The 144179-nt window shown below is 34.7% G+C and overlaps 7 protein-coding genes across 12 annotated transcripts in view; 3 read left to right on the top strand and 4 right to left on the bottom strand.

Moving 5' to 3' along the window:
* The window catches only part of LOC129259894 (alpha-2Db adrenergic receptor-like), an 11610-nt gene extending 1339 nt beyond the window's left edge, over window positions 1–10271 (top strand). Inside the window, exons 2-4 of the mRNA XM_054898021.2 lie at window positions 6502–6715; window positions 7244–8009; window positions 8833–10271. Of these exons, the coding sequence (XP_054753996.2) occupies window positions 6502–6715; window positions 7244–8009; window positions 8833–9062 (1210 nt within the window). The 3' untranslated portion in view covers window positions 9063–10271. The remainder of the gene's footprint in view (window positions 1–6501; window positions 6716–7243; window positions 8010–8832) is intronic.
* A 22818-nt stretch (window positions 10272–33089) lies between these two features.
* Window positions 33090–49763, top strand: LOC129260188 (exosome complex component RRP45-like). The gene is made up of 11 exons (XM_064114280.1): window positions 33090–33187; window positions 33943–34062; window positions 37232–37334; window positions 37897–38034; window positions 39956–40038; window positions 40472–40604; window positions 41952–42040; window positions 43955–44101; window positions 46149–46345; window positions 46736–46817; window positions 47701–49763. The coding sequence occupies exons 1-11, from the start codon at window positions 33165–33167 to the stop codon at window positions 47846–47848; spliced, it is 1263 nt and encodes a 420-aa protein (XP_063970350.1). The 5' UTR covers window positions 33090–33164; the 3' UTR covers window positions 47849–49763.
* Window positions 49764–51284: 1521 nt separating this feature from the next.
* Window positions 51285–64774, bottom strand: LOC129260736 (high mobility group protein 1 homolog). 5 transcript variants are annotated; one of them, XM_054898689.2, is made up of 5 exons: window positions 64523–64774; window positions 60193–60379; window positions 56094–56251; window positions 54670–54844; window positions 51285–53610 (listed from the first exon to the last, which is right to left on the bottom strand). In XM_054898689.2, exons 2-5 carry the CDS (start codon window positions 60346–60348, stop codon window positions 53488–53490), a joined length of 612 nt encoding a protein of 203 aa, XP_054754664.1. In that variant the 5' UTR covers window positions 60349–60379; window positions 64523–64774; the 3' UTR covers window positions 51285–53487. The 5 variants fall into 5 exon arrangements, with proteins under 5 accessions (XP_054754664.1, XP_063970352.1, XP_063970354.1 ...); XM_064114282.1 differs by lacking the exon at window positions 64523–64774 and adding an exon at window positions 64027–64497; XM_064114284.1 differs by lacking the exon at window positions 64523–64774 and adding an exon at window positions 63512–64072.
* Window positions 54853–55800, bottom strand: LOC135157748 (mucin-3B-like; the record flags this gene model as incomplete). The annotated part of the gene is made up of 1 exon (XM_064114553.1): window positions 54853–55800. A coding segment is annotated over one exon (921 nt), but the record flags the coding sequence as incomplete, so codon positions are not given.
* An 18082-nt stretch (window positions 64775–82856) lies between the features above and the next one.
* LOC129260735 (histone deacetylase complex subunit SAP30L-like) lies at window positions 82857–91621 on the top strand. 2 transcript variants are annotated; one of them, XR_010296643.1, is made up of 5 exons: window positions 82857–83129; window positions 83485–83613; window positions 84730–84828; window positions 87214–89816; window positions 90029–91621. XR_010296643.1 is itself a non-coding variant. In XM_054898688.2 (4 exons), exons 1-4 carry the CDS (start codon window positions 82857–82859, stop codon window positions 87328–87330), a joined length of 618 nt encoding a protein of 205 aa, XP_054754663.1. In that variant the 3' UTR covers window positions 87331–91083. The 2 variants fall into 2 exon arrangements, 1 of the variants encoding a protein (XP_054754663.1); XM_054898688.2 differs by having other exon boundaries at window positions 87214–91083.
* A 467-nt stretch (window positions 91622–92088) lies between these two features.
* On the bottom strand, window positions 92089–109169 carry LOC129259892 (uncharacterized). Its single transcript, XM_054898019.2, has 8 exons — window positions 109043–109169; window positions 105033–105248; window positions 102959–103075; window positions 97256–97318; window positions 96851–96982; window positions 96210–96341; window positions 95780–95828; window positions 92089–95506 (listed from the first exon to the last, which is right to left on the bottom strand). The coding sequence occupies exons 2-8, from the start codon at window positions 105192–105194 to the stop codon at window positions 95277–95279; spliced, it is 885 nt and encodes a 294-aa protein (XP_054753994.2). The 5' UTR covers window positions 105195–105248; window positions 109043–109169; the 3' UTR covers window positions 92089–95276.
* A 9417-nt stretch (window positions 109170–118586) lies between these two features.
* Window positions 118587–126083, bottom strand: LOC129260181 (major facilitator superfamily domain-containing protein 6-A-like). Its single transcript, XM_054898209.2, has 3 exons — window positions 124475–126083; window positions 122164–122367; window positions 118587–121617 (listed from the first exon to the last, which is right to left on the bottom strand). The coding sequence occupies exons 1-3, from the start codon at window positions 126051–126053 to the stop codon at window positions 121115–121117; spliced, it is 2286 nt and encodes a 761-aa protein (XP_054754184.2). The 5' UTR covers window positions 126054–126083; the 3' UTR covers window positions 118587–121114.
* Between the last annotated feature and the right edge of the window lie 18096 nt (window positions 126084–144179).

Consider the following 144179-nt stretch of genomic DNA (forward strand, 5'->3'; position numbering starts at 1 on the left):
ATAGATATCAAATAAACAATTATTGCAAATCCAAAGCTGAATATTCTTTGCGCATTTCAGGTCACTTGACCAATATCAAAGGTCATTGAAGGTCAATGAACTTTGGCCGTGTTCGGGGTATTTGTTGAATTGGCATCGTAACTTAGAAAGTTTATGGATTTACCCATGTAGTTTATGAAACATAGACATAAGGTAATCAAGTATGAATAATTGTTTTGCACACGTCTTAGGTCACATGATCATGGTCATAGGTCATTTTGGGTCAATTTTGTGAATAATTATTCAATAGCTGTTTTCAAAGTCAGCGCTGCTGCTATATCGAATCGCGTAATGAAGGTGAGACTGCCAGAGGCGTTCCACTTGTTCTCCTTTTTTTGTTGCTGTTGGCCAGCGGCGGGGTTCCCAGGGAACCCACCCCCGGCTACGGCCTTGTAATGAATGATAATAATTTTGATAGACAAATAACCATAATGATATTGATAAATTTATATCATGTGGAATTAGCATTGTTTAATACTATATGGTTCGGTCAAGTTGGTCCTTATTGTCAAGGCTGTAAAAAATATATATTGTATAATTATTAAAACCATAACAAATAAATGAAATAGTGGGTGAGGGACGTCTGATTTGCCTGTCACTGAGTTGTGCATGTCACTATTTTGTGAAAAATAAGCGAAACATTAACATGTCATAACTTTCTTATTTTACATCATATTTTGATGAAATTTTCAGCGTTTGGTTAGTTTGATTTTTCTCTATTAGTTCTGTGATGGACTTGACCTTTAAAATGATTTACAAATTTCCATACACTTCCACATTACAAATTAAGCTTATAGATTGAGCAAGGAGTTATCAGCTGGTAACTCCTTGGCTTGAGGGAATTCATGTATGTATATTTGTAATGCATGTGTGTCACAGTTGCGGCCATGCACACGAGGCCAGTCGAGTAATTTCAAATCATATTTCAATAAGTATTGCAATATTTATTTTTGCTTCCCCCGTAAAAGTTAACAATGTCCCACCAGAGATAGCAAAATAATTATCATTACAATTTCCTGTTGTATTGTATCTGGCCTGCAGTCTGTATACAGTGTATAGCTAGGCAGGAATCTTTTGTCTGCAATCTGCAGGAAAAACTAATGGCGATATAACAAAGTACAGGCCTTACATATAATACTTAACCTGCTGGCGGCTTCAAATTTGGTTCAAGGGGAATCAGTTAGCTGTTACTCCATCTCCAAAACCTCCTTGGTAGAAATCGCATTAATATCAGTGTTAGGTCATAAATCTATTTGTTTCGGTTCCTATCAAAATACGCGACATTAATTTATCCAGCTTGCAAGTATCATGCTATTACTACCGGAACTCATCAACATGGTGATTATTGGCTTAGTATAAGAGAAATCACTGGCGTACAGATGGGAGGGGGGCTCTTGCCCCCCCCCCCCTCCAAAAAAAAATGACCAAGAAAAGAAGAGAAAAGGAAAAGGATGAAATATGATCTTCTTTTCTGAATATTATGTCAAAATTTGGACACTGTAATAAAAATTAAAAAATAATTAATTTTACGCGATACGCCGTATTGAGCCCGCTGAAAATGTTTTGCTCATTACGCCACTGAGAGAAATAATAGGGGAATTAAGAATTAACCAGTGTCGTAAATAGGAGGGGCACGTGCTCCCCCCCCCCATCGGCTGGCAAAAAACAGGGAAAATTAGAGAAATGGAGGGGGTCATAGTCGGAAAAGGCAGTGCTATATTCTTTTTAGAATTGGATGAAACATTAGGCCTATGTGTTCACTCTTCCATGCGCACGCATCGATACATTATCCCTGTCCAAGAGGATTAAATTGCCCCCAATAAATTCATTTTCAAGTCAATATTTAACAAAATCTTCCTCCTCACGCTTCGAGCTTTCATTATTTCATTCAGTGACACATATTTGTTATGATTACTAAAATTGCTTTAAAATGTCCCCATTTTAGGTCTGAATATAAAAAAAAAGAAACTTCAGCAAGCATGGGTGTCGATCACGGGGGGGATGGGGGGGATATATCCCCCCCAATATTTCAAGTGGGGGGGATGGCCTGTATTATCATCCCCCCCCAATAATTTAGGGTTGAAAATTTATAATAATGATGATGAAAAAATGTAAAAGTTTGATCATGATGATTATAGTGATGATTATAGTATGCCATCAATCAGTTTGTTTCCCTCGCAATTTGTGTATATTGTTATTAAATAAAAACATTCTTTTCCAGGACTTTTAAACAGATGGGTGGAGGTTCAAGATGAAAAAGAATGAAATGTTTACGTCTATGATATTTTTTAACACATGACATAAAAGGACCCCGACGAAAAACAACTTTTGTTGATAGGGTGTTCCATCCCACCAGTGGTAATATGATCATATTTTTACAATTTTTAATAAGTGAAATCAATCAATGGTTTCAGAAAGAATAATCATTAATTTCTCTCTAAAGCGTATCTTCGGATATGAACATCGGATTTTTTTCCCATGTTATTCTTGTTATTGTTATGGACTTGAATAACTAAACTTGATTGGCTCTTTCTTATTTTGGCAAAAAGAAATCTCTTTTGAGTTTGGAAAGGGATGACAGTTTTGCATTCTATATGAGCACACTCATGCGGTACGTAAATTTCATTTTAACACATATATTAGCTGATATTACACACTGATGGTTCAAGAAAATATTGGAGAAATATCATAACATGACAGTTGAGTTTTGATTGTTTTTAGGTTTGTTTTTGTTTTATGCACTTATAAAGCATTTAAAACATGTTAAAATCCAGGGTTAAAATCGTCTAAGGAATGACGGTAAGCCCGATGGCGCACGAGAAGCCACACATTTTGTAATTTGTGCTAGTCTTAATTTGTCCGAATCTGCATTTTATCATCATGCATTAAGAAGAAAAAAGATATCGCCAGTCGGATTAGATTTAAGAGAGAAGTTGTATACATCATGTCCAATAAACAGATCACTTTGTACATGGTCCAGACAATTTTTGTCATTTTTTCTTTCGTATGAGTTTAGAATAGGCTTGCTTGTAATACTAATTGAATTTTCAAAAAAAGATTATAAGTACAGTACACTGCAATAATGAAAGAATTTCCAAGAACACAGTGGCGTAACTACGGGGGGGGGGGGGCATGAGGGCACGTGCCCCCCAATCGGCTGGCAAAAAAAAAAACGGGGAAGAGGAGAAAGGAAGAGAAACGTAGTGGGAATGAAGAAATTATTGTTCATCATAATGTTATATTATAATAATGTTATGTTATAATACATAAGAAACATTTTTTTTCATAACTTTATTTTGCTCTGGCCTAGATTTCTTCATTGTTCCCGGTACTCGCATTGTCTGTTTAACGTTTTTAAGTCAATATACACCAAATATATTTCCTCGCAATTCGACTTATTGTTTTATGTAGTGACATATGGTTCTTTTTCATGACTACTTAAAGTGATTGCCCCATTTTAAGGTGTTAATAAAAAACATTTCCTGTCCGTGCTTACGTTCGCACTAGTAGATTGGTGAGATATGACTGCTCTTCATGAATTCCTAAAAATCAGTCCTTAAAATTTCCCTTTTTCTGATCTGAATATCAAAATTTTTCGATCGCATCATTTGTTTAGTGAAATACGTATCGTATGGTCTTAGTGAATTCTTACAAACAGGCCTTAGAATGCCTCTCTTCAGGTCTGAATATCCTAAATTTTCAGCTCGCGCTTCGCGCTCGCAATATTTGATGAGTGAGATTCGTATTATCATGATTACAATGACTACAAAAAGTGCTTCATGTGTTTAGATGTAGCAAAATCAGCAAGCGCTTTGCACTCGCATTAGATGACTATGGTGAGATATGTATACTCTTAATGGATTCCTAAAATATAGTCCTTAACATGTCCTTGTTTGGGGTAAATAATTACAAAAATTTCAGCTAGCGCTTCGCGCTCGCATTGTTTCGCGAGACAGGTATGTATCATGATTACAAAAATTTGCTTATAATGTCCTTTTTTGGTCTGCATAGCAAAAATTTTCAGCTCGCGCTTCGCGCTCGCATTATTTGAGCAGTGAGATACATATCCGTTTAATGGCACTGTCCTTAAAATGTCCCTATTAGGTCAGTATACCTGGCAACTGAGCGCGCTTCGCGCGCTCACTAAGTGACTCAAAAATGGTGCTGGTACCCCCCCCCATGCCGTGACTCAAGGTACGCCACTGCAAGAACACCATGCATATCAACCACTCCCAAATGTCCTAACTTGTGATTTTAGTGGGGGTAATGTTGAAAGATCCCCATCCACAAGAACATTTGTGTCAATCATCCCCCCCAACCAATTAAGAATACCGATCGACACCCATGTCAGCAAGCACTTCGCGCTCGCCTAAGTTTAATGACATACGCATGCTCTTCATGAAATCCTTAAAACAGTCCTTAAAATGCAAATATTCAGGTCTGAATATAAAGTATTATCAGCTCGCACTTCGCGCTCATATAGTTTGATTTTTGGAATTATGCTCTTACAAGCAGTCCTTAAAATGTTTCCCCTTTTCAGTTCAAATATGAAAAATTTCCAGCTCGCGCTTCGCGCTCACAATATCTGATTAGTGAGATAATTCTCTTGTTTATGATTACAATGCTTAGAAGAGTTTAGAATTTTCCTGTTCTTAGGTCTCAATGTGAAAAAAAATCAGCTTGCGCAGTGCGCTCGCATTATTACTAGAACGATATTGATAATCCTCTTCATCACATCCTTGCTTGTCAGTCAGCGCTTAAATCTTTTCATTTTGCTGTTTTGGGGTAGATATACAAAAAAAAGTAAGTTCGCGCTTCGTGCTAAAGAATTTACTTTTTTTAGGTCTAAATATATATAATTGGAGCGCCTCTTGCAGTCTCACCTGCATTACGCGATTCACTAGGCAGCAATGCTGACTTTGAAAACTACTAAAGAATAATTATTCACAAAAAACACCATTCATATAATGATACAATACTACGTTCATTTACCCTAACTGACATTTGACCTTGATCATGTGACCTAAGACTTGTCAGTGTAACTTGATTACCCCTATGTCCACAATTCATAAACTTATCCATAAACTTTGAAAGTTATGATGGTAATTCAACAAATACCCCCAAAATTGCAAAATTTCATTGACGTTGCATGACCTTTGAACTTGGTCATGTGACTTGAAACTCAATTAGGATGTTTAGTAATATTTCATGTTGCCTATGGCCAAGTTTCATGAAATAGGTTCATATACTTTCGAAGTTATGATGACATTTCAAAAACTTAACCTTGGGTTAAGATTTCGATATTGACTACCCCAACATGGTGTAAGTTCATTGACCCTAGATGATCTTTGAACTTGGTCATGTGACCTGAAACTCAAGCAGGATGTTCAGTAATACTTGATTAACCTTAATATGTCCAAGTTTCATGAACTAGGTTCATAAACTGTCTAAGTTATGCTTAGGTTATGATTTGATGGTGACGCTGCCGCCGCCGCCGTCGGAAAAGCGGCGCCTATATAGTCTCACTTTGCTATTTATTTATTTATTTATTTATTCATTTCACATCTTTATACAGGGTAACCAATTCAGCTATACACGATAAAAACATTAACAAAGATAAAAAGCTGGTTTTAAGATATACAAGTAAAAACCCAAAAAATAGTATCAATTAAAGGGTGGGAGAGTTCAAATTTTAAGCTGAGTTTTATTTCCATGCTTATTTTGAGCTTTTCAGAGAATTTCCTACACGCAAATGCACTGAATCGTCTCATTTCCTTTCTCCTGTAAGCTATAATGATGAAACGTTTTAATCATCGCAAATATCATAGCACGATCATTACTCCCTATATATTCACTTCCACTACCATCATGACCATCACCACAATCATGTGCCGTGCACCACCACCACCACCATCGCCACCGTCATCAACTAATCATCACCATCACCATTACCACCATCATCATCACCACCACATCATCTAGTCTGCAGGCACAGACCCTGATTGGAACTTTGATCAACAAGTATGCCTCCACGCAAAGACTAGCACATACAAAACTTGCTGTTCCAATACCTGAGCGAGAGAGCCTTCAGTACACAAGGCATTCAGACCCTTAAATAACTCGAGTGAAGGGTTTGCCCAGCAGACTAACCATCATCATCATCACCACCACCGCCACCATCACCATCACCATCTTCATCAACTAATCATCACCATTACCACCATCATCATCATCACATGCACCAGCACCAGCACCACAATCATCATCACCACCACCACCATCAGCACCGTCTCCATCTTCATCACACCCATCATCATCACAACGACCATCACCAACCATCACTTGCTTCAATGCTAATTTTTCATCAGCACCCGGGTCAGCAACCCTCCGTCATCACCATTGCCAGTTTGCCACCCACTAAACATGCTAAAGTTTTGATTGAATTTTTATTTTCTTTCCTAGTCTTTTTATCATCATGATCAGTGCCTTCGTAGCCAACATTACCGCTATCGCCATCATCTTAAGTGTGAAGACTCTGAGACAAACACCCCACAACCTACTCATCCTAACCTTAGCTGTTGGTGATCTAGGCGTGGTCTTCACTAGTATGCCATTCTCCGTCATATCTTCTTTAGATGGTGGACATTTTCTACAGACTCATCATGGTGTTTGCACGGTATGTCAGAAAGGCATGGAGGTCTAGAATTATAAAATAATTATTATATAAACAATTGTGTTACCTTTATTCTTCTTGTCTCCTATCCTGGCGCCACCCTATCCCTGAAGCCCCGTACACTGATGAAAGTTAAACATCTCAATCCAACAATCGAATATAGCATAATGACATTCTCATTTTGCATGGTTTAAGATAAAAATGTATGGCACTGGTAAACCCAAATTCAATACCACGACACAATATAGGACGCCACTGCATAATTCACTTGTACAATGAAACCAATATTCAGAAATAGATATCACATTCAATAATTATGTTTTATTATGTTTTCACTATAGTGCTATGGTAAGAGTGGATTTTCTTCTTTAGTTAAGGACTACATACTTCGCGAATTATTTAGTTTAGTAAGATTGTCGCTCTGATAAAACGCCTACAGCAGAATCATTAATACTTCCATAATTCGGCGATGTATGACTCATCAAACTTATTTTTAATCTCTCTCTCTCTCTCTCTGGTTGATTTTAACAGTTTAATGGTTTCTGTGTGATCATGTTCTCAATCTTCAACTTCACAACCATAGTCGCCATTGCAGTAGACCGTGTCTTCATCGTCACTTCGGCAAAGGTACTTCAGAATGGTCGTCTCAGGGTTGGTATCATGATCGTCTTCATCTGGTCATTCTCAATCGCTGTTGGTCTGTTACCCGTTACGGGGTTGGTCTCGACGATGATATACGTCCATTATACTCGTCACTGCACGTATAAGGATGACGAGGAGGACGACGAGCGATTTCGCATCGCTATGCGGACCATCATCAGCGGTTTCGTGCTGCCGGCATTGACGGTCTGCTACTCGATCATCGCGTATTTCCTCTGGAAGCAGAAGCAGAAGTTGAGGGCACTTCAGGGGCTTGGAGGTAATCATTGTAAACTGATGGGGAAGGTAAAGGTTACAGACAGGTCAAAGACTTCATCTTCTACGGCAATCACCACCGATGCATCCTGTCCGTCTACGACTGATGGCTCGATTGCAGATGAGGCTACAACTCAGACAGATTCGGCTACCATCCCTCAAGAAAAGCGTGATAAGATTGTCGCACGAGCATTACCAAGAAGCAGCACTTCTGTTGATCAAGAGGTTGAACCCAGCAATGAGGAAGGGGAACAGTCTCCATCTTCAGTCGTCAGCGAACTTACGATGGAAGAGAGAAGCAGAGACAACAAGGTTGATACTGCTTCCATTGTCAAAAGAGAAAAGAAAAACTTCGAGGTGCAGAAACGAGTGGCTCTTATAGGTAGGTTAACATAATAAGTAAATTGAAAAACAAAATAAAATAAAGGCATATAATTGACGTCACGTTACTTTAATTCTTTTTAATCAAGAGATATAATGATACGTATAGATTCATTCTTTTATGATATTTTCTATATTTAATTTGCCTGGCTAACTTTTGTCAAAAGATTACTGAACGGTGGTATGGACTGACTAATGTCATTAGAGTAAAGTGAATAAATGATAATCAAATAAGCAACAGTCATCAAAATTGGGGCATGAGTTTAAAACCAAGAATGGAGGAAAATGGAACAGAAGAGAACAAATAGAAGTCTGGTTCATTTAAGTCTATTATTACCCTTATTAAATTGAAAAAAAATGATGTCACATTTAAAATGAGTTTTGCTCCCTATCAAGATAAGATGTCGCCTCCCCTGGATTTAATTGCATGGGCACCCGGCATGGCAGTCCCGAGATCCTACAGAGAAATTATTTTACCAAACTAAAGGAAGATTGACGCATAATCATGGCTAAGTTGGGAGGGGCGGTTATTTTAGAGGAGCTATGCAATTAAACGTGCTTGCAAACTCCATGTTATGTCGTGCTTACTGACAAACTACGGTTATGGCGCAGTCACCTCTACGGCGGCCGAGTCGAAAACAGCCGTTATAACATGTTTTGTACCAGATAACTATTGCGGTTTGAATAAAAATGAATAAAACGGCTGTTTTCGACTCGCCGTACAGCCGCCGTAGGTGAAATGTGACTACGGCATTAGCAATCTCATCTCAACAGTAGCTAGAAAGTTGAATAAGGTTTTTATTTCCTTTTTATCTCAATTACAGGATTCCTTTTGGTGCTGTCTCAGATCTTTTGTTGGGGACCTTTCTTTCTTGTTCGCGCCATGTCAGCAGATGTCTCTGAAAGTGTAGGTGTGTTTACAATGTGGTCGGCTTACTGTGTCAATGTTATTAACCCACTCATCTATGCATTCATGAACAGGCGAGCTAGGAAAGAACTATTCACCTACTTCAATATCATCAAGAAGAAACTTCAGTGTAGATTGGATCGCTAAGAAGACTCTCAAACATAATGAGCAGAGTATGAAACTGTAATATATTGTATTGTATTTTTGTCTATAGGCGTATCCAGCCACAAGCCTCAGCTTTTAGGGTATACGCCTTCTTCTTTTACCCTAAAAGGACTGGGCTATTTGAGATGTATTGAGGACTGGGAGGGGCATGATGCCCCCCTTCTGGGGAGCGTTTCATGAAAGGACTTGTCGGACGTTTTATCCGACAAGTCCCATTTTATCCGACAGTTACCATAGTAACAGTACCTCTCAACCAATCAACATCAGAGAAAGATGTCAGATCTGACAACTTGTCGGATGAAAATGTTGATGAAACACTCCCCTGATCTCGGCCGCTGTTCGCGCGATCACGCCGAAATTTGGCGCGCACATTCTTTTCCACATAACCTACAAGCTAGTATATAAAAATTCTGAAATGATTATTTTTTTATGATAATGAATAAAATATGCAAACTTATTCATGAAAAATGTTATTTGATTGATTTATTGATTGCATTTATTCTTTTTCATTCCAAAAGTTACAATGTAAGGAAAAACACAAAAAATATAATATACAGAAATGAAAAGAGGAACCCACTGGAAAGCAAAGCTTGTTAGTATGGGTTCCCTGCAATAAAATAGTTTATTAAAGTATATCTTTGATCAATGACATTCAAATCTTAAATTAAAAAGGTTTGTACAATGAAAAAGATTTGCATATTCAACGCCCTATTTCACTTCGAATTTTCTTCTTTCTTTGCAGATGTCATCTTCGTAATCTCATTTAAAGGTTTCTACAAAGAAAAATTGCGAAAGCCAATTTTTTCCTTATGTATTTCTTTGTTTTTTTCATCTTTTGTTTTTCATTGTTTTTTTTCAATGGAAATTATTACAGACCATTTAAAAACTAAATTAAACTCGAACTCAATTAAGCAGACCAATTAGAACGAAAAATAATCACACTTTTATGAATTTCATCTCCCATAGACTTTGTACACAAAGTATAAAAATTGGCCATTTTCGGCATGACATTGCCTCGTAAAAAAAGTCATATGACGTCGTAATGGTATATATCGCGCGAAGCGTCGAGAGGGGGGGGGGGGGGCATCATGGCCACCCAGTCCTTTTAGGGTTAAACCCAAAATGTACGTATTCATATTCTTCATAATAAATTGTTTTTTGTATGAATTAATGTTTACGAAAATTGTTATGAAATAGAAGAAAATAGATGTTTGTTTGAATTGAATTGAACTTTATAATAACCGAGAGATCACATTGCGAATTTAAACAGAGATTAACTTAAAAAATAACAAAGATTCACTGGGAAAAGTTTGAAAATTTCTTTTTTTCATTGAATCTTTGTCTTATTTTGTAATATTCGAAGTTAATTGAAATAACCTTGTGATTACAACTTCAGATTGATCTCAAAGAATATGCTGTATACTCACGATTGCATGTAATATATAATCGTATTTCCTTTTATATGTCTCTATACACATCGGTTTATTAAGTGACTATTATAATTATGACGCATGTTATAACACCAAGAAGTCATTAGGGAGTTTATGGGTACTCAGTTTTGGTTTCGATGGCAATTTATATAAAGTATGTAAGGTTACATGTATCATGGACCCTACCATGCATGTATATTGTCAATGCATTGATAATGCAATGTTATTTTTTTACTATTTTATGTTTCGTAATGTTATGGTATGTTATGTTGTGTTATGTTACGTTACGCTATGATGTGTTTTGTTGGCCTGGCTATGTCATGTTGTGGTGGCTTGTTTTATGTAGGCCCTGCATTCGGATTAGGTTTTCATATCGCATTTGCATGGGTTTGATACATTGGCGGCGGAGCAGAGGATTATCTTTTGTGTTTGGGGGGACGCAACAATAGGCGCCCCCCCCCCTACACAAAAGATAATCCTCTGCTCCGCCGCCAATGGTTTGATATATATCCAGGTATACCAATCTAAATCGAATCCTTTGTTTTTATTGAAACCTAAAGATTTATCTTCGAATATTTTGAAATGAAAAAAATATATACAATTCGAGCTAAGATGGATTTCTTAATTCAATAGGTCCGCAGTATATATACACAACAAAAAAAGTAAGTCCCCCCTAAATCAAATTGCTGTAACTTTTAAACGGAATTATTTTGAGATATGATATTTCGTAGGTGGTTTTCTACACTCATTAAACAACTCCTGGGGAAAAATGAGATTGATCGGTTCAGTCATGCATGAGTAATTAAAGATTGAATTAAAAATGACCATTTTTGAAAGTCACAAGAGTCGTTTTTCAGATTGTGCAATTACAAAGTTGGGCAAAAATTGTTTTTAGGTGAAATTTATGGTGTTAATGCTGTTTTACTATCCATCATTTAGCCACTCCACACACAATTTTGATATCGTATGTTTATGGTTGAGTGAGCACAATGTATTGCAGGGGCCGCGGAAGTGGGGGGGGGGGCCTTCACCCCCACTTTTTTTTCCAAAAGCATGTACAAAAAGGAAAAAATTACCATACGATTGTGATTTTTTTGCATGGTCAGCCCCCCTACTTTTTGCTCAGCACCCCCACTTTGAAAACCGTTCCGCGGCCCCTGTATTGTGAGGTATCATCATAGGGGTTTATGGTAGTATCCTCTACAACTTGTTAGATCATGTTAAAATTTGAAAATGTTGGTGGCTCTCCCGATTATAGGCCCCTCCCCCATTTTAATATTCTGGATCCACCACTGATTTGTCCATAAATTAAACTGATCCTGAGAAATTGTTAGGAAAATAATACATTTATGCGATATAAAGAGTATCCATTCCTAAGTTTTCGAATGTGCTCGCTCAACCATGAAAATGTTAAAAGTTCGGAAAGTGTGTGGTGATAGAAATGGTGGATGATAAAAACAACAGCAATTAAAGTCACATTTGAAACCGAATTTGCCCCCAAAATTCACTTTATTACCCTTTAAAATGAGTCTGTGACATTGAAAATACCCCTTTTCCCACTTTGATGCGTGCTCACTCATCCATAAATAAACAAATCGATTTCATTTTTGCACAGAATTCTGCCCATAGGTTGATAAACATTACTGCCAAATGACATTGCTAAAGACAGCCTTGAAAAAAAGTTCCACCATATTCAATAAGGGGTTACTTATTCTTAAACATACGCACCCATAATGTACACAATGTCTATGAGAGAGGAAGTCAAAATTTTAACAAATGTGAAATGAGGGTTTGTTTCATGGACGATTTTTGTTACTTCTGCCAACAGTTATTTCATGAAACTTCGCACATGGCTTCAGAGTAACACTATCCAAATGGCACACACACCAAAATAACAATTCGATACGGCACAGAGTGGGGCCAAGGCCTTGAACTTCCTTCTCATTTGCATAATTTTCGAATATTGTGTGCTCATTGGTGCATGAAATATCGGGATTTTCATAAAAATCAAATCAAATGAACTATGCAAGGAGGTTTGTGACAGATATCCATAGTTACAAATTGCATTTTTTTCCAATAACGTAAAAAAGAGCTAATCACATTCCACATGTTCATTCAAGCGTGAATGTTTAATTAAACGCCTGTGAATCATTGATGCATGTTAATTGGTCATGAACATAATGAAAAAGTTGAGAAAAGATCATTTTCAGTTACCAAAATGAAACAATACTTGCCTATGATATTTGAAAATCATATTTTTTGTTTTCAATAAATGTTCATTGAACCGTGAAACAATGAATATTGTTGAAGATACTCTTCCCAAAAATAACTGTCATCATATTCGATCATTTTTATTGATAGAAATGTGTAAAAAATCCAATTATAGCAAATTTGGACTTGTGTTTATTCAACCGTGAAATTTAGCCAAAAAAGTTGTATTGTCTTTTAGAAAGTACCTTTTACAGGCCTTGTGACTATTTTTCATGATGTGAATGTGGAATTCGTTCCAATAAAATGAAATCAAAGTCGTGATATTTGGCTTGTGACTTTTGAAAAGTGACATTTTTGCCTTCTGACGGTGCTCACTAAAGCATGACGTAAAATACGGACATAACATTTACTCAGAGGGTAGCTTATAAAATCACCTACACGCTCATGTAAAAATATATTAAAAATTCGCATTGGTTCGGAAATTATTGATGTTTGTTTAAGGGGGGACATACTTTTTTTTGTTGTGTATAGTTTATCTTGATTTATTTTTAATCTAAAGTATAACAGCCCGATCAGCTATATACTTAATCAAGTAATAAACGATCAAAATTAAATAAGATATCAACTGATCGATCAATATTTCGAACAATCATTCATCTACACTCTAAATTACAGGGATTTAAAATTAGTCCACATGGACTGTAGTTAGGGACCAATCGAATTCCGGATTTAATTGAATCCTTCAGATTCCTTTTTTAAATCTCGAAAGATTTAAATTTAATTTAAATTTAAATCATTTGAGATTTAAATTTAAGTCTTTAGGATTAAAACAAAATCCAGAAATCGATTGGTCCCTAACTACAATCCATCTAGACTTATTTTAAATCCCTGTAATTTAGAGTGTAGTAAATCATCAGATTATCAATGAATGAACTACATCAATATAGGCCGACATAAAATGCCAAATCCTTTTAATTATTCTAATCAACCACTTCTGAATCTGATAACAAATAAACTTCATTTATTGTTGGGCATGAGAATAATCATAAAGCTGTTCTCTAATTCTTAAAGAATGTATGCAAAAAAATCATGATCTGCTGGTATTGGTCCTTACGAGATCAGCATTCGCATTTCTTATTGATTATCGTATTTACCCTAAACGTATAGGCCTATAATTATTTGGTATTATGTATTAACTGGGAAGTAACAGTGGTAGAATCTGCAAAATAAAGATAGAGAATTATTTTTCTTCAACTTAGAAATCTAGTTTAAAGTATGCAAATATTTCGCTGCACAATAAATGTCTATATCTTTTATTCTTCACATATCTCATAATAACGGTGATAGCAGTTTATGTAATTATAAAAAATGAAATTTTATGTAATTTATTTTGAAATTACTTTTAGTTTACCAATAATGTTATACAATAATTGACTGCCAAAGTTGGATCACAGAATGTTTCTTTTGTTTGTTTATATCATAACTTTCTCCACAATAATCATGATAATTGAACGTTTCAAGCTATCGCATTGTTTGTCTGATATTTGCAATTAATTTATATATTCAACTGTAATGAAAAAAAATATCCATTTATATCGAAAAGTGCAAATGCCTATAAAGTGTAACGTGCAGTTAATCTCAATGCAAAATAGAGCTAGTGAATAGGAAGTAGAAAATCAAAGAGAACAATAATGGGTCCTGGATACTATTCTATACAGTAAAAAAATTGCACGTTGTTTATATAACACTATAACAACAAGTTGTTTAAACTTTTTTGTAATTGTTTAAACTTCTTAAACAACTTGACTAAAAAGTTTAAACAGTAGTTGTTAGAGTGACGGGCTTAAAAAAACGTGCTTAAAATTTTGAACAGCATTTTTACAGTGTATAAGATTTTGGCTTCTGATTAATTTGTTAATACTCTAGGCCTATATAATTTCAGGTTTTATGTACACTTTGGATTGTGGGTAATATATTTTAAAAAATATGAACGGCAAAAAATGTTAAATGTGCATTATACTCCTGTGTAGATCTGTGAATGCTAGTGCTGGTGATTTATCCACTGTCTAAAAGTAAATGAGAGATTAATAAAAGAGGGGGGGGGGAAGAGTATATGATTGACATGTAGAAGAGAAGATAGGAAGAATTAATACTTGAGAACATTCTCATTAAAGTTGCTAAAAAATACATTGTCGGAAGGCACTTGATATAATGTCTAAAATGACTTCTTGTCAAAATTAAGAAAATTTATTATAAAGAGAGAGGGGTGAGAGGGGGAGTGACGGGGCTATATTTATTAATTGATCATGCTCGTGGTTTATCTAAGTATAGGGCTAAAAATACCAACAAAAATAGAAACAAACGGAGAGTGAGCAGAGAGTTAGTCTTGATGAGCTATTTGATGGCAGGAGCAGAATCGGGATTTACCACAGCCTGAGGGTCCCCATCTAAAAAACCCAATTAATCTAATTATCAATATTAGCAACAGGCCTAATACCCCGTTGGTACAATTCGTCTATTTATGATACTTTGTCAAAATGACTGAAAATGATCTATCAGCAGTTCAGAGACATAAACAGAAACAGTTCATCTAATATAGACTAGGCCTATATGGTGCCAGACCAAGTGGATATTAGACGAAATGGCATAGCCTATAACTGGAAATTATATAAAATTGTAAACAGGCTAAAGGGCAAATTAGGTGACGAAATGATAGACAAAATATGGTTAGAGCTCGTTGGATTACAGGAAACGGAAAGTAGACGGGCGGGTAGACCAATTCGCAATTTATCTAAATAGCAACTGTCGCATATGATCAAACAATCATATACTACATAGCCTGTTGAAAACAAGAATTAAGACACATAACATGGTGAAATGGGGTTTTATTAGAAAGATAAACTTCAGCGATGAAATAAAAAATTGGCTTATATATAAAAGGGACATTTACTGAGATTGGCAATTTTTATAACGGGATGAAAGGGCAATATTATTAAAATGAAAACATGCATGGGCACAATTTTTTTTAAGTAAGAGGGGCGCAATCGGTGCACCGTGCCTGTGTAGGAAGACAGGCCTATCCCTGAACTTGGGGACACTAAAAGCTTTTTTAAGATAAAAAGGTGAGGGGAGTTGATAAGTGGAGGTGGGCTTTAATTGCGCCCCCTGCTCTACATTTACCATGCAGCTGCAGCGCTGCAGAACGATTTTAAATTGGGGGGGGGGGGCAGACTTGGTGATTGATCTTAGAAATTTTCGATACTGTTACCATGGTTACTTTCGGTTTCGCACACAACGATGATAAGCTTTGGGGGCACCCACCCCTTCCCCATCAATGGCTACGGATATGGGGCAAACAATGTGTACATACAATACTACAACTTTTGGTGATAGACGTGATCACGTTACCCCCCCCCTCCTGGCTTAACTACTGCATTATTAATATTATGGCCTACATTTGGACTGACTATGCATTCATGTAGTGTATAATGACGACCAGTCTTATTTGACTATTACCGCCAAATTTCCTCCTTTATTCCCTTTTCTTTTCCTCAATCTTTACTCTCCCATTTTTAAAGTATATTCTCCCGTGATTTATTCTTTTATTGTTCTTATCCTAAGAAAGACTTTTGTATCTTACAGGTTACCAGGATCATGCCCCTCTTCGACACCGTCCCCTGAGCCCCTGAGACATCGTCCTGTCTCTCCGGAGTAGACAGGACCCGGCTCCCTGTGCGATACTCTAATAATCGTGAAACTCGAAAAGAAAAAGAATAAGAATTAAACTACTGAGGAATCTTTTTCCATGGAAATGATTTCCGGGTGTTTTCGCATAGGCCTACATAATTATAATATGTCGTTTTTGGCAAATTAAATAAAAAAGTGATAAACTTATATGGGGAAATTTACATTGGATAATTTGACATTTATGAGGGCAACTAAAATAAGGGCTTTAATAAATGAAATGGCGCAAATTCTATTGTTAAATCGAAGAAAAAAAAGTAAGTTAGATGACCATGGAAGTGATGTTAGTACATTTTTTTCTCTCTCTCGCTCTCGTCTAAGTGAGCGAGCAATTTTTTTTTTCAGTTGAAAAAAAAAAGACTGAATGGTGCCCGAAAACGTCTTTCAATGGGTGTGTGATAATTGGAGAGACTGAAAGCATTTGGCGAGCTAGCGAGGTGAGTGAGCCTGTAAAATATTGCTTAATTCGTCAAAAATACTAGATCTAGGCCTATAGTAAAAAGGAAACAAATTATTTCATTCTATTTCCACCCGTTGTTTTTTTTCTCAACTACACCATACATGTACCGGTATCTATTACTGTACGTACGTTATTCCAGATCTTGTGATCGATTTCTTCAGCATAATATACCGGTACGCGGATACGGTACTACCACTGAACTAAAAATACGTGGAAGTCGTGTTCACCCAAGCAAAACATCGCCGGCGAACTTGATAAGTCACGTGACCGCCGCCATTTTGCTAGGTCAATTGTTCGAGAACGCGCCGTAGAAGGCAATTGAAAGTATGTGCAAGATGCAATATGTTTTCTCTATAAATATAGAATTAATACTGATGTACTTAGTGTGGCAAAGTGTATTTTAATGTCATTAAGCCAATCATGTACAACCATATTTCTATATGCACAATGTACTGGGACCTGGTAATTCATGTAGTTAAAAAAAAAGGGTTTAAATCAGGGTGACCAGATTTCACAAAATGAAATACGGGACAATCGATAAGAAATATTATCAAAGAAGGCTACACAGTTATACTTGTGAAAAGAATATAAAGAATTGGAAGGGAGGGTGAACGAAAGAATGAAGGAGAGAAAGAAAAGAAATGAAATGAGAAAGAAGAAAGAAAACAATGAAGGGGAAAAATGAAAGAAAGTTAGAATAATTAAAAGGACGATGAAAGAAAGAATAAAAGAGAAAAAAAGGTTTCCGTCATTCTTTGAATTCATCGAATATAGAAAAAAAGAAAAAGAAAGAAAGGGAAGATGTGTGACAGACAAAATAAAGGTGAGAAAGAAAAAGTAAGAAAAAGGAGGAGGAAACAAAGAATGAAGGAAACAAAAATGTGTTCATTCTTTGAAAGAAAGAAACGAAGAAAGAAGAAAACAGGAAGGGGGAAGGAAGGAAGGAAGGGAGGGAGGGAGGGAAAGAAAGAATAAGGGGAAACTGAATAGAAGGAAAAATGAAATAAAGAATGAAAGAATGAATGAAAGAGAGGGAGGAAAGATTGGAGGGAGGAGAGAATGAAAAAAAAATAATGGAAGGAGAGAAAAAACGAAAAGAAATTAAAGGTGATCGAGGAAGGGAGAAGGAAGTAAATAAAAAGGGCAGATAAGAGAAAGAAGGAAAGAAAGAAAATTAACACACAGACAGGATCAGGAAAGAAAGGTAGGAAATATTAAAAGATAGATGGAACAAAAAAAGCAAGCAGGAAGGATAGAAGGATGAAGAATAAAAATGAACGAGGAAAAAGTTCAAACTTCAAGCAAACAAAAGCAATCCAATCATCTAACAGAAATGATAATGATATTTGGTGTTTTTTAGATATATATCTTTACAATTTTGAAAAAGTGGTTTAGAAATGAATAAAATTTCAAAGTGAAACATTGTCAACTTACAAATTAGAGGAAACAGCGCCGGCATCCTACACAACAAGACTCAAAACGAAAGCTAAAACAACTACATGTAGATCCAGTAATGAAAACTAAAAAAACTTGTTCCTCCTATTAAATCAGTAATATGAGAATCTATAATTATGATGATAAAAATTTCCCGCCGATTTTGTGATTATTTTGGTGGAAAAACTGTTTATCATGTGAGATTGTTTGCACCATTGAGAATCTGCTCCGATCCTACATGCATAGAGCCTGCCACACACATACAGGCAGGAAGCCAGCTCGTTTGCAATGTATTGGGTTATATAGGATAAAAATCACCCGCAAAACTTTGCAAAAGTTTAGTTATCGATTGTTGTCTCTGCTTCGTCATCTGTTAGGTTATTTGATGAAAATTCGTCACTTTTAAATTATGTATCAACTACATTTTGTTCAGTATTCTAAAAATACGGGACAGATAGGTGTCCCGGGAAGGGTTTGTCGGGACGCCGGGACAAAGGAGCAAAATACGGGACGATCCCGGGAAATATTTGACAAGAGATAGTGGTCTTTTTGTGCAATTTTTGACATGTGGAATATTTCATACTGACCAGGATATGCATATAACTGGTATGTGAAAATAAGCGAAATTTAGTGCCACAACTTTTTAAATGGAATTACCATTGCTATGCTTTTCTGATTTGTGCTCTAATTAGTAAACTTGTTAGAGTTGAATTTGTTTATCCATCACCCCTAGATAATTCATGGCTGAGCGCACGAAGGTCCAACTTTGGAGGCTCATTAAAAGTAACAACCTTCTTGTCCTCAAACTTCTATTCAATTTTTCACCCTGAACTCAAAATTTATATAGAGAAAGTTGAAATGAGAAAGGCAAAATGGTAAAGATGGAGCCGGAAAGATAAAAAGAAACAGACGATCAACGAGAAGAGATGGAAAGAAGAGGAAGATCAAAGAGAGAGGGAGAGAAAGGGGAAATGACGAGGAATGAGAAAGAGGTGAGGAGAGAAAGGCGAGACGAGAGGGAGATAAGAGGGCTTGATATAAGGGAGATGGGGAAATAAAAGAGAGATATAAGGGGGATAGATAGAAAGGGAAGGTAAGAGAGAGAGATGAGAAAGAAGAGGAAAATCAGAGAGAAAGAAGCAAAAGAGAAAGGAAAAATAATAAAGAGGGAGATCGAGATGATATAAAGGGGAGAAATAAGAGAGAGAGAGGGGCATGAAAGTAGAAATGGAAGAAATAGAAGGGGAAGGAGAAAAGGGAGGATAAGAGAGATGGACACTAAACATGCTAAAGAGGAAAATCAGAGAAAATGAGATGAATAGTTGAATGAGAAGTGAGGTGTAAAAAAAAAAGCTAGAGAAAAGGGACATGATTTCTAATCGTTAAAAGATTTTTTTTTAATGCAACCAGCTAGAAGGCCTTTATTGTTCAGACAAATAGTAGGCCTACTCAGAAAGCAAATTTGTTGTGGGGCCTTTCTTTGTCACAGTGTGCGCGTGAAAAAGGTCGATTTTTTTATGATTTCATATATTAGGCTATGTTTACTCCACTTTAATACAAAAATCTGACTAAATCAACATTTTCAGTTATGAAAGTATTCAATGACATATAGTTCATGATGTAACAAAGCAAACTAAAACTTTGAATAGCACAAGGAACACTTTCTTTGCGTTCCTTTCTCCCATCTGCCTACACGCAGCATTTGTCGACCAGCCAGTATTGACCTAGCAAAATGGCGGCGCGCTCAGTCGAGCGTGAAGCCCGATGCTCTTCGTTGCCGCACGGCTTTGTGTACGTTGGGAATGGGGACACGTATTCCACGTATCTCTAGTTCAGTGGGTACTACACGAACTGTGACTGTCTGTGCACGTGAGATTGACGGAACTCCGCAAATATCTTCTAGAAAATCTGGGAATGCCGGAGCTATGTTAGCACTATGGCGGTATTTTCGAATTTAGAAGAAGCGTTCATTCTTAAGGCGATCCAAGAATCTCAGGTAGAAGCCTTTAACTTAATCACAATAGCGTTTATAAATAAACGTACGTCGTAGGATTCTAACTCTAAGTTTCTAACTTATTAAATATTGTCAGCCTAGTCCCATCCGCTCAAATATGTGTATGGTCTAATAATGAATCTGAATCTGAATAGTTGAGTCTGCAAAATGTCGTTGAGAGTAGCCAGGTGGCTCATAGAGAGTAAAAGTAATTTACTAACATATGCTTACCCTCCACGGAGGCAGGGATTCCATCCCATTCATCTGTGTGTACTGCCAGAAAACCTGAAACTTTCGCCCTACGGCGACGGGCTACGGCTACAGTACAGGCACAGGCATGACAGGCACTGTGGCAAATTGTAACTTATATTACATCAGAAAATAGCACACTCATGAGTCATGACACTTGTATTTTTATTTGGTCATACAAAGTACAAAAGGAATGATAATTTTCATATGTAAAAAAAGACCCCGTACATACATGTAGGCTATACAAGTTGAAAAAAGAGCTTGTAAATTATATCAGAAAAACAAAGAAATACATTAGAAATTATAAAAACAATACTTTAAACAAATTCATTAAGAAAATTATCTACATGATGATGTTTTGATGTTTTGATCTATTATGATCACCTTCATTTGGCAAAAAAAGAGGCTAGTAATTGTTATTTTGCGTAATTTGTAGGGACAGTGATCTTCCGCGATCGCGGAAAACGGACGGAATTCACGGAAAGAGCCTGTTGAAACGGAAAGTGGCATTTCAAACGGAAAATCATGGAAAACGTATTTTCCCTCAAAATACACAGAATAGCAACAAATTACTCCAAAATCACAACAAAATGAGAATATTAAATGGCCACAAAACCCCAGAAAACACGATCTCACTTCGCTACTACCATGACAATTCACACATCGTGACTGCACTTGACATCAGCACACTCGATTGTACCCCGCACCGTACCCGTACCCGGCCGGCCGGCCGGGTTGGGCTTCACATGCACACGTACACACATATCGTTCAACTACACGGTCGTGTGTTGCTGCCCTCTACGTTTGAAGATGTAACAGCACGATATCGTGGTCTTAAAATCCAAGATGGCGGATTGGCAAAAGCCGTTGACTGATGATAACGATGTCCAAAAACCCTCAAATTATCGATGAAATATCATTTCACCGTAAAATAATGCTAATAATGTGAAAGGTGAGGATGTATGCATGCTAAATGGGTTTGTAAAAATATTTTATGCACCCGCATAGATCCGATTAGAACGGATTCTATTGTGTTGTTGGTACAGTAGCAGATACAAATTTTGACCAGTGCGAGTGTACGTGTTGTGATTTTGCTATTCAATGTGTAAATGGAATTGTCACTTTTCCGTGTGTACAAAGTCTATGGGGAAATGGAATTTCCGTTTTCTGACATGCTGAAACGGAATTTGAGATTTTCTGAAACGGAAAAGGCAATTTTTTTAAACGGAAAATCACTGTCCCTAAATTGGCATAATTAATTAGAACTAATTAGAAGAAATTATTGTACACTTAAAAGAAAAATTACAAAGTGACATGATTACACATCAATTGTGCTTTCTTTCACCTCTCTATTTATACCTAAATTACTTCAAAGGGCTCAAAAACAAAGAAGTTAGAGCCTGTTGAAGACTTGGGTTCAAAATGGTCACAAAAATCTTTAAAAAAATTACATTAAGACAATGGCCACAAATTTGGATGAATATGCGAAACTTAAACTGGAATAACTTTATAATTTCTTGATGAAAATTAGATTTCTTGGTATCATTTGAAAGGTATTTTTAAGAGCTTTCAAATGTTACCAAAATTTATTGATATTTGATGATTTTCATTTTTTGTCACATACCTAGTACCTCGTACCAAAATCGACCTAGAATTTCACTTTCCTATATTTTATATGAATTATGAAAGGTATTCTCGGAGGATCTATTTTCTCACCGATACCGCACAGGTAAGCGAATTTCGATTACTTCTTGCTTTTCCGTCAAAATCTTACCAATTAGCGTCAATATGGCATTGTGTTCGTTGGAGTTTGTAGAGTCTATCACAATGTGCACAAAGTCAATTGATTTCCGGGTTTCGGAGCGTCGTGTGAATATGCGTGAAATTGCCGAGTCTCGATAATTTCGATTGATACTGGAGTGATCCGATCACGAATCAAGACCATTTCCCACATAGACAATGTGACTGGATATCGTTATCGCTATCGATACTTTCGCAAGTAGTCCGAAGGAATTATTTTGGCGACGTAGTCATGACGTGATCTGCGCGATTGACCAATCAGCGGTCTCCGATTTGCTGAGCGGAGACAGTCTACCGTAAGTAACGGTGTATTAACCGCACCTTTTTCTCGGTGGGACAGAATCAAAAGTCGGGGGTGCGGTTTATACACGGTGATAGGTCTGAGCCAAGCCAATCTCGGCCCGATACCACTACCAGTGTACAACTCGCGTCGGGTGGCCGAGCGTAGCCGCTTGGGGCAATGCCGTTTAGAGGGGCATGAGCCGCGGGTATAAAAGGGAAGCAACTATGACTACCGGTATCTACCGTAAATGTCCCTCAAAGTTAGATTACGGTAACAAACGCACCTACCTTCATGAAACTGACATTTTGAATGGTGTGACTTTGTCTTTGTTGTCATTTATTAGTCAACGCGGCAAAGTTCAGACGCCAATCGACAATCGACCGAACAGCGCGGTGCGGCTAGCCAAATAAGACACGCATATGTGTAATGTTTATCGCAACGTCAACGTAAGCTGGTGCTTTACCTTTCCGTGGCTGTTATAATGTTTGACAAATTATTGGTATTATTTGACAATTTTGTGCCATGAGGAGGGAGGTAAACGGAAGAAAGTTTCATGAAATTCATGTCATCATTTCAATTTGATTCATTTATTGATTACCTGTATTATTATTTTGATGTTTTCTGTCAGGCATTAAGCAAATTTTAGAACAGAAAAAGAAGGCCTAATGGCGTTATGAACGAACATTTTTTTTTCTTTGTCATTCCTCATATTGAAATCAATCTATAATTTTCCTCTTTATTCTTTCGTTCATTTCCTTATTTTTCATTTTTTTTCTTAATATGCAAGAAAGATAGAAAAATTATTTATCTCGAACTCCTATCTCTCTTCATCTCATTCTTGCTCTTAAATTTCTTCTCTTTCTCATTTTCCCACGTTACCTTTTTTCTCTGTGTTTTAAACTCCAATTTCTTTCATTTGCCTTTCCTTCATTTCTCTCTATCATCCATCATCTTAAAATCAATCTTCAATCCCCGTCTTCATTCCTTCCGACTTTTTATTTTTTTAAATTATTATTAATTTTATTCCCGCCCAGAGCTCCCATTGAAAATACGGTATACCGGTACTACATTTTTTTTCCTATTTGCTGTCTGTAAGATACCGCCACACACGTACCTACTGAGAACTACCGGTAGTGGTTCAAAGCAGACAAGAAAAACACCTGAACAAAATCGCAAATTTCTCGTATCTTGAACCTTCCCATATTCCCGTGTCTGAAATTCATGTCAAGACATTGAATGCTATACAGAATTCTGAAAGCAAAAGTGGGGCTGTGATGCAGGAAATATGGTGTGAACGATCTTCTCGAATGGGTGAGCCCCCATGTTGATGCTGGTATCGCCTATTCGGTACTTGCAATGAACACCGGTACCATATGTGTGTGTGTGAGGTGAGTGTGTAGTTGGCCAATAATGTCGGCAATTTGCAGATAAGTGACGAAGGTCGAAGCGCTGATTTCCCATCATTTTTTTTACCAGTAATACCGGTACTTTGATATTTTTTTAATACATTTTTGGTTCTTGACTCTTTCGTAAATACGCATATTAGAGATAGAAAGTCAGTTTGATGACTTATTTTTTTTTGATGATTTTTTTTTTTTTTTTTTTCATCCGAAAATGGGGGTGCGGTTAATACACGGGTGCGGTTAATACACCGTTACTTACGGTATCCGTTGTACACAGTCTATGGACAATTTGCCACTGTGCGCCCCTGAGATTTCTACTTTCCTTCTAAAAGATCTAGCCCTAAATCATGTAAATGGGATACAACTTCATTTCCGACATTTCTACAATATCGATTTCATGTTTAAACAAAAATTCATTAAAAAAATGAGAAAAATATTATGAAAAAACTAAGGAGGAGACTTGCTCAATGTTTACGCCGCCATCTTGTTCCTCATTGTTCTTCGCCAACGTCATTTAGACCTAAAAAAATCTAGACCAAACACTATAGGCCCGAATGATAACACATGCAGGCTCGCACTAACGTACTAATGTTGGTGAATGGGGATGATAGTAAAATGTCAGAAATTGTTAAATAAATCCCCAGAAACGACGGTTATTCCTGTCTAGTTGATGGGATACATCTATACGATATTGATTTCATTTTTAAACAAGAATTCATTAATATACGAGAAAAATATTATGAAAAGATGGAAAAATTGCCACGATGTTTATGTCGCCATCTTGTTCTTCACCAAGTTACTACAAGACGCAAGATCTCCTCTCTGATATGCGTCTTGTAACTTGGCCGAGTCAGGATGAAATGGCACAGAACTGGGAGCCTGACTGCTGGTAGGGTGTAGCCTGGCCTAGAGGACTCCATGATGATGTTTTTTATTATAATTTGACATCTATACTTACAATCATGGAGCCTTGACACCCTGCCCATACGGTCCTCACTCCTCAGCGAGACATGTAAACAAAGATGGATTTTCTTAGGAAATCTACCTTTGCCACAATAATTGTTGGAAAAACATGTAGAGTAACTGCGGCAGTGCATGGCCGGGGGTTGCGCCCCCGGGCCGTCTGCGGTCTACGGTCTACCTGCTCGTCTACTTTCCTTTTCGTCTAATCCAACGAGCTCTAACCCTCTTTTGTCTACCATCATTTCGTCTACAGACCATATTAGTCTAATTGCCCTTTAGCCCGTTTACAATTTTATATAATTTCCAGTTATAGGCTATGCCATTTCGTCTAATATCCACTTGGTCTGGCACCATATAGGCCTAGTATATATTAGATCATGGACCTATGAAGAGATGGACTATCAACGCGAGCATTTCTTTGGTCCAATGATAGTCACCGTCGCTTTGTTATGCACATCTTAATGAGAACATACAGGTGTTGTAACAATAGCAATTACCATGACTACCAAGGCGTATCTGATTACATAAAGACGGAATAGTTACCCGGTCTTGATTTTTGTTGGCTGATACCCTGTTTTAGCATGAACCTTTCAGTCAACATGCTTCATATTTGGAGCGGCAAACTTGAGAAGCAGACGATCTTTATAATATAAAATATGATATCATTCGATCCGCTAACTACCGCTCACACATAAGGACCTCAATTACATTGAGAGATACACGATCTATATATGTTATGTACCACGTATATCTGGAATATTATGGAGAAACTTGGGAAAATTAAATTTTAAATGGTAAACAATCAATCACAATATTGCCTCTATATTAAAATATGCAGACATTTCTCCCAAATAAAACACATGGAACTAAGATTACCAAAGGTAAAAAAAGAACTGCACATCGATTTGCCATGATTTAAGTGATTTGTTGTTTATTGCGCATATAATTTGTGAAATATAAATGTCCAGTCACGAACTGCTTCCGTCCCTTCTCACGGTGACGATCATGGAACCAAAGAAGACTAGTATGAAGAAAATGTTATTCAGAGGACAATTACAGTCACCTGTTAGTGAATTCATTAAGTAAGCGATGAATGTCCATCTCTTCATAGGTCCATGATTAGATGAACTGTTTATGTTTCTCTGAACTGCTGATAGATCATTTTAATTTTCAGTCATTTTGAGAAAGTAAAAATATTAAGTAAACCAATTGTACCAAACGGGGTATTGGGCTTATGCTAATTGATAATCAGTTAAATGGGTGTTTTTTTAGGTGGGGAATCTCAGGCTCTGGTAAATCCTGAATCTGCTCCTGCCATCGAATAGTCTTGCTCATCAAGACCAACTCTCTGCTCACTCTCTGTTTGTTTCTAGTTTTTTTTTGTCGGTATTGTTAGCCCTATACTTAGATAAACCATGAACATGATGGATGAATAAATATAGCTCCATCACCCCCCCTCCTCTCTCCCTCCCCCCTCTCTTTAAAATGAATTTTCAAAATTTTGACAAGAAGTTGTCATTTTAGATATATCAAGTGCCCTTCCGACAATGTATTTTTTAGCAACTTTAATGAGAATGTTCTCAAGAATTAATTCTTCTTATCTTCTCTTCTACATGCCGATCATATACTCTTTTCCCCCTCTTCTATTAATCTCTCATTTACTTTTAGACACTGGATAAATCACCAGCACTAGCATTCAAACATCTACACAGGAGTATAATGCACATTTAACAATTTTTGCCATTCATATTTTTTAAATATATTACCCACAATCAAAAGTGTACATAAAACCTGAAATGATAGGCCTAGAGTGTTAACAAACTAATCAAAAGCCAAAATCTTACACTGTAAAAACGCTGTTCAAACTTATAAGCACGTTTTTTAAGCCTGTCACTCTTAACAAATACTAAAGCATTTCAAAAATTTGCACACGCGCACGGTTACGCGCGGGTTCTCGCGCGTAACGGCACTATACAGCATAAAATCGAAATTTTTTCATATCAATGCATCGATGATATAATTCCGAGCAATTTGATACCTTGATCAACCTTCACGACAAGTAATAACGGAATTAGCCTCCATCATAGTTTACAGCTAAAGACAATATATGTGCAAAAACCTGCCTATACAAAATTAAATATTGCTCTTCAGGATGTCTATTGACCCCCAATTTTTTTTTCATATTCGAATAGAGTATGGATGGGAGATATGATTTCATGTCACATTTGACCCTAAATTTTATCATGACGTCATCAAAATTGCGTCGGAACTCAAAATTTACATTTTGCTTCTTATGACATCATCATAGTTATGCAAATTTGACTCTAACTCCGTAAATATTGGTCAATTTTCACTCAGTTTTTATATGTTGTAGCTGAGGACATACTCTTTCTGATGTGTTGGCTATATTTTTCATTTTAAGGAATGATCATCCTGAAAAAGGGTAATTTATAGAGGCATGTCATTTTCACTCATTTTGCATGCAATCTCTATGGGAAATGACTTTTTCTAAAAACTGGAATTTACATTGCTATATTTCGCGAGCCATATCTCCACTTTTTCTTGTTGGTTTTCTCTGAGCTTTGAGTTTGTTGTAGCTGAGATTCTAAGCTATCGGAAGTAAGTCCATTTACTGATCAGATGCCGGGATCATGCCTGTATTTCACTTGCAAAATTGGATTTGAGATCCTCTAAATTTGCTTATAAATGTTGAAAGTCTATAGGAAATAGTGTAGCTCAATTGGTAAGGCATCAGACTTGCATCTCAATGATCCACGGTTCGAGCCCAAAGGTGAACATGAGAATTTTTTTTTTCTTTTTTGTTTCTTTTCAACATTTCACAAATGGTCCTTTATGACCATCATAAGGTATATAAGTTAAAATATTGCGCAATAAAAAAGATTAAAATCCCTTTTTTAAAATAACATTACCATGTGTATGACCTACACAGCTTTCTCATTTCCCTCTTTTTCAAGAGGATTCAACACGTTCTTTTCGTAAGAGAAGTTCAGTTTTTATCATGATGATCATATTGATCTCAATAAACATGGTGATTGTATTTGTGATCGTGTAAATGAGAGTCAGATCACCTAATTCGTCCTCACTACGAATTAGAATTCTGGTTTATTTGTATTTTTCGCCCTTTTCTTGTTAGCACAAAATCTCAAAATCTACATCTTCAATTTTCTTCAAAATATTATCATGTCATGTGTATGAAACAAGTTCAAGGTCAAAAGGTCATTGTGACGTAATCTAATCACGATATTTCTGGTTAAGTGGGCGAGACACAACATCGCTTATCTTTTGTGCCAAAATATGTTTGGTTGTTGGCAATGTTTTTCATTTGGCTAGGGATATTTTCCTGAGCTGAGACTCTGAGTCGTGATTGTTTTTAATAGATCAATCGAATCTGGTGTTTTTTATTAGTGTGAAATGTAGACACAGCAAAAACAAGATTTCCGTTTTGAAAGAAAATTATTTAGTTTTGGGCCAAGGCATTTGATGAATATAAAGTAATCTGTGTGGGGGCAGTTATTTATGAGGCGCCGAATGTACCAATATTATATAGAACAATTATTTGTTATATAATCATTATTTATTAAATAATAACTATTATTTATATATAATTTACATTTTATTTGTAAATAACTACTATTATATAAAATATCATTTCTAATTATTTATATATAATTCCAAGTAATACTTCATTATTTGTAAATAATAATAGTTCGACATTCCATTATTTATAAATAATGATTATTTGTTTTTCATTATTTATAAATAATGATTATTTGTTTTTCATTATTTATAAATAATGATTATTTGTTTTTCATTATTTATAAATAATGATTATTTGTTTTTCATTATTTATAAATAATGATTATTTGTTTTTCATTATTTACAAATAATGATTATTTGTATTTCATTATTTATAAATAATGATTATTTGTTTTTCATTATTTATAAATAATTTGTTGAGTTTTCCATTATTTATAAATAATGATTATTTGTTAAATAATGAAAACGTCTACTTCATTATTTATAAATAATTTTTTCGAGTGCACCATTATTCTCATTATTTATAAATAATCATTATTTAATGTTCGAGTTTTCCATTATTTATAAATAAAGATTATTTGTTAAATAATGAAATATCTACTTCATTATTTATAAATAATAATTTTGTTTCAATATCCCATTATTTATAAATAATCATTATTTATAAACAATTTTTACAGTTTGCCATTATATACAAATAATCATTATTTATATACAAATAACCATTATTTATTAAATAATGCCATTATTTATTAAATAATGCCATTATTTATTAAATAATGCCATTATTTATTAAATAATGGAAAACTCGCTATAACATGCAAATGTGGGACCGCCCATGATATGAATATTCATGATGCGATTTCCTTTTTCGTGATTTTTCTTCACAAATTTTTGTCCATTTCCTCTTCATAATGACATTTCTTGAAGCAATTTTCTAGGGATATGGTCTGATTGTAATATTCTTCATTTTCTATATAACTTCGTCTTCGTAGAAATATCAAAAAGTGTAATTTTATACGATTTTTCCTACAGTTCACAATCCCCATAGGCGCGCGTGTACGGTAGGGACAACCGGTGAATCGACGGAGTGCTCTTCATCGAAATACTACGTTGGTTGGTCCCCGGAAGTGGCGGGCGGAATTTAGCCCGAATCCTCGATGGAAGTCGATCAAGTGCATATGAGCTGAGAGAGTGAAATATCAGTGTACTTGTACAGGCCCTTCTACTTTTTATAAATATTTCTTGTTGCTTTTTTTGTTAAGTTAATTTTTCCTGGTGTAGAAATAAGTTTCAGTTCTAATAATGCACTTCAAATACATTTTGGAGTGTCTGTTTGAGGCGTTTGGGGCGATTTCACCCTGGCCCCAAAATGCTCGCAACGACAATACGGGGGCATGATGACCCCTAATTTTTTAAAAACTTATTTTTCTATTGAAAATTATCACAAAATTCACCAAAAGTGTGCACGAAAGCCTTCGTATTTCACTTTTAAAACTCCAAAAAGTGCCCAAATGACAAGCTTGGTCGCTTCGCTGTGTCGCTTTCAACTTGAGAACGTTTACGCGTCTGCTTCCCCCCCCCCCCCTCCTCCGAAAGAAATTCTGTATACGGCCATGCTCTAAAGAGCCTGGCACATTGATTTATGTATACTTCATTTTCATTATTTTTATCTCATTATCATCATGGCCTTACGCAGAATTTTTTCCGGGGGGCCGGGGGGGTGGGGGGAGCAGGACGCGCGTAAACTTTCTCATAAAAATCTTGAGAAAGCGAAGCGACCAAGCTTGTCATTTGAGCTTGGTCGCGTCGCTGTCTCGCTTTCAAGATTTTTTTGAGAAACTTTACGCGCGTCCTAGCTGCCCCCCCCCCCCCCCCGGTAAAAATTCTGTGTAAGGCCATGATGATAATGTGATAAAAATAATGAAAATGAAAAGTACATATAAATCAATGTGCCATATGCTCTTTTGAGCATGGCTGGTCACAGAATTTCTTTCGGGGGGTGGGGGCAGACGCGTGTAAACGTTCTCAAGTTGAAAGCGAGACAGCGAAGCGACAAAGCTTGTCATTTGGGCTTGGTCCCGTGGCTGTCTCGCTTTCAAGATTTTTTTGAGAAAGTTTACGCACGTCATGCTCCGGCCCCGGCCCCCCTGGAAAAAATTCTGCGTAATTAGGCCATGTTGATAATGAGATAAAAATAATGAAAATGAAAGTATACATAAATCAATGTGCCAGGCTCTTTAGAGCATGGCCGTATACAGAATTTCTTTCGGAGGAGGGGGGGGGGGGGGGGAGCAGACGCGGAAACGTTCTCAAGTTGAAAGCGACACAGCGAAGCGACCAAGCTTGTCATTTGGGCACTTTTCGGAGTTTTAAAAGTGAAATACGAAGGCTTTCGTGCACACTTTTGGTGAATTTTGTGATAATTTTCAATAGAAAAATAAGTTTTTAAAAATTTAGGGGTCATCATGCCCCCGTATTGTCGTTGCGAGCATTTTGGGGCCAGGGTGAAATCGCCCCAAACGCCTCAAACAGACACTCCAAAATGTATTTGAAGTGCATTATTAGAACTCTACACCAGGAAAAATTAACTTAACAAAAAAAGCAACAAGAAATATTTATTTCACTCTCTCAGCTCATATGCACTTGATCGACTTCCATCGAGGATTCGGGCTAAATTCCGCCCGCCACTTCCGGGGACCAACCAACGTAGTATTTCGATGAAGAGCACTCCGTCGATTCACCGGTTGTCCCTACCGTACACGCGCGCCTATGGGGATTGTGAACTGTAGGAAAAATCGTATAAAATTACACTTTTTGATATTTCTACGAAGACGAAGTTATATAGAAAATGAAGAATATTACAATCAGACCATATCCCTAGAAAATTGCTTCAAGAAATGTCATTATGAAGAGGAAATTGACAAAAATTTGTGAAGAAAAATCACGAAAAAGGAAATCGCATCATGAATATTCATATCATGGGCGGTCCCACATTTGCATGTTATAGCGAGTTTTCCATTATTTAATAAATAATGGCATTATTTAATAAATAATGGCATTATTTAATAAATAATGGTTATTTGTATATAAATAATGATTATTTGTATATAATGGCAAACTGTAAAAATTGTTTATAAATAATGATTATTTATAAATAATGGGATATTGAAACAAAATTATTATTTATAAATAATGAAGTAGATATTTCATTATTTAACAAATAATCTTTATTTATAAATAATGGAAAACTCGAACATTAAATAATGATTATTTATAAATAATGAGAATAATGGTGCACTCGAAAAAATTATTTATAAATAATGAAGTAGACGTTTTCATTATTTAACAAATAATCATTATTTATAAATAATGGAAAACTCAACAAATTATTTATAAATAATGAAAAACAAATAATCATTATTTATAAATAATGAAAAACAAATAATCATTATTTGTAAATAATGAAAAACAAATAATCATTATTTATAAATAATGAAAAACAAATAATCATTATTTATAAATAATGAAAAACAAATAATCATTATTTATAAATAATGAAAAACAAATAATCATTATTTATAAATAATGAAAAACAAATAATCGTTATTTATAAATAATGGAATGTCGAACTATTATTATTTACAAATAATGAAGTATTACTTGGAATTATATATAAATAATTAGAAATGATATTTTATATAATAGTAGTTATTTACAAATAAAATGTAAATTATATATAAATAATAGTTATTATTTAATAAATAATGATTATATAACAAATAATTGTTCTATATAATAATGGTACATTCGGCGCCTCATAGTTATTTGCTGTTTACTTGTAAATCAAAACTGAAAGTCTGTTTTGGTTCTTTACTTTTTATGTGAAAATTTATTGAAAGGGTGAATTTAATAAATTTTCACATAAAAAGTAAAGAACCATAACAGGCTTTCAGGTTTGATTTACAAGTAAACAGTAAATAACTGCCCCCCACACAGATTCTACTATACTTATTCATCACATGCCTTTGCCCAAAACTAAATAGATTTCTTCAGATTATTTTTTTTCTTCCAATAATAAAAAAAGTTGATGGGCTACATGTTTTACTCTGCACCTATCAAAGGCCTAAAAAAATATGCTCAAAACTACATCTTTTAGCACTCTTGTGAATGAGAAAATAATAATCACCGGGATTATTATGAAAGATAGGACATTTTTTTATCATTAAAGTTTAGCTACTAGTATTAACATTTGTACAATAAATTATGTTTTAAAGACTTTTAAGTGTGTGTGTTGTGCATGCATGTAGACTGAACACATACATGTACAAGGCTGTTTCAGGCCGCAATTTGAATCTGTTAAATACATGTAGTAGTAATTAATGTTTAGATGTTCTTTGTGTGTGTGTGTGAATATAATTCAGTGTAGGATTGAAGCACAAATGCTTCCTCTATTTCATTACCTTATTTTCTTTTAAAATTAGAGACTCGATGGACGTCAACCATATGATTACAGAAGGCTGAAGATAGAGTTTGGTGGAGAGAGGGGATGTTGTATGGTTCATATGGGTGACACAAGGTGAAGTATGAATTAAACTTCAGGGCCACGTCTTACAAAGAGTTGTGATTGATCCAATCAACCTCAACTATTTTGAAAATCAACAATGTCATAATTTTTCCTACAGGAAATTTACACAATGTCTTCTGTAAACAAAGAGGAAGTACTCTGAATTTGTCAAAACAATGATGAGTGCATGAATACATCATATATAGAAAAAAATAAACAAACATGCATTTTGGTTGTTGGCGTTGCTGGCTTTCCATAGTTGTGGTCGATTGGATCAATCTCAACTCGGGGCCCAGTTCTATATGTTAACTCAATAAGAATTATTTGAAAGTAGATTAACAGGCAGATTGATATAGAATTTAAACTCTGCTGTTGCATGGTAAATAAAGTGAATAATGTTTAAAAGTGATTTTTAGAGTACTGAAGATATGTATATACATGTATTTTTTGAATTAAATTTTGATATAAATATATATGAAACTGGAGTAATATTGCCCCTCCGAAAAGTCTGAAGAGGCTACTAGATGATGCTACATAAATGCTTTATAATATTATTAAATATGATAATGTGATAGCTGAAAAAGCAGGACAAAATCTGTTGTATAAAAAGTATGGGTAATATGAAAAAGATATTTGATGAGATAAAGTCTTTTCACAGATTTTGCTTAATGGATGTTTCTATATTTCTTTGTTATTGTTATGAATTTGGGATGTTGAACTATGTTCATTATGAAGTTTACCTGTTCTTGCTACTTGTAATAATGCAGGATTTTAGCCCAGGTATCGTGTGAAGTTGTTGAACCCAAAGAAAACAGACCAAATGAAGGTCAACTGTTTGTTAACCTTGAACTCTCACCTATGGCATCAACTACATTTGAAGCAGGAAGGTAAGCAGCTTCTTCTAGGTTTATATTTACTTGATCTACAACCAGTCTTGGTCTAATCTCAGATAGTCATGGCCCAAAACAATTATTGTAGTCTACATTACACTTGATTCAATAGCCCACTTTGTATTATTCCCAGATGGCCTAATTTCCACTTTGTCTTCTATATCTTTTGGATTTTGTAAAATGAAAACTTGATACATAAAAAAGTTCATCTATAAATATTCATTTTGGACTAAGTGGTATTAGACCGAGTGGATATTAGACGAGATGTGATACTACATGTTGCTGTTTGGGAGGGGGGGGGGGGGTAATAAATGGGCTAAATGTCAATTGGACTTTATGGTAGGTAAGTAGACAGAGCAGGTGCAGAGACCAATGGCAGTTTACTGTCTTCTGTAATGCATTGTACACAATGTGTTTGTTGTTTTTAGCTATCTTCAAATTTGAAACTGCATTGAGCCCAAGAACACTATGAATATCATGCCATTGGTCCAAGTGTGATGCAATAATTTTTATACGGTCATTTCACAAATCAGTTGGAATTACATGAGGAGTTTTATTCAGGGCTAAACAAAATTATGTGAATTTGATTTTTTTTTAAGAACAGGAACACTTGGAACCATACTTTAACTATTTGCCACTTCAATAAATAGTGTTGGATGAATGTTGCAAATAGAAGTAGATAATTATTTATCATCCTAGGTGGCCTATATCATAAGACAACATTATCAAAATGTTCATCTTTGATGCTGCTCAAACTGGCGGTGGCATATTGGCTTTTTAGTTTAATTTATAGATTGAAAGAACTTAATCTTATACCGTATTTTAAATGTAGAAATTAGGCAAACATACTGAAACATTACCCCAATGGTTATGCATTTCTGTTATATACCTTGATGTAAAGCTCATTTCAATATATACACACAAAAAAAAAGTAAGTCCCCCCTAGATCAAATTGCTGTAACTTTTGAACCAAGTTATTTTGAGATATGATATTTCGTAGGTGGTTTTCTACACTCATTAAGCAACTCTCGGGGAAAAATGAGATTGATCGGTTGAGTCATGCATGAGTAATTAAAGATTGAATTAAAAATGACCATTTTTGAAAGTCACAAGAGTCGTTTTTCAGATTGTGCAAGTACAAAGTTGGGCAAAAGTTGTTTTTAGGTGAATTTTATGGTGTTATACTGTTTTACTATCCATCATTTAGCCACTCCACACACAATTTTGATATCGTATGTTCATGGTTGAGTGAGCACAATATCGCACTTTGAAAACCGTTCCGCGGCCCCTGTATTGTGACGTATCATCATAGGGGTTTTTGGTAGTATCCTCTACAACTTGTTAGGTCATATCAAAATTTGAAAATGTTGGTGGCTCCCCCGATTATAAGCCCCTCCCCCATTTTTAAATTCTGGATCCACCACTGATTTGTCCATAAATTAAACTGATCATGAGAAATTGTTAGGAAAAGAATACATTTATGCAGTATAAAGAGTATTCATTCCTAAGTTTTTCGAATGTGCTCGCTCAACCATGAAAATGTTAAAAGTTCGGAAAGTGTGTGGTGATAGAAATGATGGATGATAAAAACAACAGCAATTAAAGTCACATTTGAAACCGAATTTGCCCCCAATATTCACCTTATTACCCTTTAAAATGAGTCTGTGACATTGAAAATACCCATTTTCCCACTTTGATGCGTGCTCACTCATCCATAAATAAACAAATCCATTTCATTTTTGCACAGAATTCTGCCCATAGGTTGATAAACATTACTGCCAAGTGACATTGCTAAAGACAGCCTTGAAAAAAAGTTCCACCATATTGAATAAAGGGTTACTTATTCTTAAACATATGCACCCATAATGTACACAAGTCTATGAGAGAGGAAGTCAAACTTTTAACAAATATGAAATAAGGGGTTTGTTTCATGGACGGTTTTTGTTACTTCTGCCAACAGTTATTTCATGAAACTTCGCACATGGCTTCAGAGTAACACTATCCAAAAGGTGCGCACACCAAAATAACAATTCGATACGGCACAGAGTGGGGCCAAGGCCTTGAACTTTCTTCTCATTTGCATAATTTTCGAATATTGTGTGCTCACTGATGCATTTAACATCGGGATTTTCATAAAAATCAAATTAAATGAACCATGCAAGGAGGTTTGTGACAGATATCCATAGTTACAAATTGCATTTTTTCCAATAACGTAAAAAAGAGCTAATCACATTCCACATGTTCATTCAAGCATGAATGCTTAATTAAACGCCTTTGAATCATTGAAGCGTGTTAACTGGTCATGAACATAACGAAAAAGTTAATAAAAGATCAGTTTCAGTTACCAAAATGAAACAATACTTGCCTATGATATTTGAAAACCGTATTTTTTGTTTTCAATAAATGTTCATTGAACCGTGAAACGATGAATATTGTTGAAGATACTCTTCCCCAAAATAACTGTCATCATATTCTATCATTTTTATTGATGAAAAAGTGTAAAAAAATCCAATTATAGCAAATTTGGACTTGTGTTTATTCAACCGTGAAATTTAGCCAAAAAATGTATCGTCTTTTAGAAAGTACCTTTTACAAGCCTTCTGACTATTTTTCATGATGAGAATGTGGAATCAGTTCCAATAAAATGGAATCAAAGTCATGATTTTTGGCTTGTGACTTTTGAAAAGTGACATTTTTGCCTTCTGACGGTGCTCACTGAAGCATGACGTAAAATACATCCATAACATTTACTTAGAGGGTAGCTTATAAAATTACCTACACGCTCATGTAAAAATATATCAAAAACTCGTATTGGTTAGGAAATTATTGATGTTTGTTCAAGGGGGGACTTACTTTTTTTGTTGTGTATAGATGTGGAAAATGTGCCACATTCTTTTTTCTTGTTTTTACTCATCCATTGCTTCCCCTGACTCCAACTGCTGTGTTATAAATCCACATAAATCTCAGAAATGGAAATCCAAGTTCTTTAAGATCATCTCTAGCTAACCACAATCATATGATTCTTAGGAGGATTTAAGGGGATGTCTTCCTATGGTCTGTTTTTTTCAGGTGGTGTTTTATATTAATAGTGTTACCTTGAATCTTAAATCACGAATAAAGTGTGATTGAGAAATTATACACTTTACTTCTCTTGATGATCTTACAGGTTATCAGATTATGGTGTAGAACTGAACAGATTATTGGAAAGGACTGTTAAAGATTCAAGAGCTTTAGATGTTGAATCATTATGCATTGTTGCTGGTGAAAAGGTGAGTTCTATATAAAGTGTTTCATAAAAAATGTGATGCTTCTGGTAAAACGGTGAGTCTCTTTTTACCTACCAGTTATGGAATGCTGTTGAATGCCATAAATGCTTCTGAGTTCTGAGGTATTTATAAATTGTGTATTTTTTGTTAGATAAAATTGTTAAAACAACACACAGAGATTAGTATCGATATTAACAATTTTATTTTGCTTTTATCTGTCTATCATAATATTTCTATGGTAAAAATATTTCAATAAAATTTGAAGAAAAAAAATAGATAAAGTAAGAGAAAGAAAATTTAATTGTTTTTTATCAAGCTTGGCTTTTGTCTTAGGCAGTTGAATCCTATAATTTGCTTGAATCCAAAGGGTTCCTAATTCTTTAATATAAAAGAAGGGATAGAAAACCAATGTTTAAGTTAACATATAACAATAATAGGATGATACTTATAAGGTCTGGAAGATTCAATCATATTTGATATGGAAGCGTTTCAATTTGTGATATCTGACTCTATTCTTTGTATTATATGTTTGTTTTATACTTGATTTATATTTCTCTTTGCTTAGGTTTGGAAGATAAGACTAGATGTGCATGTATTGAACCATGATGGTAATATATTAGACTCAGCCTGCATAGCAGCCATCGCTGCTCTCTCACACTTTAGAAGACCAGATGTGACCGTTATAGGAGAGAGTGTCACTATCGTAAGTTACAAATCATCAGAAGAACAAAAAAAAAGTTTTTGTCTTGCCTGCATAGCAGAGCGAGACTATAGGCGCTGTCAACATTGAAATCTTAACCAAAAGTTAAGTTTTTAAAATGACCTCCTTAATTAAAAAAATATATGGACCTAGTTCATGAAACTTGGACATAAGAGTAATCAAGTATTACTGAACATTTTGCCTGAGTTTCAGGTCACATGACCAAGGTCAAATGTCATTTAAAGAGAAATTCCAGTAGTTGCAGTAAACACTGATTTCATGAGAAAGTCTGTAAAACCAGGCTTAATTGTCAGTATATCATCGAGGATCTAGATCTGGTACAGTTACATAAACTGAACTTTGTGAAATCTTGAAATCTACGCTGAAAAATGTTCAGACTGGACTTCCCCAACACAGATAAGCGCACGTGGGACAGTGTATAATTATTGCTTTGAGCGTCGGGCCCGACGCTCTACCCGAATCCTGTGCTTATTTGCTGATTTCTCAGCAATTACACAATTTCTTCCAGAATCCTTTGGCACATGCGTTTTATTTATACAAACAGACACTTTGGTGGTCATTTCATTTGATTCTGTAAGAACTCATTTTGATATCGTTACCAAAACTAGCATTTACCTTTAAGGTCAATGAACTTTGGCCATGTCGGGGGTAATTGTTTAATACTTTAATTGCCATCATAACTTTGAAAGTTTACAGATATAGTTCATGAAATGTGGACATAGGGATAATCAAGTATCACTGCTCATCTTTCACAAGGCTTAGGTCACTTGATCAAGGTCAAATGTCATTTAGGGTCAATGAATGTAGTAATATATAATTATATGATTGATTGTTTTTTGTGAATAATTATTTTATAGTTGTTTTCAAAGTCAGCGCTGCTGCTATATTGAATCGCGTAATGCAGGCGAGACTTCCAGATGTGCTCCACTCGTCCTTTCCTCAGATTTTGATTTTTGTACTATAATATTATGGAGCTTAGATTTATCAATAAGTATTAGGTGAGAGAAGATTCTGCGTTATGGGCTCCATCGTAAATTTTAAACCTCCCTCAATTCGAGAGCCTTGTCTGTTTTCCAACAGGAAGCTTCTCATTTTGATCTTTTTCTCTCGAACATCATCATTTATGTATAATTTCATTGAAATCTTCAGTTTTCATTGGCTGAGAAATACAGGTGATACTGTCACTATGGTCAATTTAATTGACTGATAACATTTCAGAGCTGAAAGCATCCATGAAATATAGAGTGTGCCTTTTTACAATGACTATTCAGAAGCCAATATTAAATTCAAATTAGAATGCAGACCGATTGGAATTAGCTATTTTTCACATCATCTCATGAGAAGCCATGTCTAATTATGATGCATTGTGGATTTGGTCTAAAAGATTTTCAGGGTTATGTCTCTGCATTTTGGAATGATGGGGGACGCAATTTGGTTAACAATTTGGTGGATTCATGATACAGTGCACCACCTATCAGTTGCAGCAAACAGGCCAAAATTTGCAATGCCTCATGGGAAAAACTCAACATCGAAATAAATGTCTGTAGCGCGTGCTGCATGCATGCAATTATGCTGCGCTGGCCAGCGCGGTGCAGCTCGACAAGCTTGCATAGTTAAATAATTTTATAGTTAGTTGACCCTTATTTGCCGTAAAACAGCTGGGATCGCTATTTTTAAAAGGCAGACTAGGCAATGCAGTGGATGGTAAACTTACACACACAGTCACAATACAGTGGATCTACACTAGCAAAGTGCACTACCTGCGCTTGCGATGTCGACCTAGAAGTTAGAAATTTGTCAGTCCGCTGTTACCGAAAGGTTGCAGACCATACTTTGAAACCACCAAAGTTGAGCATATTAAACAGTATTTGTCACTGAAATAATTTAATTGTTTTTCTTGTAGCATTCTCCTCAAGATCGTGATCCTGTCCCTCTCAATGTTCATCATATACCTGTTTGTGTAACATTTGCATTCTATCACCAAGGGTGAGTAGTACTTTATTAGATTTTCACTCAGTCTAGAACCAGTTGGTCTACTCAGATAGTCTAATTGACTTATTCAACATGGGCTAACCCATTTGATCTACGATATCTCAGCTAATTATTTTATTACTTTATCTATAAAGGATGAGATTACATGTTGATCCAATTGGAAATGAATAGTGTTTTCGAATCTCTCTTAATTTTCTTGATTTTAATCTCTAATCTGTTGGAATAGTTTGTGGTATATACATCCTGTTAAATTATTCAATCAGTTGCTATACTTTTAATCCACAAATAGTAAGAGGATATTTGTTAAAATGAATTTTTACAGAGAGCTATACAAGCTACAAAAATAATATTAATCTTAATCTATTCTGTAGGAATAGCTTGCGGTATATCTCTGTGATTACTACTATTTTAATTTTAATCCTCATAGGTCAAGGTTACTTGTTGATCCAACAGAGAAGGAAGAGAGAGTAATGGAAGGTACAATGGTTGTTGGTATGAATGTTCATAGAGAGCTGTGTACCATGCAGGTTACAGGAAGTATGCTCATACTTAAAGAACAGGTAAGATTGATTGATTTGATTCAATTGGTTAAAATGGCTTATTAAAAACTGAAAATCACTGCCAAATAGATGAATTACATCAAGTTTACAGGTCTTTTAAACAATCAATATTTATATTATATATTCAGCCATAAAAACACATGAATTGTGCAATGTAGATGCAAAAACAATTTGAAAATTAACTATAAATAATTAAAATGGCAGAAAATAAGAGAGTTTAAAAACAAGTTGGTTTCCATGGGCCAGGGCTCGCAAAAGTAAAAGTCATTACTATTTCCCAGAGGATTCCCTTCAGAAAGACAGCTAGCAGCAATGTTTTTAATGTGATCTTTTCTTAAAAAAACCTTGGACTTCAGAAAGAGCATTTTTGTTTTCTAGAAAATTGGAAAATTGAGTTTGCTTTTAAAGATTCTATTAAAAATCTTGGAGATACAACATGTTAATGTGATCCCTCTGTGGTTGTTCAAGTATTTATATCCTTGATCATTTATTCCTCCAATTTACTAACTTTTTATTAATCTCCTATGAATGAATGAATCCCTGATCTCCAGATAATCCCCAATACCGACTCTAATCCTTTCTATTTGAAGTTAATGGTTATTGATTATCTTTAGAATTGGTAACCACTTTATATACCTAAATACTTTCTGAATAGAAACAGGATGTGTGGGGAAAGGGGGAGGGGGGGGGGGTATATCCCTTATAGTGTGCGAAGCAAAATTTAATTTTCACTTTATGTTAAATTTAGGTACATAGTACCTAACAACTGGTGACTGATATGTGTTTAGAGCTGTATTTTAGAGAACAACGAATCAGGTTTTTAAGATATTTCTATCATCTGATTTTAAATACAGAAATCTGTCATTTGCTGGCAAGTGATGTACATATTAAAAAAAAATGATATTATTGATACAGAAAGTACAGCAATATCACCATGTAATATATGGTTATCTTTCTATAAATAAAATTATCTTACAATTGATAGTGTTTTGCCATCAAGTAGACAGATAAAATAATTACTGCATCATTGTGCTTTTGTAAGCTATAAACAATTTTAATATTTTGGAAGGTACCAATAATCGTAAAATATTGTAAAATCTCTGCTTCGGTACAATAAAGTCTATGTTAAATAAGTACAAAATCAGTTCATGCCTTTGTCCAGGTTCTCCTGATTATCTACACTTTTTATATTCAAAGTATATTAATATTTTTCTCATATCTCATTGGACCCTGTATGAAGTCTATTAGAAATTTTGAATGTTGAATCTCATAGTCTGCTATATGTTAATGATAACCTGTTGCCTGGTAGTGATTGGGTTAATTCATGAATATCTTCTTTCTATATAGATCATGCGATGTTGTCAGATTGCCGTAGTTAAAGTAGGAGAACTTACAGACCTCATCAAACTAGCTTTAGAGAAGGATAAAACAGCCAGGTGAGCTATTATTATTATCCCTGACAACGAATCAGAAGCTTACAGACCTCATCAAACTAGCTTTAGAGAAGGATAAAACAGCCAGGTGAGCTATTACTTATTATTATCCCTGACACCGAATTAGAGCTTATAGACCTCATCAAACTAGCTTTAGAGAAAGGTAAAACAGTAAGGTGAGTTATTACTTATTATTACCCCTCACACCGAATTAGAGCTTACAGACCTCATCAAACTAGTTTTATAGAAAGGTAAAACAGCAAGGTTAGTTATTACTTATTATTATCTCTGACACCGAATCAGAGCTTATAGACCTCATCAAACTAGCTTCAGAGAAAGGTAAAACAGCAAGGTTAGTTATTACTTATTATTACCCCTGACCTTGAATCAGAGCTTACAGACCTCATCAAACTAGCTTTAGAGAAAGGTAAAACAGCAAGGTTAGTTATTACTTATTATTATCTCTGACACCAAATCAGAGCTTACAGACCTCATCAAACTAGCTTCAGAGAAAGGTAAAACAGCAAGGTTAGTTATTACTTATTATTATCCCTGACACCGAATCAGAGCTTACAGACCTCATCAAACTAGCTTTAGAGAAAGGTAAAACAGCAAGGTTAGTTATTATTTATTATTATCCCTGACAACGAATCAGAAGCTTACAGACCTCATCAAACTAGCTTTAGAGAAGGATAAAACAGCCAGGTGAGCTATTACTTATTATTATCCCTGACACCGAATTAGAGCTTACAGACCTCATCAAACCAGCTTTAGAGAAAGGTAAAACAGCAAGGTTAGTTATTATTATTATCCCTGACACCGAATCAGAGCTTACAGACCTCATCAAACTAGCTTTAGAGAAAGGTAAAACAGTAAGGTGAGTTATTACTTATTATTACCCCTCACATCGAATTAGAGCTTACAGACCTCATCAAACTAGCTTTAGAGAAAGGTAAAACAGCAAGGTGAGCTATTACTTATTATTTCCCCTAACGAGGTATCAGAGCTTACAGACCTCATCAAACTAGCTTTAGAGAAAGGTAAAACAACAAGGTTAGTTATTACTTATTTTTACCCCTGACCTTGAATCAGAGCTTACAGACCTCATCAAACTAGCTTTAGAGAAAGGTAAAACAACAAGGTTATTTATTACTTATTATTACCCCTGACCTTGAATCAGAGCTTACAGACCTCATCAAACTAGCTTTAGAGAAGGTAAAACAGCAAGGTTAGTTATTACTTATTATTATCCCTGACACCGAATTAGAGCTTACAGACATCATCAAACTAGCTTCAGAGAAAGGTAAAACAGCAAGGTTAGTTATTACTTATTATTATCCCTGACACCGAATCAGAGCTTACAGACCTCATCAAACTAGCTTCAGAGAAGGATAAAACAGCCAGGTGAGCTATTACTTATTATTATACCTGACACCGAATCAGAGCTTACAGACCTCATCAAACTAGCTTTAGAGAAAGATTAATCAGCAAGGTGAGTTATTACTAATCATAAAATGGTGATATGGATCCTGATCATTTGATTGGCTGAATCTATCACATGACCAGTCATTTATTTAAGCTAACAGGACAATTTTCCAATGACTAGTACTAATAACTAGTTATATTGACTGGTCATGGTTTTGAGATAAGGTTGGTTTATGAAATAACAAGGATTCACAATTTTTCTTTCACATCATGTGCTCGGGAACTGTTCTAAAGTTACCAGATGTGTTATATGTATTCCCTTGTCATAAAATTAAAGCTTTAAACCTCATTGGTAAACTAACTTTAGTCGAAAGTTAAATTCCAATGTGATTTATTATTATTTCCTTGACATAAAATCAAAGCTTACAGACCCAGCATTGTTTGATATATATTTTTCTTCTTTATTTCCCTTTTCTTCTTTTCTTCAAACAGAGCTGAAGGTAAGAAGTTTGGTTTTGCTGAATCCCATCCAAAGAAATTAATCACAAGTCAAGTCATTCCTGAACAGACCGTTGATACGTCAGACATTGAAGGTGAAGTCAAGCAGATTATGGAGACGACTGAACAACCTGAACAAGTGTATCCTTTATTGAATATCATGATATGGCATGATACCTACTGTGCCCTTGTTTGTGCATACTTATACAGTGCTATCAAAAAAAGTTTACACTTTGAAAAAGCCCTAGGAATTAAAAAATATACAACATGTGGGTATTTTTTTCACATATAATCTTGGGTTTGGGTCTCATCTATTCAATGAAAGTAAAAGTTTTGACAGAATGTTACACTTGAGTGAGCACTGTCCATTTTCGTAAAGCTCGCAGAAATGCTCGTTTTCACACTGTGTCAAGGGGATAGGGCGTCATCAAACTCACTTGCAAAACATTTCTCATACATTTCCCTTGCACTTTTAGTCAATTGAAATAAAACGAATACGTTCAAGCATTTTGCAACAATTTTGGCACCGAAATTGAAATTTCAGCACTTAGTAAGCTCAAACTTTACCCTTTTTGTGCCAGCTGGATCTGACGACATTACTGAATCTGAACAAAAGTTTATATCAGACATATCCAGCATTTTTTCACTAAGTTTTTATCATTTAAAGTTGGCTTACATTTCATTTTAATTTAATACTTGTTTCTCAACACTTTTCCCAAGCTTGACAATGATTAACAAAATGAAAATCAAGCCTAAGCCATTTTATGTAAATCACAGCTCAGTGTAAAGCAAATATCGTCACGATGGCCTCGGTGAGTGGGGTGGGGCGCAATGCACTCTTTGAAGTGTTTTGGGCAAGGAAACCAGTTAAAAAAAGGTAAAAGATATCTTCAAATCAATTTTACTGCTAAATTCCATGTGTTCTTCATGATTAAGGTCTACTTTTATTCGCATAAATATTTCAAAGTTCTGCGCAAATCATTTTTCACTAAATTTTCAAACGTAAGTGGTGCTCACTCAAGCGGAAATATTTTTCGACATTTATATCATCATTTGCTTAAATGGATCTGTAAAAATGTTAAAATGTGGAAAAATCTTCAGGATATTACAAATGTATAATTTTACAGGATTTATTCTATAAAGTGTTAAGTTTTTTTTGATACGCACTGTATATCTGCAAGATGTGAAATGAATGCAGTTTTTACATATACAATACAGAAACAGATATTTCTTTTAAAGGTCAAGTCCACCCCAGAAAAATGTTGATGTGAATAAATAAAGAAAAATCAAACTAGCACAACACTGAAAATTTCATCAAAATCGGATGTAAAATAAGAAAGTTATGACATTTTAAAGTTTCGATTATTTTTCACAAAACAGTGATATGCACAACTGAGTGACATGCAAATGAGATAGTCGATGATGTCCCTCACTCACTATTTCTTTTGTTTTTTATTGTTTGAATTATACAATATTTCATTTTTTACAAATTTGACAATAAGGACTGACTTGACTGAACCATATAGTATTAAACAATGCTAATTCCACATGTTCAGGGAGGAATTAATCGTTGTTTCACTTGGCAATGAGGAGAAAATTTGAATATTTCATATTCATATAATAAAATACAAAAGAAATAGTGAGTGGATGACGTCATCAGTCTCCTCATTTGCATACAGACCAGGATGTGCATATAACTGTTTTGTAAAATCAAGCGAAACTTTAAAATGTCATAACTTTCTTATTTTACATCCGATATTGATGAAATTTTCAGTGTTATGTTTGTTGGATTTTTCTCTTTGTATTCAAATAAACTTTTTGTTGGAGTGGACTTGTCCTTAAAAAAAAGAGTAAAAATGTTGTAATATGATAAAAAGTCGGCCACTATCCACCTGCTGATCTATCCACCAAGCCAGAACACCTCTATGTATCATTCTCCCAATCTCCACATCTGTTTTATTTTAAGTCTTCGCTAAAAACAAGAGGGATGTGAAGTTGGTTGGTACTGTATGACCTTTATTCACGGGGGCAATACTCGTCATGGTTTTTACAGCTCAAGATACCTAAATATACAATATCGTGCAACGCAACCCTAATGAAAACTAAAATTTATTTGGAATGATAAGTTTTTTGTAACTCTCTTATATTGGATAATCCCTGATGATTGTTTCTTTAACATGCTGCTCAGATCCAGCAAGTTAGAGATCAAAAAGCCAGGCTTGGGACAGATAGGAGAAGGATTAAGAAACTCTTGGTTTGATGATGATGGTGATAAAGAGGAAGAAAAGAATGGAAAGGAGGAGGATGAAGATATGGAAGGGATAGTATCAGAAGAAGAAGAGGAGGAGATTGTGATAAAACCTGTAGCTAAAGAGAAAAGAAAAGGTATGGGATGGTATCTATCTTTGTTCATGATTATCTATCATATTTTAGAAGCTTAGTCAAATTATGAATTATTACTATTTTAAAATCCTAGAAATCTGACATTTATCTTTACACAAAGTATTTTATCATACAATTCATTTATGCATGTTTGTTGTTTATTATTGTTGTTAATTAATTAAAACCCACCTTGTAAGTTTTTAAGTAATTTTCCCTTAAAATTCTGGTAAATATTTCAAATTCATTGCGAAAAATTTATGTTATGGCAGTATTGGAATATTGACAGAACACTCAAATTCTTTTCACTTTAAAATTAAGTTTTAATAGAAAACATACATTTTTCAAGCTTTTTTTGTAACTGGTGTAATCCTTGCTTTTATTTTTTTTCTTTAGGAAAATCCAAGGCTTATGATTCAGAGAGTGAAGAAGAAGAAACATTCACATTAGATAATGCAGAGCTTGATATTGTTCCTAGGTGAGTTGAAAACGATGAGTACAGTAGATGTAAATGAAGCACATGTGTTTTCTACAGGACACCACCTGTATGATTTACCTTGAGAACAGGTCCTCTAAACCTGTTACTCTCAACCCAGGTGAAGTAATGGAATACCTGGTAGGATTTAATTCATGAATGCTTTCCTTTTTAGCGCAATGAGCAACTATGCGGTAAATGCAAATATTCTCATTCTACTGTATGTAGAATTATTTTTTTTAAAAATATTCTTCAATATTTTTTTTGTGGCAGATCTTGGGAGAACTCCAGAAAAGATGGTTGCTCCAAAGCAGATCATTTTGGGGAAATTAGGGTACTTGTGATGAGGGGAAATCACGTGTAGCTCTCATGGCAGCTTATCTATAGCCAGGGTAATGTGTTATACATTGGAAAGCTCAGTAGAGTATAATGGCCACCGCACACCTTACAACCCAACTGGTCTACGACTGGCTTGCGACTGAGTGAGTAGAGATGAATACGGCTCGACACCGCACACCTTGCGATCCGACTACCATGCTGTCTGCAACTCACGCATGTGCTTTTTGCCATACCAACTTAAAAAATGGTGCTTACTGCAGCGTATGCGTGTTGTATATCTCTGCTCTCTGATTGGCTGGAAGTTGGATTGAGCATGCTATATTCGACATGTCAAATCCTTACGATTTTCCTTGCGACTTGTCTCTGACCGGTCTGCGACTCTCAAGCTGACAAGAGCTGTGACGTCACATCTCCCCTCACTCAGTCGCAAGCCAGTCGTAGACCAGTCAGGTCATAAGGTTTGCGATGGCCTATAGATATTGCACTATATGAATAAACTATATATATTTTTTTATTAATGATAGTTATTATCTCATGTTTCATGCAGGTCAAAGTCATTAAAACCTTCAGAGGAATTGGATCTTACTTCAGCGTTAAAGAAACCATCAGAGAAGATTAAAACTGGAGGGAACGTCAAATCTAAGGGAGGGAAGAAGAAATGGAAGAAAGGACAAAATATCAAAGATAGGCCATGAGAAATTTACAACAGGATGACTAATATAGAACAAGAACTATTATGAGAAATATAGAAGAGAAACTAATCATATGAATGAGACTTTGGAGTACTGTGAAGCAGATATAAACTGCTTTAGATGGGACGAATCAGATGACTAGATCTTTTAGGAGGTTCATATGATTGGTTGGATGAGTAATAAAACTTCTTTTCTATGAATGTAAGAATATTATGTCACAAGACTTGCACTATTGCTAAACCTGCTATGCCATCTCTAGATAAGGTGCGTAAAGGAACATTGAAAATCAGATGGGCATTTGCCTGTTTCTTGATTGTGTAAACAAGACATTTTATATTGGGTTGAATAGATTGTTCAGAAAGCTTTAAAAGGGAAGAAACAAATGGCTGGACTGATATGACAAATGATGAAGATTGAGTAACTGATCACATCTCAAGATAAGCTTTAGTAGCATGATATGACATGTCATGATGACATCAAACCCAGCTGATCTTTCAATCCTGAACAAGAATAAGCTAAAAGAAATTTTGATAGCATTCTGATCTACTGGATTTCATTCATTCAAGATAATTCCTGAGATGTTAAGGCAATTCACCCTCCCTCTTTTTGCTAGGCTTTTACCAGTAAAAGGGAGAGGTAAGCATAATGCTGAAGTATGGAGGTAGATCATAGAGTTTTACTAAATGTTCTCAGACCCAGCTACGCATCTTTGTACACATCACTTTTAGTTAGACTTAATTATCTGTGAAACACCCCCTGTGACACGTTTTATAAAACTCATTATAACAAATTTGTAATAGCACTTTAAAGCTACTGAAATCATTCAATATGAATTGCTGCTAGTAAACTTGTTATAGAAATTATGCATTTGTTTTTATAGCAAATCTTTATAAAACGGGACGTGGATGTAAAAGGAGGATCTCGGAGCGATTGTAGATATCATTTCTCACTTTTAATTATCAAGAACTCAGATTATTATTATTTTGTTTAGCATCACCTGTGCCTGGGAGGAGAAAAGTGAACAGAATCACTATGACCCACTTGTCTCTCCTCCCAATGTAACTGATGGGGGGGGGGGGTGCTGGTGGACCACTTCACTTGCCTTTACCCCTACTCTTGTGTGGCCAGTCTGTGTAATAATCTGTAATATATTTACATTACCATCAAGATGTTCCTTTTATCTGACATACCATCCATACTCGGGAATGATTAATTCAGGGTGCAGTTAATATCATTGCTGGGATTTCAAATACATGTAGATTTTAACTGAAATAACAATGTGAGGCCAACTTGCTGATGTATGTGATATACTTCTGAGCAGGAATTTAAAATCAGTTTTAATCTATGGTCTATTTATGGGTAGCTAGAACATGTTAATGCTCTTATTTTTCTTTTGGTTTAAGGGACTTCCAGGTACTGTTTTATGAAGCTTCTCATACTCTGAGAGTTACCATAGCAACAATCTGAGAGTGGTGCTTTCCAGTAAATCAAAACCAAGGATTTCACTTATTATCAGAACTCTCATGAGAGTGATCAGTTTTCTTGATTTAATAATAAAGAAACAATTCTACTTCATTCATCCTCTAACAGTTATATTAATGATGTTCTGACAATCGTAATTGGCTTTCCATAGTCATTTCATGTATTTCATCCATGGTTGAATAGGGAGCTTTTGACTTTCTATCCATTACACAAAATTCCTCTAATTTGGAGAAATTAGTCCTACTGAGCATGAATAAAGGATGTATCATTAAAGGAGAGAAGAATTCAGCATCATCGGCTAGGTTGTAAAATCTAAATTTTTACCAAAGTGCCCTTTTTACTAAATCAGCCGTATGTTACTCCTTTTTGAAGCTGTAATTTTTAGATTGAAAAGACATGACTATTTCATATGAATCAAAGCATTGTGTTTCTTATTTTGTGTGTCATTGTTATATTTCCTAATTGATTTTCTGTGGCACACTTGTTACATGAACATGGGCAATACCAGGGTATTTTGATAGGGGGGGGGCAGGGACAACATGAGTCACATGACTTTTAAGATGACCTCGTGTTTTATCAATTCAAAATTACATACAGATAAACAATCCAGACCACTCTTCTTTTCCTCTTCCCTGAATGACTGAAGAAAACAGAAATGATGAGATGAGAGACGAGAATGGGAGGAGAATAAAAATAAATCAAAGAGAAAAATCAAAGAAACATATTGTTGAAAGTTTGAGGAAGATTGAATGAATAATAAGAAAGTTATGAGCATTTGAATATTGAGATCACTAATGCCATGTAGATCCTCCCATTGGCAATGCAACCAAGATCTGTGATGTCACACACGTACAACTCCCTCATTACTTCAGTACTTATTTCACTTATATTCTCACTTTTATAGAGTCTATCACAAGGTGAGGTGTTCTGTTTATGAGAGGACAAGTACAGATGTTTCACAACATTATACAATTGATGAATCGTTTGTCATATGATTAGAATGAGCAAAAAGAGATGTTTTGGGGTATATTTTCAGTGTCCAAAAGGGGAGAGTTGTTCATCTGTGACATCATAGATCTTGGTCGCATTGCCAATGGGAGGATCTCCATAGCATTAGTGATCTCGACATTCAAATGCTCATAACTCTTTTATTGCTAGTCCTATTTTACTCAAACTTTTGTTGATCTTATTCTTTGATTTTTCTGCTTTCACAAAAGCTAACTTGCTCCAAGAGTTTCATTCTCCTTTAACTGAAAATCACTTTTGTTGTTTCATGAAATGCTCCTCCACAGAGTAAAGATGAAAACAAGAGAACATGAAAAAAGGGATAACAAAAGATAAGTGAATATGAGGGATGTAAACTGAAGGGCAGAAGAAAGAAGGGGGGAGAAGAGAATGACACAGAAGTGAGTAGAGATTACAAAAATTGGAAACAGGAGGCATAAGTAGCAAGATATGAAGAGAATGGACGTTGTAAACCAGACTAAACTCTCAGACAAGTCATTCAATCTTTGATAATATGGGGCAACATTCACTATTCTGAGAGTTCGAATACTCCAAGGTTGATAGAAAATGAAATACAGGTTTAGAAAACTAAAATAACTAATAATCTATACAATTGTTGCTTTCTTTACGGACAACTAAAATCATCAGAATAATTGTTTTCTGATTATTCAAATTTCATGACATTGAACCTTGTTCCACTTTCCTCATAAACTTTTAAATTGACAAACTGTTGGACTAATCAACCTTTGGAGTATTCAAACCTTTGAAATAATGTGTTGTCACCATAGTGCCCAATTCACAGTTTGCAAACACACCCATTCTATCATGACCAAGCCATATTGCAATTAGGCAAGGTTCTTTTGCTCTAAACCAATGATGCATTGATACATTTTGCATTTAAAAAATAATTTAATCACAGAAAACTAAAAAAAAGTCAAATACAAAAAAAAAATCATTAAATGACATTGTTTTTATTTTCAAACCATACTATAGACTTTGTATGCAAATAACAAACAGCTAACATTTGAATGCCTTTATCAGTATTTACACAGGACAGCTCGTAAATCAATAATCCCACCCCCCCCCAAAAAAAAAAGTAAATGAAAATGAAAAAATTGTATTTCTCCCATGCCCTAAAATGTAAACAAGCCTAAAGAGAATAACAACTTGAGCAGAAAGAAATTTAAAAGAATGTGCCAACAGGCCTCCTTTACACAACTGTACACATACGGTAACACAAAAAGTTTCTTACAGGAAGATTTTAGTCAAAGTTAGACCAGTAGTGAATTAAGATAATGTTCTTTATCTCAACTTGTATCATAGTTATACTATACAAACCACCATTTACTTCATTTTTTATTAACAGGATACATGTATATTTGGTGATACATATTGATATTGATTGGATAAATGAAAAAAAAAGTCACACTTGTCGTTTTAAAAACAGATGTAAAATGTTATGAAACTGCTTTTAGTTGACATTATTTTTCATGCTGCAAACAAACAAAACCCAATACATATTACATCCCTGTTCCATTCCTGTCCTTTCCCCTGTGAAAAAATAAAGCTCTGAAACCATTTATCTGAAACAAATATTACATGCTATCGTACAGAAGACATACAGATCTCAAATAATAATGAATAAGAAATGTTTTATAAGTTAAAAGGCTGAAAATAGCAAATTGCAATATAGTGAGTGAGAATTGAGAAATAATCATAATTCTTTATCAAGTCTCTAATTAATAACTGAATACAAAATGAAAGTTCTATCTGAAAACCTTTAAAAACTAGGGCTGTCTCGTCCATTTTCATGTCTAAAAACCATCCCCCCATTAACTAAGATCAAAATGATGACTTTAAAATAATGCATTCAGAATGAGTTTACTTGATTTGGAAATCCCCTATTTGCATAGAAATACTGCCAAATCAAATGATATCAGAAAGAAAATGTACTAAACAAGACCACATCTGATTTGCAGACCCATCTTATTTCTCACTCACATATAACGTCAATATTCTACATGACTGGTCATAATAATAACAGATTCACTTGATTGAGACATTCATTTCTCTAAAAGACAATATTTCTTTATCCTAATTTCATGAAATTAAAAAAAAATTAGCGCATACTTTCCATGAACTCTCAATCTAGAAGTATTCAAAAGTTACAATAATCATGTAGAATCTTGACCTTTATTTTCACTTTGTTTATCCTTGCCAAATTACAAGCTTATACATACAGGCATTAAAAACAATCACACAGTTTAAATACATAACAAGTTTACATGAATATCAGTAAATATCAAAGCAGGGTGATATACCACAAAACTGGCGAATTAGGGGAAAAAGCCTTTGGTTTCTTTTTCTTACATCAAATGATAAAAAAAAACAATGTCTACAAATAAAGTGTGTCTCACCCAATATGTTATACTTAATACTGCTAAGAGTTGCTTCATTACAACACAATGGTGAATGTCATTCCAAATAAAAACCAGCAAAAACAAGATTTCTTATCAAAATCATGGTCAATATTTCTCTCTGAAGAAAAATTGCCTATTAACTGAGTTGCCAATGATATGATTTACTTCCAAATTTCAGTTTCAGCTCAAGTGACAGAAAAGGCAAACAATCTCATCTTCTTAGAATTTTTTTGAATATTTTCCATTTCCAACTAAATCTGTTTTGTTTAAAACAAAATTTTAATGAGATTATGAGAGAGGAAAAAAAAACCTTGGAATATAAAAATTCAAACAGATTAGCTGGGTTTAATTTGTTGTGCTATGTTTTTTCCTCGCCGTTTACAAAATTTGGCATATATACAATACAATCAGCCTTCATTGTTAAAAATACCATGGATACATGACTATTCATGGCAAGATTAATTTAAAGAAAGCATTTACAATTTAAGCATACTAAGCCTCCAAACTATCTGGTGTACAGTGGCTAAAACTATGCACGCCCTTCAGTACAACATCATTCCTGATCAATTTAAAAGAGAAATCGGACTCCTTGACAAGGAAGAAAACAGGTCTAAAGCGACAATTTAGGAAAACATATGCACAAATGAAATGATGGTGGATTAACAATGCTAGTCACCTGTTGATGAGTAACGCTCAATTACAGTGAGTGGTTTCACTAGTTTGAGAATAAATGGTTTACTCTTCATCACTATCATCTGAACTAGAATCATCAGAGCTGGAATCAGATGAGCTGGAGCTAGAAGATTCTCTGGGTTGACGCTTCACTGTCTTTGCCTTCGCCTTGTACTCGGCCATCGCCTATCAAACATTAAATAAGTATTCTATGTATTAATGTCAGGTATATATTCAAATTCAATGATTAATGCACAGGACACAAGCTTTTAAGGGCACCATTAAAAACATCATCCTTGTCTTTTCTCAATTCACATACTGATATCTGTATATTTCATCCACTAAGAATCTTTCCAACAATTTTTTTTACATAAATAAAATCTATATATTCAAACATGTATAAACTTGTAAAATTAACTCATTCATTTACTGGTTCAAAGAGGTCAACCTGCAGCAAAAGCTGGAAGGTTAATTTACAGCAATGAAAATGTATAACATACTTACAAAGCACGTATTCAATTACATATGAAAATATTGTGATAGCTGGAAGTAACTTCTATGTGTATTAATTATGGACATCAAGTGTCGTGCACACGTGTTAATACATTACATGAATATAATTCAATTCACCTATCCATCTGATTAAAGAGGAAGTTCACCCTGATAATAAGTTGGTTTTAAAGCCAAAATATAAGCAAAAATTAAAGATAAAGGATTTTGGCCATTGTTTAGAGTTGGGCAAGTTACTGACATGTGTTTGCGACATGAAAATTGCATCCTTTTTAATTTGAACCACTGTCACTTTCGACATACTTCACCCATTGTAAATAAAACTATACATTTTCTGATAGTAAATTAATTGATGATTCCAAAAATGCACACAAAAAATGACATAGGGTGTATGCACTAGAATTTATGGAACCGAATATACAAAAAAAAAAAAAAATCTCTGGAAAAAATACAAAAGTTTGAGCCAAGAAAAAAGTAGTTTTGGTGTACCCAACAACTTTACAAGTGCCATTTTTATTTCCTCTTATTAAGTGCTTTTTATAGGGTCTAAGGTTATAATTATTTTGCGCAAGCCTCTTCAGACATTATTTTCACAAAAAAGTATTTATAGATATTGTATCATTTACCAACATGCATTTTAAAAAACTGAAAATTATACAAGAAATAGAAATTCAAACCTAACTATCAACACATAAATTCCTAATTAATATAAATTCAAAACATAATATGCTATACCTTGATATATCTCTCTTTGTCCTTGGCAGCACCATTCTCATATTTGACCTTATCGTTAGCTCCCATACTCCTCCACCTAACAGCAAGTTCCTTAGCAATATCACCTACAGACCAGTTAGGATGAACACTCTTAATAGATGCTCTGTGCTCTCCGCTGAAGATGAAGAACGCTGACCTGTAAGTGGTAAATGTTGAAAACCATTCCTTCAATTATTGGCTGAAGCCTGTATAAATCTGTATTGAGCTCTCATAGGAGCTTGTTCCAATCTGTATTGAGCTCTCATGGGGGCTTGTTTCAATCTGTATTGAGTTCTCATGGGAGCTTGTCTCAATCTGTATTGGGCTCTCATAGGAGCTTGTCTCAATCTGTATTGGGCTCTCATAGGAAATTGTCTCAATCTGTATTGAGCTCTCATGGGAGATTGTCTCAATCTGTATTGAGCTCTCATAGGAGATTGTCTCAATCTGTATTGAGTTCTCATAGGAGCTTGTCTCAATCTGTATTGAGTTCTCATGGGAGCTTGTCTCAATCTGTATTGGGCTCTCATAGGAGCTTGTCTCAATCTGTATTGGGCTCTCATAGGAAATTGTCTCAATCTGTATTGGGCTCTCATAGGAGCTTGTCTCAATCCATATTGGGCTCTCATAGGAGCTCGTCTCAATCCATATTGGGCTCTCATAGGAGCTCGTCTCAATCCATATTGGGCTCTCATAGGAGCTCGTCTCAATCTGTATTGAGCTCTCATGGGAGCTTGTCTCAATCTGTATTGAGCTCTCATGGGAGCTTGTCTCAATCTCTATTGAGCTCTTATGGGAGCTTGTCTCAATCTGCATTGAGCTCTCATGGGAGCTTGTCTCAATCCATATTGAGCTGTCATAGGACCTTGTCTCAATCTGTATTGAGCTCTCATAGGAGCTCGTCTCAATCTGTATTGAGCTCTCATGGGAGCTTGTCTCAATCCATATTGAGCTCTCATGGGAGCTTGTCTCAATCTGTATTGAGCTCTCATGGGAGCTTGTCTTAATCTGTATTGAGCTCTCATGGGAGCTTGTCTTAATCTGTATTGAGCTCTCATGGGAGCTTGTCTTAATCTGTATTGTGCTCTCATAGGAGCTTGTCTCAATCTGTATTAGCTCTCAATGAGGAATCTGTAATAGCTGACAGTAAAAAGCACTGAAAATATGACCTTTTAAAAATAAAAATAATTTTTTTTTGGCAATTTATGTTGATTTTTTGTGATGTAGTGTAACAAGGTATGAAATATTAAAGATTCCAGTTTCTTTCTCTCATTTTTTTTCTTCCAAAAATGTTCTTCTGTAGTATCAAAACATAGCTTTTTGAGAATCTTCAAACTTTCAGTATTCCCTATTGATGAAAGCCGTTATCTCCCCTACTTTATGATACAATACTATTTTACACTTACAGATTTCTCTTTGGCGCGTCTGGGTCCTTCCTTTTGCGTGATCTCTTGTTACCCTTCTCACCTTTAGCAGGTTTATAGGACTGCATCTCACGATCATATCGAATCTTATCACGCATTGACTTCTCATGGAAAACACCCTTTCCATTCTCACCCATGCTCTGTTGAACAAGAAATATAGTTTATTAGTTGCAAGCTGATAGAATACATGCAACGGTTATGCATGATATGAAGAGAGAAAAAAAAACTAACTGAAAGTTTGGCATTAAAGGGGAATCCAGCCTTGGTCATAAAATGATGTATAGAAAGGAGAAAAATAAATAAAACAGACTGGTGAAAGTTTGAAGGAAATTTGACAAGCAATAAGAAAGTTACGGCTGCTTTAAAATTGAGATCCTTACCTGTAGACTAAATAGATTTCAAATTGGCAACAAGGTAAGCAAATTGACAAGGGGCAAAGACAACTTTCCCATTGGCCATGTTTTTAAAGGGATACTCCAGGCTGAAGATATAAGTGGGTCGAATTTGAACTTTTAAGTTTAAAATCTAAATGATACCTAATTAAGCTAATTAGTGTAATTAATTGATGTAAATCATGAAATTATCACGATTGAAATTGTGGCTGTCTGATGTAAAGAAAATGAGGAGAGATAAAGTAGAGTCGTAGGTTACACCTTAAATAAATTCAGAAGCTGCAAAAATTTCAAAAGGAAAAGCACAAACTAATTAAAGACTTCAGAGAGAAATCAATCTATTGTTAATTATGACCACATGGTTCCAATTTTGACTGTTTAGACTGACAGTGATGACTGTAATGTGTCTGAATCTTCAGATAATTCTGGTAACATAACAGATAGCCAGTACACCTTTTATGCAATTTTGATTGCTGAAAACATGTTTGGAGCAATAAAGCCCTCATGATGCTATTTTTTACTCTTTTTTCTTAATGTTACATCACACTGCATCTATGAATCAGTAGATGACACATATTTGGCTGGCACAAAAGTGTTCAGATAATATTTTTCCCAATTATCAAAAAAACTACTTGAGAATGACACTGGTACAAAGATAACACTAAACAGAGGCAATTGTACCCATAGAATGTGTTTTGTATTGGCATTGACATTCAACCCAGTACCAAGAGACCATGTCCTGCAAGAGGATATCTTTAAAATACATGTATAACACTATAAAATAACATAATCGAAGTATTTTTGCGAGGTGTAAGATAAATGGATTTATTTATAACATGTAGTTGTTTTTGTCCACACTAAGTTTAAGCTAAATCAGTTATGAGAAGTTTTCATTGTGCACTCATATTTTTCCTATAATTTACGTTAAACCTGACTCTCAGTTGTCAACCTTTAGTCCACCGATCTTTGAGCCATAAGATGACAAACCCCATGATTTTAATCAAATGAAATCATTTTTTATTCATAATAACCACAGTAAATATAATGTAATATACTGGTTAGTGTTTGCAAGTCTAATTAGGCAACTAAAGACAAGACTACATAACATTTTGGGGGTAAATCAAGCATTGTTACATATTTGCCCCAAAAATTGTGATGTGAAATTTTGTCTTAAAAGATGATCGCGTAAAATTATTTTGGTAAAAGTTATCCCTAACAAGTTACATGTGTATATTATTGGAAAGGCCTCACACTAAAGAGTTGAAATATGCATGTCATTTTCCAATAGGGTGTAAATTTTTTTCTGATTCTAAGATTTATTGGGAAGTATATATTTTTTACAGTTTTACACATATTTTGACCTTTAACTTTTTATGACGTTACCCATGCCTTTTCTGATTGCATTTTTAAATTCCTCAGACAATTTCCTTTCAGAATATATACACTTTATGGGTATACAGGGTAGGATGTCAAACATAAGAAAAAAATGCAATTGTATGAAACAGTGCGATTTTGGAGGAAAATCAGAGTTGTAACGAAAAGGGGGCCAACTCAAAACGCATGGCCCTAAATAAATAAAGTAAAATTCACAAAGCAGAATACTGAAAATTTTATCAAAATCGGATAACAAATAAGTTATTGAATTTTAAAGATTTGCATTATTCTGGTGAAATAGCTGATAATGTCACATCTCCACTTTCCTTTTACTTATGTTATTACATGAAATCGTAAATGTTTCATTTTTTCATCTGTAAATGATGTGTCTCCATTATGATAAAATAAATTGCAGCAAGAAATACCTCATGCACTTATTCAATTGTCAATCCAATTGTTTTAGTTCTTGGTTGAAAATTTTTGAATAAACCTAATTTCATATAATAAAATACAAAAGAACAAATGGGGATATGACATCAGCCCACCTAATGAATATTCATGAAGACATGCATAGAATTGTTTCACCGGAATAATGCAAATCTTTAAAATTCAATAACTTCATTATTTGTTATCCACTTTTGATCAAATTTTCTACATTTTCTGTGAATTTTAGGGTGCGTTTATCCGCCACTTTTTTACCCTAGAATCATGATCTGAATCATGATTCAAATCATGATTCTGCAGAATCACGATTGCGTTTAGTCGAAATTGAATATAATCATGATTAGAATCACAAACATGAAACACGAAAAAAGGGGCGTTTGGAAAGACGTTTCTGCAGAATCACGTACGCAAATGTTCGAATAAACGATATCGTGATTTGAATCATGATTCTATATGACCTCACTGTTGTGTCGGGCTACTTTCGGTTTGACTCTTGCCTAGCTCAATGCGCTGTATGTACATGAATATGTACTACGCATGCATTTCTTGTCATGTTCAAGCACTGTGTTGGTCATCGCATCGTCCACTACTTTTCATTTATTGGTCATGTCTTCAACTTCAAGTTCTATAGTAAATGAATTAACTGGACAGACAATGATCTCAGTTGTTGAGTATACAGTATCAATACTAAATTGGATTTACGCTGAAATTCACTTCCGAACACCATTTTGGATAAACTAACAAGATGAATAGAAGCATATGGACCATATATGATAGAAGTAAACAAAATGAGGTATAGACTGAATTCTGGAAGCAAAAGATTTTTCGAGAGCCGAAACACGTGCGAAAAACTTCCTCTGTCAAACTGCGCACTATTGATGCGCACTGGATTGGCCCGAATCTGAGGAGAAACGGCATTGGAATGAAGGTCGTCTAAACGCTGATTCTGTGATATTGTGATTCATGTTTGTGTTTTGAATCATGATTCAAATCATGATTCAAATCATGATTCTGGCTTGAGGTCGCATAAACGCAGCCTTACTCTATTGAAATATAAATATCTTCAGCCCGGAGCATCCCTTTAATTATCAGGGATTTGTGGTTTTCTCGTAAGTATCCATTCCCCTTGGGCAGTAACTAAACATAACCCAGGAAGTATATTGTTTTATATCCTCATGAAAGAAAAATATAACTTGAAGTAAAACTTATGAAAAAAAAAAGGACATTTTAGCCATTTCATGTATTGGAGTACATGGAAGAGTAGTCCTTGCTTTACATCACTATGACATCACCTATGCGGCCAATTTTAAGTGTCCATGGGTAATTGGGTATAATGATTACCAATATTTACAGCTTTTAAAAATTCATAACTTTCTTACCGTTTGTACGATATTGTTCAAACTTTCACCTATCAACTTGTCTGACTTTTCTTTTCCCTCTAAAACAAGTTTTATTTTGGTTGCATAAAAAACTGAGATCTGATTAGATATACTTTCCGCTCCTCCTTAGAGTAGGACCTACTTAAAAAACACTTAATATCAACAGATACTAAAAACCAGGGCAGCACCAGGGTATTCTGAAGGGAGGGTTGGGGAGGGGAATTGAAGACCCTTTTTCAATAGAATAGCTCGGTAGTATGGAGTTTATACACACTATTTTTTTACACCCTTTTCTTTCTCCCCTCTTTTCATTACTTCAAAAATTATTGGGAGGTCACCCTTTCCTCTTGCATTGCTCTGAACTAAAAAATATGGCTCCTTTTCTCTGGACCAATCAAATTGCAAGATTACAGTATATTACAGGTACAACAGTGACTTCTAACTAGTCATAGATAAGAAATTTTTAGAAACAAGGCCCAAGCTCTGAATTACCTTCCATCTTGCCGAGCAGTCCTTTGAGAATTCTGCAAACTTGACAGGACTGTTGGGATGATTCTTGCCATGTTCTGCTCTTGAATCTTGAACGAAGTAAGCATAGGCAGACATGCGTCCACGAGGTTTCTTACTGTCTCGATCCTTCTTACCCATGATTGTCTCTATGCTCTTAACTTACGGAAATCTGGTCATAAGGAAATGTTGAGAAAAATAATAGTGATGAAATAAAATACAGTACACTTTGCATAATTTAACCTTCCGCAAGTCAAATAATCAAGTAACAAAGCATTTCAGACCAGAATAAATTTATGCAATACATGTACAATGTATCTCGTAAGAACAGATTTCTATGGTCCCAAGAAATTTGACTAGGGCAGAGTCACAAGTATTTATAGTAAAGATATATATACAATGACAATGAAATAAATTTGTCAAAAATAGTAACACTGGCGGATCCAGGGGGAGGGAGAGGCACATCTGGCCCTTGACCCCCCCTTTGAGAGGCATTATAAATGTAAATATGTCGTTCAAACAAAAGTGTGTCCCCCCCTTTTGAAAGCAAGGACCTTTTTTTTTTTGGGGGGGGGGGGGCTTGTCAAATTTTTCTCGGGAAAATGTGCCCCCCCCCCTTAAAAAATCCTGGATCCGACCCTGAATAGTTAATGAAATAGATAAGAAATTAATTGTTAAAAACTTGAGGATTGCTCCTGGGAGTCTGGCCTGCATTACCTGTTTCACTATATTAAATTTTAGCAGCAGTGTCGACTTTGTGAGATCAAAATAGTTTAAAATCTATTGGGGCCATAACGAATGGCTCCATTGCTCCTCACACTTTCCTTGGAAATTGAAGTTGGTAGTACCCCTATTAATTCCCTATTCATGCAATAACAAAGAAATGTGCCAACAGTGTCATAGAAAATGGACTTGCCTTCAAATTATAAAAATTTATGGTCTGGAATTTTATCAGTTTTTCATGAAAAAGCATTAATACAGGGAGGCCTACATATGTATAGATGTATTTTGAAAGATATGGATTTTTATTATTAAAAATAATGGATTCCATCACTTACACTAAACTTGATACCCATAATCTAAGCTTCATAGAAATAGAACAGGGCTTAATAGGGCGATTTTTTATCAACTATACTTTGTGGTTTGGCTCAAGAAATTTTGATGCAGTACCCTTAAAATCCGCTAACACGTATGGTCGCATTTCATAAGTTGGGTATGCAAAAAGGGTGGCGGACACGGCGCCATTGATAAATTGTTGCTGCAACACAGCATCTTGACCAAATTTATTGAGTAAGATCTCATTTTGAAGCAAGAACTATAGGCTAAATATATTACGGTACTATGAATTAGATCAATACAATAATAGGAACAAAAACTATAGCACATTAAGTTTGAAGTAACAGGGGTAGTGGAGCTGGTGGATGCGGTAAATGATAGAATGTTAATAAAACTTAATTAACAACTTAATATAATATGTAATATGACTGTCAGCCTCATATTTCTAGGCAGTTGAAAAGCAGGGAACTGAATGTTATACAAATTCGACTATTTCGAAAACATAGGAATGATGTACATATATATGTACATGTGTATGTCAGCTCTGGGGCCCGTCTTACAAAGAGCTACGATTGATCCAATCAATCGTAACTCTATGGAAATCAGAGTCATAATTTTGTTCTACAGGAAATTTGCCCAATGTCCTTTGTAAAACAGAAAGCACAGGGAATTTTCAAGAAAACAATGAATGCAAGAATATACACCATAGCTAGAAAATATTTTGAACAAACATGCATATTAGATGTTGACGTTGCTGGCCGTCCAACTTTGTGATTGATCGCATCAATCGCAGCTTTGTAAGACAGGGCCCTGATCTGCAACCTAATCAATTAGTAAACTGGAGAAATTTGGTTATCTAATTTGTAAACTTAATTTTTGTATAAAAGTTGTGTATCATTGCAACAAACATTTTCTACCCATGATGTAGTCATTTTGCCAAGCATATAAACAATGGCATTTTGGGGGGAAAAATGTGAATTACGTATTTTTAATTAATTAGTATAATTGATATTTATACAATAACAGATAATTATTAAAATTTTTGTTTCAGATCAAATTATTGATGTTAAAAGATTAAATGGCAAAATACTAGGGTGATCAAATGTTAACTTTTGATACCAATATGAGAAAAACACAATTCAAAATTTATACTTACATTAATGTCTTATATAATAATTAGCTGTTAATTAGTCATTTTAAGGAAAAATAAAGATATTTGAGACTTTAAAACTTTTTCATTATTTACAGAATGTAATACCTAGCTATTATAAAAAAATATTTCTGACTATTTTTAGTTTGCGAAATTGGACCTTTTTTATGACATGCGACCATATTGAAAAATATTCTACACATTAAACCCTATCTATCATTTAGATTAGAAGTAAAAAATATAAATGAACAAAAATAATAACTTAAAATCCCAAACATTAAATGGAAAACATTTCAATCAAATCAATTAAAGTTAAAAAAAAAAAAAAAAAAATCAAGTACAATAATTATGTCTAGGTCCTAATAATCATGATAATAAGTTACATTAATATGAATTATAAACAAGTTCAAACTAAGTTAAACTTAAAGTTTCATTTAAATAAACAAGACCCAAAACTCTTATTCTCAAATTCAAAAGTCTCTTTAATTTTTTAAACATATTATTATTAACATTTCAATTAGTTAAACAGTCACATTGGTTTAATTAAGCAATCTGAGAGTGAAAAGACTAAGAACAAAAAAAAAGATTTACTGATAACCAGGCCATGTGGTAGGTCCCTGGGCATGCAAGGCACAGAGCTGATCAATCGACCAAGCAGCATAAATGCAATCACTTGGTCCCACGTATTGTTTCCCTATCCATCCACCGCAACCGCCGCTTCACATCACGCTCAACTACCCGCCTCAACTTTCCGAATTTCCGACGTCAAAGCTCGACCTAGAATCCCTCCTTTGTGCCGACAGAGCACGCACTGTATATGCTGAACAGCGGGCGAACCCCATTTATGCAAATGAGATGTATGACACCACCATAAAAAAGTCCCTAAAATCCGCACAAAAAATCAAGAATACGAGTCTGGAAATATCTAAATGATTGCAATAGGATGTTATCATTCGTCAATAAGCATGTAATGTTGACAGAAATTTTGCCATAGATTGTGAGTTGAAGCCACGGTGTGATTTACAATGTAGCTTCGTGACAGGCAATATGTGGCAAGGCACAACAACACACATACGGTACATGCATACAATGAATTACCTACACGGCTTCTCGTCTATGCGCAATATGCGTGTGCTGTTCAACCAAGATCAACCCGAGGCAAGAGCGGTGAAATAATGGTGGAAATGTCGCGTCCACCATATCTGCCCAAGTTCAGATGATATACCACGGAATTCCATCCGTTAGCTTTTAGATGGGCTCGAGGAATTTTGATAAATGTGGTATTGAAATGATCCGTACAGTGCAGCGGACACTTTAGTACACGTTTCAATGGGTTTGTATTTAAAACTGCGAGGTATATTGGTAGCATATACAGGGCATTTGTAGGGAAACGAATGGGATGTATGGAACAAGATGGCAGCAGCAGCGGGGTCAAACAAAGCCTCAAAAAACAACATCGAAAACGTCACTCACGATTTCATGAATGAAAGTGCCCCTAAATTTCGCTAAATAATTGAAATGAAAGATGAGATTTCAAAATCAAACAATGGAAGTTAAAGTTTGACATTCAATTTTCAAATGTACATGCATTTCTACACGAAATACCCACTTACATTCGACTATACAGGGAGTTTTTAGTGCAGAAATCAACGAAGCTATGAGGCATACGTACTACGTAGTCACGAACGCATACATCACTTTGACAAGCGACGTGATCAAATGGGGTCCACAAAAACACCTCAAACAAATTTTACATATAATGTCTTTCAAAAACATGTATTGATTTTAGTCCGCACATATGCTGCTAAGTAGCACCAAAAGTTCCACTGAAAATCGACAATTAAAAATGTGAAAAAATTACGGATTTAGCATCTCGATACATTGGAAAATACGACGTTCAGGCCAGGCTCGAACTTCATAACCTCAAAGTATACACGCTAACCAATGGGAAAAGACAGATTCATGACAAACATTGAGAAAACCATTGAAATTTACTCCAAAAAATCTTAAACCTATTGAAAACAATAAAAGATACTGAAATCAAAAAATTGACGCAACTTAAGATTTTTTCAATAATACTCTATGAAATAAGAAAATAAAACAACTTACCTTACGGAATCACGCCAAGCCCAAGGAATGCAGCTACGTAGAGTTTGTATGTAGTTCGGCTATATGAAGACGCGCAACAATATACCCACGCCAAATGGCAAGGATAGTGGCGAAGATAGATGTATGCTGATTGGTCATTGAGTAGAATGAGCCAATGTTTGACCAATCATAATGCATTATAAAGCAGCAGGGGATAGCAGGTAATTTATGCTGTCTGCTACGGTACGTATCATGTGATTGCATAGCGGGAATAATACATGTTCACAGTGAATGCTGTGCCAGGTTACCGAATGGGCATTTGTGGGGTCAGAAAGTGAAAAATCTTCAAAATTGTGAAATTCAAGAGAAAGCACAGAGGAATAAGACAAAAAATATACATATATGAATCGCATATATGGTCGAGAAGTACGTAGGGTTTGATGGGAATATTACAGGTCTGGAGGGAGGGGGGGGGGGGCAATTTGTCCCCCCCCCCAAAAAAAAATGAGGTGGGGGAATAGGCCATGTCCCGCCAAACATTTTTTTTTTATTTGGCAATAAGTCATGATTGACTATTTTTGCCACACATGCACTGTATGAAAAGTAGGGTAACAATTTTCTTTAGTATATATTATTTTTTTTCTTTTCCCTTTTTTCTATGAAAGAAAAACAACAACAACATTTAATTGGTCATTGAGTAGAATGAGCCAATGTTTGACCAATCATAATGCATTATTACAACATTTAAATACCAAAAAAAAAATTGGGAATAAGATATCAGCAAACAATAGGGGGATTACTTCCCGAAAACGATAAGGTTGTTGATCGAAGATCTACATAAAAGTATTTTCGAAGACTTTCATTTTGAAGTCTTCTATTTTGTTCTTTTTCAGGACAGAATTAATTAATATGCGAATTTCGGCTCGCGCTTCGCTGTCGCATTAATGTTCGTGAAATTCGTGAAATAAGTATCCTTTTGATGAATCCTAGAATTAGTCCTAATATATTCCTTTTATATGTCACTGTATGTAAAAAAAAATAATAATGCGTGCATCGCGCCACCACATTAATTTAACTGTAAGTAAGACTAAGAATTAATTCCATGACTGCAAAAAGTTCGCAAAATACTCACATAATTCTTACAATGTCATAATGCCATTTTCGGCCGTTGCCATGGCAACGGATTAATTTCTCCAAAATTACATACATTCCCATGTAAATGGGAAATAAACATGATATAGATGACCAAAATGATAATTTTCAGGCTCCCAACTGAATACATATGAAATCTACAGATATTCAAGATCACCAAGATAGCTCCAATTGGTCCGTTGTCATGGCAACGGCTTGTTTTTCCCCAGAAAGGTATCAGCTTTGATAAACAAAAACATTTTAAAATCTCATTTTTATATTTCCCCTAAAGTTAGGGTGCTAAGCATATATATGCTTGCTGTTAATATATAAATAACATCTTCTGCCATTGCCATGGCAACCAATTAAGATACAATTTAACAAAAAATAACACAGTTGAAATGATAATGGACAGGTGGAATGTAAAGTAAAGATATACTTAATCTACATAAGGTTTGACCAGTCATTAAGTTTTGAACAAAAATTACAGTAAGTGTTCCGCATGAGTTCATTAGCATGATAAAAACTTATGTTGCCTTGGTAATGCTTGAATTTAATGATATCAATGTTTGCAAATGTGTGTTCTGTTGCCATGGCAACGGATCATTTTATTCCCCAGAAAATACCATCTTTGATAAATTTTTGAAATTTGGAGAGAAATGGACCATAAAACTAACATTCAGACATTCCATTAAGGTGGTTTTAGCAGGGATTTCAGTTTTGGCCCATTCACAGAATTTCGGGAGTGAATCATTTCTTTAATAGTAACCAATAAAATTTTATATGACAAAATGCAGATTCTAAACTGTTTTTCGATCAGATTTTGTACTTTTCTTGGGGAAAAAAAGGAGTCGTTGCCATGGCAACGGGCCATATGCAGCACTGATATTTATCATTAAACCCAAGCATTACCAAGGCAACCTCAAATTCCATCATTCTAATGAACCAATGCGAATCACTGTAATCTTTGTTAAAAATTAAATGACTGGGTCAAACCTTGAGTTAATTGTTATAAATTGCATTTTCCACCTGTCCATTATCATGTCAACCATGTAATTTTTTTTTCTAATTAGATGTTATTTGGTTGCCATGACAATGGCTTTAGATGTTATTTGCATGTTAACAGCAAACATATCCATTCTTACGACTACAGAAGGTCCAGAATTCTGCCGCACGACTTGTAAAGCGTTCAAAGTTGTCGGATCATATCACCCCAGTTCTCAAGGAATTACATTGGCTGCCTGTTAGGCAAAGACTTGCATATAAAGTTCTTTCCTTGGTCTTTAAACTGAAAACCAACCAGACACCAGTGTACCTATCAGATCTTCTGGAGTTGAAGAGATCGTGTAGACCCGGTCTTCGTTCAGGGAATGTTCACCAGCTCCAACAAGTTAGAGTGAAAAGGTCCTGGGGTGACAGATCTTTTTCCGTTGCTGGTCCCCGTTTGTGGAATTCAATCCCATCGGACATTAAGTCGTGCCAGTCAAGAGAGCTATTCCACAGCAAATTGAAGACTTACCTCATGAGGGAAGCATTTCCTTAACTGTTGTGTGATAAGGCCATTTTTTTTTTGACTACCAACTTAACTGATTGTGTATTTTTTCTTCTCAGTTTGTTCATTTTTATGTATTTATTGATTTCTGTTTTATATAAGTAGTTAATTGTGCGCCTTGAGTGTCATCGACAGATATGTGCGCTATACAAATCTTTAATTATTATTATTATTATTTATTACCCTAAAACTAGGGGAAATGAAAGAAAAATCAGATTATACAGTCCTTTTTTAAATCAAAACTGGTACTTTTCTTGGGTAAATGATCCGTTGCTATGGCAACAGGCCATTTGGAACATTGATATATATCTTTGAATTCAAGTATTACCAAGGCAACATCAATGTTTATCATTCTAATCAGTTCATGCAGAACACTCACTGTATTATTTTCCCTTAATTAATTGAGTAGGTCAAGCCTTACGCATGTACATTAAGTTAATTTTCATTGTATTTTTCACCTGTCAATAACCTTGTCATCCATGTTTTTTTTTAATTAGATATTATCTGGTTGCCATGGCAATGGCTTAAGATGTTATATTTATAAATTTAGTCACAAACATATTTCGATAAGTACCTTAAAATTAGGAAAATTGGAATGATGATCATACATGTATTTTACATTTTTATCAATATTCTTACCTTTCTAGAGGGAAATAAGCTGTTGCCATGGCAACGGGCCCTTTGAAAAATTGTTTCTTTTTAAATTTAATTCAAGCGTTACCAAGGCAACATAATTTTTCATATCTATAAAGAACTCCTGCAGAACACTTTCTGTATTTTTTGTTCAAATGAGGGGATCAAAAGTTAAGCATACAGATTAAGTCAATTCTAATTGTATTTTCCACCTGTCCATTGTCTTGTCAACCATGTTATTTTTGTAAATTAGATGTTATTTAGTTGCCATGGCAATGGCTTGAGATGTTATTTACACATTTAGCAACCAAAATATCTTTGTTTAACATTGTAGAATTAGGGGAAATTAAAGATAAATCATATTCTACAACGGTTTTTTAATCCTAATTTTTATTTTTCTGGGGAAAAACAAGCCGTTGCCATGGCAACGGACCAATTGGAACTATCTTGGTGATCTTGAATATTTCTTAATTTAATATGTATGCAATTGGGAGCCTTAAAATTATCATTTTGGTCATCTAAATCATGTTTATTTACCATTTACATGGGAATGTATGTTATTTTGGAGAAATTAATCCGTTGCCATGGCAACGGCCGAAAATGGCATTTAAAAAATTTACCTCCCATCTTTAAAATAAATCTTACGGCATATACTAATACTTGTGAAAGTTTCATGCTTTAGTCATAATTTGCACAATTGTTCGGCTTATCCGCTCTACTATAAACCGTTCCTTTCGGGTCAATGTATATAAGCACTTTAATTGTAAGCCAATAGTTTCTGCTCGCGCTTCGCGCTTGCATTATTTGATGGTGACTGAGATCTTTATCCTCAATCCTCAAAGTTACCTTTAATCTCTTTATATCTCCCTATACGATTTCCCTTTCTTCATGCACTTCCTCTTTCTTTTCTTTTCATTTTTGGGAGATGGGGGTCGACCATCCCAACCAGCCCTGGCTATACGCACATGGCGAGGGGCAAGATGACCTAGAGGTGGCGTCATAGATCAATTGGTCAGTTTCGCGATAAACATCATGCTTACTTTTCTTTCTGCTTTCTAAACCCTCTTTCCCCCTTCTTTTTCTTCTCTTCACTATACAGGCCTGTTCCTGATGATTATAATTATGCGGGGGCCGATTGCACGAAAGGGTCTTTCCAAGGACCGCCTTTCGTGTCGCCCATCTTTTATGATGCGCTGTATGCGGGATATTTCTGAAATGTATATGATAAACAAATAAAATTTGTTAGCTAGCATTTAAACCAATTTGTATACAATTTCATGATATATCACATCATTTCATAAGCAATTAGATTTTGTTTACTTTAACGGATGAATAAAATATTTTTGAGGTAATTTATTTAAATGCGTTTCACATGGCGCATCATAATAAATGGGCGACACGAAAGACGGTTCTTGCAAAGACCCATTCGTGCAATCGGCCCCAGGCCTTTCATGCTTTTCATCACTCACCACCACCACGGTTTATTTCCAATTTGTCTAATCCCAATTCGTCCATTTGCCAACTCGTCTATCGGGCATGCTGGCTCAGTGGTATAGAGCATTCGCCTCATGAACGGGAGGTCGTGCTGGGTTCGATCCCCGCCGCCGAGTCATATACCAAAGACTATATGCAAATGTGCACTATTTCTTTTGTTTTTTATTGTTTGAATTATGTATACAATATTTCCGTTTTTACAGATTTTTCTATGTTATTATTATCATTATTATATTATTATTATTATTATCATCATTATTATTTATTTACTTATTTGACCAAATCATGATACAGCCATGAATGAAATCATATAAACACAAACAATACAGAATGGAACAGTGCTACATGCTGGTCAGGGGTGATAAAAGCATAATAAATAGCTGTTTCTTGGGAAGCATATCACCCCTCACATGTAGCACTGCGTACAAATATCAAATAAAAATAATCTTGCTCAATGTTTAGCGAAATTTCTGTAAAAGAATAATGAATTGCATAAGCTGATTGATGTTTGACATTATAACATGAGAATGATTGAAAGTAATAATTAGAAAGGTGGTCTACTGGTCATTAATAAATACAAACCGGTGAAAAAAAATGATATTGTACAACTATTCTGACCAATCTGGCAAAATGGAGATAAACACAGTGGATTAATATAAGCATATCTAACAGAATGGAATATACTAACGAAATAATTTTTAATCTAAGAAGCCAAAACAAAAATGAAATTCAAATCTATCTTACTTCTCATCCGTGGCAAAGAGGGATTGTTTTAGAATAAGGAGGAAAGGTAAGGAATTGAGAACAGCAGCATCCCTTATAGAGAGAGCATTTCATAATCTAATTTGACTGACCAACTTGACTGAACCAGGAAATGTTAAAACGGTGACAGTTCCATATGAAAAGGGAGGAATAATTTTTTTCACATGAAAATGAGGAGAAAATTATAATATTTCATATTTCATAATAAGGAAATACAAAAGAAATAGTGAGTGAGTGATGTCATCAGTTCCCTCATTTGTATACTAACCAGGATGTGCATATAAATGTTTTGTGAAATTAAGCGAAAATTAAAATGTCATAACATTCTTATTTTATATCAGTTTTTGATGAAATTCTTTAGTGCTATGCTTGTTGGATTTTTCTCTTTTTATTAACTTTTTGTTGGGATGGAATTAAGAAGATACCAGTCATTTTCATGATTACAAAAAGTATGTAGAATTTTCAAATTTTTGGTCGAAATCACCCCAAATTTTGGCTCGCGCTTCGCGCTCATTTAAAAAATAAAATATCATTAGTAAAGACTATTAATTGGACAAGTCCACCCCAATATCAAGTTGATTTGAATAAAAAGAGAAAAATCCAACAAGCATAACACTTAAAATTTCATCAAAATCGGATGTAAAATAAGAAAGTTATGATATTTTAAAGTTTCGCTTAATTTCACAAAACAGTTATGCACATCCTGGTCGGTATGCAAATGAGAAGACTGATGACATCACTCACTCACTATTTCTTTTGTATTTTATTATATGAAATATGAAATATTCTAATTTTCTCCTCCTTGTCCTGTGAAACAAAGTTTTATTCCTCCCTGAACATGTGACCATTGTTATAACATTTTATGGTTCAGCTAATTTGGTCCGTGATGTCAAATTTGTAAAAATTGAAATATTGTATGATTCAAACAATAAAAAAACAAAAGAAATAGTGAGTGATGGACATCATCGACTCGCTAATTTGCATGCATGCCACTCAGTTGTGCATATAACTGTTTTGTGAAAAATAAGCGAAACTTTAAAATGTCATAACTTTCTTATTTTACATCCGATTTCGAAATTTTTTTAAATATTATGCTTGTATGATTTTTCTCTATTTATTAAAATCAACATTTTTCTTGGGTGGACTTGACCTTTAAGTTTTCAGTTCGGAATATCTGAAATATTCAGCCTGCGTCAATCATTAGGTTTCACTATACCTCATGGTAACAAAATGCTTAGAATTTTTTTTTCAGGTCGGAATATAAAAAATATTCAGTTCGCGCTTAGCGCTCGCATTATTTTGTCGGTGAGCTATTCCTCATGAGTCACTGTAAACATTGCCAAAGAGGTCGATCCCCTTCTGCGCTCCGATTGCTTTGTTTAGACAGATACCTTTTCCGTTTTTACATTACATAAAATGCTTTGAATATTCACTATTCAGGTCTGAATACAGAAATATCCAAAAAAATCGCGGTTGATCTGGGATTGGAAGATGTGGATGACAATTTTGTGCCCCCCTCCATTTATTGGCCAAATCTTGATCCGCCCCTTGCATCCTTTTTGCATTTCCATCATCACCACCGGTACCATCGACGGCAGCATCCTTTTTCTAGAAATTATTCAACGAGTATTGTACTATTAAAACAAAATATAAATATCTCCATAAGTATGATATGTTACCAATGATAAAATTGGAACAACTTTTAAAATGAATAAATGTTCATTATTCAATTTTATTGTCAATACTAACGTACTGATGTCATATGTGTTAGCACGCACATGATTTATTTTTCATAATAAAATCATAGCGACTTGACAGAAATTGACAATAATAATGCTGCAAACGTGAACCTCCTAACGTTCGCGTAACGACGCCAGGTTGACCTGCCGCGGGAACTTCAGGCAGAGCTAGAGCAGCTCGAGCGCTCATATCGATGAGGAGTCGAGTAGTCGTGCCGCGCCCGCGCGCTGTTTGCAACCGACCCAGACCAGCGACAGGGAGACCCAGCTCAAGAGGTGTCACTTTTTTCGAAATCGAATTTATAGATCATTTCGGTAAGTCTGAAAGGAAAAGTCCAAGTAAGAATTCATTTTCAATGTTATATTTCATAGATTAATACGAACCGGTGTATTTTATTGTTATTTTATTTTACATTGTCATTTTCAAGTAGTCATTCGATTTAACTAGTTATGCCTTATGCCTATATGGTTAGAAATGTACGGTACCGGTACCGGTACTTATCGACTGGCAGTATCACACAAATATGCCGGTGCCCACACCGGCCGCGTGCAATTCTTGTGCACACACGTCAAATGATTAAATCACGATCCCGTGATATGGCAACTCGTATTGCACAGGAGCTAAATCGCTGGCTATTGCTCATTGTGCGAACGTCGCTTTTGGGTGGCTCCTACTCGGTCCTAATCTAATTGGCATGACATCTAATTGATACATTTATGGCATACTCGTGATATAGGCCCCGCTCGAGAAAAAAATTGTAATCGATCATACCTCAATATATTTCTAGGTTGCTAACTTCAGCTCACTATAATCTAGTCTAGAGGCGCACGGCCAATGAATATGGGAGACTCTCTCCAATAGGGGAGACAATCTCCCACATTGGAGACTTGCTTTGCAAAAGGACAAAAGAAACAACACCAACAAAAGCATGATTTTTCCAACCAAAATTTTGTCTCACTGAGGTCAGAAGCCCATTTTGTTTTGTGTGTGATTGACAACAAAAATCCTTATCAAAACAAAAGTAGACGGTGAATTTTTAAAGTAGACGGTGAAAAGGGGTAATTTTTCATGAGGAATCTGCTTATCACATTTTTATTTGCCGCCAAGTTAATCCTTTTGCAGCAAATGTAAACAAAGGAAATTGGACTCCGAAACTGGAGACTGTCTCTGAAATTGGATACCCAAATTCTTTACAAAAGTCTCTGATATCGGAGATAATCTCCCACATTGGAGACAGTCTCCAATATTGGCAGTGCGCCTCTACTGATAATATAGGTATACTCGTGATATAGGCCCCGCTGCTGTGTTGAATGGCTTAGAATGTCCGTTTGCGAGGCCTGTTTCACGAGTATAGTACTATAATCGTTATATAGGCCCCGCACTACGGCACTTCAGACACTCCAAGACAGTAGCGGGGCCTATATCACGAGTATATATTAAGATTGCATCCTAAGATAGTCGCGAAACTGGCCCCGTCCAATGCGCTTGTCCCAGCATTCGCACGTGTGTGGGGCTCGGATGATGGCTATAGTATACTCGCTATCGAGGCCCCTTACGCTGTTATATAATGGAAAATAAAATGATCATGGGCGGCGCTGTAGGGGGGAGGGGGGGGCCTTCAATTTATTTTCCAAATAAACAAGGAAAGAATATCATGGGCGGCGCTGTAGGGGGCGGGGAGGGGCTCCAATTTATTTTCCAAATAAACAAGGAAAGAATATCATGGGCGGCGCTTAGGGGGCGGGGGAGGGGCTCCAATTTATTTTCCAAATAAACAAGGAAAGAATATCATGGGCGGTGCTGTAGGGGGTGGGGAGGGGCTCCAATTTATTTTAAAAAAAAACAAGGAGAGAGAATGATAATTTACTTCTTCGGAAATTTATTTGTCGATTGATTTATGTATTAATACAGTTATTAACTTATTCATTTATTTATCAATCTATTTGTATTGATTAATTAATGTATTCATTAATCATTTAATTTATTGTTTTCAGTGTTTTTTTTTCTTTTGTGATATAGAGAGTCAGAGGTATCATTCGTTTTTAATCATTTTTATGTGCGGAAGTTCATTTATTTCAATCTATTTTAATTGATTAATTTATATTGATTAATAAATGTATTTATATTTATTCATTAATCATTCAATTTATTTGTTTTCGTTTTTTTTTTTCTTTGTGATGTAGAGAGTCAGAGGTATCATTTGTTTTTAAAGGAGAATGAAACTCTTGGAGCAAGTTAGCTTTTGTGAAAGCAGAAAAATAAAAAAATAAGATCAACAAAAGTTTGAGTAAAATAGGACTAGCAATAGAAGAGTTATGAGCATTTGAATGTCGAGATCACTAATGCTATGGAGATCCTCCCATTGGCAATGCGACCAAGATCTATGATGTCACAGATGAACAACTCTCCCCTTTTGGACACTGAAAATATACCTCAAAACATCTCTTTTTGCTCATTCTAATCATATGACAAACGATTCATCAATGATATAATGTTGTGAAACCTCTGAACTTGTCCTCTCATATAAAGAGAACACCTCACCTTGTGATAGACTCTATAAAAGTGAGAATATAAGTGAAATAAGTACTAAAGTAATGAGGGAGTTGTACGTGTGTGACATCACAGATCTTGGTCGCATTGCCAATAGGAAGATCTGCATGGCATTAGTGATCTCAATATTCAAATGCTCATAACTTTCTTATTATTCATTCAATCTTCCTCAAACTTTCAACAATATGTTTCTTTGATTTTTCTCTTTGATATGGATTTAGCTGGTTTCAAGGGTTTCATTCTCCTTTAATTATTTTTGTGTGTGAAATTTTGTTTATTTATCTATCAATCTATTATTTTAATTGATTAATTAATATGTATTTATATTGTTTGATAAACGTACTTATATTTATTCATTAATCATTAAATGTATTTGTTTTCAGTTTTTTTATTTTGTGATGTAGAGAGTCAGAGGTATCATTCGTTTTTAATTATTTTATGTGTGAAATTTCGTTTATTTATTTATCCATCTATTTTAATTGATTGATTAATGTATTTTATATTTATTTATTAATCATTTATTTATTCATTAATCATTTAATTTATTTGTTTTCAGTTTTTTTTCTTTTGTGATATAGAGAGTCAGATCGAGTTATTATTCGTTTTTAATTATTTTCATGTGTGGAAGTTCATTATTATTCCCCTTGTTTTTGGAAAATAAATTGGAGCCCCCCCCCCCCCCAGCATTTCATTTTAATTATTTTTTTTGCGGGGAGGGAGGTGTCATCAATAATCAAATTACATAGTTCTTGTATGATTTTCTCCCAATCTTTCACTTGAAGTAATGCTGCGAATGAATCCATTTATTCATTCATGTATCATATATCTATTTATAATCACCTGGATGTAAGTAGTCAATATTTTTTTTTCAAATCGGTTTTCTTCTCTTATTCAATATTGAATCACTCATCTGGCTTCCTGTGTGTTATCAATTTGGTTTTTTTTTTCATTCCTTTCATAAATGCCTTCCCCTGGCTCCCCACTTTTCATCCACTTAAGATAAAAAAACAAAACGAATAGGTATATTCATTCGGGGAAGATTTATTAATTTTCTTTGGGTCAATTTCATTATTGCTTGAGGGATATTTAAATTAATCTATATTTTACTGAGACTTACCCCCCCCCCCCAGTCCCCACAATTTGAGATTATATGTATATTATTCATTTTGCGTATAAAAGTAGGCCCTACAACCATGTACTTTCAAAGTACGTTTTTTTTTTTTTTACCTTAACACAATTTATTAATCTTTTGTTTTTTAAAAAGCTTACAATACCGTTTATTGATATGCCAGTATTTCTTCAGCTAACCTACTGAGTATTTTCTCATCCTGCATTCATTTTAAAACTGAAAGGGATGGTCCGGGTTGAAAGTATTTATCGCTTAATAAATAGAGTAGAATTCACTGAGCATAATGCCGAAAATTTCGTCAAAAAAAATATTGATCGATCGTCATTTCATTAATTCACCATCCAAATATTGCATTTTTTCTTCGCCTATATGGTATTCATTTATTTACTAATTCATACACCCTTGCCCTCCCCCCCCCCCCCCGATTTCCCGTTTTTATTAAAAGATTTAATAATTTCGGAAAAAGTGTCTCAATGTATTCTTATAATTTATTTTTATGCACGAATTATTCTACTATTTCCCTTTCTGTGATATAGTATTTCAGGAGTTTAATGTGTCCCCCAGATCCGAGATTTCGTAGCGGGGGGGGGGGGGCGCAAATTTGAGAAGACAGTTGGTGGTACAGAGGTCTGTCTGGTTGAATGCGTCAGGAAAAAAATATACACACAGGTACGGGTTCAGTATTTTTAAAGGGGCGTGCATGGATACAGGCTGGTCGGACACATTGCCATTCATGAAATCCATAGTTGGCCAGTCAAAGAGGAAGAGGTAAAAGTTTTTTTTTTTTTTTTTGGGGGGGGGGGGGGGGGGTCGTGCTATGGAAGTTAATGTACATTTTACTTTAATTTTTACCAACAAGATATGCTTACCATGATTATACGGCCGAACTAAACGAGATAACTGAACATTAAAAAAAAATTATAATCCATGTGTTAAAAGCTATCAATGGAGCACACTAAGCTCTCTTTAACCCAAACAGCTAACGTTTATTTAATATTTAATTACTAAACTGAAAATGGAAAAAGGACTTTACAGTGACGCATGAACAGGATATGAAAGAGGAGCGCGAGCTGAATTTTTTTCACACTTGAAAATAGGATGCGAATGCGATCGAAGTTCGAGATGAAGTTTGTTGATATATATCGACACGAAAAGGGTATGTTTTTAAGCACTGCTGACATGTAGGAGTGAGAGAGGCGGGGGCATCTTGTTCAACACTTTACTTCATCTGTAAATATCATTATTTTACATTGATTTACATGTAGTTTAATTACCACTAACATAGCACCCTGTTGCTAGGCGACATCCAACAATTCTTTAGGCGCTGTTTGTCATGCAGTTGCATCGTACATATTACTTAGTTGACAGTGAGGTCACGAATCGTGGCATGTTCTGATATTGTTTTTTTTTATATATATAAACACAAATTTAGAATGAGAAACCAGATAAAGCACAAAAGTATTTCTAATTTCATTGTTTTTTTTATATACAAATGCCAAATCACAACACGTTTTTCTCGTTGTGATTTCGTTTTTGTGTTTTAAAAAACCAAACTACGGGGCTGATTTCCGATTTCGCTTCTTCATGATTGGAACAGAAAAACAAATTATCCATTAGTACCTTGATTGTGCAGGTTACTGGGCAAGTGAAAATGACATTCACAATTGATCTTAGCAAGGAATTCATTACATTTATGAGTAGAATACAATTTAACATAATAAACACTAATTAAAGTGTGAGAATGGAAATATTTGATTAGAGAATATCGAACTTCTTAACCAAAATGCGTGACAATTAAAAAAATATATTTTCAGCAAACCTTTAAGAATATTTTTTCCAGTTTCTGCTTTAATTATCATCAACTTTGCGTCAGGGTAAACTGCCCCCTTTAAGGGTAGGCCATTCGTGTCAATTAATAGACAACATTTTTTCCCAAAACAGTGCAAACATGAACGAATAAATGAATATATGAATAAACCAGGAAATGAATAAGTGAAACAATACGAAGGAGACAGTCAGTCCGCAAGCCCTGAAAAAGTAGCTTCTTTTATCCAAGTGATATTCATGACAAGAGGGTTTTTGCATAGTTAATGAGCTTGGTGCGAACCAAAACACCTCTTTTTATTCGGCCACTGCTGCTCTAAATATCGACAAAATTTCATGTTTTTGGTATTTTTGTAAAGAAGAAGAATCATTCTTTTAGGTCATGTGTTTGGATTCTTAAAAGAATGTTGTAATATAGGAAAAACTTTTGATCTAAAACATGAAACAAAATATTTTTTTTCATGCAACAAAAGTTGTTATTTTTACACTTAATTTCTGTTTAGGCACAAATGATTTTTAAATCATGATAAAGCTGAAGATCTAAGCTTTAATATGATATAATTTTTATAAGAAGATGTATTTTAGATGGGTCAGCAGCCAGCTTTTCATAGGCCAAGTACATTTTGCAGCTCAAAAACAAGAATACTGCGCTCTGATTGGTCATAGACCACACACCCACGCAAATTCCAATGATCCCCACACTGGGCCTCTGCAAGGTCACACTCACCATGTGGTAATCTCTTCAAATTACCCGCGCCTGTTTGTTTTGAAAACAGTATTCAGCCAATCAGAACTCTGGATTTTATGTTACTCAGAAATTTCAGAAATCTCGTCTTGCATCTTGATGGAAATAACTGGCTGCTGACCCATCTAAAAGATGCCACATATCAAGAGTGACATTGTAAGAAAGTACAGAGTTTGAGCTTTCTGATGATATAAATAATGTTGGTGCCTAAAACACAAAATGTTGCACAATTTGCAAGTGAAAACAGAGGAAGAAAATTCTGTTTGATGCATCTTTTCAGGTAAAAAATTCACTTATTTATCAAAATATTTCATTCAAAAGAAATGACCAATATAAAAGGGTAACATTTACTCTTGCCCATGGTACAAAAATAATCAATATTACTCAAGGAAAAAGTGGTTAAATTCTTTGAGAAAGAAAGTCTCACAATTCACGAGATTTTGCAGGGACATGAATTCAGCCACGTGAGGACTTGGATAAATCTTGCTCATTTGCTCATTAACACAGGGGCTTGCGGACTGACTGGAGAACTTGAAATAGTGATGCATTAGGCCTCTCTCTCCCACTCTCTCTCTCTCTCTCTCTCTCTCTAACGTTTCACGTATTGGCTTCAGTGAGGTAACAAAATATATTTTGTTATATATATAATAATATATGGTATACAGAGAGATAAAATCCATAAGTAAAAAGAGAAATTAACAATAATGGTTGGTCTAACATCAAATAAGACAAAAAAGTTTAATACAAACAAATACATCAATTGTTTAATTTAAAGGCCAAGTCCACCCCAACAAAAAAGTTGATTTGAATATAAAGAGGAAAAAAAAACGTTCATAACGCTGAAAATTTCATCAAAATCAGATAAAATAAGAAAGTTATAACATTTTGAAGTTTAGCTTAATTTGAAATAATAGTTACATATGCACATCCAGGTCGATATGCAAATGAGGAAACTGATGATGCCATCCACTCACTATTTCTTTAGTATTGTATTATATGAAATATGATATTTTCCCATTTTCTTCTCATTGTCAAGTGAAACAATTTCTCCCTGAACATATGGTTCATTCACGTTGGCCCTTATTGTAAAAAATGTGAAAAATGAAATATTGTATAATAAAAAAAAAAAAAATAGCGAGGCCGGAACTGTATCATTTGCACGTAAATGAGTTGTGCATATAGGGCCTATATTACTTTTTTTGTGAAAAATAAGCGAAACTTTAAAATATCACAACTTTCTTATTTTACATCCGATTTAGATGAAATTTCCAGCGTTATGCTAGTTTGATATATCTCTATTTATTCAAATCAACATTTTTTCTGGGGTGAACTTGACCTTTAAACAAAATATAAATTCCTTTTATGTAACGAAAAATAAGGTTATAACACCCCAAGTTCAACTACGACTAATTCAAAGAAGGTAAACGATAATTTTTTAATTCAGATTATACTTTCTTCAAATTTTCAAAGTCATTCATGCCTGAATGATCGAGGAATCTTCTGAGGATACCAGGTGAAAGAGAAGATATTCTAAGCTTTACAATGAGTGCCGTCTTCATTTTGTATAGCCATTATAACTTACAGAATGAATAAAAATAAATGAAAAATAAATGAAATGTATGGCCCTGTATCAACATAAGACTTCAGATAACAAAAAGATGAAAATATGATAAATAAATGAATAGATAATAAATAAATAAATGAACTTCCACACATAAAAAGAATTAAAATCGAATGATACCTCTGGCTGTCTATATCACAGGAAAAAACTGATAACAAATAAATTAAATGATTAATAAATAAATATAAATACATTAATTAATCAATTAAAATAGATTGATAAATAAATTAAATGAACTTCCACAAATAAAAAGAATTAAAAACGAATCATAACTCTGATTCTCTATATCACAAAAAAAAATTAACTGAAAACAAATGAATTAAATGATTAATGAATAAATATAAATACATTAATTAAACAATTAAAATATATAGGTTGATAAATAAATAAATGTAATTTTAAACATAAAAATAATTAAAAACCAATTGATACCTCTGACTCTCTACATCACAAAAGAAAAAAAAACTGAAAACAAATAAATCAAATGATTAATGAATAAATATAAATAAATCGACAAATAAATTTCTGAAGAAGTAAATTATTATCTCTCCTTAATGTTTATTTGGAAAATAAATTGGAGCCCCCCCCCTGCCTCCTACAGCGCCGCCCATGATATTCTTTCCTTGTTTATTTGGAAAATAAACTGAAGCCCCCCCCCTCCCCCCTACAGCGCCGCCCATGATAATTCTCACCGGCCGGGGAAACAAGCCCCACGACCACGTTATTTTCCATTATATAACAGCGTAAGGGACCTCGATAACGAGTATACTACTATAGCCGTCATCCGAGCCCCACACACGTGCGAATGCTGGGACAAGCGCATTGGACGGGGCCAGTTTCGCGACTATCTTAGGATGCAAGCTTAATATATACTCGTGATATAGGCCCCGCTACTGTGTTGGAGTGTCTGAAGTGCCGTAGTGCGGGGCCTATATAACGATTATAGTACTTTACTCGTGAAACAGGCCCCGCAAACGGACATTCTAAGCCATTCAACACAGCAGCGGGGCCTATATCACGAGTATATATAGTGAGCTGAAGTTAGCAACCTAGATATTGAGGTAGTATAATCGATTACAAGTTTTTCTCGAGCGGGGCCTATATCACGATTTTGCCACATTTATTTGCACACAGACCATTCCATAATTTGATATTTTAAAGTTTAAAATGATACCATATACTGATCAGTGCAGTGACCAAGACCAAGTCAATAAAAAATAGTTTAGTAACATCGCATGTTGTGTGAGTGGACCAAGTCGAGAAGTCCATGCCATGCCATGGGCATGGCCATGGACATGGTGACAAGTTCAAGTTCTTGCCTGTTGTTGGTTGACTGAATTCAGTGCAAGATTAGCATTTATTTAAACTTCTTTTATAATTTTAATGAAGATTCTAAGTAATTTGGAATTGCAATTCGTATTCTGTAATGTACGTATCAACAGACTTGCACGGGAACTAAAATATGTGCAAGAAATTAATTCAAAGACAAAGATTATTCAAACCACTCATTCAGTGAACAAGGTTATATCATAACCTTGTTCATTGAATGAGTGGATATAACCTTGTTCTCGGTTAAATCTCCATGTGTGGCAAAATAAGGATGGCAATGTTTGGCTTATTTTCTCTTTTTCTTTGGGACAAGTGCTTGATTTTTTTACACTGACAGTTTCCATTACACCTATTCGTCATACAACTTGGCCCTTTAAGTAAATTTGATTCTTTAAATTATTTTTTTCTTAATTAAAAATATTATTTTCCACCAATAGAGGGCGTACACAAAAATATGCCCAAAATTCAAGTTTTTGAGCGCTCTAGTGAATACAAAAATTATTCCCAAGTTACTAATGAAAAATAAATTGCAACTGTACGGAAATAAGTAATTTTGGTCACAAAAGTGATATTTTTTAAAGTGTGTGCTCTGTACAGCATTGGCATGCCATAGTCCAACCTGTAGATTCCCCACAGGCAGGGTGGTTGCAGTAAACAAGTGATTCAAACAGTGCAAAAATGAGAATCTAGGTATAAAAAATGAACAATAATAATTAGATTAATACATACTCAGATTTCCACAGTCATTCAAACTCAAGTCTCTTAAAAAAACCCTGCATATTTTTAATATAAATACAATTCAATCTATTGTGTTTTCATGTAGAGGTCGATTTTGTATACCATTAATTAATTCCTAAAATATTCATTTCAATCTTCATAAGAAATGAAAGTATTCATAACCATAATTGAAAATATAACATAATTTTTTTTGGTGGCCCGAAAAATATAAAGAAAAACATTAATTAAAAATGAATAAAACAAACTTCTAAAATATTAATTCTGCAGCCACTACCACTAGGTTACTTTCACTTTGTACATCTTGTATGTAAATCTTGTTTGCTGTTATTTTACTTTGCTAATTGATTTGTGGTAATATATAAATTGTTCTATCATTGTAAATATGAAATGATTGAAAGAGAATAAAAGATTTGTATTGTTCTCAGGTTATGTGGACTTTAAAAAAAATCTCTGTATAGACACACACTCATAATAGTAAAGTAAATAAATAGTGCATAGCAAACTCAGATAGATGTACAAAACAGTACGTAAGATCATGGCAGTGACAAAAATGGAAATTGTCACACATTTTGTTTAATTCATCATTTATTATGCACTCCAAGTCTCCAATAAAAAGATAAATGCAGATTTGTTACCATATATGAGTTTATCCATGTGACATTATTGATTCACAGAGATCAGAGAAACTTCACTACATTTCTTTAGTTTAACTATTTTACTCTTGAGTGTTGTACTGTCAAACATAGGCATGAATACATGTATATCTTTAATATGCAAGTCTTATCAAACACATGCATCATGATGCATGTAAATGGTATCTCTGTATTAACTTTTATTCTAAAGAATTATCCATTATCATTTTGCTCAAATAGCAATCTAGAATTTGTGTGTATTTGAAAAGTGACAGTTGGTAATCTAATATTTATTTTCCCTGTTTAAAATCTAGTAAAATGTTTTCCAAGAAGTTTTTTTTCCCCTCAACAAAACATTAAATGAAGACGACCAGTGACATTCTAGTTTTCCTCTATGTATGTATCATGTAGGCAAATATATTCATGAACAGTGCCTGGATTGGTAATTTTTTTCTTATCTTTTGTCCATACCAGAATGAAAGAGAAAAGCAGCCCATTTAAATCTAGCTCAATGAAATCGAGCATGAATCCTTCGACGACAAAATTGTCGTCTTCAACATCATCGCAGCGCAAGATGAATGGCTTTAGTACAACAGAGGATGACAGTCGTGACTCCGGACATGGTCAGATATGTTGTTTGGTGGACGATGGTCAGCGCTGTTCAAGACCTGCAGGGAATGCATGCTATAGTAAACGTATTGCTAAGACAGTTCAACAGAGGAAATTAAAACTGACTATTGATCACAGTGTGAGTATGCACATACATCAACTTCCAAATGACAATATTGAGAGGTGAACATGTTCTTGAAAGAATTATATTTGTGAGAAACCATTTATATTTATGTAATTTTGTGAAATAATTTATAATTAACCTTATTAGAGCTCTTTATCTTTTTACTTGCTTGTCAGTGAGTGCCAATCTCTCTCTTGTGAGCAGTGACTGTATCTTTTTTCAGCATCATCTTTTTTCAGATGTATTAACTTCATGAAGTTGTCATTGCCATAATTAGGTGATCATGAAAGTCATAGAAGTACACTGTTTCTTTGATATTGGTGATTTTTTTAAAATAATCATTATCTATCTTCATGGTATTTTTAAACAGGTGAGGCATATCTATATCTGTGACTTTCACAAGTCTATGATACAAAGTGTTCGTAGTACCAAGAAGAGGAAGAAAGGAAGTGATGAAGATGGTGGAATATCTCCAGATCATGATCTTGATGTACCAGAGGTATTTTCTTTGTGAATCATTTTTCAATCATTCACCAATTTATTTATCATGATGACTCAGAAATAAGAATTTTTTATTTATTTTTTTTTATTTTATATATCCCAACAATAAAGACTGATAGGCCTTTCCTTTAAAAAAAAATCTTAGATCCTTAGTTGTATACAAGTGTGATATACTTGCAGTTTCCCCGGGAACACAAGTATTGGGCAATTCCAAGCAAAAGTGGAAATTTTCCAAAAATTTATTTTGGCTCTATTTTAATTCTGGATCAAATTTTTCTATCAAAACTCATATGGGATTTCATAAATACAAAAGGGGAACATAATTAGACACAAATTTTTTTCTTACGCATCTCCTTATAGGAGAATCCAAACCATACAAAAAATTCTATACATGGGACTATGAATGTTTTTTTTCCTTAATTTCAATTTAGCGGAAAACTATTGCTTGTTTTGTAAAATTTTCTTTTGGATAATCTGAAGGTCATCATTTTACATCATATCAAAAGAAAGTTTTTTAAATATAAGTTCATTTTACGTTGCCTGTGGGTGAATATTTCAGATGTCACTCCGTAACCGAATATGGGTTTATGTTTGAAGTTGTAATTACTGAAAAAATACACCAATTTTTAATGTAATGCAGCATATTAAAGCTAGAACAACATAGAATCCAATCAATAACTCAAAATTGTGATAGCCATTTAAAGTTCACAGAGTTTGAGCAATATGTTTTCTCCTCAAATATGCATGTCCATTTTGCGTCACTCTGTAACCATGTTTATGAATATTCATATCTCATAAATTCAGTGGATCAAAATAACAAATGTTATTATTTTTAAAGTGGGCTTCATCAACTACTGTCAGGTACCATTTCTTTGAAAATAACTATTTAAATATGGGTGATATCTTTGTTTGAATGCTAAAATTTGTTTCTGAATATCTCTCCATTACCTTGGAACTGCTCTATTGATAGAGTTCATTAAAACATGAAACCCAATTGCTCTTGAAATACCCGAAGCTTCAAGGGAGATAAACTATAAACCCATACCATACTGTACGTTTGTAACATTTACTGAAAAATGTCATGAATGTCACTGACTATTTTCTTTCTCTACAGGTTGATTTGTTTCATTTACAAGTGAATACTTTAAGAAGATACAAGAGACATTATAAGATTCAGACCAAACCAGGGCTCAACAAGGCACAACTTGCTGATGTAAGTTCAAGGAACTATCACAAATTATGGGTGGGGGTATGTTTATTTCTTGCCGCAGCACTATTTTGTTGTAGAATCCATTTTAAGAAGCAGTTTTCTAATGAAAATTGATATTCTTAACCCTAAAAAGACTGGGGGGGGGGGGCTGATTCAGCCCCCCCCTCGACATTTTTCGCGATAAATCCGCCGCTTGAAAGTTTTTGACCGTGTCACTTGCTGACTTTTTACTTTCAAGTCTCGCGCGACTTTCGAGACCAAAATTGTGACCCCCGGGTACGCGGTTCCGAAATTACGCAACATTTTGTAAGTGCATGCAGACCCAAAATTACTCAAAAACGTAAATTTGTGTACAAATCCAATGCAAATAGTGTTTTTAGCCAAAATTCATAAATGTATCATTATTTTTCCTTTTACTGCTTAAAATCAATTAATTTTATCTTTTTAATGGTAAAAATAAAGTCCCCGATAATTTCCATTGAAAAACAATAAAAAACAAAAAGTCAAAAAACAAAGAAATACATAAGAAATTTAGAAAACAATAGAATACATAAGAAAATAAATGTGATGTTGAAATTTTTTAAAAATAAATTTGATCAGATGCCTATCTAGAGTATGTGAAACAAAAATTACCATTTTAGGGGCATTATTTTATTAATTAGAGCAAACTTATGATTTTACGCATAAATTAGCATAATTAATGAGCAATGAGATTTTTTGCAGAATTTGATATTATAGTTTTGTTGATAATGCCATGGGTAACGCGTGTGCCAATTTTCGTCGCGATCGCGCGGTCGACGGCCGAGATCATAAGGGGGGGCTGAATCAGCCCCCCCCCCCAGTCTTCTTAGGCGTCGAAATAGCCCAGTCTATTTAGGGTTAACACATGGAAAAGGACTTCATTAGTTTTTATTTTTGTGTGTGGGGGGGGGGGGGTTACTTTGTAGAAATAGTAACGATCCTACAAACCCCTTTGAGAGAGGTATTTATATGATTTTTTTGCCATGGTCAGCAGTGACATAGCTCAGGATGGGGGAAGTGGGCATGTAGGGGAGATCGCGGTTAGTTGGAGCGTGGGGTAAAGTTGAAACATTGTGTAATTTTCTTTAACGCCTGTAAAATGAATTTATGCAATACTGCCCTCAATTTATTGCTATTAATGGTACAACACTTTTATATTATTAATAGCAATAAATTGTGGGCAGTGTTGCATAAATTTATTTTACAGGCGTTAACCCTTATTAAACTGGGGGGGGGGGTCAGTTTGATCCCCCCCCCCTCAACAAATTTTGTCACTACGCCGTCGCACAAATTTTTTTGACTACGCCGCTCACTGACTTTTTACTTTCAAGTCTTGCTTATCTTTTGAGACCAAAATTACGCAACGTTTTGTAAGTGCATGTCAGACCAGAAATTGCTCAAAAACGTGATTCCGTGTAAAAAATCAATGCAAATTGTGTTTTTCGACCAAAAATCATAAGTGTATGATTATTTTTAGTTTTGTTGGTTTAAATGGATTTATTTTATGCTATTTATGATCACAAAAGGGTCCTCGACAAAGTTCATTGGGAAAAACAATAAAAAACAAAGAAATACATAAGAATTAAAAAAACATAAAATACATAAGAAATTAATTATATTTTTGCTATTTGTTTGTAGATATTTGTTAGAAATGTTATAATTGATACTCCCACCAAAAATTTGCATTCTACTAGCTATATAAATTGAGTTAAAGGCAAATACATACACAAAAAAACAAATTTATGGCAAATTTCATATGCTTATTTGCATAATTAATAAAAAATAAAAAATAAAAAAAATTGAAAATTTTACTATACACTCAAAGTAGTTTAAATCCGGCAAATTTTCGCGGCGATTGCGCAATCAGTGGCCGAGATCTGAGGCCCCAGTATATACTGGTCCGAAATAGCCCAGTTAAGATAGGGTTAAAGAAAATTACAATGTTTCAACTTACCCCGCGTTCCAACTAACCCCGATCTCCCCTACCCCGGGATCAACTTTCAGGATGGCAGCAAAAAAAAAAGAAAAAAAGAGAAGGTGAAAAAGGAAGAATTAAGGAAGAAAAACAAACCCTAGTCTAATCTTGTAAACCTTCTGGTGTTAATAGGGCATGATTTCATTGCAGACTCCCAGTTTCAGATTCTGGTTGGGCAACTACCGTATGTCATACTGGCACTGCGTTTCAACTGTTGGAGGGGACGCAATGCTAGCACTTGTCCTGTGTCCTGCTTTCATTCAAATGCAATTGGTTTTTTTTAGTAGATAATTTTTCCTGTATTAATCAATGTTAAGCAAGATAGGATATCTTTACAAAAATATGCGGTCATAATTATAATTGTTTTTTGTATCCCTTTAATCATTTTACAGATGGTTGCCAGGCATTTCAGGACCATTCCAGTGAGAGAAAAAGAAGCTCTGACTTATTTTATCTACATGGTTAAGAATAATAAGAGTCGCTTTGACCAAAAACATGACCACAGCTAGAAATCATAAAACCAATACGTACGTGTATAGCCTGTCTAGACCAGTGCACATAGAGGTGAATTGTGGAATGGTCTAATCCCAATCTGTCTATCCTAATAATGATAAAAACATACCTCTTTTGGTCTCAGTCCACTTGGTCTAATCCACTTTTTTAACCAGCTTTTCTACTAGATATTCAATTTAATTGTCATTTTAATAGACCATTAAATTTTTGCGTAATTTTTAATGTGAACATACCATTTAACTTACTTGGTTTATAATTTAAATCCACTAGTCTACATGATCAGGCAACTGGTTATGGGCAAAAAGGATAAGCCCTAGTTGTACAGCCGGGCAAGCTGAGAATTAGACCAACTGGGAGGTTGACCAACTGGTAATAGACCAATGAGGTTTTGCAGGAAGCTTACATTCATTTGCAAATGAAGCATAAGACCCAAAATCAAGCATAATTTTGAGTTGCAATGGAATGCAAATCAACTATGAATTTTCTATTGAACAAAGGATTTATGTTTGATTTTGGGACTTACGCCTGAATGGGAACTGAACACAGACCTTCTGCAATGCCCCCCCCCTACGCGAATATCAACATCATCTAGATATAGATCCATCATGATTATATGACAGCTGTAAAGCGAAATCATCCATGTGAGAATCTCAATTTTCACTGCTTGATATTTCAAAGTCCTGCCAAAAGCATAACTTGGGGAATGTTTCACAAAGATTTAAGTGTGATTTAGAATCGCACTGAATTCGTTTTTTGCACGCAGTATGAAAGGAATCATTGCACTGGTCAAATCATGCTATAATGATGTGAGCTTTTGTGTTAAGTTTGCTCTATTTATATCATGTCCATGTCGGCATTTATGCACGACTCTTAAGTCATACTTACCATGTAAAGATAATTTCAATCTATTCTTTGTTTATTGTAAATACTGTTTTTCAAATTGTAAAGTAATTGCTTCTATTTATGTAGCTGTTTGTAAATAGCTTCTCATTGTGTATTTGCAATAATTTTTGTTCCTCAATATTGATTGTTTTCTGGAGTGTCAAGCGCCCTCTAAGATCAGGGGGTGTATTCTGAAAATTGTCTTAAGAGAAATAATCTTGTATCTTTAGAGTTACAATAAAATCCGTATTCTGAAAACTCTTGTATCTTTTCTTGTAACTTTCACTAAGCGCTTATGACGTCAGAGTTACAATGATGCGTAAAGTTAAGAACGGCGCATAGATCTCTGTGCGCAAGATAACATATCGAGATAAAAGGTATTCTGAAAATTCTTTGCGTTCTGTTAACTTCCTTGCAAAATACAAGAAAATTTACAAGAGGTAGGGGGCTATTGTAACTTAATGTTGAATGCGATATTTCTCGGTCAGCAATAACAATTTCTTCCTGCATCCCGCAAGAACATCATGTTTTATAAAAGGAGACATTACAAAGACGTTATAACAACGGATTGGTAGACTTCAGCAATTGAAAATTGGCATTCGAGATGATGAATCTTTTCAGAGAAAATATGACTCTGAGAAAAGCCACGTGTATTTTAGCCGATTTTAGCATAGTAGTGTACAGGCATAAGCGTCGGTGGCGCAAAGGAAATTACGCCGCATGTCAACAATGCGCTTAATTATTTTTTTAGAAGGGATGCTTCTATTGGTTGACCGAAGCATATAAAAAGTTTGATTGGTTGATGACAAAATATTAGGCATGTCGGAGATAAAATAGGGGAAGTCCTTACAGAGATGAGACAATTTTCAGAATACTGATTTAAGATAATTTTAGCGAGCTGTTATCTTGCTGACTTACAAGAAAAGTTACAAGAAAAGTTAGGACAATTTTCAGAATACCACCCCAGGTTTTTTTCATATATTAAAAAAAAAAATCAATATTGACATGCAGCTTTTGAAGATTCCCATAACCATTCTTTACAATAGAATGATAAATTTCACAGAGACATGAAGAACTTTTCACAAATTTTGGCATGCAATATATATTCATGTAGTAGCAAGTTGTGTAATCATAGGCATTAAGTTCAAATTGTTTAGTTAAAAATCTATTCTGAGACACATTATTATTATTGTTGCCCCAGCCTTGTCTGGGTACCCATTCACTTCAGTCTGGAAGTTGAGATGAATCTCTTGCTGAAAGAAATTATTTCCATTTGAACCCATGAGCCTCTGAATAAAAACAACAAAAATAAATGTCATGAAAAGTTTTTTTTATGCATTTACTAATCTGAGATCAAATGATGAGAGAAAATAATGAATGGATAGGCCTAATGCATTCTACCTGAAATTGATGTTGCAACACAAAATTAAGTTAGTCTCTTTTGAATGCATGCTGATGATGAGTGTATTCCTTTACAACATTTCCACATCAACTTCATAGTTAATATTGAACAAGCTGTCTTCACTTGGTATGGACAATAGTTTTCATGATCTTCAAAACATCAGACCAGAGAGTTGTTGCATTAGACTAACTTCACTTGGCAATTATGGTAACTATCATGGGAACACTAGTCAACAATCAATATCATTATGATTTGTGCATCTCTATTGGGATTATGTATTATGTAGTGTCAATTAGCCATAAGCATCTTTTCATAATGGATAGCAGCGCCCCGTCTTACAAAGAGTTACGATTGATACAATCAATCTCAAGTATATGGAAATCCATCAATGTCATAATTTTTTTCTTTAGGAAATTTGCTCAATGTCCTTTGAAAATAAGGAGAAGTATACTGAATTTTCAAGAAAACAGTGAATGTATGAATATACATCATTTCTAGAAAATATTTTGAACAAACATTTATTTTAGATGTTGATGTTTCCATAGTTTCGATTGATCGGATGAATCGCAATTCTTTGTTAGACGGGCCCCTGGTGTGTTACAAATGTCCATGTTATTATTATTACCCATTATGCAGAGTTAGGTATATAGATAGTATGTCATTGTCAGTGATTTTCAGTGATTATGGAGAATTTTTAATATTTAGATATTACTCTCATTTTGCTCAAATTGTGATTCCATGTTCATTCATTTGGGCTTTTTTGTTTGTTTTAAAAGTCATTTAGTCATTTGATACTTACAAACTTTTCTCATATGCAACATTTCTGGAGGTTTTTGTGATCCCCATTTTTTAACATGACAATTTGAATGTGCCATTTTTCGATATGTGTTCTAGGTTAATCTATTACATTTATATATTTTATTTTAACTGATTTTGTAGTTATTTAGAAACCTTGAAGGGAATTGATTATTAGCATGAACAGTGAAAACAGTATATAAAGACCACATATACTTTGAGAGAGAATAGAATCTTGCCTTTCAGGTTTTTGGTCTTCATTGACATGCTTCCTTTGGTATCCAATGAAAAAAAAAGGAAGAATACATACTTTGTAGAGAATTGCTAGTGACTACAATAGGCAAGTGGTTAACAATGTATGTGGTCATGTGCTCTTAGAAATACATAATGGAATTTATTGTCTAGATCTTTGGTTATTTAATATTTTTATTTATTGTGAAAAATCTTTGAATGAAATTATTACATAGATGAACATGTACAATTTGTTTTCATAGTTGTGTATTTCAGTTTTCAATATCTTTTGAAATTTAATTGTTGATTTTTTTTTTACTTGCTTTCATATTCAATATTTCAAATCAGAATTTATTTTCAATATTGGTATTTTCCTTTTCCCCCAAGAGGCCTGTTTTTTCTTTATTTCTTGTATTGTGAAATTTTTGAGAACGTTTTTGTTCTGTACAGCTATTTATCAATTTGTACAATATAAATGTAGCATTTGATAATTATAATTTGCATTTGTGTCAGTGAAGAAAATAATGTGTTGGACCTTTTTATTCCTATGTGATTGTGGTTGGTTAGGTAGATAGTAGGTAGCTGGGGTGAAATGCTTCATGTTCTATTTACACTTTGTCCTCATCCCACATGGTCTAATCCTAGTTTATCTACAACCAGTTCATCTACTAACTAATTAATCTAATTGCCACTTATCCCCATACCATTTGGTCCTGCACCACTGTGTATATGACTACTGAACTGTTTATAAACCTAATATTCACTTGCCAAATTATGAAAAGGTATAGCGATGGAGTTGAAATTAGACCATCTGGGTATGAGAGCAAATGTTAAACCAAATGATAATTATACCTTATTAATAGTAGACAAAGTGGGTTTAGCCATGACCATGCTATATGAACTGAAAATTAGACTTGCTAGTAGACCATATTATAGGTGTAGCTATGATGGTGTTAGTTTATCTGAGTATAACACCACCAGCTTGAAGCAGTGTTGGATCCGGGGGGGGGGGGCACATCCGGTCTGTGCCCCCCTCCTCTTGATAGCCATGCAAAATGTTATAGTGGAAAATGTGGATATTCCTGGGAAGATATCTTTTTTTGTCCGTTTTTTTTTTTGGGGGGGGGGTAACAAAAAATGCTCCTCCCCTTTTGGAAAAACCTGGATCTACCCTGGCTTGTAGACCAAGCTCATACAAATCATAGCCATTTCATACAGAGTGACAAATGCAAGTAAATAATTTTTAAATTATAGTCAATTTTAATTTCAATTACAAATGTTCTTTGCAAAATGTTGCTATCCACCATTTTGTTATGTATTAAGATTATAAGGCATGAACTTGATATTATAACTATGTGGAATGTTTTTTTTTTTTTTGGGGGGGGGGGAGGGAGGTGAAGAACATGCTCACTCAAAATCAAAGAGAGGGAGGGAGGAGTTCTAATCTAAATTTGACAAATTTAGATAAGAACATCCCCCTCTCTCAACAGTGTATTCTGATTAAACTTTTACCCTGGGTTTTCATCTGATGGTTTAACTACAGGTTTGATAGAAATTCATTCATGAATTTGCATTTTGGAAGCTAAGAACCACTTTGATAAAAAATTTAAATACTAATTTGGCATTTTAAATAAAAGTAAATGTGAAAACAAAATCAAATATACAATATGACATTCGTAACATCTCACAATTAAACAAGAAAGCTAAATGATACGTTACTTAAGTTAAATCATATGTGTCGAGTTTGGAATTATATTGTCTAATTATATTTTATATAAATGTAACTCCTACAAAAAATACCACAGTAAAAATAACAACGAATTATTATTTTGTATAGAAAGGTTACATTTAATAGCAGATTCAACCATAACCATACATTGTATTTACATGAGTGACTTCATATGCCTGATACCATGTATAATATTATATTCAGCTATGATAGGCATGTACATGTACAACACACTCCTTGGTAATTACTAAATTAGTAAGATAGATTTCAAAGAAACGATCTCAGAAAGTTTAAGTTTATTAATAGATATAATGGGCATAATCATCCGATCTAAAAATTGATTATCTCGGGAGATTTTAAATCTTACTCCTTTCAAAAATTATTTTCATGTTTGATGCAGAAAGTAAAAAAAAGACATATGAAAACAAATAGATATAATAATAGCCACTTTGAAAGACCTATTTAAATTATGTATGCGAGATTCAATTGCGTGATATATCAACTGAATATAATTCATTATATACATTACATGAAAAAGTTTACCGGAAAACAATGTTTTTTTATGAGTTTTTCGATCTTTCGCCCAACAGCATTATTGCTTGTCTTTTCTTTTTTTCTTTTGGTCAGGATACCCGGAATTGTACAGATGCATAGTTTATTGATGATGAAAGTAATTCAGTACCGATTATTCTTACTCTAATTGTTCTCAATTCAATTTTCTCAGAAAACGAAACCAAAATAAAAGTTTTGGACAAAGGCCTGTCAGAATTTTGTTTGTAACTTTCCTGTCAATTAACAATATTTGCACAGCGCCATCATTTGCTCTTGTTTTTTTATAATCATAGTACTACCATAGAGATGTATACTAATAACGTTATTAGTATACATCTCTATGAGTACTACAGACATTATCATTATTCATTTATCGGTTTTGATGAAATGTTTGTCTTAGCAAAAGAACTCAAACAACTAAATAAAATTGAAATAAATCGTGATTATTCATGAATTTCGATATGATAAGAAAAGAATAATTACACAAGGTGACGATTTCAATGAATTATAGATGACGGCTTCCGACTGCTTCTATTTGAAATTGAAAAAGAACTTATTCATCTCAACATAGCTAGATAGATGAAGATATTGCAAATTAAACTATAGGGCCTATACTTTTCAAATTTCACCATTCTAACACCCGAACAGAGAACATACCACTTAGTTTATGCTAGACAAATAACTATTGATCGTTATTTGGGGATTTAAGGCTTGCATGATATCCCAAACATGTTTTGGTTTGACATTCTCTGCAACACATTTTGCCTTTCGAAGTTGAACTTTATTTATGGTGCAGAATACATTATGTATGTCTGGAAGAAGAGTGATGTGAGACCTAACAGAGAGCAATGGTATAATAATACGTGTCGGTATATCCGCTTACAGATAATAATAGTAGAATTATACAGTGCGTCCCACAAAAAACGAAACCGAGATTTAGCGATGATTTATCATAACTTAATCATAAATACAATAGACAAATGACCTATCAATGTAAAGCTTAGAATGTCCTCTTTCATCCGATATTACTTAGATTTTTCCTCATTCATGCATGAGTGAGCAAAGCAATTTGAAGAAAGGATACCAAAAACTCATTTGGCGGGGGTATCTGAATTTCATAAAGAAAATCACATGCCTAAAAAGTTCAATATCTGCTCTTTTATTTGATACCTTAATAAAAAAAAATGGTCCAGAAGTGAAAAAGTTATGTTCCCTCGAAACGATGCTTGTATTTCCATAATTTCACCATGTTTTCACCGGTTTCCCACAGAAGCTATCGCACGGTTAACAAAAGACTTGATGCATGGCTGATCGTCAACAAAACGGAGTGTCGAGTGAGTTGGAACGCTAGCCTGTAAAACCTCTTCATTTAATAAAATTATTGAAAATCAAGCCTTATTTCAAATAACCAGAACTTTGTTATTTCTTGACCATTTTCTGTAATTGAGGTATCAAATTAAAGAGCAGATATTGAACTTTTTAAAAATGTGGTTTTTGTTTTGAAACCCATATACAGCCCGCCAAATGACTTTTTGGTATCCCCTCTTCAAATTGTTTTTGCTCACTCATGCGTGAATGAGAAATAATCTTAATTTCAGATGAAAGAGGAGATTCTAAGCTTTACAATGGTAGGTCATTTGTCTATTGTATTTGTGATTTAGTTATAATAAATCATCGATAAATCTCGGTTTCGTTTTTTGTGGGACGCACTGTATAACTTTGAATCAACATGAGTAAGATGACTAAGATGGTCCACCACATTCATGACATTCGTCTTTCTAAAGTTTCTCTTCGCTTGATTAAGGGTGTAAACAAAGGGACCTTAAATGAGGTACTATCTCAAAGACATGTATCTTGGGATATGACACAGACTGTTGACAACGCTACTCACTAGGGGCGATTGAGCATCATAGGGGTGCCCCTCTTCATTGCTGACTGAAAAGGGGTAAAACTTTTACGTGGGGGGGGGGGGAGTTTTGCTTGCGCTGATGCTCATTTGTTTGCATTGATACGCCTGGTATTATGAACATGATGAAGAAAAGTCAAGATATCGTTCCTGTGATCAGACTTTATTTCTATTCCATAATATTTTAAGCTTTGGGCAATATTTCCTATATTTGTAATACTGTGGATCAGATATCAGATTTAGTCTGATATAAAGGACATGCCTAGAAGACTTAGACATGCCTAGAAGACTTAGACATGCCTTAAAAATCCCCGACCAAAAGAGATTATTTAAAGTAGGTAAATTACCAGTTCAGACAATAACAATTGTCGCATGACAAAAATGTGATAACGCTAATTCACCATTTACCAAATTGCACATATCCAAAGAGGAGATATATATTTTTTTACAATTGAATCTCTCCTTCTCCTCCTGATGTTATGGGAGGGGTGGGGTCTGTGATGCCTGAGATAAATGACCCAGTGGTAGTATGGATAGGGCTAGATTGAGTAGTAACCACTACACCTGTCATCTGAGCCGCATCGTTAGGGTGGGGTGCAGCTACCATCTGAGAGGGGGTCATCTCAGGGGATTGGTAGGTACCTGCTTGTACCATCATCGTCTGACCAGAGGGGGCTAAGGAAAAAACAAGAAAGTGACAATGATTGAATTTAAAAGTAAAAATTCTGACAAAAATAGGTACTAATATTTTATTGTGCATTCCATTCCTTTAATATAATTTAAAATTATATCCACTGGTCCGCGGATACGGAATCTAAACGTCGCGCAATGTTTTTACGTCAACGACTCATACTAAAATGAATCATCTAATTGACATTGTTTAAATCCATGCCTACCAAAATATACACACCGAAATATACAAACATGTATACATGACAATTAACTTACCCCCTGCGAAGTGTGGTATCACTCGACCAGACTGATTATTATAGTACACCTACATAAATACAACAAAATGAAATAGAAATTAATTAGTCACAAAGAATAATGAAATAGAACTTTTAAAGTTATAGCATATTTCCCAAGACATTCTAGTATGGCATTCTGATACAAATCTGCACAGATAAAATTTCTGGAAGGGAGGGGGAGGGGTAGTGGTGCAATGGGGTAGAACATGGTTCGTGACAGATTTTACACAATAATCCGAAAGTAATAGAATACGTGTATTTAACATTCTCCCCTTTTGTTATCCCTTTGATTTTATTTTATTTTTTTTCTCAACCGTGGACCATTTTTGTGGGGGGGGGGGGGGACTGTATGCCAGTGTTGAAACGTTGAACGTTTCAATTAACATATATACTTTTTTCTAAATACATACCATATTAACAGCATTCTTTGGTTTACAGCAATCGCAGATTCTACAGCAAGTCAATGATGCACCGGTGATCGCTACAGCTAACTCACAAAATGATAGCAATACGATTACGATATCCACGATCGTTCGTACACGCTGCAAAATAATTACAATATTAACGATAAGTGTAATTGGGTAAAATGGGTTTAGCTATCGAAATCATGATGATTTATGAATTTTACCATATCGTCAAAGAGATTTTGTAATTCAACCACGCATGAATTATCTTTTTCTTTCCGGTAATAATGAACTGCAGGGGAGGGTCAAGAATTTCATAACTGAGAGTGACAAAGTATCAGAAGATGGTTTATTTGTTGAATATATCATAAAGATATAAAAAGTATAATATTTCAACATACAGAGACGAGACGTAATGCAAATTATGGGTATTAGGGGGCGTGTTCCCACATCCCTTGGATTTGGATATGCTCCATCACAATCACACAATAGTAATTATATCATGCAAACAAGCTATTAGCCGACAAGCTAGGCAAGCAAGCGTGATGGAAGGGGTGGGCACCCCTTAAAGCTCTCCTTTTTGCTTGTCATTTCACCCCCGGCCGGGTCAATCCTGGATAATTCTGTCCCTGAATACAAATACTTACCTGAGTTCGACAGAAATGATCTGAGAAGCAGGTATAAGCGTAGCTTTCTTCAAGAGCGACGTTGATATACATGACGAATACCACTCCAGAAAGGATGGATGAACATGTACACATCACCATGTAAGATGTCGTCTGCAGGAAATTGTTTTGAAATGTGAAAAATTAACAATTGAAGTCAATATTGAAATCATCGGAATTCATATAACAAGTATATAAAATCTTAATAAAAAACTGGAAAGTGGATAATGCATTTGAGACTGGACGATATAAAATTCAGATAAGATTCGAGAGTTGAAACTTTGTATAAAATTAAGCGCGTTATATTGAGATTATGTTTTATTATTATCATTACCATTATTATTTATAAGATTAATCATAAACTTTTAATTTGTATGTTGTTCTTACCATTCCCTTTGTCATTTTCTTGTAGTATGCTCGGATTCCAATAATCCCAGTAGTTATGTAACACTATCAAGAGAGAAATTGAACAAAAAATATTTTGTTTTAACAGAATTCTATTTTCTGTGTTAGTATATAAAGGGAAAAGAGGGAAAGTGAATCATATGCAAGGGATATAGTCATAAGTCATGATAGTTGGTTATACAACCATGCGCACGGATATCAAATCTTTATTTATTTTACTGTCACAATACTAAAGATAAACCGACGTTAGGTTGTGAAACATGATACCATTAGCATGAATGTATACCACTTGCAAGAAAGGCGCCATCATTAATGTCAAATTTTGATCGCACTTATATATCATGTATATAGGGTCATCACACAAAACAGACGCAAGTATCGCATAATCTGATGATAATCTTTCAATTTAACAAATAATCGAATTTCGCATGAAAAATATAGATAATAATCAACAGCAAAACTATATCCATAAATGCTCAGCTTGTATGATTTGCTTGTATTTTCATTTCTATTTTCTGTCTCTCGTTATCTTATTTTGTTTTCAAAATTTTTAAAGGAAAAGTCCAGCTAAATAAAGATTGGTTTGAATGCGTTTATGCGACCTCAAGCCAGAATCATGATTTGAATCATGATTTGAATCATGATTCAAAACACAAACATGAATCACGATATCACAGAATCAGCGTTTAGACGACCTTCATTCCAATGCTGTTTCTCCTCAGATTCGGGCCAATCCAGTGCGCATCACTAGTGCGCAGTTTGACAGAGGAAGTTTTTCGCACGTGTTTCGGCTCTCGAAAAATCTTTTGCTTCCAGAATTCAGTCTATACCTAATTTTGTTTACGTCTATCATATAGGGTCCATATGCTTATATTCATCTTGTTAGTTTATCCAAAATGGTGTTCGGAAGTGAATTTCAGCGTAGATCCAATTTAATATTGACACTCTATACTCAGCAACAACAACTGAGATCATTGTCTGTCCAGTTAATTCATTTACTAGAACTTGAAGTTGCATGAAGACATGACCAAAAAATGAAAAGTAGTGGACGATGCGATGACCAACACAGAACTTGAACATGACAAGAAATGCATGCAGAGTAATCATGTACATACAATGAGCATATAGAGAGCCTTGAGCTTGGCAAGAGTCAAACCGAAAGTAGCCCGACACAGTGAGGTCATATAATCATGATTCAAATCACGATATCGTTTATTCGAACATTTTCGTACGTGATTCTGCAGAAACGTCTTTCCAAACGCCCCTTTTTTCGTGTTTCATGTTTGTGATTCTAATCATGATTATATTAAATTTCGACTAAACGCAATCGTGATTCTGCAGAATCATGATTTGAATCATGATTCAGATCATGATTCTAGGATGAAAAAGTGGCGGATAAACGCACCCCTAGACGAATCAAGCAAGCATAACCATAAAACTTTTCTGAAAAATCTGATGTACGAAATGAAAGTTATTTGCGCTAAACAGAGAGATTCTGTCATCTCACGGGGGGGGGGGGGGTATGCAAAATGAGGGACCCGATGATGTCACAATAACTATTTCTATTGTATTTCAATAAATAAAATAATATAATGTGTAGTTTTTGCTTTCATTATGTAAACATGATAGGAATAATTTTAATATCATTTTCTTCGACATCTCAACAAAGATCTAGTTATATAATATACATTAGAACAAACTTAAGAGTGAAGGAACAAATATGTCAGTAGTAGAAGTCCACGAAGGTTGCCTGGGAAAATGAGGAAAAGTAAAACAAATTACTGTAGCCCGTAGACATTCTTCCAAAACATATGAAATCGTTCTTATCATGTATTATGTATACTGATGCGATATACATTATTGAATTTACAAAATACCTCTAGTGAGTGCGTGACTCAATCGACTCTCACAGTCTCATTTACATATTGCCCAGGAACTGTTTCTTGAATGCTATAAATTTCTTATTTTTACGTGTGATTTGAAGAAAATTATCAGTGCTATGCCGTCTGATTATTTCTCTATACTCTTGTTCAAATCAATTTATTGTTAGAATGTGTGTCACAATATTTCTGAAATGAGCTTTGTTATGCATGTCTGACCATGAACTGTCCCATGCAGGTGTATCCCAAAAGGTCATTTTGATAAACTCTGAAGACCACTAGGGAATCAATGGATTGAGTTTTTGGCAATCTAAAGAGTGATAAAGTCATCATGGCCACTGGCATTTGAAACTGATCCAATTTTAGTTAACAACTTTTATAAACTGCACTGAAAGACCCATGCTATACAGTGCGTATCAAAAAAAGTTTACACTTAGAAAAAATCCTGTAAAATTATACATTTGTAATATCCTGAAGATTTTTCCACATTTCAACATTGGTAGACATCCATTTAAACAATATTTCCGCTTGAGTGAGCACCACTTACTTTTGAAAAGTTAGTGAAAAATGATTTGCGCAGAACTTTGAAATAGTTATGCGAATGAAGTAGACCTTAATCATGAATAACACGTGGAATTTAGCTAGTAAAATTGATTTGAAGATATCTTTTACCTTTTTTAACTTGTTTCCTTGCCCAAACCACTTCGAGGAGTGCATTGCGCTCCACCCCACTCCCACAAATACCGAGGCCATCATGACGATATTTGCTTTACACTGAGCTATGATTTACATAAAATGGCTTAGGCTTGATTTTTATTTTGTTAATCATTGTCAAGCTTGGGAAACGTGTGGAGAAACAAGTATTAAATGAAAAATGAAATGTAATCCCACTTTTAATGATAAAAACTTAGTGAAAAAATGCTAAAGATGTCTGATATAAACTTTTGTTCATATTCAGTTATGTCCTCAGATCCAGCTGGCACAAAAAGGGCAAAGGTTGTGTTTACTCAGTGTTGAAATTTCAATTTGGGTGGCAAAATTGTTAGAAAATGCTTGAATGTATCCGCATTATTTCAATTGACTAAAAGTGCAAGGGAAATGTATGAGAAATGTTTCGCAAGGTAAGATTGATTTCGCCCTTTCCCCTTGACACAGCGTACAAACGAGCATTTCTGCGCAAACAGATTTCTGCGAGCTTTACAAAAATGGACAGTGCTCACTCAAGTGTAACATTCTGTCAAAACTTTTACTTTCATTGGATAGATGAGACCCAAATCCAAGATTATATGCGAAAAAATTACGCACATGTTATATATTTTTTAATTCCCAGGGCTTTTTCAAAGTGTAAACTTTTTTTGATACGCACTGTATAGTGCCAAAATCCACAGTCTGTAAAAACAGTTATTGGTTTCGATGGTTTGCAGTATACCGAGGTACTTTTTTGGGTTCTCAGTTTATCTTTTATCTGCCATTTAATGGTAAATGGTTGTGATTGTTATCATTCACAGTCTGAAGGATACACAATCGGGAAATGATGGACTACATTTTCATTGTGTTTTAAAAAGTTATTGAAGTACGAAGTTTATACACATGTATGATATTTTCAATTCCTAACGATTGGACATTGTGTGAAAATCAAAAGTAATGAGTTAAAAAAAAATGAATGCCTTTGGGCAGAAAATGGCATACCATAATTACTACAGGCCCTACCACTAAAAATCCTTTCAATTACATATGTGTAAAAACCTCTGTGGATTTACTGTGTCATGCATGTTTTATCGTCATGTCTTTTATTGGCACGGAATTCCACATAACAGCATAACATTCATATATAATACGAAATGTATACAGAAAAAGAGAAAACATACCCTACACACAAGATATGAGTTAGCTGAGTTATCAACTGTAATTCTAAGCATGTTCTGACCCCATCCACCCACACACACTTGCAAATTTGTTCATCGGCCCCTGGCAAAATTTCAATTTCGATTCTTTAATTTCATTTCGATTCAAACATAATATAAGATAGATAGCTACATGTATGTATAATAGGTGAACATAGCTATATGACTATGGTCAATATTTTGTAATAATTTGGTGGACTTTCTATCAACAGAGTAATGAAGTGTAAACACCTTGACTGTAACTTCGAGAATGATGTCGGTTTATAAAGCATACATTCTCTTGAAATGAATGGTTCATCCCTTCTCATTGGCGGGGGTTGGGGGCACCAGTTCCTATCAAAGATACGCTTCATATCCCCTTGTGAATACACTATAGTTATCCTGACATGCCTGATACAACATGACGGTTGTCCCTTGAAAAGGAAGTTCATTTAGGTCACATTGCGTTCACACTGTGAGTCACGTGGTCTTGTTCATCGATTCATTTCCGATATAATGGAACGTTCCAACTTGACAGGTTTGACTTGATAAATAATGAAGAACATTCGCTAAGGAGTTCATCACTCGTGTCATCCTGGTATATTTGAACTAATTCTCATTCATCATTCTACCTATTCCTCCATAAAAAGGGATTTCCCAGTGAAATACTAACGTTGCAGTACAGCAAACGCAGTGCCCGGGGGGGGGGGGGGGTACTCGACCAAAAAAGTCGTAGGTATGTCCCGCGGGCGAGACAAAAAACGGGGGCCTTGGAGCGGGCTTATTGTAAAAAGGAGGGTCCTCGGAACGGGCTTCGGAACTACAAAAGTTTGTGAAAACGGGGGTCCTTGGAACGGGTCGCCTGCGCGTCAGTGAGTGCGTCTTTATGGTGCGTATGCATCCTATGGTGCGTATGCATCCTTATGGAACGTGCATGCAGCTACTACCCCGGCGGCACGGGCCCCGGGTGCGCTAGCGCAGAGGCGATGGTCGGACAGCGCTCTGCGGCCGCTTTTCACCAAATTGCGGCTCATTGTAGCAGATCAATGCGGCTGGAACGGCGTAACGGAAAATATGCGAAGCTTTGGAGCGGATTTCTTTCTTCTTTTTTTCTCGATAAGAAGAAAATGCTATGCTTTGGAGCGGCTTTCTTTGTTTTTTTTTCTCAATTAGAAAAAAATGCTATGCCTTGGAACGGAAATTTGAGTGTAAAAATGGGAGTCCCCTCCGCGGCACATACCCACTATGCATTATATACTGAGTGCCCCCCCCCCCCCGGGTGATTATGTTTCCCTCCCGTCATGCATCTTTCAGGAATTAAAGTACCACCTGCATGGGTTTAAGATGATTTTAAAATAAAACGCGAGAATCATGATCCAATAGAGGTTGAAACACACCTCCGTCAAACCCAATTGTAGGGAGAGAATATAACAGATATGTTTTAAGTAGAAAGATTGAGAGATAATAATGACTATCATTCATCTGTCGGTGAGGATGAATCATAAAATGTTCTTTAAGTTTACTAGTATCACATTTTGAGGACCACATCTGTGAGTTGGGATCAACAAGACACCACGGATAGCCATCATGTCATACGTCTGCAAGCAGATACTGTCTTTATGGTATGATGGTTGTGCGAGGTTTGTGAATGAGATTTCATTTAGTATAACCAGGGGCAGGGGTAGATCTCGAGGTATTCAAGGAGTGAAAAAACAACAGGAGATAACGGGTGAAAGAAGAATATACTGTCCAAAATAAAAAGGGAGAAAATTGAGAAAATGCATAAAATCGGAGATTTTGGCCATCATGAATTTACTGAAAATAAATATATTTTGGTCATGTTGCCCTAATCTCAAAATACCGCTGTTCTGGGTATAAGATGTGATGGATCAGGTGGGGAGGGGGGGGGGGTAATATCTTACCAATACACCGGCCCATACTGGTACAGCATAGTAAGACAGACGACATTCAATACTGATAGCGATGATACCAGCTAAGACAATTGCTATACCAAAGATGATATGGAACATACCAGTCATCTAGGAAGAGAGAAACATAGGTTGAAAAAATGAATTCCACTCTGTAAATATGATTATCATTATCATTAATATACTCTAAAAGGAGTCAAAATAGGTTTCCATGGTAGGTAGTAAGAAAAACAGGTCATGATTGGTGTAAATCATTAACAACTGACGCAGGCCTAACGAGGCAAAACGTTTGAGACGGCTAAAGATGAGATATTATGCATTAATCTGAAATAAAAGTGAAACGAACGAGCCAAGAAAATTGTAATTTTCTATCTTTCTGATTTATTTTGTCCTTTTTGGTGAAACGAATCTGGCATGTAAAAATCGAATCGGCTAGATAGCAAAGTTTATTCGACGAGTGAAATGATATTGAAAAATACCACGGAATTATTTAACCTAAAACAAATTCAACTTTTGTGAATGGTTTTGGGACAGCTACCTCAAATCACCACCAGTATACCAGTGCCTTTAAAGATCTGTCATCGAAACGCAACAATGTTCTCGAGTGTGTAGCTTCATGTTTTGAGAATATCGTTCTTCCGTACCAGAAATGAGACACTATTATAGTCAGATAATATACAGGAAATACCTTTCAATTCGGAATGGGGTTTAAATCTTAAAAATTAAGCCAGATATTTTACTAAATAAAATTATTTTCAAATTAGGATCTTAGACTTTGGATGAGACTGCCTGTCATGTGAAACCATGTCGAGTCTAGTTTGAACGTGATAGGATGGACATGAAATGGACTAATAAAGAGACTGATGAACAATGGAACATTGACAATAAAACATATTTATACAAGAAAGAATATCAGATAAGGAGGATTTCGTCTCGAATGATTTCGATGTATTTCACCATAATGTTGCTTGCTTACTTTTCATTGATTCGAAAAATCATGTCGATGCCTCCATTATTCTTTATATCCAGGGGGGGGGGTGATGGTACATCGTTATCATCGATGGTGAATAATTATTATTTCTTCTGCCAGCTACTCACATTTCAGAAGGAAATAATGTTCACTTTATCTACCTTTAGCCATACAGTTTCTTGATGTTCTCTTTCCAATATTCTGGGGAACTCTCGTCGTCTAGTCCCCTCTTCTCTTCCCTCCAACGTTATCTCTTACGCTTTTTTAAGCATGTTTAAGTGGCCAAAGTATTTTGCTTTTGGAATGTACTTTTTCTCCTTCTCATACAGGCTCCTTAATTTTATAATTCGCTTATGAATTATATTTTCCAACATTATCAATTTCTTCGTTGAACATATCATGCTTCAATTTCTTCTTCAGAATGATGATTAATGCCGAGGAAATAAAATGGAGTAAAGGATATTCTGCTGTATCCGACATTCCATATGAAGGCACTATAAAGAATCAGTTTCAGAATGATCGCTGTTATTCCCCATAGTGATAGTAAACATATAAGTCTGCAATCAAATTATGATTCTGGACATTTATCATGATGTTCTAAAGTAGGACAGACGGGTTCCTGCGAATATGCTACATCCAGTTTTGATTTCAAGAGAGGGACATGATCGGATGATGTAGCATATATTACATTATCAAATGACATCAGCAATAATGTTATCATCAATAATAAAAAAAAATCATTCGAGTTATGGGGATAATGATGCCTAGTCTGTCTCATATTACAGCATCATCAATTTTGATTACGGTGCAGTATGCAATAAAATCACATCAGAATAATCGAAATTATTCGCGGTGAATAACACCTTAATATAATTAAATGTATATTATTCAAATTGCCATTTCGTCATTTATCTAGTTTTATATTAGTGCAATCAATTGCAAATGTAAACTAAGCAATGCCCTTAAAAGTGTATAATTTTAGCATTTCTAATGATGTATTATGTGTTTTTATCATGTGTGACCATAACGTATTTCCATGCGCTATCATGGACAATAAAATAATGAATTGAATGAATTGAACCAAAATGGTATTCTCACCCGAATAGAGATACCAGTAGATGATGTATCCTCACATTCTGGATCTCTTAAAGCAGCTAGAGATGGATTGAATTCATATGATGGAGGGCGTTGTCTGGTGCTTCCTGATGTTGGGAGTGATGGGATGGGTTCCTCTTTGGATGGCATCTTTATTGAAGTCATTTTGATCTTAATCACTCTACCTCTCAGATTCAATTATCGGACCTTCAAATATATCTGTTAAGTTGTGGAAAATTGTAAGAAAGTTCTAAGCAATTTACATTTGGAGGGGTAAATTTCATCATAAAATTCCCGTAATCTTTAAAAACCATAGGTCTATTTCGATGACCCATTTTATAGGCATTCCGTGACGTAACTTATATACTCTCACCAATATATGAAAAATCTTTGAAACAATGAAATATATTTACAACAAATACTAGTATGATACATGCACCAAATACTGAAAGATTCAATATAACCTCCATTGAACTAAACAATGATTTTTTTTAAATATAATATTCACTCAGTTTTAATTGTGTCATACGAACGTGCAATCTGAACCAAACAAACAATACATTATTACGATTAATCCTGAGACAAATTATATTTAAGTCAAGTCTGGCTTTTTGTGAGCATGATGATAATTACCCATTCAATGCATACCGCAGAATTATGAACTAGGCATTCTTCCAAAACCTCGTGGTTATATTTTTTTCGGAAATAATGAAAAGGAGATCTACTTAAACTAACCAAACATCATTTCAATTAAATTAATTTCATTGTTTTTTTTTCCTAAAATATTCTACTTTTTTTTTCTTCTTCAATTGTAATAGTGAAATAATTCTAAGGAATGATTATACGAAACATAATTCATATTGTTCCGATAAGTCAAAAGTAAAAAACAATTATATTGTCTGTATAGGCGTTTGTGAACTGAAGTACATGAATGTATTAAGCCTTTTAGCGTGTCGGTTCCCCCCCCCCCCGATTTTCCTGATAATATTTTTGTTTTCAATTTATTGTTTTTTTTATTGTTCTACACGATTTGGTTTTGGAGCTCTCGTTATAAGTTTTTGAAATCCTTCCGTCTGATTGGCTCATGGAAAATTTGTCAATAAAAATCAATGCTAAGATTGTTTATGAAATACTCCCCTGAATAACGTGAGCTATGAATAAAACTGACAGAGAGTAGAAATGTTGCTCCCATCACGCAACTATTATTATTTGTTATACCCGTTACCATGGTATCATATCAATGTATATATTGTGTAATATAATTGTTTCTGTTATCTCCGAATATTAGTCGCTTGTGCAATTAGTATAATTATGACTACAATGTTTTTGTACACCAGCAATTAATTAAGTTCTCTATTTCTTGAGTCGTCTCCTGTAGATTCTGTTGACAACATTCTCATCACACGCACGACTCAATATACTCCTGCTTTCTTCTTAACGAAAATCCAGCTCGAACAAAACACCATTTTCTTTGTTGGACCTGTTATTAGTAATTTCTGCCTTTGATTTATGAAAACGGAAGATTTTTTATGATTATAATCCATCGATTAATTTGAAAAATATGAAAAATTGTCGATATATAGATTCTGCTCAAAGTAAACATTGTTTTCTGGTTATAATGCTTTCCTTGAGTGACACTCAGTTGCATTTTTACATTGAATAAATAAAATGAGTTTACATTATTGCATAAAGATGGACGTTGAATTATTCATTATAACACAATCAAAAGAGTGATTCGATTATCGAAGAAATAAATTATCAATGGTAAACCAACCTCCATCAGGGCTATGTCTTAATTGATGACATTAATACGGTATGTTTACAATCAGATAAAGACGTATTCAAAATTAAATTCAAATAAACTATAAAAAAAACCAGGGCGATTAGTTTATCTCAAATATAAGATACAACAGTAAATCCTACTTAAGAAAGCGACTGTTTTAATAATGCTACATATCGATAATGAAACGAACACTTTAAATCATATCAACATTTTAAATATCAGTTCACTGATGGAAAGTAGTATTTCATACATTTCAGTTTCTTTATCAAACCCTAATTCTAAAAATTCAATGTTGGCACCGGATAAACAGATACTCACCTCTGTGCGGTAGTGAAAATAGGAAGAATTTTGCAATGAATCGAAGAAGTTAGGTTATCAGTCAATGAAAAATTATTAGCCCTAAGTACATGTCTGAAAGACGACACACATAGAAAGGAACCAAACACACACCTTCCAGGGTCAAGATACAACTTTGATCTTCTCTCTTCCATCACAAACCAGATAATCACTAAACTGTGTTGACTTCTTTACCACAACTCATACCACCCATCATTATGGTGCAAGGTACAAAATAAGAGCCTACCACCCCTGTATGTTCCACTCCTCACTCTTCGAATCCTTCCATCAGTTTCAAACCAACTCTCTTTACTGTACCTTCAGAAAGTGAACTTGATCTTAACCGGAAATGTTGTGAAATTTGTGGATAAAACTAAATGCTAAGAAAACATCTTTTTCTTCTCATGACCCTGGTTATAAACTTTGTGCATAATAAACTTCTAAACGATAGGCTATGAGCCATGCAATCAAATATCTTAACAAAATAGAGAACTTTTAGTTTAGGGCCACAATATTCCAGGTTAATAAGGTCCGGAATAGAGCCAATTGTGTCACAGAAAATGTCAGAGTGTACTGTACCCACTCCGTACGTATCTCACCCTACTCATCTCTATTTTTTAAATATTTCTTTCCTTTGAAATCTTTAAAAAATCTTTAGTCAAATAAAAAACAATGAAATGGGGGAAAATAGATAAAAGATGACAAGATAAGATTGAGAATGGGTGAAGGAGAGAGAGAGAGGGGGGGGGGTGGATGGTTGGGGTTAAAATAAAACAACATCGAGGAGAGAAGTTTTTACTTTTCAATTCAATTTATTTTCTACATATTGAGTAAAAATAAATCATACAATATCAGTACAATCCCTTTCAGTCACCAGTCTCGATGATTGAATAATACTGCTTCCAGTGATCCCCTAGACATGCTAGACGTGGTAGTTTGAATACCCTCAAGGAGTTTTCACCCTCCCAGTCGAAAGACCCTGTGGTTGAAAAAGGGTTCATTTGTCTGAACCTTCAAGGGTTCAAAATGTTGAAGACTAGACGGTAGATCTTCCCCTTGCATTGATTCCACTAATTACAAATACTTGTCGATTATCGGACACGTTTAACCATCCACTATTACAAGATTTCTAGTCATCATTGATATTTTTCGGCATCACCAATTTTTCCAAAGGGCAGATAGCTCTGGGGAACCTTGATTTAAGCTACGCCTTCCATTGTTCTCTTCATCCATTTCTTTCACAAAATATTTAAATAAAAGAGTTGCCAAAGCTGTTGTACATATATGATTTCCCATATATATATATATATATAATATATATATATATATATATATACACATGTATATATATACAGTATATATATTTAAAGAAAGTAGTAATTGTAATTTCATTTGACCGCACCACGCTCATGATTTATGTCAGTTTATAAACTGATTCTTTTTAAATATATTTCAATCAAAACTTTAAATTACAGTCAATTACAATCGACCAATTAAAAAAATTACCTAAAAGAATTTCGCCCCGATGAGCTACCGAAATAAAAATTGATTTGCACAGTTTTTCTTCACTAAATCAACTTCCTGAAACCACAGTGGAAGAACAGAAGTGACTTCATAATTGATTATTTCCTTGTATTGTTTTGTGATATATATCTTCCTGTAATTCCAAAACACAGCTCCTATGGTGCTAGATGTCAATCATGATGTGTCCCAGTATATACTAGTGAGGGGTTTTCACATATCACTAAAAGCATGTTATAACTACCCTATCATCTTAGAAATTAATGTAAAAACAATATATGAAAGTTTGCATGTATTTTCAAAAAGAGTGCTTAATTGACTTCTTCTTTTTTAAGTTTCAGATCCATTTATCGGGTGAAAGAAATTGTCTTACCTTAATGTAATTGATTTGATGATCCTCTCTCAGACCCAATCAAATATTAATTGATGATAGTGAACATCAAATCCAAGCATCTATTCCTGGACAGCTCAGGCCACGAATAAAGCTGTCTCTTATGGTTCAGCTCCATCAATGAAATGGAAACAAGCCGCCAAACATGCCAAAAAGACGATCGAAATGTAATTCTACGAACGATATGTCTGTGTATCGAAATAACTACATACCCTTTTTGGCAACACTCTTCAAACTTTTGATGGACGACTTTTCGTACTTGAGTCAAATCCAACGTGTACTTGATATGCCAAATGACAGATAGAAAAAGAGATTTGCGGGTCGCACTCTCGTTTGCCAGCCAAATCTCCTAAATATTCGAGAAGTTGAGGATAAAAACATGAACTTTTTTGTTGGAAATCAATATTCAAAGCACATGGGATTCACAGTCATAAGTATGCTAATGGTACTTTTATTCATCTATTAAAATATGATGACATGTTTGGTAATAAATGTCGAAACAGCTTTGGCACAACTTTATTGTATATTCGAGTTGAAACAATACGATTGGATTGAAATAAGAACACGAAGTCTACAACTTTACTACAAAAAATCACACCACACAATGAAGAATAAAATATCAAGGAAAAGAAAAGGATAAGTTTGAAAGTAAGAGGGAACTGATCAATCTTTGTATGTTGATGAGTATAACCTGGTTTTAGGTACAGTCATCCATCATGAAATATAATCTCACTATCATGGCTTGAGAGAGGAAGTGAATGAATGCAAAGACAGAGTCAGCAAACGGTCCTTGTTAGACAAGTTAGGATCGCTTTATAGATTTTTTGAAACGCAATTGCCTCCCGTTTTGGGGTCACATTTTTTTCTTATTGTCAGGAAATTATGAAAAAAAAATCTACAATCAGTTTGAGCCATTTTATTCATGAAGTCCTGAATCCACCCATGGTAGATTTATAAAAGTATATGAAATCTAGTTACAAGTAAATCAAAGCGTTGCTAACAAAACTTTAAAACTGAGTTTCATTTTCATAAACTTGTGACATCGAAGTCACAGAAGCTTATAAAAACTGTAATTGGTCTGGACGTTTCGAGCATGTAAACTCGGATCTTCATATATCCGACAGTCCTTTTTCAGGGCGACTTTACATGGAGACACTGAAAACCTGATGTTCTAGCCTTACCACCATGCAAACCTTCAAAACTCAAGATAAATTTTGTAGCCAAGGCATTATAAATAACCAGTGGCGTAGACAGGTTCGTACACCTGGGGGGGATGACTGGGCTGCCAACGCTAGCGAGGGAGCGAAGCGACCGAGAGGGGGGAGGGTGTGGGAGGGGGGTGTCCCCCCTCCCACGGTAGGGAGCTTTTGCAATTTTGAACTTGAAATCGTGCAATCTGATGCATACTTAATGAGGTAAAATAACACACACAAGCGCGCACGCACACACACACACACACACACACACACACACACCCTCTCACATACACACACACACACGGGTGCGCGCACCACACACATACTACGCCTTGAATGGACAGACATACATCGACAAGATCTACACACCGTGGCATACGAATACAGAATGGACTGACACATAGTATTGCATATTGAACCACACTACGTATTTATTTATCTCTGTGAATTTTGCTGTTACACCTCTTCAGAAAAAAAAAAACAATGTCAACTGTGTACACGCAGGTATAGTCTTTGTTGTCTTGATATGGGTATGTGGTTATGAATGAAAACAGCCTCTGTGGCCATTTGTGAATAGAACACATAAACAACAAACAAATAACAATATGTCTGTTCATTATAAAGCATAATGAATACGTACATACTATGCTTTTTTTTACCTCAAAGAAACAGGCATAGTATCCATAGATGGATATTGGCTGACGGCTCATTAACATACAGATACAAAAAACATAAACAGTATCACTATGATCCATGGAGTAACAATACTGCTTTGTAAGTTTGTGAAGAAATCGGAACCATAACGGCATTGCATCGTTTCAAATTAGGGCATTATTTACTTCTATTTGATCTCAGTCTTATAATAATAATAATAATAATAATAATAATAATAATAATAATAATAATAATAATAATAATAATAATAATAATAATAATAATAATAATAATAATAATAATAATAAGACATGACAATATTGCCAAACTTATCCATTGGCAACTACTGAAGGATCGCGGTAAAATGACTTGTGATCACGCTTGGGAACATCAGCCACAAACGATCACCACGATCAATAACAGCACCATATATTGGAACTGTGGCGTACTAACGGATAGAACCATCAACTGCAACAAGCCGGACATCATCGTCAGAGACAACAACGTAGTAAATATCATTGAGGTCTCTGTTCCCCACGATATCAACATTGCTGTAAAGGAAAGAGACAAACGGCTCAAGTATCAAGACCTAAGGATTGAGATCGAGAGGATGTGGAACGTGAAAGCAGAGGTCACACCAGTCATCATTGGTCACTCAGGAATGGTGAAGAAGGGAATGGAAGCCTGCATAACCAAGATCTCTCCTCACCTTCGGATGTACGACATTCAGAAGGCAGCTATCTTGGGTACAACCAGATTGATAAGAAAGACTCTCGGACATTAGTAGTGTAAAGTTCCTAGTTGCACTTGAAATTACTTGGTGCTTTTTGTTAGAGCAAAGTTATTCAAGAAAAAAATACGGACTTGATCCTGTTTAGAGGAATAATAATAATAATAATAATAATAATAATAATAATAATAATAATGATAATGATAATAATAATAATAATAATAATGAGCTTGCTTGGAACAGCTCATATCTTACGGAAGGTCTTGAATTAGAAAGAGAAGTGAACAATGAGAAGAGGACCCATTTGATAGAATATAGAACAATAACCCTAGATTTCTGGAAGAAGTCCGGTTGCTGTTTAATATACCAACATAACATCAAGTTGTGGACAATGGAAATAATAATAATAATAATAATACAAATAAAAAATAATACTAATACAAATAATAATGCTAATACTAATAGGTTCCTTTTATCTCGCATTTCAAGACAGGGTAAATTCACACTGCGCTTTATTATTATTATTATCATTATTATCATCATCATAATTATTATTATTATTAATATTATAATTGTTATCATTATTATTATTACTATTATTATCATCATTATGACTTATTAAGTAACCGAATATCATTCCCCAAAACCTGGGGGGGGGGATGATTGTACATGCCATCCCCCCCACCTTGTGAGGTGGGGGGGATGCATCCCCCTCATCCCCCCCGTTGTCTACGCCCCTGTAAATAACGATAAGCGACAGCCAGCTTAGCACATTGTTTTGACAGCTTTGATTTATTCATGAAATAAGTATTGTCTCTATCATGTCAAATATAATAATTCATTATTATCAAGATTATTGTACAATAGTTAGTCTTTCATACAGAAACTATATTCTAATAAGATGTGCAGTGGTTTTCACAGTACACCATGCATCTTTCTTGGGCAATTGTTTGCCCTGGAAATGACCAACAATTGCCCAAGAAAGATACATGGTGTACCGTGAAATCCATTATATACATCTTCTTCTTCGCCATGGAAACCTTTAGAAGTTACCATAGGTGTCGATTTCGTGTGATGATTGGGGGGGGGGGGGGGTGATTGGTGTCTGAGTCCCGGCGAGAGTGTTGGAGGCGGGTATCCCCCCTTCCACGGTAGGGACGTTTTAAAAAATTGACATGCGAAAACCTCATTTTAGAGCATACTAAACTCACTTTTTAGGCCATAATATTGTAGTTAACTTTCACTATTGAATTACCATATATTGTAACACACAAGTTTCAAGTATTTCATATCAATAAAAAGAACAAATCAAAACATTGACAGTAAGGGGAGTAGGCCTACTTGAATATGGAATAGCATATCTAAGTAACGCTTAAAACAACCAATAAGAACACATTTATTGATCATAAGGTAAAAAAACATATACAAATACAGTTCCGTGTAAAGTCAAAATGTCATTTCTATGAGATAACTACATGATTTTTTTAATGTCGTGTCAGATTCCGACTGTTAACATGGCAAAAACAAAATAAAGAAGTATCTTAAAAGACTTTTCAAATAGTTTATATAGAAGTCAAATCTATTTGTGAGATTTAGGGCCTATACATCATCTTCTTGGAAGATGTTATAGCGTAAGCTTACATTTTAATGGATCGCCTGAATTGTTGTTTAAACAATTTTGCTTGTATGCACCATCGAAAAATGAGAGAGGGCCTAAACATGTGCATTTATTCATGGCTCATGAAATTACCCTATATCGGCAAGTTCACTTATCACATATGTATAGATGATTGCGTTAACTATTTTCAAAACAGACTTGTCAACTTCAGAAAAAACAACAACTAAGGATTAACTGATTTGGGGAACGATTCTTTTTCTTATTTGTACTTCTTTCTTGTCAAATTTTATTGATTTTTATTTTAATAAATTATCGATTTTTTTCTGGAGATATACTGTTTTTTATGCCCTCGAAATATTGGGAGATGATTGTACAGGCCACTCCCCCCTGAACTTTTTTTTGGGGGATATATCCCCTATCCCCCCTCTCCGGGATCGACACCCATGGAAGTTACAGTCGAACAATTTTCTTCATCGTTTGTGTGCGTGCGCGCATGCTGGGGGAATATTTATATTTAGTTTATTCTTTACAATACAGCCCGTGTGATTGATTGATGAGGGAGGATGATAGTGTCAGATGAGAACAGGAACATGATTCCCAAGATGATTTGAATAAAGGATAGAATTTACATAGTATCACTCATGATCACAAGTTTGATGATCCCCATGTCAGTTCAATCAAGAATTACAAAGAGGCGACGTGTTTCAAAATATTTAATCAGGAATTGATTAAAATAGTATTTTCTGATCGTTTATATACGTACGTTGGCCTTGCTAAATATTTGAAGCAATACTGGATTTGATAAAACATCGACCGAAACCAAATTGAAAGTTGCTTGAAAAGAAACGCAGATTGATGGAAGACTGAACAATTTCGAACAAACAATAATAATTGTGGACTTTGTTACATTATTTAAAAAGAATTATTGTAATCACTATATTGTGATTTCCATCTACCCACATGTGATGTACATGTAATGGGACAACTCATCCATTTACCTGTTTACTCCTCTAAACAAAATCATATCTAATTATATTCTTGATCTATTGATTATCCCCATGAAGGGGGGGGGGGACCCGAAAATGTCTGATAATTAAGTCTATATATAAATGGAAGAATTGTTTCATACCGATTGTCATTATCTAATTTTTCAAACAGCCGCAAACTATTCCTTGCCCGATTTCACCTTCTGTTTTTTATTATTATTATTATCGGACAAATTAGCAAGGATTTTTCTCAGTTAAGAATGAGGTGATCTCAAAATCACGAATGATATTCATCAAGAGTAAACCATTGGGTGTAAACGTAAAAACTTGTTCTCGGCATACCGAACTAAGGTTGAAAAGAGAAAATAAAACAGTAAAAAAATTAGATGTTCATGCAGCTTCGCTCCATGGAGATATGAAGACTTCCGTGCCCCCCTTTCCCTCTCATCCGACCCCGGGGGGGGGGGGCACTCGACCAAAAAAGTGGTAGGGGTGTGCCGCGGGCGAGACAAAAAACGGGGGCCTTGGAGCGGGCTTATTGTAAAAAGGAGGGTCCTCGGAACGGGCTTCGGAACTACAATTTTGTGAAAACGGGGGTCCTTGGAACGGATCGCCATGCAGCGTGCGAGTACGTGCGTATGTACCCCTATGGAACGGGCATGCGTGCATGATGCAGCTATACCATAGACGAGCTATACGCGGCCTCCGCTGGGTGCGCTAGCGCAGAGACGATGGTCGGACAGCGCTCGGCGGCCGCTTTTCACCAAAATTGCAGCAGATCAATGCGACCGGAACGGCGTAACGAAAAATATGCGAAGCTTTGGAGCGGATTTCTTTCTTTTTTTTTTCTCGATAAGAACAAAGTGCTATGCCTTGGAGCGGCTTTCTTTGTTTTTTGTCTCGATAAGACAAAAATGCTATGCCTCGGAACGAAAATTTGAGTGTGAAAATGGGGGTCCCCTCCGCGGCACATACCCACTATGCATTATATACATGCCCGACCCACAAACCGATAATTGGGTTCACGAACTGACTTTCTTTTCTTTAATGATTCAGCAGGGTTGAATGAGCCATAATAAGTGGCTGATCCAGGATCTGTTAAGGCAAGTGAATATCTAGGGGCTCACTTTGTCTTTTAAAAACTTTGTTGATAAACACAACAAAGGTCACAGGTCACCACATTTTCTGATTTGAGTGGTAACGGAGTGGGGGGGGGGGGGGGGGGGCTACATCGACAACTTATTGAAGGTGAAACATAATTACTGATGAATAGAACACGTACATTCTCCTGCTATAGCATTTCGTTGAAAAAGAAAATAGGAATATAAGCCTATAAGCCTATATATCAAAACTCCTTGGTTTTATGAACATGAAAGCGAATCGTCCGTGTTTCAATTTCCTTGAACGTCTAGTCACATCAATTGAGTCTGTTATATCATGTATATTGTTTAACATATCCAATTCTTTAGAACAACATGTATTGGCTTCAATTATAACAAAATAATTCCAAAAGTTAATGCTTTGTATGCAAGTATCTTCTTGAACATGACTGTGTAGTGTAGTTTAAGAAAGAAACTCATATGAATACTAAAACGATGTGAATTTTAATCCCATGCTTTGTTCCTACTCAACATCCCACCATGATAATGCAACAAACGAGGGGCGGCGCTATATGGGGGGGGGGGGGGGGGTGGGAGGTGTCAAGTAGTGGGGAAAACAAGCAAAATAATAGGCAGGGGGAGGGTACACCATCATACCCATAGTAAAGTGTCTGATGTGTACCGTGTTAAATGGATGGTCCGGGCTGAAAGTATTTATAGCTTAATATATAGAGTAGAATTCATTGAGCAAAATGCCAAAAATTTCATCAAAATCGGATAACAAATAACAAAGTTATTGAATTTTAAAGTTTAGCAATATTTTGTGAAAACAGTCGTCATGAATATTCATTAGGTGGGCTGATGATGTCACATCCCCACTTGTTCTTTTGTATTTTATTGTATGAAATTAGGTTTATTCAAATTTTCTCCTTCAAGAACTAGAAAAATTGGATTGACAACTGATTTAATGCATTAGATATTTATTGCTGCAACTTATTTCATTATAAGGGAGACATATTATTCACACAAGTATGAAATAATGAAAAAATTATGATTTTATGTAATAACATAAGAAAACGGAGTTTCTTTCTTAAACTACACTTCAACAGTCATGTTCAAGAAGATAAGGGGGTAAGGGTGGGTTTCACGGTGAAATATCGCAATCACACCCATTTTGATCAGTCGATGCGATCTAGTTCACTCTCAAGTAAAATCTAGGATTTCCTCCCTAGCAACCACATATGGTAATTCCCCTAGCAACCACGGATAATAACAAGGGATTTTTAGGTCAAGGCTGTCTGGTAGAGTTTCGGGGAAAGAGGTGATTTAAAGGGTATTACGATTAGTAAAGTAAGGTAAATACGATGATAATGGATAATCTATTAACAATGAAATATATAAATGTATTAAATTGAACCTATGCCAAAAAGTGTTACAAAAACTAATTTGTTAAGACCTAAAACCTACATAAAAATGAAAGCATAATTTTTTACAGGAAGCTCTAAACTACAAATTTAAACAAATTTCTAGGACAAAATAAAACAAAAAAAACGCATGTTGATTGTGATGTGAATAGAAAAACAAGAATACATTTGACGGTGTCAGCGCTCTTGAAATTATTGTTTAATATTGTATTTTTTATTATGAAACAAATAAAACATAAGTTTTGAATGAAAATGATTGTGTATCTACGGAAAGTATTATCAACACTTTCTGGGAAATCAGCAATCTGTGGCCTTTTGTTTTCTTTGTAGCTGTTTTGATATTTCAAGGTGCTGATTTTGAAAGGCAAAGTCCACCCCAACAAAGATGATTTGAATGAATAGATGACAATCATAAAATATAGCAATGGAATTTTTTTAATTAAAACGGATATAAAAATATTAAAACATTTTACAGTTTTTCCTACCTTTACGAAACAGTTATGCAGAAAGGGCGGCATGCAATGAGAGAACTAATTACGTCACAAACATACTTTAAATTGTGATTATCTTAATGTTTTCCTACAATCATGAAAAATACATTTCGATTCCACCTTTATTAGAACTGATAATGAATCAAGTTTTTTTCTCATAAAATTTACAAAAATCGTTTATTACAAGGATTGAATAAAAAAATTGTGTATGACATCATCTTTCTCAGCTGCATCACACTGTTTTGAGCATAGACTGATTTATGAAATGAAACAAAGATGCATAACGTTATTATTTCACATTTTGATGTGATCTTAAGTGTTAAGCTTGCTCAATTTGTCTCTATCTATTCAAATCAAATTATTGTTGGGTTTAACGTTACCTTTAAGTTGAGCTCATGTGTTGAATAATGATCCACGTCAATCATGTTGAATTACCATCACTTTTGTTTTCTCAGCGAAGACAAACAATCCTTTGGCAGTGTCATACTTATCGTTCAATATAAGAATTGAAATTGTCCTTAGTAAGTCTAATGTAGTTTGACTACACTATGGGATAGTTAAGATATAGTTGGAGGATATTTGGCAAGATATAGAGGTCAAGAGACAAATCTTCTCTTGGCAGAAACCCAGGGAATCATGCGTATAACCCTATAGAGTTAAAACACAACATCTGATTTGAGAACACACCTTACTCGACAAGAGATAAGGGAAACAGAACACTTCCTTGGTTGCCATACCCATCCTGGGATAGTGACAAGGCTAAGGGTTTACAAGGTACTCAAACTTATTCTTCGTCCTTTCAGGAATTGTACTGTAACATTTCCTTTGACTTTGCTTCATTAATTTAAATAAGCTCAATTTCAGGAGTAATTAATACAGAGCTGCTGCTTTCTGAGCAACATTTATTAATTTGCTAAATCAATTTGAAATTATTCATGACAAAGGCTTCATTTATTACTTGTTACATTCTAAAGCAGTATTATACATTTACTTGATTTGAACACTGATCTAAAATGAAGCAGATATTAAAAAAAAACAATTGAAAAGAAATATCGTTGGCTTACAGTTTAGGATGAAAGTATAATCGATACCGCGATTTGACCATAAACTGTTATACAGAATACTGTCAGAGGGCGTTAATCGTATTTTCATTATGTCGCGGACTTAATATATTCTTATTTCGCCGTCTGTAACCTGAATAAATATAAAGGAAACTTAGGATAAAAATCATTCAAATAATGAGGCAACACTCCGTTCCCATTGTGGCCTCAACGGACTGATCATATTCATAGTGAAGACCGAAATAAAGAAATCAATCATGTCATTTAAACGTGATGAATGCATTTAGCATTTTATTGATTTATAAGAATACGAACAAATATATACAAAACAAAACTTAATTCATACATCTTTGTAATCCATAATAATTGAACATTCAAATATTGTGCAATAAACATTATGATTCTTCGATTTAAAACATTTTGACATGTTACAATTAAACATAAATATCAGAGTGCAAATAGAAAAACATGTACCTAATAAATCCAAAAGTTATTTATTTTTCATAATGAACGGAAAATTTATCCTTCTTGGCCAAATTTTGATCACTAACTATACTAATGCAACCATGCGTTCATGATGACAGTCTCCTGCGTTCACAAATTATTCTAATTATTGTATTAAAAAAATCCCATATACCAGTATTCTTTTTCAAATTGCAATTGAAATGTTTATATTATGTATTTGTACTTTAATACTTTATCACTTTGTAACATGTTACTGAACGCAGAAATAAATCGAATCAACCAAACGATCGTGATCACATGTCAATTTCTACGTTGCATTCAATTGATTATCGATGTATCTAATGTGGGAATGATTATCCCCTCTCTCTAATTTGATTGCAAAAGAAGTATAAAAAATCATATTAAAATGTAACAATAAGTCTGACTCATAAAACTAGACAAGTCATAGTAATAAAATCTCAAATATACACACTGTAAAATGTCAAGGAACCAGTACTAATATCGTAATTGGTCCAATATTCAATCAGCTTTCATGGAGAGTTCAATATAATGCTTATCTTCCGAGTTGAAAACAAACGAACGTTGTCTTATACACATATGGAACAAAGTTATTGTTGAAATTTGATTGAAGAAAATATCCAGAAAAAGTTGAAGGAATTCTTTAAAAGTTATTTGTTATAATTCTCCTTACTTTCATTTTAAAGTTGTTACTCCAAGCCATTTGAAGTAAGTACACTGCGATTGAAAGTTTTCTTTTGTAATTTTTTAAAAAATCTGTAGTTGTATCGGCCTAGTGCGACAAGGCCAAACTAGCACGTAAGTTATTTTTCGAATACAATTTACATTTATGCCATATTTATCATAATATAACTTCTCTATGACTTGTTTCATTATAACCTGTAAATATGTGAAATTCTTGGTAAAAGAAATAAATAAATGAAAATCAAATTCATCAACTCACTCTTTGTATCCTAGGTTGCGGTGATGAATGTGTTTTGCTATAGGACCGTATTGGTGCCCCCATAAATGTAACTTTATCAGTTATTTCATGGTGGAAAACAATGCTTCCAATATTATATTATTTTCTTAATTCCACAACAAACTGAGAACAAAATATCAGCATATAAACAACTTTGATAAATACATTTGCCCCTTTACCTTTAATGATTGGGAAAATTCCAATCAAGTAATTATACTTTTGGAGACATTTACAGGCTCATAGTCTGGGAATGCATGCATCTAAAACACATATATTTTGTTTGCAATATTTCTGCACCTTTCTTCATTGTACCGATGCGGAAAGAAAACTATCTCTCAATTGCTCCCTCTATTGGTTAAAAAGGACAGGTGTGCAAACTGATGTGACTGCAAAACACAACCAATAAACCTTATTATCCCTAGCACAAATACAGGGGCTGCCGAAGCGGGGGGGGGGGGGGGGGTGGGCTTCATCCCCCACTTTTTTCCAAAACCGTGTACAAAAAACGTAAAAATTACCATGATTGTGATTTTTTGTATGATTAGCCCCCCCCCCCCCACTTTCGGCTCAGCCCCCCACTTTGAAAACCGTTCCGCGGCCCCTGAAATAGACTGGAATTCGTTCCTGGTATCACGGAGAGAAACTTGACAAAATATCACATAGTATTTTGTAAACAAGGGATATATTAGAGCACCATTTATGACAAATACAACGTTCCATTAATATTGATTAAAAATGCATGATGCTTTTAGCATCGATCGATCGATGACATGTCATTGGAAATAATATCATCAATTTTGTCGGTCTGAAATCGATTTCGTTGGTGGGATTGTGGTATCATTTACCCTTATCTGATTTCCAAAATTCCGAAATTTAATTTCCAGAAGCTCAATTCAAGCATTAAAAAAATAATGCAATCAATATCAATAATAAAAGCAATTTAAATATATCAAGGCCTACTTATGGCTTGAAAGTAATATTTCATCAAAAAAATCCTGTGTGGTGACAATGACAGGCTAATTTTCCAAAGTGTCATGTTGGATTAATATTTACATTCTATTTCTTTTTTTTCATGTTGTACATATAATCCATGACCGTTGATCATCTATTTACATTCAATAAGACCAAGAGCAAATAGCATTTAAGAAAAATCTTTGTCTGAATGTGTTTATGTATGATCGTATTTTACACACTTGTATTTTTCAGATACAAGGAGTTGATATTCTCCATCCGACAAGACCACATTTTCATGGGTATATTATATACCCCCGCTCATCGAATCTTGGTTTATTTGCAAAAAATGCCTTTACTTTCTCCACTCCCTGGGGAGCATTCCAAGAACTTTCATAATCATACAGCATCCATAGCTTGATCTAAATCTACATCATCGAGGTATGACACCATATTAACACCAAGATTCTGTAACATCATCCTTTCCATCTCAATTCCATACTGTCTACCTTGTTCGCTATGGATCAAAGCAGCTAAGCTAGTTGATCCTGGGGATACATCACCATCATCATCTTCTAATGAATCCATTCTTCTCTTATGATAATAACCACAAGGCATATGTATCATCATCTCCCTTGAGGAGCGTAAAGGGGGTGGTGGCTGCTGGTGGTGGTGGTGGTATGCGGTGGGATGAGGGTGCATCTCCATAATGTGTTGGTATCCCCTACACTCCCGGCTTGTACCGGGTGTGTTAGGATCCATGGGCGAAGCAGGGCGGTTGATATCTCGAAGGGCAAGACGCATTGAGCTAGCATCTAGTTTAGGTGGTCGATCGTCTAGCTGTTCAAGTTCAGCTGTCTCCATCTCAATAGCTTGGTTTACCCTTCCTTCTGAGCTGCTTTCTATAATAACAAAGATGGCAATGCATATCATAATTTAAGTACTTCGATTGTGAATATTTGTGCCAAAGATTGGAAAACTTCTCATCCCAGTTCCCAGTTCTGAAAAAACCATCAAGCTATTGTTCTTTTAATATACTTGTGGGTGTCATCAAGTTTTTTTTTAAATTAATATTTGTATTTTGCTTTTGGTACACTATTCAAGCTAGCATAGAGAGAGAGAGAGAGAGCTTAAACAATTAAAGATAAATCAAACTGTCTTTTGATGTAATCATACAATTTAGGAGGACTCAAGACTATGATGAACCGTGTTTTAATTGTTTTTTTAATTTGATTTCGGTGGGACCGTTTGGTAAGTACAATAAAGGTTGATGTCATTATGCTTTGGTTTGAGTGATTTAAAGTTGGATTGATGCCCGTGTTTTAATTGAAGAAACTTTCTGATATATATATATATATATATTTTTTTTTTTTTACAGAGAAATTTATGAAAATCTCTTTCACAAGAGCATTTGGAGAAAAAATTTAGAAGCTAGAATGCAAACCAACCTCTCTGGCTGTCGGTCCTGCTACTCCTTTCATCTGTTCTGAATCTACTGTAGAGTATAGGTGGGTACCTCTTAGTGAAGACATGGTATAAACCTAGATACAGTAATCCAGACAGACCAACTACGAAAGCTGAGGCACGGAATAAATTACGACTTCCAAACCGATCATAAACCAGTCCTCCTAATAATGTTCCTAGACCCTTTCCTGCAGGAAATAAGATTTAATAAGGAAAGAAAAGAGAGGAGATTTAAAATAGAAAAAGAAAGTTCACCCTCAAGAATATTGGGGCCTACATCATTTTACGGGCTTGTATATCAAACAAGAAAACAAATCTTAAAAAATAAGATTAGCAATTATGAAACGTAAAAAAAAATAAAAAAATATGTAAATATAATTTTGATTGGATTCCTAATGAGATAAAGATAAAGAATCACGTTCCCTTCTATTATAAAACAACAACAACAACAACTAAAATACATCAACAATAAGCCCTTTAAGAACCACATTTTCCCATCTGTCGTGTTTAATCATAAAAGAATATATATTCTGTTTTAGAAAGAGCCTCTCAAAATTATTTTCATACCCTAAAATTATATCTGAATACTATAGCCTTTTATAGGCCTAAGGCATCTTTCACAATCTAAGTTAACAGACACACACAGAGGGTGACCTATGCTTTAATTCATTGGAGCATTCAACATGATGTATCGCGTTATCTTTTCAGTTCCCTTGTGATTTATATATAATACATTGATATCAAGTGATAGGTGTAAACGAGAATATATATTTATCAAGTCAGTGTATAAGAGTCCAGTGCAATCCCATCAAGTAAGGATTTTCATCCTATAGTCATAACTATAGCCTGATTGTTATACACTATCTTTATCCCGTATTAAAAAAATCTATAGTCCATATTCGTGAAATATATTTCTTAAAAAAATATTATTGTCTACATTTGTCATATTTTTTTTACAGTCAGCTAATTGATTACATGTTTTGAGTGGAAAACCAATAGGTCTACCATTTAACACTAGTAATTCCTATTTTCGCTGTTCATACAAATCCTTAATTTCTGAATGGTTCGATAATTCAATAACCTCGCCCCCCTCATATAATACAATTCGATTTGACATGTAGAATGATCGTTATCTGAAGTAGATTGTAAAGTACTATTTTACATCGCTATTAACTTAGTACATATTCAAAATCTGTGTAATATAATACATTGGTTTATCAATGTAATTTGCTTCTGCTATATTTGTAATTATTTATCAATAAAGTTAATGAATATACTGAATTTCATAAATGTGTTATCATCAGCAGTATATAGTAATATATACTTCACCTTTACATGGCTATGTAGCTTTTATTTACTTTCCGTCTGAAAATAATAGAGATCACTGCGCAAGTCATTGTGCCATATAATGCTGACCTGAAGTGAGATTCTATCAAAAGTTTAATGATAATATCTTGTTTTACAGTACACTGAAAGCAATTCCTATTTGTATATTTTCACTATATATTCATATTTCTTATAATTTAGCCCCCATTATACTGTTACAATCATGGCAGTGTCCCCCCTTTTTTATTTATGTCTTTTATTAATTCAAATGCAATCACATGCACTATCACAAATAATCAAGGCAAATTGTGCTTGATTCCCTTTTTATTTTTTCAATTTCATTACGTACATTTTAGCATAGATTGAATGTGTAACTCGTTAGTGGGAATTAATGGTCAAATCTAATTTATATTACATTGCTTACAAACTGCATTCATTTTGAGATTTCACTGCATGATGATAGGGAATTTGGTAAGGAAAAATTTGGCAAGCAAAAAAAAAGTTATTGCTCCCAAATCTCCGTCATTTGGGAGCAATAAAATCTTTCTTGTCAACCTGATTTCAAGGAGGTACTGCCTATGGTAAATAACACACGCAGCATCCCCTGAAAAATCATGGGGGGGGGGGGTACCCCCACCACCCTTGCCTCCCAGGGCAATGCACTAGAATAAATATATTATTCCCATAACTATGTTGAGAACTAAATATTATTCTATTGCCAGTTTGTCACTTTTCCTCATTTTTGTCTTTATTTTGAACCACCAGCAGTCTGACAATAATATTTTCATATATTATCACATAACACCATTTTTTATTTAGAAACAGATAGAATATTTTGGCCTAATATTGACGCATTATGTACCGATTACAATATAACTACTTGAAGTATATATTCCAAGATATGCAGTATAAAGGATTTAAAAATACATTTTTAAATCTAAAAATAATTAGCACTATTGTGAAACATACCAAATCCCATATGAACGCTGGTGAAGACTGCTTGCAGTGTTAAGGCCAGACCTGGTGGTGCGTTCTGATTGGCATAGGATGTACAAGCGGCCCAAGATAACCCATAGGTGATTCCATGTAAAAGCTCAAAAGGTATGACTGCCCAGGGATTGCTGATTAGGGAGTATCCTAAGAAACGTACAGTATAGCAGAATAATGAGAAGCAGAGAGCTCCTATATGACCAGTGAAGCGTATAACACGGTTAGATAAAAACAAGAAGGGTATCTCTGCAATACAGGTGATAGTAAGTGTCAATCCCATCAGGGTATGAGATGCTTCAAGTTCTTGAAGATACAGGAAGAGGAATGTTCCAATGACTCCAAAACCCATCCCTAGGATACAGACTGTCACCAGGAATCCTAGGATCTCGGGTTTGCGGATGAGTCTTGGTATCCTTTGGCACTGTGCTTTGATTGAAGTCTGTAAAGGGAAGACGATAAAAGTTGCAAATACCACCGCGGCCAGCATGAAGGCGAGGAATAGATAGAATGCAGGATCAAAATGTGCTAGGCTCTTGGATGAATTCCTTGCGTAGTGGTCAATGAGAATACCAGAGATAAGAGAAAAGGCGCCCCATCCGAAAGCACCCCAGATACGCTGCTTACCAAAGTCATCATGTTTTTGTTGCAGTAATTCCATTGTCGTTGAGTGAAGTATTGGGGAGGTGGTGCATTGGAACGTCCTGCTAAACAATATCAAAATGAGCAAGAGAAAAAACGTGGAGAGGAAAGTTGAATCACCATGATCTCTTTCACTTCCTTCAGGTTCGTACTCATGGCAGTGACATGAGAATGAATGCTGTGTTGCATCACTAATATTCAGGTAAGAGACAAGCGAAATATTAAAAGACGTTGAATTCGTCAAAGGATTTCCGTTACTTCTTGAACACCATACATCAGCTTCGTTGTACCTTATATCATCTGACTGTTTTTGGTATATAACTGGTTCACATTGGTAACAAGATGAACCACTTTCCTGAGAAAAAGAATCATACGCTTCTCCACTATCATTACATCCACTAGTTCTGTTGACACTGACCATCTCTTGTTGAAGGAAACACAGAGTTTGTAAACAAGATTCCTCTCTCATCGCTGACGTAGAGTTGTCTTCTACCGTGCCCCTATTTTTCTCACATGATAAACTGTCATTGAGTGCTCTACAAACACTGTAACAGATACCGATCCTTGCACCACTGTCATCCTCTAATTGCACTGTCGGTGAAATCTCATTCAAGTACGGTGGAAATTCTGTTACATCCATTGGATGCAAAAGGTCTGAAGTCCTAAGACTGGGCACATCTTGATCGACAGGTAACTGTGTGGTGATGTTATGATATGCCCCTATTCTCATAGAAGATGGAACAAAAAAGGTCCCAAACAGGAATACTGTGGCACCCCCTATGGCTGTAATGAGCACGGCTCTATGGGTGTTAAAGCTATCAGCAATGCTTCCCCATAAGTGTGTAAAGATGAGGGCTAGGAGTGGTTCCAGACCTCTGATTAAACCGATCTGTGTCGCTGAAAGACCAAGTTGACTCATGTATAAAGGCAAGTATGGTACCAAGCTAGCCAAACCTAGAAGACAACGGGGAAACAATAAATAGTAATACCATTTATCCATTACATTAACATGGTGATCTAATATATATATATATATATATATATATATATATATATATATATATATATATAAATGTGTGACATTATACATGTACAACAGCTTTGGCAACTCTTTTATTTTAATATTTTGTTAAATAAATGGATGAAGAGAACAATGGTAGGCGTAGCTTAAATCAAGGTTCCCCAGAGCTATCTGCCTTTTTGGAAATATTGGTAATGCCGAAAAAATGTCTCTGCCGGGAATCGAACCCGGGCCCCCAGCTTTGAACGCCGGTGCCTTAACCACTAGACCACAGAGACGGGTTAGTGGCTAGGGCGACCCCGATCCGATTGACCATCAGATAGACAGATCTTCGACACTATACCAATTATAATTTCCTTTGTCGGGTGTAGGTGGGTTTTGAACAATGACAAGCCGCCATGCCTCAGCTGGATCAAAGCTACATTGCTTTGATACAGTACACGTATAGGGGAAAGTATACAAATGTGTGACATTATACATGTACAACAGCTTTGGCAACTCTTTTATTTTAATATTTTAAAATATCGAAGATCTGTCTATCTGATGGTCAATCGGATCGGGGTCGCCCTAGCCACTAACCCGTCTCTGTGGTCTAGTGGTTAAGGCACCGGCGTTCAAAGCTGGGGGCCCGGGTTCGATTCCCGGCAGAGACATTTTTTCGGCATTACCAATATTTCCAAAAAGGCAGATAGCTCTGGGGAACCTTGATTTAAGCTACGCCTACCATTGTTCTCTTCATCCATTTATTTAACAAAATATTAAAATAAAAGAGTTGCCAAAGCTGTTGTACATGTATAATGTCACACATTTGTATACTTTCCCCTATACGTGTACTGTATCAAAGCAATGTAGCTTTGATCCAGCTGAGGCATGGCGGCTTGTCATTGTTCAAAACCCACCTACACCCGACAAAGGAAATTATAATTGGTATAGTGTCGAAGATCTGTCTATCTGATGGTCAATCGGATCGGGGTCGCCCTAGCCACTAACCCGTCTCTGTGGTCTAGTGGTTAAGGCACCGGCGTTCAAAGCTGGGGGCCCGGGTTCGATTCCCGGCAGAGACATTTTTTCGGCATTACCAATATTTCCAAAAAGGCAGATAGCTCTGGGGAACCTTGATTTAAGCTACGCCTACCATTGTTCTCTTCATCCATTTATTTCACAATATATATATTTATATATATATAAACTCCTAACAAAAGTTTGGAAATCTGAGTTTGGCCATTAATTTTTCCAAACTCCCAACTTTACACAATACATGTATGATATCATTAAAAAGATCATTTAATTGTCTTTAAAATGATATCCTACATAATATGATTATGGTTCACATGGAGGTGCAGTGCCTTGAAATGTGGGGCAAGTTCAAAATTCAAAAGTTGCAAAATGTCACAATATTGAAAGTCACTGTTCGTTTTTTTATGTGGTGATGAGTGAGTTTCTCAGCGGTTTCTTTTGTTGTCATGCACCTTAACATCAACATTAACATGGAATCAAACACACCTCTGCACAAGCAAACACATAACAAACAAACAAACATGCATGGGTATTTCAAACCACGACTCAAACCATCTCTCAGATCTCCATGTTAATGTTGATGTTAAGGTGTATGAAAAAAAAAAGAAACCACTAAACTCACTCATCACCACGGAAAAAAAGAACCGTGACTTTCAATAATATGTTATTTTGCAACTTTTGAAGTTTGACATTGCCCCACATTTCAAGGCACTGCACCTCCATGTGAACCATAATTATATCATGTAGGGTATCATTTTAAAGAGAATTAAATGATATTTTCATTGGTATCAATCACACATTAATTTTCACTAAAACTGAGGAGGGATCATCGATCAGAGTCAGATTTCCAAACTTTTTTTGAAGGGTTTATATATATATAAAACATAACTAGAAAAAAAATGTCTTAATGGAACTTCAAATGCTTAATATGAAATCAAAGTAAGTACTTAATTGTCTTAATTGTCTTCATTGTCCTCGCATAGTCATATAGGCATACACGATATAACCTTGTTTCCTAAATATGCCAACTTTTACTGTATGAAGGCATCATTTTAAAACTTGGTAAAAATATAATAGGATGACGGGGAAATGAGAAAAATGGTTTATAAATTTATGGTGCCCTATGATATTCTGAGAAGAATGAATCCAAATTAGGAGCATTCTGTAAGCTATTTTGATGTACAAGCATGTAGGATGTACGGATTGAGACCCCACAAGTCGGAAAATGACAAGGGTGCCCAGGACTGGCAGAGAATCATATATACACCCAACGGATTCTAATCAGAAAAATGAAGTCAATGCGATCAATAATGTCATCTGCTTTGGTTGGCTTATGAATAATCAAGTTGTCTAGATGATACATTGCCTCTCATTCAAAATTTATGTACAGATCATAAATGTGAGGTTTACCGTAGTCTTCAACATGTAAAGAATTGTTAAATGCTGAAGCAATCAAGGATCGCTTTTCCAGATATTCTTGCAGTAAAGACAAGGTGTGAATCACATTGTTGTATATTATAGCAACATGGTGAGAACACTTTGTTGGCAGAAAGATTACTCAAAGCAGATTTCGCCAAAAGTGTAATTGCATTCAGAGATGCAGCAACTTAAAAAAAAATTCATTTTGTTCCTATAATCCTGTTAAAGGAAATATAACTTTAATTCCTTAGCGTTTTTAGATTATGCTTTGCAATCCCGCGTGGTAGAATAAGATATGATAATCCAATTTAGAAATATATTGCTATCTTATTATTCATAAATTATATATATATAATTCATGAATAATAAGAAACCAATATATGTACACACACACACATACACACACACACACACATATATATATATATATATATATATATATATATATTCCATTTCTTTCACAAAATATTTAAATAACAGAGTTGCCAAAGCTGTTGATCATGTATCATTTCACACACACACACACACACACCCACTCACACACACACACACATATATATATCTATTTATACATATATAACGATATTACTTTCCGCGTGTTGGACACAGATGAGATAAAAGAGACAAAGAGGTCATGCATTGTAGTTCCAACAAAGTTTAAATAAACTTTGTTGGAACAACTTCTTTGTCTCGTTTATATAAATATATATTTAAATAAATATATATTTAAATAAATATATATATTATATATATATATATATATATATATATATATATATATATATATATATATATATGTGTATATATATATAGTGTGAAAGAAATGGATGAAGAGAACAATGGTAGGCGTAGCTTAAATCAAGGTTCCCCAGAGCTATCTACCCTTTTTTGGAAAAATTGGTGATGCCGAAAAAATGCCTCTGCCGGGAATCGAACCCGGGCCCCCAGCTTTGAACGCCGGTGCCTTAAACACTAGACCACAGAGACGGGTTAGTGGCTAGGGCGACCCCGATCCGATTGACCGTCAGATAGACAGATTTTCGACACCATACCAATTGTAATTTCCTTTGTCGGGTGAAGGTGGGTTTTGAACAATGACAAGCCGCCATGCCTCAGCTGGATCAAAGCTATTGCTTTGATACAGTACACGTATGGGAGAAAGTATACACACATTTATATATATATATATATATATATATATATATATACTTTTGATAATATGAGTTTTACTGGAATATCCATATTCTTTTGTAACCTTTACCGAAGGCTTAGTATATATATATATATATTTATATACACACTAAGCGTTCGGTGAAGGTTACAGAAGAATATGGAAATTGCAGTAAAACTCATATGTCAAAAGTTAATTTGAAAGAGAATGCAGAATTCTTAAAGCCTATTTGTACCTTGGGTTTGATTCATCTGAACTTTAGATACAATTTGGAACGAATTTCTCACTTACTGATCGATTCAATGGTATAAGAAACACCTAAAATTATCAGCAATCATTTCAAGACTTCAAAAATATTATAAAGTACAAAAAAGAGAAGAAAATTGAATAATTGTGCGAAGCATCTCCTTGCTATTCAAATTCAAAGTTTGCACAAATGTGTCAATTATTGTGGCTGCAAAGTTAGCCTTGATATTGACACACACCCCGAAGTAGAGAAAAAGAAAGCAAGAAAAATATTGAAACACCTATTTGTTTTAGAACTGCATGCTTTTTTGCGTTTACTTTGGTAAGCATATTATTATCTAATTCCGACTACCGCGTTAACAAATAACTAATCCCCCTCTCTCCACTCCTCTCTCTCTCTCTACCTTTCAAGATGACATTTAAAATCAATACCTAAATCCGTGATGCGAAATCAGTCCAGCTGTCTTTCAATAATGACCAGACTGATGAAACATTGATTGACATTTCAAGCTTAAAAGAAACCGACCATTCACCGTATACGTAAACATGTGGACCTATATAATCAGGTAACTTGGTTGCCATTACGATCTGCTATATGCCTACCAAATTTTTTAGTCCACCAAAATCAGAATTATCCACACTCTCATACATTCCCACAATCATGGCTATCTGGATTTGAATTAATCCAAGGATTTCGAATTCATAAACTTGCAAGGATAGTCTAATTATCGTACTTGTGCATAAACAGTTTTTATTTCATATTTTATAATGCCCGATGTATATTCATTAAAGCTATTAATGTCAGTACAAATTTGACCAAAATAGCGCAATATCAGTACCACATTTTTTAAAATTCTATCTAATCTATATAGCCTTTAGAGTTAAATAACCCTAATTTAGACATTTTTGATATGTAATACCACAACCTTCTGCTAGAATTTCACTCTAAAGTTTACGAATCTCTGATAAATCTAGAATAATGACCAGCTTAAAATTTGATTTATTTTGAATCTCATTTTCAAAGCACACTGTAAAAACTGTGGTGTTAAAACTTAAACCAGTTTGTGTTAATAGAAGACCACATCCTGAGGTGTATAAAATTACACCCTAGAGATTGAACATTACACCAAAGAGTGTTAATGTAACAACCAAAGGTGTAGTAACACCTTTGGGTGTTACTACCTATAGGTGTTAAACTAACACTGTCAATTTAACACCGGTGTAAAATAACTGATGTGGTCCTGTATGTACACCGGTTAACACCACAATTTTTGCTGTGCAGGACTAATAGATTTAAATCTTCGAGGTTTAAATTTAAATCCCCAACATTTGAATCTAAATGTAATGTTCGACTATTTTTACTATATATATATATATATATATATATATACATATGTGTGAGATTATACATGTACAACAGCTTTGGCAACTATATGTATATATATACAGTGCGTCCCAGAAAAAACGAAACCGAGATTTAGCGATAATTTATCATAACTTAATCACAAATACAATAGACAAATGACCTACCATTGTAAAGCTTAGAATCTCCTCTTTCATCTGAAATTACTTAGATTATTTCTCATTCACGCATGAGTGAGCAAAAACAATTTGAAGAGGGGATACCAAAAAGTCATTTGGCGGGCAGTGTCTGGGTTTCAAAAAGAAAACCACATTTTTAAAAAGTTCAATATCTGCTCTTTAATTTGATACCTCAATTACAGAAAATGGTCAAGAAATAAGAAAGTTCTGGTTATTTGAAATGAGGCTTGAATTTCGATAATTTCATAAAATGAAGAGGTTTTACAGGCCAGCGTTCAAACTCACTCGACACTCCGTTTTGTTGACGATCAGCCATGCATGAAGTCTTTTGTTAACCATGCGATAGCTTCTGTGGGAAACCGGTGAAAACACGTTTATTTAATGAAATTGTGGAAATACAAGCATTGTTTCGAGGGAACGTAACTTTTTTACTTCTTGACCATTTTTTGTGATTAAGGTATCAAATTAAAGAGAAGATATTGAACTTTTTAGGCATGTGATTTTCTTTTTAAAATTCAGATACCCCCCGCCAAATGAGTTTTTGGTATCCTTTCTTCAAATTGTTTTTGCTCACTCATGCGTGAATGAGGAATAATCTAAGTAATATCAGATGAAAGAGGAGATTCTAAGCTTTACATTGGTAGGTCATTTGTCTATTGTTTTTGTTTGTTTCTTTGAAGGGGCAGTCCTCCTTAGTCACTTCTTAGCTTTATTCTTATAAATTAATATATAGTATCATAATCCTTATTTATATGATGCGAGCGCGAAGCGCGAGCTAATTTTTTGGAAATTTTATGTATTTTTTCCTTAAATTTGAACATTCTGGGCAATGTTTGTTATCCTGAAAAAGATGTGTATGCAACTTAATAATTACTACAAGCGCAAAGCGCGAGCAGAAATAAACTGATGGAAAAGATACCTGTTAAAGTAACATTTAACAATCAAATAATGCGAGCGAAGCGCGAGCTAATTTTTTTTTGACATTTTCACCTAAAGAATTGAAACTCAAGCAGAATAGGTATATAAGTAAACAATTGATGCGAGCGCGAAGCGCGAGCGTAAAATTTCGAGATTTAGTCCTATAATATTTACTGAACGAGACACTCTACTCATGTTTTGTAAATCATGAAAAGGATGAGTATTAATAATGCGAGCGCAAAGCGCGAGCAGAAAATTTTTATATACGTTTTGAACTGGTACCTGTTGAAAAGGTAACTGTTAAGGACTGCTTGCACTTAGCCATGAAGGCGTTACATATTTCAACAATCAAAAAATGCGAGCACGAAGCGCAAGCTGAAATTTTTTGAACTTTCTAAAGAAAGAATGGAAAATTTTAATCAGTTTTTGTAATCGTGAACATGATAGCTATATAATTTAATAATTGAAGCGAGCTCGAAGCGCGAGCAAAAAAAAAAACGAGATTTAGACCTAAAAATGGGCCACTCTGTTCATGATGTACAAAAGGATGAGTAATATTGGGTCTTCCCACATTAATAATGCGAGCACAAAGCGCGAGCAGAAATATTTTGATATTGTGATCTGAAACTGGATAATGATTTAAATAGAGAACAAGTTGAGTATCTGAATAGACATGCGCGCGCGTGTTTCATAAATTATTCAGACCTAGAATCTAAGCATTCTATATACATGTACATCTTTAATCATGTAAATCATGAAACTTTGATACTCCGATCTGAAAAAAGAGTCAATTTCAGCTTTATATTTCAAGCACTTTGTAGAAAAATTGTAAGGCAAGCAGCAAATGTTAATATTCAGACCATAAAACTGACATTTTTACAGAGCACTTTTTAAAAATCAATTTGTAAATCACACAAAATAATGAAAGTTCGATTTCCAAGGTGAAATATGTTTTGTATATTGACTTCCAAACTTGACATTCGAGCTCCATATTGAACAAGATATGTAAATCACCTAACAGGCAATGCGAGCGCGAAGTGAGAGCTAAAATGTTATATATAGTGGCACGAAAGATTCTTTTTATTTTCCAAGTCTTCCCCTCATCTTGTTTTATGCACTCGTCGTCCTCTTCATTTTCTCCTCTCTTTTCCCTCTTTTATTCCTTCTTTCTTTCCGTTTTTTTTCTTTTTTTTTTGCTCCGCCAAGAGGGGGAGGGGGGGGGGGGCGGGCCCCTCGGCCCCCTGGTCCGCCTACGGGGACAAGGGGCGGGAACATTTGACAAGCAAAAAAAAAGGTTATCCCAAAAGTAAGGTCATCTTGTCCCCACTCGTCCCCAAATACATGTTTTATTTCGATTTAGAATGATGTATTTCTTACCATCGTAAAAGACCAAAAATAGTAGGGGGGACATTTGATATTGTGTCCCCCCTACTATTTTGAGTAGGGGGGACACGTCCCCCCTGTCCCCCCTGGGATTTCCGCCCATGACCCAATATTGGGTCAAATGGAAATATTCACGTAGGTTGGGTAAAAAGGATACCAAATATTTTGTCAATTTTACGATATATTGCGTTGAAATGGTCCAATACGGGGTAAAAAAAAACGACCCAGCAAACATGTATGTTCCCTTTCTACCCAATATTGGGTAAAATTTTACTCAGTGTTTTTAGAGTGTAGTTAATAGTGGACAATCTATCACAAATCAATTGGCTTCAAGAGAGTTTTTAAAGCTCACTTGAAACCGATTGATCTGTAAAATATGTCCCAAACATTGTAAACTAATCAAATATGACTACATGGGTATATATCATTAATTATAGCTTAAAGCAAGTTCATGTTGTGCTCTTAACTAATGTGAATAAATTAGAAGACAATTATTTCAGAATGAATTATATAAATATATTAGGAAGGATCACCACAGTATGGAAATGTCTTCTTTTCAAAATAGGCATATTCATGTTTTCAGTGGCTGATGGTTTTACTGCAATATACCAAAATACATTGTATTTATAAGACTTTACTGAGCTTCTACATTTCCTGATGAATATAAAACTCCATATGTATGCCTTCTTACCAATTGCACATGAGTTTACACGTAATATTCTGAAAGCGAGCAGATGATATGTAACATTCGACAGTTAAATTGGGTTAATATAATCAGAATGGCATATTCTGCAGCCAAGCAGGAATTCCTAAATGTCAAATTAATCCAGTCTTTGTTATTACAGCAAATTACATGGTATAAAGTACACATATAAGAGGTACCAGTTGTATTTTCAATCCTGCACAATAGATAATATTGAAAGTATGCGCATAAGTGTTCAAATACTCTTCTACAGTCATGTCTCCAACAAAGATTTCAAATGTCAGATTCAATTTGAATTCGATTATCTACCCACATACCTAAAGAAATTTAATTAAGATATGTATATTGTTTTAACATTTCTTACTTGCACTATTTCATAATCTTTTCGATTATTTTCTTTTCAATTTCATTCTGTATAATATCATCATTTCTAGTGGCTTTCGTGCTCTTTTTAAACACCAAACTGATTAAACAAGGGGGGGGGGGGGAGGGACCCTCTTTCGAACCGAACATGATCCACAAACGATTTACAAAAAAACAACCTAAATAGTGGATACTTAAATCCAACGAAGTCATTTATCAATATGATTAAAAAAACCCGCTTAATATCATTAAAAAAGAAATCGTCAAAACGACATTATGGTTTCTCTTTCTACTCATCTACGCCTAAATACAGCATTAAGCAGTGATGCAGTCTACGTATTATTAATACCACATGATATCAAATCAATTCAAGCATTAAATGAGAATGATAATGGCATTTCTTTTGTTCCTCAATGAGATGGGTTATTGGATAATGCCAGTAATAATTGAATCTACAATCATGATGATGACATTTTATATCCTGTAATCTAAATGATTTCGATTATAGGCCCCAGATAATGTGCAGTGATAATGACACATTGAAGCTTGTTACTTTGAAGGGGAAGCCCTTCATGTTTCGAGATAATATTTTGAAAATGCGAATAATTTACTTTGGTTTCATTATTACAAGTTTTTTCTTCATGTTTTGATATCTATAATCCTACCATATATCACTCTGATTCTTATAGATCTCTAAACATATTCAACAGCTTTGATGATTTGATGCAAAATTATATTCCAGGAAAGTCATTAGGAGAATTAATGATGTAGCGTGTGTACCCTATATTCAGAAGGCCGATATATCCTTGAATTTGGAATGAGTAAAATAAATTAAGACAAACCCATTCATTTCCCTGCTTCCCGATTTGAATTTATGATATACAATTTCAGTTCATGAAAAGCAGAAAGCACTGTTCACAGTGTTCTCTAAATTAGTTAAACAAATAAAGGTTTTGAATATCAAGTGTCTCTGAAAGAAGAATACGGCCAATAAAACTGAAGAAAATAACCCTACCCAAGTGAATCAACAAGAGTGTTTTTTTTTAATAAATCTGTTGAGGTGCTTAACATAAAATTATAAACCTAAATGTTAAAAATTAATATTTATAATGCTTAAATGAACTGATATTGAAATAAATATATTCATGAAACAAGCGATAATATGCTAACCCAAATAGATGTATAATTTTCTACAAATGGGGTTATTAACAATTAATTGGAAATTCAAACATGTTAAGTAAGCCACAAGTGTTGTTTATCATTTTCATATTAAACAGATTTAATGTACATCTAAACCATCTCGTATTGATGCAGAATAAAATAATGATAAAGATTGATTTATTAAGCGCATAATGGGAAAAGCTCTGCGCTTAAAATATAAAATGTAACTGCACTAAACCGGCCATCCTTGGGAGTATATTAAATGGGCTTTTAACGTGTAGCGTTATAGGTCCACTAAACTGTACGTGTTGGGGTGCTACATTAGTGTATCATTGTAACTTATCATGATTAAAGAAAGTGCCACCCGGCCCTAGGGGCATAGCTCCCATTAGAATCATCTCAGGACTCATAACATACCCTAACACTTTGACTTCACGACGGAAACATACCGCAAAGACATGATATAATTTTAAGCTTGTATCTCCTTTCAAGATGACTTCTTGACACACTTTTCATCATAATGTAATGTATACATTGATGTATGTGGAGTAGACCATAGTGGGGTTGATCGAGATGATGTCCTCAGATTATGATTTGTGGAGTATACCATAGTGGGGTTGACAGAGGTGATGTCCTCAGATTATGATTTGTGCAGTATACCATAGTGGGGTTGATCGAGGTTGATCGAGGTGATGTCCTCAGATTATGATTTGTGGAGTATACCACAGTGGGGTTGACCGAGATGATGTCCTCAGATTATGATTTGTGGGGTATACCACAGTGGGGTTGATCGAGATGATGTCCTCAGATTATGATTTGTGGAGTATACCATAGTGGGGTTGATAGAGATGATGTCCTCAGATTATGATTTGTGGAGTATACCATAGTGGGGTTGACAAAGAGGATGTCCTCAGATTATAATTTGTGGAGTATACCATAGTGGGGTTGATCGAGGTGATGTCCTCAGATTATGATTTGTGGAGTATACCATAGTGGGGTTGACAACGATGATGTCCTCAGATTATAATTTGTGGAGTATACCATAGTGGGGTTGATCGAGGTGATGTCCTCAGATTATGATTTGTGGAGTATACCATAGTGGGGTTGATAGAGATGATGTCCTCAGATTATGATTTATGGATTTTACCACAGTGGGAATGACTGAGATGATTTCGTCAGTTTACGCCGTCTAGATTTTGCTCTCTGCCACTTTGCCTTTTATATTGTACCAATATCATATCTGATAGGAGAACCATCCAACACATTCCCTTTAAAGCCATTTCGATGCCGCGAGGATGAAACATGTCGGGCATGTGCTTCAATTGACTTTTACTCTCCGATTTTAGACAAATAAATCCATTCCTATACGTACTTACTGACCATTTACACAAGGGAATATGCTATTGTAATGACATTTACTTCTCACTGCCTGCACATCTGGTCGGATATTATGGGCAGACACATTGCTAACTGTTAGTAGGGAAAGCAAAAATAAATGTGGCAATATTTCTTAAAATATAATTTGTATTGAATTACTCGACTGGCCGCATGTGACCACAAATGTGAAAGACAACACCACAAATAGATATATTCCCTCAAACTAATCTTTGTAATGTGGAAGTGTGTGAAAATCTATAAAATAATGATTTAAAAGTAGTCAAATTCTGATGATTTTGCACATCTTGTATCTTTTATCATATTACAATATTTCGCAAAATTTCTGGAAAAAAGATGTTGAAATTTATTTCGTCATGTATGTAATATCCATTTTTGCAATCAAATAAAAATTGAAACATTCCCAGTTATCTATCTTCAACACAATTCATTAATCAGTTTCCTGAATAAACTGGCGGCATCGCAGGTCTCCATCAAATGCTACATTGCACCTATGTATGTCTTTGTACTTCTGAAAGTGGAAGCTATATGAATCAATTTGCAATTCGTTGTCACTCCATTTCTTAAAACTCTTTGATCTAACCTAGACTGAATACTGGCATTGAAGCTAACAGAGACACTTTAGCTAAAATTTGGTTAGGATAATAATTATAAAAATGTGTGTTCAAATCGGCGTGTTTTCAGCAAGAAAGAAATGCATCCACGTTGTGCTGCACTCAACCCAGGTATCCAGAATGATTTAATCCTTGAATACACCATCGAATGTTGCAAACAACTACTTTATAGGGCCGAAGTATAGTTCGGATTTCGATATGCAACTAGATAAACGGCGCTTTTAAATTCTATATTAGGCAAGAATATGGATTTGTTGTATCAGTTTAACAAATTAACATTAAAAAATGTGTATGATGTCTAGTGATTCTGAACACTGGATTGACAAAGACCTCCTTGAATGCAGCACAACCTGAACTCGACTGCTGTTCAATACTGATTACCGACATGAATACCCGCATGAATAATCATGAAATCCTATAAAAATGATCCTGACTGCAATGGCATTTACCGCTCATATTGCCTTTTAAAAAGCTATAGTAATAATAATAACGAATTTCTTGTATAGCGCATATCACAGGACTTGGATATTATTACCACTGTTATTAATGTCAACTATCCTGGAAAATTACATGCACCACGCCCTATCAAATCCCTTCTGATCAAGCTTTGATCCCCTTGTGAAATTCCATCTATAGAGTCAACATAAATAGAGTCAAAGTAATTACACTCACCGGCCAAATGTGTGAAATACACCGCCTTGATGGGCAAGAGAGCCCGGTTAATATGAAGCTTCATCTTAGATGTTACTAGCTAGTCCGTATTCTCTTTCCGCTTGTCTCTGTCAACGTAGTTATTACTTTCTTCAGGTTTGTCTCCCTTCTGTTCATGGCCTCAAGATGCAGCTTACTGAATGCATGCCTTCAAATTATGACATCCTTCATTTCTCTCATCTCCAATCAGCTTCTTTTTCAATTCCTTAGCAAGCTATGTTCGTTCTCCTTAGGCAGTAAAATGAAAAATTAAGACATGTTTAGGAAAAAAATGATTGTAAATTGTCGTGCTGACAGCAGACGAGATTCTGATTTCTCCTCTGCCATTTTACTTATAGAGTTATATCATTTATATAGTTGAGACTATCCTTAATCTTCAGTTGACTTGATGTTATTTTGCATTCTTTAAGAGAACAAAAAATTGAATATACTTTATCTTCAAAAGTGAATGCATCTTCACAACAAAGACTTTTTTATTTCCGCTTTATAACAATTATCTGAATGTATCATTATTTCCCATTATTGTGATGATAACTAGAATTCGAAATTTACTTTTATACATTCTTATTCAAGTTTTTTTTTTTACCTAAGGTAAACTTCATTATATAACATTAGCCAAGAGAAAGACAATTTCCATCCTTTAAAAAAATACTATTTATTCTAGTGATACCAATTGATCCAGACGAAATTTATTGTAAATTGCTTTAAACACACAAGATTATAAAATAAACCTGTCGCAGTAGCATTGTAATTTGAAATTTCTATAATACTTCTTTTAAGTACGTTTTTTTTTATAGCAAAATGTATCTTTCATTCGATTACATCATACTGTCTGGTGGAAACCACAACAATCATAAATACAATAATTGTTTTCTCATCACAAGTTGGATTAAGAGAACCTTCTTGATTATTAAATTTCAATCAAATATATATCTTGCTCCTAGCACAAACCACAAAGTAGTATGGCTAACTTAATTGAAAAATGAAGATTTCTCTCCCGTAGGCAAGCTGTGCAGTGAGTAATAAACCTACATCCATACTCTTGAAATTCACCCTTTAAAAGTTTATTAGTCGAGTGATCCAGAATATTTAATCATTTTAAGCACTGCAATTTTGTGTCTTTGTTTTTAAATTAGTATCAAGAAAATATAACCTGTATTTCGATATAGTACCCCGCTAAGTGTTAACAAGACTTCTTATTTGAGACAGTGTGAAGTCTTAATTAGACATTTTACATCACGAAATATAGCACACATTCTGATATACATATTCTTTTTCTAAACAATGCAATAATAATCAGATGTGTGTTTACAGGTAGTAATTGCTTTGGTAAATTAAGAACAGGTGAAATTTAATGTCAGTAATATCATCCGCCAAACCCACCATACGTCTCAATTTACGACACAGCGTTCCTCTCAGAATAGGATTCCTCATAAGAGACTGGTCCTTATACCCCATCAATCAATTTCAGAGTCATTAGCAACTAAGTAGAAGATAAGATGGAGGTGTATAGTGAGAATAAGGGTTCTCATAAGGCAATCCAACAGGTTTCACATCATACGTGTATACATTTATTTGAATTACATATTGAATCTCATTTATCATGAATTGATTTGGGCAAGATATATACTTATTTCAAAATAGTTTTATTGAAGCATCAAAGGCTCTATAAGAGATGTAAAATCACAGAACCTCTGCTAAGGGACACTTGTAAGATGTATCAATATAAGTTTTTCGTCTTTGCAGTTTATATGTGGTGATTTCTCTCTATTCACCATTCAAAGTGTAAAAGAAACGCTTCTTTCTCTCACCATGCTCATTCCCCGAATGAAATCCCAAATATCTAACATGTCTCAGGAGGCCTCCTTTAAAAACGAAATCAATATGGTGGAATTAACTACAAAGAATATCCAATACAATATAAGAAGAAAATAAAATTCTCAGTTTGTATGAAGGGAGAATAATTCAACAATGCATTACCACTACTAAGTCACTGATAATGTTGTAAAATACTGAAAATCACACTAAATGAAGATGAAGAAATAGACCTATGATCATTTTTTCGAAGAAATTACCTAATATCTATTTAGATTTTCTCTTAGCAGAATGATAATGATTGTTTTGAAGAAACTCTGAAGCCCCTAGATATTGCTCTGAGAGTGACGTTGACCTGTATTTTCTCTCAGGTATTATTAAATTATTCCTTTCTTGTCAGTCTCTTCTCCCTCCTCATGTGGTTCTCATCAACGATGCCTCCATCTTCATTCTGACCTTTAAGAAATACAAAGCGATGACAATAAAGACAGACAGGTTTGCTTTTAAGATGAAAGGCTTTATTATTGTTTCCGCTTGGGAGGCACAATCTTTCAGTAAATAACTGTTATTCTATAGGTATTCATTGAATACTTTAGTTGTACAGAATATCATTCTAAACCTAACCCAAAAAAAAAAAAAATTCATACATCATCTTTTCTCAAAATAGTTGAAACATGTGAGATACTATCTAATCTTTTGAGGGCATTGGAAGCAAAATGGAATATTGCAGCATGTATAACAATTGTTGAGAAATAAAACATACTTGTATCGATGTTTTCCTCCTCCTCCAATATATAGGTCGTGTTCTCTTGATGTTATACGTACGAATATAAAGTAACATTTTTTTGGTCTTCTTATATATATATATATATTTTTTTTACTATATAGCATAGATATCTTATTCTTCACATCTATGTCTTTTGGATATTGGAGGTGGGGCCGTACTGAACCCAATGATGTAGGTAATAAGGTAAAACCGACGACCGACTTCTGTGACATAACAATTAAAATATCGCTGTATACTTGTTTAGGGGTTCAATTCAGCGAATCCATGCCAAGGGAATCGTTTTGTTTCCAATACTTGTTAAGGGTAGGGTTTCACACACCAATATCTGTTAAGGGGTGCATTTTCAGAATATGGAAAACACTTGTTTAGGGTGCTTTTCGAGACCCAGTGGTCGCGCATGGTATCCACTCGTCAATGGAAGTGTTCCCCCGGGATTATATAGCATTTAATATTTAACAAGAAGTCAATCTACAATTTACCACGATCTTCTCCAACAATGACCAAGACGCTAAATGTGTAACCGGTAAAATTCGAATGCCATTGATGTTGGTTTAGCGATTTGAGCGACTCTATTTTTCATTACTGTAATACTCCCCAGCGAGTACAGTTTGCACATACTTTGTTTGCGGGCCCAATGCAAAGTCATATGGAAAGAACTTAATATAAGAAACATCACAGGAAAAACTGTGGCATTATTTAATTGGTGTACAAAGAGGAACGACGAAGTTTTTTTCTCTAATGTTAGTTCACTTTATTTATTTCTTTGGCCATGGTCGATCTCTAGAGTGTAGTTTAAACACCTCAGATTGTGGTTATAATATAGGGACACCAAAATTGTGTCAGTGTTAACACTCCGTTTTACACTGATTATTTCAATGTGTCAAGTGCTATAAATGCGAAATATCACTATTATTCAGACCGTTTGGGTAGAGTATCTTGTTGCCCTGAACTGTATCTTCTAATATAAGGGCATTACCCTATTATGTTATTCCCAAGGAGTAATGTAACATTTTGAAGTCAGACAAATGTATCAGTTCTAAGATCTGGAAACGTAATACCCGAAAGCTTAGGCTAAACTCATGAATTACCATAACCGTGTTGTCAACCATTCATGCTCCACACAATATTCGTTGTTTATAACATGGAACCTAGTAGGGTCCATGTTTATACACTTCATAAAAAAGTGGAGATTATTATCCTCCCTTTTTTCAAAAGCTGGTCATAGAGATTTAATATGAACTTCATGTTTGCTGGTGTATACACTCTGGTGAAGATTGAAAACCATTTAAGTAGCATTACATGCATATTAGCATTGTTAAAGGTCAAGTCCACCCCAGACAAATGTTGATTTGGATCAACAGAGAAAAATCATACAAGCATAATGCTGAAAATTTCATCAAAATCGGATGTAAAATAAAAAAGTTATGATATTGAAAAGTTTCGCTTATTTTTCACAAAATGGTTATATGCACAATAATTTTAGTCACATGCAAATGAGAGAATCGATGATGTCCCTCACTCATTATTCCTTTTGTTTTTTATTGTTTAAATTATACAATATTTCAATTTTTAAAGAATTGACAATAAGGACCAAGTTCACTGAACCATAAAATGATAAACAATGGTAATTCCACATGTTCAGGGAGAAATAAAACTTTGTTTCACAGGAAATTGAGGATAAAATTATAATTTTTCATATTTCATATAATAAAATACAAAAGAAAAAGCGAGTGAGTGAGTGATGTCATCAGTTCCCTCATCCGACCAGGATGTGCATATAACTATTTTGTGAAATAAAGCGAAACTTAAAAATGCCATGTCTTTCTTATTTTACATCCAATTTTGATGAAATGTTCAGTGTTACGCTCATTGGATTTTTCTCTTTTTATTCAAATCAACTTGTTGGGGGGTGGACTTGTCATGTAATAAACCCTCCCATAAATTGGTTGTCAAAGTTTAAGTCTTGCTTACTGCTAATCAGATAACTGAGAGCCACATACTCTATTCTTCATCCATGTATCATGTGTATACCAATAAACTCTTTCCAACATTGGGTATGAGTATTTAAAACTATTCCTGGTAATAAACTCTCTTTTTATCAATAATAAAAGGTTTTATTGGTGCTAGAAAAGGAACAGAGTACATGGATTAGATCGGATTTCTTTATACATGAATAGAGCAAGTGAAATTGCTTGGGATAAAATCATTGATCATGTTGTCATATCTTGTATCATGATTATGTATTCCTCCATTGCTTCAGTAAGGAAACCAATCACATCTTGTACTTAATAAGTGAAGGTTTGGTAAAAAATACGTTGTATAACCGTTTTGAAAGTTGCACTAAAAATAGAGAGCACTTTTATATTTTGTTGAAAATTATTTTAAAATCATTACTGCAAATTCAATCCTCTGGTATTTTATACTTTAAAGAAGGATTAACTCCCTAAAGGACAAAATTAAAAAAGATTGATGAAGCTGTAGGCAAGCATTTCAACTTGTATAGTATAGCTATTAATGATGAAAAGACACTCTGTTTACCTTCTTTGAAAAAAACCCCACTGAAATGATTAGTGAATAATGGTAGCGTAATTTCGGAAATCAGCATGGTAAACAGACAGTATAAACATAATATTCCTGCTTTATGGGCCTTCTTTGAAGGGAGAGTGGACCTTGCAGTCTCATGTGAGAATTTCTCTTTGTTTTACTGCATCAATTCATACATCATACACTTCATGTCCTTTTATGCTCAGTCGGTTGAATGGACTGGTGATGCATTCAT

The sequence above is a fragment of the Lytechinus pictus genome, unplaced genomic scaffold (assembly GCF_037042905.1).
Source record: "Lytechinus pictus isolate F3 Inbred unplaced genomic scaffold, Lp3.0 scaffold_19, whole genome shotgun sequence".
In the NCBI taxonomy this organism is placed as follows: domain Eukaryota; kingdom Metazoa; phylum Echinodermata; class Echinoidea; order Temnopleuroida; family Toxopneustidae; genus Lytechinus; species Lytechinus pictus.

Coding starts and splice junctions, on each gene's coding strand:
- LOC129260188 (XM_064114280.1), top strand. CDS start 33,165: ATGGTTCATATGGGTGACACAAG. Junction 38,035..39,955: donor TAGGAGAGAGTGTCACTATC/GTAAGTTACAAA, acceptor TTTTTCTTGTAG/CATTCTCCTCAAGATCGTGA. Junction 44,102..46,148: donor ACTGAACAACCTGAACAAGT/GTATCCTTTATT, acceptor CATGCTGCTCAG/ATCCAGCAAGTTAGAGATCA.
- LOC129260736 (XM_054898689.2), bottom strand. CDS start 60,348: ATGGGTAAGAAGGATCGAGACAGTAAGAAACCTCGTGGACGCATGTCT. Junction 56,252..60,192: donor ACTGCTCGGCAAGATGGAAG/GTAATTCAGAGC, acceptor CTTGTTCAACAG/AGCATGGGTGAGAATGGAAA. Junction 54,845..56,093: donor GACGCGCCAAAGAGAAATCT/GTAAGTGTAAAA, acceptor TACCACTTACAG/GTCAGCGTTCTTCATCTTCA.
- LOC129260735 (XM_054898688.2), top strand. CDS start 82,857: ATGAAAGAGAAAAGCAGCCCATTTAAATCTAGCTCAATGAAATCGAGC. Junction 83,614..84,729: donor ATGATCTTGATGTACCAGAG/GTATTTTCTTTG, acceptor CTTTCTCTACAG/GTTGATTTGTTTCATTTACA. Junction 84,829..87,213: donor ACAAGGCACAACTTGCTGAT/GTAAGTTCAAGG, acceptor ATCATTTTACAG/ATGGTTGCCAGGCATTTCAG.
- LOC129259892 (XM_054898019.2), bottom strand. CDS start 105,194: ATGACTTCAATAAAGATGCCATCCAAAGAGGAACCCATCCCATCACTC. Junction 96,983..97,255: donor AGAAAATGACAAAGGGAATG/GTAAGAACAACA, acceptor AATTTCCTGCAG/ACGACATCTTACATGGTGAT. Junction 95,829..96,209: donor CAAAGAATGCTGTTAATATG/GTATGTATTTAG, acceptor GTATTTATGTAG/GTGTACTATAATAATCAGTC.
- LOC129260181 (XM_054898209.2), bottom strand. CDS start 126,053: ATGAGTCAACTTGGTCTTTCAGCGACACAGATCGGTTTAATCAGAGGT. Junction 122,368..124,474: donor CAGCGTTCATATGGGATTTG/GTATGTTTCACA, acceptor TATTTCCTGCAG/GAAAGGGTCTAGGAACATTA. Junction 121,618..122,163: donor CAGGACCGACAGCCAGAGAG/GTTGGTTTGCAT, acceptor TTGTTATTATAG/AAAGCAGCTCAGAAGGAAGG.